The sequence below is a fragment of the Pseudophryne corroboree genome, chromosome 6, assembly GCF_028390025.1.
Source record: "Pseudophryne corroboree isolate aPseCor3 chromosome 6, aPseCor3.hap2, whole genome shotgun sequence".
NCBI classification, from domain to species: domain Eukaryota; kingdom Metazoa; phylum Chordata; class Amphibia; order Anura; family Myobatrachidae; genus Pseudophryne; species Pseudophryne corroboree.
The window spans coordinates 80,993,743-81,096,204 of record NC_086449.1 but is presented as its reverse complement, the minus strand read 5'-3'; the positions used below and the strand labels follow the sequence as shown (position 1 = coordinate 81,096,204).

The following is a 102,462-nucleotide window of genomic DNA, read 5'->3' as shown; positions in this document are numbered from 1 at the left end:
TGTCCCCCTCCACCGATTGGTTTAAAGAAGAGCGGATACATTTTTCAAAAACTCCGCCGATAAGCTAAGCTGTAAGAGAACATGGATTTCCTAGTGAATACTTAGTTTGTCCTTCATAAAAAAAAACTTGTGTCCAACAGCTTAGAACTAGTCAGCCACCGACAGTGTGTTGTGCCATCTTCGAAACAAAGGATCATGGCGGTACCTCTAGGACAAATCTACTCACGTCTCACCCACTGCAAGAATTCATAAACATTACTCATTAGTAGTGGCCAGCTTGGGCATAAGCTCACTAAAATACTGGCCCGGTCCTTTCATCATCACTCCAAATAAAGACAGCAACCACTAGCGGTGTGCCTAATGTGAGGGAACGATTAAGTACTAGGACCCGGCTTATAGTCAGAGTACAGCACTACACAGAGACGTTGGGTTACAGATCTTTCGTAGAAGAGATGGGCGGCCCTGAAAAGGGCCTTTGTGTGCGGGTGATGGTATTAGATGCGCCTCGGTGTTTAGCCTCCGAAGCCATACAGAGTGCGGCCCTGGCGCTTGAGAGCATAGACCACATCCATAGCGGTGACCGTCTTCCTCTTGGCGTGCTCGGTGTAGGTGACGGCGTCCCGGATCACGTTCTCCAGAAACACCTTCAGCACCCCGCGGGTCTCCTCGTAGATGAGGCCGGAGATACGCTTCACGCCTCCTCTCCGGGCAAGGCGGCGGATGGCAGGCTTGGTGATGCCCTGGATGTTGTCCCGCAGCACCTTCCTATGGCGCTTAGCGCCTCCTTTTCCGAGCCCCTTACCTCCTTTACCTCTTCCAGACATTATTCAATAGCTAACGACAAAGAAATATGAGGCAACCCATTTTCGGTTGCTCTTTAGAAAGAGATAAGCGGACCTGATGGGTGACTGAGCACTTTGAGAGGCGGAGTCATGGCTATAATTAGATGTTAAAAAGTCACTGCCTTACCATCAGATTAGGGGCATAAAATGTATACGCAATATAAAGTTACACTTATCTAAGATCTTTTTTCCCATACAATTCCTGTACTTGGTACAACATAATATTCAACCTAAGATACAATGTAATATTATCCATACTGAGTCCCATTCTTATCAACGTCCCAACATTTGATATAAGGCTCATAACAGATGATATAGATGACGACTGAGAAATAGCAAATCAGAAAAAATGAAATGTCATAAATATAGGACAGCATAAAGTATAATATATATATATATATATATATATATATATATATATATATATTAGCACTGCACTATAATTTATTTTATATAATAGATTACTTTATTTAGCACACTGTTGTTCATAGACTTATTTTTATTGAAGTAAAAAAAAAAAAAAACATTTAGAATTTAACCGTTTTAATATCCATTATTATATATTGTCCAGATAAATAATAGGTATATAATAAGTGACTTGCACAACCTCATTGGGATTGGAGGATGAAAATTCAAAATGGACCAATGAGTCGAACAGATTTCGGCGGGACAAAACAAAATCACTCCAATGACATGCCGCTTCTGGCTGGTCAGTGTAACGTCTGTCCCGGGCTCGGTCTGAGTGTCAGCTCTGCGCTTCGGTCTCTCTTCTCCCTGTAATAATGAGCGCCGCTGATACTGCACTCAGCCAGTCCCGCTCCGGAACACTGCTGCTCAGCCACCCCCTGTATCTCTGTTACTATAGGGAGCACAGCTGGCACGTGTACCTAAGCCAGCATTGTATTGTGCGATCATAAAGATCTCCTTTCATTAAATGCAGCTAAACGGAACCTGATGTCTTATAATGGATTCGGTGCAATATACCTGCAGTGATACCGGAGATTGGATCCCGGTGTTACACGTGCAGTGATACAGTAACAATAGCATTCTACACAGGGCATCTTGAAAGACAAACAACCTTTTAGCAACTGTGTTTATAGGAGATTCAAAGTGATACGAACAACGGGACCAATTGCTACAATCTACTGATACTTTGTAACATTGGAATAAGATACAATAATTCTCTAGTTCTGCAGCAGCTACACGGGCAGTCACTGCTCTATGGATTGCTTTATGTAAGCACTAATGCTGACATCTGTAATATGATGACTATATGACCCCGCTTTAGTTTGGAAGTGAATATACAGTTCATGGAAGCGGAGATACAATAAGGCAGATTTGCAAGTAGCACATATAATACCCATCATAGTTTCAGCCCGATTAGAGAGGAGGTGGGTGGCTCTTAGAAGAGCCTTTGTGTTGATGTGGGAGTAAGTAGCCCGCTGTTTAGCGGGAAAGGTGCGAGTATCGTACTTGGCGTTGTGCTTCTGACGGGAAGTAAATCAGACCCTTGCGTGTAACAAGCAGTAGAGCGCAGACATAACAATGTTATTTCCATAATGTTCTTTCTGCAATAGGACTTATAGCGCTAAACAAATTAAATTAATACAATACAGCACAGAAACCGTGGAGCGCAGGGAAGCTATGCAGGAGATACTAAATGGACATTTAGAGAGTGATGAGTGTGTATGAAAGATTCTAGAGCGGGGGCCTCTCGAGCTATGCGGGGATGTGAGTTCCATAGAATCGGAGCTGCACGGCTAAATGCTTGACCCCCAGATTCATTAAGGGAGGTACTAGATGTGTAGGGCAAGTTCCTCGGTAGAGGACTCTATAAAGAGCCGCCTTACAGGCATTTACTTCCATAGAAAAGTGCTCATGGAGCCTTATTAAAACGTTCCCTTACACTTGATCAACTCTAACCTTTCATGGTGAAGACTAGTAGCCCCCTGTGCCCTGACTGCACGCTGAATTGAGGAGGCTCCCGCCACTGTTCCAGGGCAGCGGCAAGCTGGAAGGAAGGTGCGGGTAATTAAGGGATATAGGCCGTGAGCTTTGTGGCTACTAACTACGAGGAGCCTGGGCAGAGCTAAAGGAGGTGGTATCCGTCCAATTAAACACCATTGTGTAACTTATGCTTCAGCTGGTTTAGAAGGATTTGGTGGCTCTGAAAAGAGCCTTTGTGTTGCTGCGTGTATAGGAGTGCCGAGTGTCTATGCCCTCTCCCCTCGGATTCTGCGGGCTAGCTGGATGTCTTTGGGCATGATGGTTACCCTCTTGGCGTGGATGGCGCACAGGTTGGTGTCCTCGAACAGCCCCACCAGATAAGCCTCACTGGCCTCTTGTAGGGCCATAACGGCAGAGCTCTGGAAGCGCAGGTCGGTCTTGAAGTCTTGGGCGATCTCACGCACCAATCGCTGGAAGGGCAGCTTGCGGATCAGCAGCTCGGTGGATTTCTGGTAGCGGCGGATCTCTCTGAGAGCAACAGTCCCGGGACGGTAGCGGTGAGGCTTCTTCACGCCGCCGGTAGCTGGGGCGCTTTTCCGAGCAGCCTTGGTTGCCAGCTGCTTGCGGGGAGCTTTACCTCCGGTAGATTTGCGGGCGGTCTGCTTGGTCCTGGCCATCTCTCCTCACGAAACACGTCTAAAGGCAAAAAAACGAATACATATAGAGAGCAGCCGCTAACATCTCTATTTATGCACTGTGCTGCGCTGTCATTGGATGAGTTAAAGGCGCCTTTCATCCTGATTGGCTTAGGCATATGCATAGTACTTTTCAAAAAGCCCTCCAAGACTTTAGGGTTTCTCCCGGGTGCGGCAACAAAATCAGTCTCCATTAGAGGTTTTATTACGTTTCAGCCAGAAGGATTGCTGTATTCCGGGAAGTCTATGCTGGCATTCTAGCCAGGGGAGACAATCAAAACACACACACACATATCAGTGATACAAGCCTCAAGTCTAAAGAGTCTTGAAATAGAAACCTTATTACATACAGTACTGTGAATAGCTACCGTCGGCGGGAATAGTACGTATGGGGACAGATGTGCCTCACCAGCTGTGCTCTCTACTGTCCGGGAGATCACAGTATATGTCTGCAGTAAAAACATCAGCGATTAATATGTCTGCTTACCAAGTAACATTCACGATACGATAGTCATTTGCATATTACAGCATTAAGAATACATTTATCTGGTAGATCTCAATTATCATATTATGAGAAGCTTTAGAACGGAGAATAATCAGATCTTCTGCCTGCATTGGGGACGATGTGATACTAATGTGAAACAGTAAGTAGTGTTACACTATTGTTACTATTCTATGAATACATCAGTAGATACTATCAATACCAAAGTATCAAATAAAACCACAAGCCAAATCTCATTAATCTGAGAAAGACAAAGTACAATACATGGAGAACACAGGAGGACATTTGTCTAGATAGTGTAAGGGTTTGCAATGAATGGGCTATTGGTGGAAATAACAATCAGATACAAGTGAATCACTTTTTCTTTTTGTATAGCTGAATTATTATAAATGCATATTTAATGAGTTAAGTTTCATTTCCCATTTATAAAAACAAACAAACAAAAAATAAGGGGTTGTTTGTTTAAGAATTGGCAAAAGGTGTATTTTATTATGTTCAATCGAGTTTAAAACTCTTATAGGGGATTATATTGCTATGAGCACAATGCACATTCAGTGACCTGAATGTATGGGAATTAAGAATAAAAATGTAATGTCATAATAATGACTCACTATGCTATGGTGCACTACAGAATACCTACAGTGAGTGCTCCTCCTTTTATTCTATCTGTGTAGGGGTTGGGTGTGCTACTGTCCATTACTCCTCATGCAATTCTATACCTATTACTGAGATTTAGTTAGTACTAAGGGAAGAGAATATTATAAATGAATAATCCATACTAAGGCAGATGGTGATTGGTGATTACCTCCTACATGGTGCCAGGTGGGATGCTTAGGGGCTACTGGCTTACCTATTGGACCCCTTGCATGTGCTACCATCACTGGAGGACAGACGGCATTTATTTCTTAGAGCGGTGGGTAATTACATTTTAGTAAACTGTTGAGAAACCTTGTGAAATATTTTGGAAATGTTCACACGACCATTTCTATATTTCCACACACTTTTACATCACTGGTGTAAAATAAAGAGTCAAAAGGATTACATTACACTGTACAATATGAGTAGAAATGAAACAAGCAAAACTGTTTAGGAACAGAAACTGGTTGTCTTGCTCCTTAAACTTTGCCAGCAAAATGGCCGCCGTTGCCATGGTTACTAGAAATTGCTAGGCGACCGAAAATGGTTGTCATGCTTAATCTACTTGGCCTGAAAAATGGCCACTTTCTCCTGCAGGGTCCACAGGGTATCCACAGGATACATTGGGATATGGATGAGCGACAGCGGATCTTGCACCAATCGGTCAAAGCTTTCTGGGCTCCCAGTACGCAGTGGGCCCGTCTATATATACCTGCCACCTGGCTCAGGCAAATCAGTTTTTAGTTTGGTGAGGCAGGAGCCGGACCATGGTCTAAGGGCTGCTGGTTTTTGGCAGCCATAAGCTTTTTTACTTTATTTTTATAGTCTTACTATTTTTTTCTGAGTGATCTTTCTAAACAGCGTCTTATACGTACCTTAGAAAGAGTCACTCCAACTACTCCCCGCCGAGTCGCGACAACGCTTACCCACGAGTACAGTGCTGTTTCGGCGGGCGTCTGTGTCGGATAAAACTAGCAAGTCCAGCAGACGTTACCAGGCTGTGGCCGGAGCACGGGAGGAAGGTAAGGCATAGGTTCCGCTTAGAGGGGGAACATGGACACAGCCGCACTCTTTTGGGGGAAACTACCAAACAGTCGCTGACGCGGCTGCCACCGAGAGTGCACAAGTGCTAGGCCTTAGGGATCAAAGGCTCCAGGAGTAGCATGAGGCTGCGATCCCTAATTTTGAGATCAGCAGTGGGGAGACGGATGCACCCCTGGTCGCCCCTCCCCCCGATTCATGACCAGTTTCCTCCGAGTCTCCTGCCATAAACTGAAGCGGCTGTGTGACTGGTGCATCAGTGTTCACTTGGCAATCTGTGTTCACTATATTTTCACGGAGCGGCGGTGGACACTTATAGCATATGGATCCACTCGTATTTATCGATTCTGGAAGCGGGGTAAGTCTCCCTGTATCCCGCTCTCCTGAGTGGGGGCTATAAAACACTAAGTGGGTCATTCAGACCTGATCGCATGCTGTAGTTATTTGCAGCCGTGCGATCGGGTCTGAACAGCGCATGCGTGGGGGCCGCAATGCGCAGGCGCGTTGCTGGCCGGCGATGGCCATCACTGGGCAGCGACAAAAATAATGAAGAAAGCATTCGCAGCAGCAAACACAAGAAGATTGACAGGAAGAGGCCGTCCGGGGGTGTCAACTCACCGTTTTCTGGGAGTGTTGAGGAAAACGCATGCGTGTCCGGCCGTTTCCATGGAGGGATCCTGACATCAGCTCCAGCAAGGATCATTGCAGCGGGTGAGCAAGTCCTGAGCTGTGCAGAGACTGCACAAACTTTTTGTTTGTGCAGCTCTCCGCACAAGCGTTTGCAGCCATACACAGCAATCCCACCTCCCCTGTGGGTGGCGATTACCTGGTCGTAGCAGTGCAAAAAATAGCCTGCATGCAACCATGTCTGAATTAGGCCCTAAGTCTCTATCTACCTTTGAGTACAAATAGTTGGATAAGGGCATAATGCATATGAGTTTGATAATATTACTGTGGTTTCTTTTGCTATGCGTCTGAATACAGTTAAAGCATTTTTATAAAGTAATGCAGTAATATGTTTCTCCTACATACGTGAACTGTACCTGTAGTTGAATATGTGGTCATATTGCTTATTATACTAATGTATAATCTGTGACTGACTGTTAGTGTGATTGCTGACTTTGCTATAAATTCTGTCAGTTTTCTCTGTTTACTCCGATCCTCAATGCTGGTGCTAAACAGGGTAGGGTCGGATTGTATGTCACTTTAACACATTTTAAAGTGATTACAGTCACAAATTGTGTATTACACTGTTAAATTGTCTGATTATTTATCATGTCTTAGAGCAGAAAAGGTGAGGAAAACACACTCACATCAGCACCAACATGTCAGACTTGGTTTTGTCTGTGTCCCCGGAGGGGGCGCTAGTGGGTCAGTGGAGGTGGATGGGAGAAAACGAGGAGGCTGGATTATGTTTCTGCGCATGAGCGCAATGATATTTATTATACAGATGATTCACAAACGGCAGCAGAAAATAACAGTAGAAATGCAAATGTCAATTGTACAGCGTAATAGCTGAGAGTCTATGGTAACAGAATGAATGGTGACTGATGAAATAATAACCGGTAGTGATGATAACAGATGAGTGATAATTTGGCAGAGAATATTCTGGTAGGGAAACCAGAGCAGATTAAAACATGGAACCAGCAGAGATGGTGTTGTATGGCAAACCTGGTAGCAGAGGCAGGAGTCTGACTATGTCCACAGTGCAGGTGATGAGGCACTGGCAGCGAGCAAGCTGCATCACAGGTGGGGAGATGGAACACACCTGGAGTCAGTCTCTACTGCTAGGCTGAAGCACACAGAGATGGTGATGAGTGTGAAGCCTGTAGATGGATGCAGGTATTGCTGGGGCTTGAAGTTCCACGGAGCTGTGAAAAGTAACCAGGAGTACAAAGTCTCAGGTAGAAAGCCAGGAACACGGAACAGCAGGTAGGTATCCAGGTACACGGAGGAAATAGGAACCAGATCCTTACACATGAGTCGCAGGAGTGACACACGGGTCGCAGGAGTGACACACGGGTCGCAGGAGTGACACAAAGTTCAGGATGCCTGCAGACTGATCCTGCAGCTTCATATATACCCCTTGTTAAACAGTCATTGGTGGAGTGAGGAAAAGTGGGTGCGGCCAAGCACCGGATTGGCCACCGTATGCTGACTGCTGGAGGCTGTCATGGCGGCGCCCATGCCGCGGCGTGCTACACGCCCGCTATCACAGGAGCGCTCCCAGGCCCAGGATGGCGTCTGATGGCAGAGACGCGGATGACAGATGAACGCAGGGACCCAGGACGGAGTCCGCAGCGGCGGACAGATGTCAGCTTGGTGAGTCGATTCCTGACAGTACCCCCCCCTTTAAGGGTGGGCACCGAACACCCACGTGGCTTGGAAGGATGAGTGTTATGGAAGACACGGACCAACCTTGGAGCATGGACATCCAACGAATTTACCCAACTTCTCTCCTCTGGGCCATAACCGGACCAATCGACAAGGTATTGAAGACGTCCATACCGGCAACGGGAATCCAGAATCTTGCCAATCTCGAACTCCACGTCCCGCTGAGTTCGAACTTTGGGGCCAACTGGAAGAGCTCTTTGGAAATGATTCAGGACTAAAGGTCTGAGGAGAGAAACATGAAAAGCATTAGGTATTCGCAGAGAAGGTGGTAACTTCAGCTTGTAGGCCACAGGGTTGATGACTCTTTCGACAGGGAAGGGGCCAATGAAACGTGGTGCAAATTTCATAGACGGGACCCTAAGACGGAGGTTCCGGGTAGACAGCCAAACCTTGTCCCCAGGTTTCAGGCTAGGAACTGCGCGTCTTTTGCGATCAGCAAAGTATTTATACCGGCTGGAGGCCTTTTTGAGAGAAATGTGAATCTTCCTCCAGATTGAAGAAAACTGACTCAGGGCAGTAGTGGCGGCAGGAACATCCATGTGAGGGAGTTCTTGGAAGTCTGGAACACGAGGATGTTGCCCATATACTGCAAAGAATGGAGTTGTCTCAGTAGCAGTGTGGTAGCGGAAGTTGTGGGCAAACTCGGCCCATGGGAGCAGATCAAACCAGTCATCCTGAGAAGATGAAACATACAATCTTAAAAATGTCTCTAGTTCTTGATTTACCCTCTCTGTCTGCCCATTCGTCTGAGGGTGGTAAGATGACGAGAACTTCAGTTTAACCTGCATGGCAGAACAGAGAGCCCTCCAAAACCTCGCTACAAACTGTACACCTCGGTCGGATATTATTTCTGAGGGTAGACCATGTAAGCGGAAAATCTCCCGTAGGAAGATTTGGGCGAGTTTTGGGGCAGAAGGGAGACCCTGGAGAGGAACAAAATGGGCCATCTTGGTAAATCTGTCCACTACAACCCAGATGGTATTGTATCCTTGAGAAGGAGGAAGGTCGGAGATAAAGTCCATGGACAGGTGTGACCAAGGGCGACTAGGAATAGACAATGGTTGTAACTGACCTGCTGGAGACTGACGAGGAGTCTTGTGCTGCACACACTTAGGACAGGATGCTACGAAATCCTTGATGTCAGCTTTCATCTTTGGCCACCAGTATGTCTCAGAGAGGAACTTGAAGGTTTTCAGGACACCGGGATGACCAGTGAACTTGGATTGATGGGCCCAAGACAGCAACTTGGGACGGAGTTCTGGGGAAACAAAAGTCTTACCAGGAGGAGGAGCTGGGGAGACTTGAGATGCAGCAAATACCACTGGACTCAGGATGGAATGTGGAACTGAGTCAGGCGTTTCCTCTTCGGATTCCATAGATCGGGATAAGGCGTCAGCTTTAACATTCTGCGAACCTGGGCGGAAATGAAGCTTAAAGTTAAAACGTGAGAAAAACATAGCCCACCTGGACTGGCGAGGATTAAGGCACTGGGCTGCCTTTAAATATAGCAGATTTTTATGATCCGTGTAGATGTTGAACGGATGTTTGGCCCCTTCCAGGAGATACCTCCATTCCTCGAGGGCCAGCTTAATCGCCAGTAGTTCTTGATCTCCAACGGAGTAGTTAGCTTCAGCAGGGAGGAATTTACGAGAATAAAATCCACAGGGGTGGATTTTCCCATCGGTTCCCTTCTGGGAGAGAACAGCTCCAACTCCAACTGTAGAGGCATCCACCTCCAACTCGAACGGTCTGTTTACATCTGGCTGGGACAGAACTGGAGCAGACATAAAGGCCAGCTTGATCTTCTGGAAGGCCGCTAAAGCCTCTTCTGACCAGTTGGAATGGTCTGCCCCTTTCCGAGTTAAGTTGGTAATAGGAGCGATGAGAGTGGAGAATCCCCGAATAAATTTCCTATAGTAGTTGGCAAATCCCAGGAACCGCTGAATAGACTTGAGAGAATTTGGAATGGACCAATTGGCAATGGCTTCCAACTTTGTCGGGTCCATCTGGAGATCCGATCCGGAAATTATATAACCCAGGAAGGGTATAGAGGAAACTTCAAAGGTACACTTGGATAGTTTACCGTAGAGCCGGTTCTCACGAAGACGTCGGAGGACTTCACGGACTTGTAGACGATGAGAGGGAAGATCTTGGGAGAAGATGAGGATATCATCCAGATAAACAACGAGGTATTTATACAGAACGTCACGGAAGATTTCGTTCACAAAGTGTTGGAACACTGCTGGGGCATTACTCAACCCGAATGGCATTACCAGGTACTCGTAATGACCATCTCGAGTGTTAAAAGCTGTCTTCCATTCGTCACCACTCCGGATTCTGATGAGGTTGTAGGCACCGCGGAGATCTAGCTTGGTGAAGATGCGGGCTCCTTTAACTCTGTCAAATAATTCGGTAATGAGTGGTAATGGATAACTATTTTTAATGGTAATGTCATTGAGACCCCGGTAGTCAATGCATGGACGCAGTCCTCCATCCTTCTTTTTAACAAAGAAGAAGCCTGCACCAGCGGGTGATGATGAAGGACGGATGAATCCCTTCTGTAAATTCTCCCGGATGTAGTCGCTCATCGCTTCAGTTTCGGGAACAGATAACGGGTAGGTACGCCCCCTAGGTGGCTTCTTGCCAGGAAGGAGATCGATGGGACAATCCCATTCTCTATGGGGCGGCAGGACATCCGCGGCCTTTTCACTGAAGACATCAGAGAAATCTTGATAAGCCGCAGGAAGACTTGACTGGGTTTTTACTTCAGTAGACTTGATTGGACAAACTTGGGCTAAACAGGACTGATGGCAATGTGAACCCCATGAAGTAAGTTGTAACGTTGACCAGTCAAACTGTGGATTGTGTAGCTGGAGCCAGGGCATGCCCAAAACGATCTCCTGGGTGGCTTGAGGAATGACTAAGAACTTTATTAATTCTGAGTGTAGGAACCCAACTCCCAAAACCACTGGTGCAGTTTGGTGAGAAATATTCCCCTTGGAGATTCGGCTACCATCCACGGCGGTAATGTAGACTGGGTAAGAAAGTTCACATACAGGCAAGCAAAATTTATTTACCGCAGCTTGGGTGATGAAATTTCCTGCGGCTCCACAGTCCACTAATGCTGATGCAGACTGAAGCCCAACTGAAGTCTCTAAAGTCACAGGAAGGATAAGGTCTTGATTAGAAGGAGCTTGTCTAGAAGATCCCAACTTGACTCCTCCTTTACAAGTCAGGATCTGGCGTTTCCCGAACGCACTGTGCAGGAATTAATCTGGTGACCTGCAGCCGCACAATAAAGACAAAGTCTCTCACGAAATCTTCTTGACCGCTCCTCAGGAGTTAGGCGGGACCTATTTATTTGCATAGGCTCATCAGAAGGTGGAGACTGGAACTGTACGGAAGGTATCATCCTTGATCTGCGTGGCTCACTCCGAGCACGTTCATTGTTGCGTTCGCGGATGCGAGAGTCCAACTTGATGCACAGGGAAATTAAATCAGACAATTGTACAGGAAGATCGCGGGTTGCCAGTTCGTCCTTGATCCGATCAGAGAGTCCATGCCAGAAAGCTGCTACCAGGGCTTGATTGTTCCACTGAATCTCTGCGGCCAACGTCTGGAACTGGATGACATATTGTCCCATACTACGGGTACCTTGACGAAGTTGGATTAGGTCTGCAGAAGCTGATGTTGCACGACCAGGCTCGTCAAAGATCCGTCTGAAGGTTGACACGAATTCTGTATAGTTGTTAATCAGAGGGTCGGCACGTTCCCACAGAGGAGACACCCAACTCAAAGCAGATCCAGAAAGTAGAGAGATGATGTAGGCAACCTTGGATCTTGACGTGGGGAAATTATGTGACAACAATTCAAACTGGATTTCACATTGGTTGAGAAACCCGCGACATAACTTTGGGCTGCCATCATACTTGCTTGGCACGGGCAGGTGCAGACGTGACACTGGAGCTGATGCAGCCGGCATAGAGGAACTCACAGTACTGGCAGGTGCTGGAGTATCAGGAACTGTAGAAGTGTGTACACTAGGCAGGGATTGCTGTAGTGTATCTATCCGGGAGGACATCCCTTGCAGGAACTGGAACATCTGCTGCTGCGCAGCCTCTTGACCATCCAGACGGGAGACCAGATTTTGCAAGGCCTCTGACCCCACACTCCGTCCACCATCCGAGTCCATCGATCCTGAACTTACTGTCAGACTTGGTTTTGTCTGTGTCCCCGGAGGGGGCGCTAGTGGGTCAGTGGAGGTGGATGGGAGAAAACGAGGAGGCTGGATTATGTTTCTGCGCATGAGCGCAATGATATTTATTATACAGATGATTCACAAACGGCAGCAGAAAATAACAGTAGAAATGCAAATGTCAATTGTACAGCGTAATAGCTGAGAGTTTATGGTAACAGAATGAATGGTGACTGATGAAATAATAACCGGTAGTGATGATAACAGATGAGTGATAATTTGGCAGAGAATATTCTGGTATGGAAACCAGAGCAGATTAAAACATGGAACCAGCAGAGATGGTGTTGTATGGCAAACCTGGTAGCAGAGGCAGGAGTCTGACTATGTCCACAGTGCAGGTGATGAGGCACTGGCAGCGAGCAAGCTGCATCACAGGTGGGGAGATGGAACACACCTGGAGTCAGTCTCTACTGCTAGGCTGAAGCACACAGAGATGGTGATGAGTGTGAAGCCTGTAGATGGATGCAGGTATTGCTGGGGCTTGAAGTTCCACGGAGCTGTGAAAAGTAACCAGGAGTACAAAGTCTCAGGTAGAAAGCCAGGAACACGGAACAGCAGGTAGGTATCCAGGTACACGGAGGAAACAGGAACCAGATCCTTACACATGAGTCGCAGGAGTGACACACGGGTCGCAGGAGTGACACACGGGTCGCAGGAGTGACACAAAGTTCAGGATGCCTGCAGACTGATCCTGCAGCTTCATATATACCCCTTGTTAAACAGTCATTGGTGGAGTGAGGAAAAGTGGGTGCGGCCAAGCACCGGATTGGCCGCCGTATGCTGACTGCTGGAGGCTGTCATGGCGGCGCCCATGCCGCGGCCTAGCGGGAACGCGGCGTGCTACACGCCCGCTATCACAGGAGCGCTCCCAGGCCCAGGATGGCGTCTGATGGCAGAGACGCGGATGACAGATGAACGCAGGGACCCAGGACGGAGTCCGCAGCGGCGGACAGATGTCAGCTTGGTGAGTCGATTCCTGACACAACACTCATATCATGTTTGTCATGTAAAGCTGGGTTAACATCTCAGGATCTGGTTCAAGATGGGTTGTGTGCAAACTGTATTAGCTTTCACCAAGGTCTCTTGAAATATTCAAGGCAGATGCAGGTGTAAGTTGATCCACCATGGGCTATGTTTGCACAGGACATTATCCAGTATAGCTGAGTGGATAATTCCAACTTCTGTACCGGTGATAGGTTGCACTATTATATGTGCAGCACAGGGGAAGCAGTAGCCTCTCAACAGAAACAGGCTGAAAAGCCAGTGGTAAGTAAATCATTTAGACACAAAACAACATCTTCAGAGTCTACACATGTTTCAGATGAGGACTCATCAGAGGACAAAGACTCATTACACTCTGGTTCTGAATATGAGGATGAGGAAGAAGGTCTCAGCTCAGTGGACATATCTGAGTTGATTACTGCAATGAAATCCATTTTATCCTTAGAAGAATCAACATATACTGTGTTAAAATCCAAGGCACCTTTATTTAAACGTCCCAAAACAGGTAAGACTGAGTTTCCTGGATCAGAACAGCTGACGGAAATTATGGAAGAGGCTTGGGTTATGCCCAGTAAGAAATTTAGAATTCCTAGGAAATGGAATTCCAATTACCCTTTTCTGACTGAGGACTGTTTAAAGAGAGAGGTAGCCCCTAAAGTAGATATGCATGTGATTCGCTTAGTGCAAAAATCTACATTACTTCTGCCTTCAACATCAATAAATGATGTCACGGATAGGAGAGTAGATGGTTTGCTAAAAAACAACAACTTTTTTTTCCCTGTCTGGGGCAATCATTAGACCAGCCATGGCCTCAGCCTGGATGGCTAAAGCAGTGGCTGTCTGGCAAGATGCATTGGTAGGGGAAATTTCAACGACATCCAGAGAGCAAAAATCCCATGTGACACATATCAAACAGGCTGCAATATTCTTGGAAGAAGCAGCCTTAGATATGGGTACTATTGCCTCTCAAACATCAGCCTCAAAATTAGCCGCTCACCGAGCAGTTTAGCTACGCACCTGGAAAGCTGATTCAGAATACAAAAAAGATAAGCCATGAGCCTGATGGTGCGGGCCTCCACCTGGGGGAACCCAGGGTGGGAGGCCGACTTATTCATTTTGCACAAATCTGGCAGCCAGAGCCGGCCCTAACCAATATGATGCCCTAGGCAAGATTTTGGCTGGTGCCCCCTAGCACCACCGCTAGTTCCACCTCTGACCCTGCACCCCTTTCACAGCACCATCACCCATAGCAGTTTTTTTTCCCCTACTCCCTGTAATTTAAATAAGAACAGTGTGCACATTCGGCGCACAGCCCAAAAAGGGGTGTGTTTTTGCTGGCAAGGAGCATGTCCACACAATAGTAACCCCAATTCAAATTATGCCTCATAGTAGTGTAACTTTATACACAATTTATCATACAATAGTGTCCCTTATTCACATAACATCACACAGTAGTTCCACTTTACCTTATATACGTTACCCCTCGCAGTAGTGCGCCTCATTCACATAACATCATACTGAATTGCTCCTTATTCACATTACAGTAAACCATATTGCTCTTTATTCACATTAACCACACTTTCTATATGTTATGCCACACAGTAGAGCACCTTATACACATAATGCCACACATTGGTAATGCATTTATAGTTATACACATAATACCACACAGTAATGCCCCTTACACATATGACATACATTATTAATGTCCTTATAAACATAATGCACATTACACATTATGCCAACCTTATTAATGCCCTTATACACATAATGTCCCTTACACATATGCTGCACATTATTAATGCCCTAATACACATAATGACACACACAGTGCCCCTTACACATATGTTACACATTATTCATGCCCTTATACACATAATGACACAAATAGGGCTCTTTCCACATTTGCTGCACATTATTAATGCATTTATACACATGGAACGCATAATGCCCCTTACACATATGCCGAACACTATTGCACAACCAACCCACTCACACACACACACACACACACACACACACAACACTCACACGGCCGCTAACACCGTGACCTCTGCCTCTGCTTGGATACAGATGTGATCTCATAAATCTTGCCTCCATGTGCCATGTAGCAGGAGATGCCTGGTATGAGTCAACTGACTCGGGTGCCTATTTTTGATGAAAATACATCTTACTAGCATTGCTATGTGGCTAGAATGCACAAGCAGCTTCTGCTGATTAAAATGATATGCGGCATGCCTATATACTGTGTGAGACTGTGGCTGTATCTGCATATGAAATGCTACACACAGAATATAGGCATGCTGCATATCATTTTAATCAGCAGAAGCTGCTTGTGCCCCTAGGCATACCTGATGCCCTAGGCAATTGCCTAGTTTGCCTATGCCTAGGGCCGGCTCTGCTGGCAGCAGTCTACCACAGATGCCTGGGTGCAAGAAGCGGTGTCTCCCAGTTATGCGTTTTCTTTCAGGAAAAACCCTCCTCAAAGGTTTTTTTTTTTTTTTGTACCAGCCTGTCTTTGGTAGAAACGAGGGCCAGGGTTTTGCAAGAGGCAGTTCAGAAATTGCTTCAGTCAGGAGTAATCATTCCTGTTCCTCCTGCACAACAAGGACAGGGTTTCTACTCCAACCTGTTTTTAGTCCAGAAGCTGAACTAGTCGTTCCAGCTCACACTCAATCTAAAAATGCTGAACAAATACATTTGGGTACCTCGGTTTCATATGGAGACCTTACATTCCATCATTTTGGCTATGGAACCATGGGATTTTATGGTATCCCTGGATATACAGGATCCTTACCTGCATGTTCCTATAGCTCTGTCCCATCAGCGCTATCTCAAATTCGCTATCCTCCAACAGCATTTTCAGATTCAGGCTCTGCCATTTGGTCTGGCCACAGCCCCCAGAGTATTCACCAAAAATGTGGTGATTATGGTAGCTTATCTCCGCCAGCAGGGGATAAGAATATTTCCATACCTCAACGATCTTTTAATCCTGGCACAGTCTCAGGTATTGCTTCTGTGTCATCTGCAACATACAATAGAGTGTCTGCAGAAGCACGGTTGGCTCATAGATTGGGCAAAATCATCTTTTGTTCCGTCATAACGGATGACTCATTTGGGGCTGTATTGGATTTGAGCCTTCAGAGAGTAATTTTACTTCTGAGAAAAATATCCAAACTTCAGTAAAGGATCCAGGAGCTTCTACACTGTCGAAGAGTATAAATTCTCGCAGCAATGTGTGTGATGTGTCTAATGGTGTCAATTTTCAACATGGTAGAGTATGCTCAGTTCCATTCAAGACCTCTGCAACATCGGATCCTTACCAAGTGGAATGGGGTCATCAGACAATAAAAATGCAGACTATGATTCTTCCTCTGGAAGGAAGGAGGTCATTAGCCTGGTGGCTACAGACAGCCCATCTGGACAAAGGGAGACCCTTTTGGATATCAGATTGGGAAATTCTGACAACAGATGCAAGCCTTCAAGGCTGGGGAGCAGTGTCAGGAAGAAATTGCTTCTAGGTGCAGTGGACCAAGGAAGATGGATGCCCTGTCAGTGAGATGGGACTTTCGTCTGGCCTATGTGTTTCCTACCATCACCCTGTTAACCAGGGTGGTGAGAAAGGTAAAAGTATGGATGGTGTAATGGTTAGCATTACTGCCTCACAGCACTGAGGTCATGGGTTCGATTCTCACCATAGCCCTAACTGTGTGGAGTTTGTATATTCTCCCCGTACTTGCATGGGTTTCCTTTGGGTACTCCGGTTTCCTCTCACCATCCAAAAATATACTGGTAGGTTAATTGGCTTCCAACAAAGAAAAAAAATAACCCCAGTGTGAATGTGTGTCTGTGTGTACATGTGATAGGGTTTATAGATTGCAAGCTCCACTGGGGCAGGGACTGATGTATATGGCTAAATATGCTCTGTAAAGCACTGCAAAATATATGTATAATATATAAATAACTGGTAATAATAATAATAATAATAATAATAATAATAATAATAATAATAATAATAATAATATGTGTACACTATATAAAAAACTGGTGGCGGTAATAATAATAATAATAATAATAATAATAATAATAATAATAATAATAATAATAATAAGGAAAAGTGCCGTTATACTAATAGCTCCGGCTTGGCCCATAAAACATTGGTACACAGATCTGCAGAGGATGTCGATGGATGCTCTATTCCTACTACCTCAACATCCAGATCTACTGATTCAGGGGCCTTGCCATCACAGACATCTGGATTGACTGTCTTTGATGGCGTGGCTCTTGAGACCTCCATCCTGAAGTCAAAAGGATTCTCTCAACAGGTAATTCAAACAATGCTTAGAGCAAGGAAAACCTCCTCAGCTCGCATTTATCACATAATATGGCAAGCCTATATTCAATGGTGCAGTGAAAGGAAACTTGACCCCAGGTCTTTCAGAATTTCCAGAATCCTAGCATTCCTTCTGGTTTAAGGGTGGCTTCCTTGAGAGTGCAGGTGTCAGCACTAACTGTATGGTTCCAAAAGAAAATTGCCAACCTACAGAATGGGCACACTTTTTTCCAGGTAATGCTGCACATTCAACGTCCCTCTGTTCCTCCTACAGTGCCTTGGGATCTAAGTTTAGTTCTAAAGGCCCTTCAAGTTGCCTCATTTGAACCACTTAAAAGAGTAGATTTTAAATGGTTGACAGCTAAGGTTCTCTTTCTTCTGGCTATGGCTTCAGCTCGAAGAGTTTCAGCATTTGGCGCATTATTATTTTGTCCTCCATTTCTCATTTTTTATCCAGATAGATCGGTTCTCAGAACTAAATCTGGGTATCTTCCTAAGGTGGTGTCTAAATTCCACCTTTACAAAGAAATTGTAGTCCCGGCTTTCCAGGGGCCAGACCTATCTGCGGGAGATGCATCGTTGGAAATTGTCCATGCCTTAAGGATCTACGTAGATCGTACCAGTGCTATCAGAAAGACAGATTATCTCTTTGTTCTCTACGGATTTCATAGGAGAGGGTGGCCTGCTGATAAGCAGACACTGGCGAGGTGGCTTTGGATGACGATTTCAGAAGCATATTCGAAGGCTGATCTCCTGTTTCCGGATAATGTCTCTGCTCACTCTACTCGTAAAGTAGGTCCATCATGGACAGCACAGCATGGTGCTTCAGCAGAACAGATATGTAAGATAGCCACATGGTCTTCCATTAACACATTCATTAGACATTTTGCTTGTGGATACCTTTGCCTCTCAGGATGCTGAATTTGGGCCAAGCATTCTCCTGTCTAATCAGGAGCGTTGCCACCACTAAATTGCTTTGGGACATCCCAATGTATCCTGTAGATACCCTGTGGACCCTGCAGGAGAAATATAAGTTATGGTAATAAGTTACCATTGATAACAGTATTTCTCCTATGTCCACAGATATCCCACCTTGACGCACCTGATTTGAGGATCCTTTTACTCACTAAACTCTTCCCTCTTGTACGGAATTGTGGGAGGTTGTGCATGTGTGGTCTTCTCGCCTGATTAGTGCTCTACATGATGCTCCTGCCTTAAGCTTTGGAAAACAACTGATTTACCTGACCCAGGAGGCGAGGATATATGGACGGGTCCACTGCATGCTGGGAGGCCAAAAAGCTTTGACCGATTAGTGTAAGAACCGCTGTCGCTCAACCATATAACAATGTATCCTGTGAAACCTGTGGATTTAGGAAAAATACTGTTATCAATGGTAAGTTCTTACCATAACGTATATGTTGCTATGGTTGCCGAACTGTTGCCAGGGAACAGAAACTGGTTGTCATGCTTAAATCAAATTTGCCATCAAAATGGCCACTGTTGCCATGGTTACCCGACATTGCTAGGGAACTGAAACTGGTTCAATGTTTAGACTACTTGGCCTTCAAAATGGCCAGCATTGCCATAATTATCGGACATTGCTAGGCAACTTCCCTGGAGCACTTTCCCAGCTGGTATTGAGCCACCCAGGTGAAAAGAGGAACAGTTTCCCCGAGTTTTGGGGCTTGTTCTTGAGGAATCTATACAAAGCAAAGGCCCTGGTACTGGAAAAACCGGTTTAATGTCTCATACTGATGTAACGGTATTGGGCAGCATGAAGCCTATTACTAAGGGTAAGGCCGAAACTAGGATTTTCGCCACCAGGGAAAAAGCAGTGATTCCCCTCCCCAAAATTTGTTTATAAAAAATGTTATTATTAATAATAACAATAGTAATATTAATAATAATAAAATAAAAATATATAAACAAAAAAAACCCCTAAGACTAAAATAATCACATTATCAAAAATTTAGACAAAAGAGGGATATTTTGGACAACATCCCCCTATGTGATCCAAATGCCCTCTGCGTCACATACCCCATCAGCGGCGTGTTTCACTACATTCCCCCCTGTGTGTCCCCACACATTGCACTTTATCATAACACCTCATTACTGCACTACATTCCCCTATCCACTGCACTACATCACTACACTACATGCATTCACATCAGTCCCTGCCCCAGTGGAGCTTACAATATATATTCCCTACCACATGCACCACTTAAACAATTTTTATTGGGACTCAATTAATTATATTTTTGGATTGTGGGAGAAAACTGGAGTACCCGTAGGAAACCCATGCAAATACAGGGAGAATATACAAACTCCACACAGTTACAGTAGAGCCATGGTGGGAATCAAACTAATGACCTCAGTGCTGTGAGGAAGTAATGCTAACCATTACACCATCCGTACTGCCTCTGAGAAGCTTTAGATCTGAGTATAATCAGAAATTCGGAATGTGCTGGAAACTATTATACTAATAGGAAACAGTAAATACCATTGTATGTACTTGCAAACTATACTCACTAATTCCAGGGAGATATTAATATGAATGCAGATATACATAAAAATAAAAATAAGAAAAGTCACAACTACATATGTCAAAAACACTGTCTATGGCATAAAATAATAATGATGATTTCATTTTTAAAACGTTAATACATTAATCATATTAGGTCATCGCTACCGTATGGTGAGTACGGTAGCTTTAGAATGGAGTATGAACAGAACTTCTGCGTGTGTGAAACGATATGATACTAATGGGAAACAGTATTATTCAATTGTAACTATTCCATTGAAACATTTGGATACAATCTGTGAAAGTATCAACTTAGACCACAAGCTAAAGCTTATGTATCCGGGAAACTGCATGAAGAGAATATAAAGCTGCTGTGTACTGTATGTGGATTGTACAAAGGGGATTTTCATCTGCTCAGTGGAGACTAATTTCAGATACAATAGTCCCTGTACGTAAAATCAACCACTTATTGTTCTATTTTAGTTACTGTCTTTTTCTTTATGCAGATATATTTATTTATTTTTATATCCATTTTACATGTTCTTGAAAAAAATAAACATTAAAAGTATTGAAAAAAAAATATTTTTATGGGTCAGCTTTTATTTCTATTTTGTTTCTACCATCCTTGGGGCCCCAGAAATCCCTAGTAGTGGCCCAGGTCTAGCTCCGTGTTCTCCCTACCTGCTCTGGAGACTCTCAATGCTCTAGATCACAACTCCAGCATGCAATCATGGGTTGGGGAAGAGAGTGAGACCTGGATGGTACTTGCTGCTGGCACACGCCCTCCAGTTAGTAGTCATCGGTATTTTTCAAGAACCCGCTTCCATCTCCATTTGCCTTCCATTCCTCAATGTCGATCCTCTCCTCTCAGCTAGTTATTTTTTAACAAGCTACGTCATTTAAATTTTATTCCGCATAACTATTGTGAGCATATAATTCTTCAACATCTTCCTATCTTCTCCTATTTGTTCTTCCTTTTCCTCCCCCGTGTTCCATCACGTCTCCCCCGATTTTCCCCTTGTCTCTCCCATCTCCCCGTTTGTTTCCTGTTGCCATCTTTACCCATTCACCTTTATTTTCCCCCTGTTTCTCTTCCTTTCATCCATTCCTTCCACCTGCCACTACCCTTAGAGGTCCCCTTATGTATCCCCATATTTCTGCCTCTCCATTTTTCCCTCTGTACCCTTATTATTCTCCATATTATTACTGTCTCCTTTTATTTGTATCACTATTCATACCGATTCCCTCTGTTGTTCCTTTTGCTCCTCTGATCTCCCACTCCTCGTCTCCTTATTTCTCCCGTCTCCAGATATTGTACCCTTTATTCCTATGGTCTCACCCTAATGTTCCCATGTCCTCTTTTAAAAATATCAGTCTCCTATCAATGGGAACGGGACCCCATAGCCCACCTACTGACACACTTAAGATGCATAGATATGCATCAATGTCTATATGGATCATTATAAGAACATGTGGAGAAAACGCCACCAGCATTTTTCAGGACATGGAGAATCTCAGGCCGGCAGGATTATTCTGAAGCTGATTATGCACGCCAGATATCTTTCTTTTATTTATTTAGTCAAAGTAACTAGAGTTCCCAGACAGGAGTGCCAATACCTTGTGGGGCAACCTGCCTGTGCTATCCATCCGGGTGTACAGCATCCCACACATCACCTTTATGTCTTTCAAAATGCGGCATCCTCTGCACTGATTATGCCCCAGCCACCTTTGTTCGGTGTAGTGCCTGGAGGAGAGAAAAGTGCCCGATGAGACATTTTTCGCTTCGCAGAAAAGATGTATTACACGCCAGCCAGATCATGCCTGGTCTAGGTGAGCTGACAGGGGCTATTCCCGGCACTCTTCACAGCGCATAGGCTAGCAATGACAGTAAAGGGTTAGGGGAGACCTTGGAGTACTGGTGTGGTGCAGAGAGCCAGCTCGCCGCTCACCTCATGCCCTATAAAAGACTGTTTTTCTGCGCTAGGGAAACACAAGGTGAGAGCAGATTCCCCCGTACACTCAGACAGGGAAGAGTTTACACGGCTGCTCATTCCGCCAATGGGAGCACAGAACACCTCACTCTCGGCAGCCAATCACAGCACAGCCGGCAGTGTATATAAAAGACGTGAGTCAACACCGGGCGTTGTAGTATTATTGATTAAAGTTAAGTTCTGCAAACATGGCGGAAACTGCCCCCGTCGCCGCCGCTGTTCCTCCATCAGAGGTCGCAGCCAAAAAGAAGAGGCAGCCGAAGAAAGCTGCTGGAGGAGCAAAGAAGAGCGGCAAGTCTTCTGGACCCAGCGTCTCCGAGCTGATCGTAAAAGCCGTGGCCGCCTCTAAAGAGCGCAGCGGGGTTTCTCTTGCCGCCCTGAAGAAGGCTCTGGCTGCCGGAGGCTACGATGTGGAGAGGAACAACAGCCGCATCAAAGTGGGGGTGAAAGGATTAGTGACCAAAGGAACTCTCACCCAGGTGAAAGGTACCGGCGCTTCCGGCTCCTTCAAGCTCAATAAGAAACAAGTGGAAAGCAAGAAGGCCGCCCAGAAGTCCCTGAAGCCCAAGAAACCTGCAGCGAAGAAAGTGGCCAAATCCCCGAAGAAGCCCAAGAAGGCTCCGAGTGCAGCCAAGACCCCGAAAAAGGTGAAGAAACCCGCTACAGCGGCTGCTGCCAAAAGCCCAAAGAAGCCTATAGCCGTGAAGCCTAAGAAGGCGGCCAAGAGTCCCGCCAAGAAGGCGGCGAAGCCCAAAACTGCCAAGAGTCCGGCCAAGAAGGCAGCGAAGCCAAAAGCCACAAAAAGCCCGGCCAAGAAGGCAGCTAAGGCTAAGAAAGCTGCGGCCAAGAAGTGATTGTAAAGCCGCAGCCTCTCTTCCTTGTTATCCCCCAAAGGCTCTTTTCAGAGCCACCCACCCTGTCTCGGCAGAGCTGTAGGCGCACGATGTGATCTATTGGGGGACTAAATAAAAACTGTAGTGAAGAAGTCGCTACATGTGGCAGAAATATCTAGTTTGTCCCTTACACATCAGTCCTAGAAACATAGCTCTTGATAGCAGGATATGGACCACTTGGCCCATCTACTCTGCCCCATGCAGTCACTGCATAAGTGGGATATGCAGGGGAGCGGGACTAAATGCAGTTATCTGTTAAATCTGCAGATAGATCGGGAACGTATACACTAAAGTGTCGGGTTCTTCTATCTCCAGCCGCCCGTAGTAGCTGAATGGTTGTTTTATGTGTACTTGGTCGTACAGTCTGGTGTAAGGAACAGCACCGCGTGTTCTGCACGCCATTCCCGGTGATGTACAGACTGCGAGGTACCCGGACAAGGTATAATTGTTTGCTACAAAAAAAAAATGCCTCCCTTGAAAATACAGCCTGTTCCTATAGCTCGTTTCTGGATTAATGTAGGAGACCCTTAAATTAGTTAATTAACGTTCAAAGCCTGCAGGACCCCTCTATGGACTAGGCGGCGGGTGGCAGGCTGTGTGGTGCCCTGGATGATATGTAGTCCTGCAGCGCTTGGTGCCTCCTTTCCCGAGCCCCTTACCTCTCCCAGGCATTGTCCCCCCAAAAAATGAATTATGTAACCTGGCTGCTTTCATCAAATTTGCATATAAGCTGAGCTGCGCTGATTGGTAGAAGTAAGCATGTCCCCCTCCACCGATTGGTTTAAAGAAGAGCGGATACATTTTTCAAAAACTCCGCCGATAAGCTAAGCTGTAAGAGAACATGGATTTCCTAGTGAATACTTAGTTTGTCCTTCATAAAAAAAACTTGTGTCCAACAGCTTAGAACTAGTCAGCCACCGACAGTGTGTTGTGCCATCTTCGAAACAAAGGATCATGGCGGTACCTCTAGGACAAATCTACTCACGTCTCACCCACTGCAAGAATTCATAAACATTACACATTAGTAGTGGCCAGCTTGGGCATAAGCTCACTAAAATACTGGCCCGGTCCTTTCATCATCACTCCAAATAAAGACAGCAACCACTAGCGGTGTGCCTAATGTGAGGGAACGATTAAGTACTAGGACCCGGCTTATAGTCAGAGTACAGCACTACACAGAGACGTTGGGTTACAGATCTTTCGTAGAAGAGATGGGCGGCCCTGAAAAGGGCCTTTGTGTGCGGGTGATGGTATTAGATGCGCCTCGGTGTTTAGCCTCCGAAGCCATACAGAGTGCGGCCCTGGCGCTTGAGAGCATAGACCACATCCATAGCGGTGACCGTCTTCCTCTTGGCGTGCTCGGTGTAGGTGACGGCGTCCCGGATCACGTTCTCCAGAAACACCTTCAGCACCCCGCGGGTCTCCTCGTAGATGAGGCCGGAGATACGCTTCACGCCTCCTCTCCGGGCAAGGCGGCGGATGGCAGGCTTGGTGATGCCCTGGATGTTGTCCCGCAGCACCTTCCTATGGCGCTTAGCGCCTCCTTTTCCGAGCCCCTTACCTCCTTTACCTCTTCCAGACATTATTCAATAGCTAACGACAAAGAAATATGAGGCAACCCATTTTCGGTTGCTCTTTAGAAAGAGATAAGCGGACCTGATGGGTGACTGAGCACTTTGAGAGGCGGAGTCATGGCTATAATTAGATGTTAAAAAGTCACTGCCTTACCATCAGATTAGGGGCATAAGATGTATACGCAATATAAAGTTACACTTATCTAAGATCTTTTTTCCCATACAATTCCTGTACTTGGTACAACATAATATTCAACCTAAGATACAATGTAATATTATCCATACTGAGTCCCATTCTTATCAACGTCCCAACATTTGATATAAGGCTCATAACAGATGATATAGATGACGACTGAGAAATAGCAAATCAGAAAAAATGAAATGTCATAAATATAGGACAGCATAAAGTATAATATATATATATATATATATATATATATATATATATATTAGCACTGCACTATAATTTATTTTATATAATAGATTACTTTATTTAGCACACTGTTGTTCATAGACTTATTTTTATTGAAGTAAAAAAAAAAAAAAAAAACATTTAGAATTTAACCGTTTTAATATCCATTATTATATATTGTCCAGATAAATAATAGGTATATAATAAGTGACTTGCACAACCTCATTGGGATTGGAGGATGAAAATTCAAAATGGACCAATGAGTCGAACAGATTTCGGCGGGACAAAACAAAATCACTCCAATGACATGCCGCTTCTGGCTGGTCAGTGTAACGTCTGTCCCGGGCTCGGTCTGAGTGTCAGCTCTGCGCTTCGGTCTCTCTTCTCCCTGTAATAATGAGCGCCGCTGATACTGCACTCAGCCAGTCCCGCTCCGGAACACTGCTGCTCAGCCACCCCCTGTATCTCTGTTACTATAGGGAGCACAGCTGGCACGTGTACCTAAGCCAGCATTGTATTGTGCGATCATAAAGATCTCCTTTCATTAAATGCAGCTAAACGGAACCTGATGTCTTATAATGGATTCGGTGCAATATACCTGCAGTGATACCGGAGATTGGATCCCGGTGTTACACGTGCAGTGATACAGTAACAATAGCATTCTACACAGGGCATCTTGAAAGACAAACAACCTTTTAGCAACTGTGTTTATAGGAGATTCAAAGTGATACGAACAACGGGACCAATTGCTACAATCTACTGATACTTTGTAACATTGGAATAAGATACAATAATTCTCTAGTTCTGCAGCAGCTACACGGGCAGTCACTGCTCTATGGATTGCTTTATGTAAGCACTAATGCTGACATCTGTAATATGATGACTATATGACCCCGCTTTAGTTTGGAAGTGAATATACAGTTCATGGAAGCGGAGATACAATAAGGCAGATTTGCAAGTAGCACATATAATACCCATCATAGTTTCAGCCCGATTAGAGAGGAGGTGGGTGGCTCTTAGAAGAGCCTTTGTGTTGATGTGGGTCAGAGAAGGGGGTGATTACTTGGCGCTGGTGTACTTGGTAACAGCCTTGGTGCCCTCGGACACGGCGTGCTTGGCCAGCTCTCCCGGCAGCAGCAAGCGTACGGCGGTCTGGATCTCCCGGGAGGTGATGGTCGAGCGCTTGTTGTAATGAGCCAGGCGAGAAGCTTCCCCAGCAATGCGCTCAAAGATGTCATTGACAAAGGAGTTCATGATGCCCATAGCCTTGGAGGAGATGCCGGTGTCAGGGTGCACCTGCTTCAGCACCTTGTAGACGTAAATGGCGTAACTCTCCTTCCTGCTCTTCCTACGCTTCTTCCCATCCTTCTTCTGGGTCTTGGTCACCGCTTTCTTAGAGCCTTTCTTAGGCGCCGGAGCAGACTTTGCTGGATCAGGCATTCTTTAGGATCTCTTCGACACAATGTAGAAAATCTGTGCGGTCATCTCACACATCTGTTTTATTTATAGGCAGCTTATGCAAACGAGGCATCACCAATGCAAGCTACACTATTGGGTAGAAGTGTCATGTGACACTGGTAGGCATCGTAACCCCACTCTTCTTTTTGCGGATTGGTCTGTGGATGAAGTTGAGCTGCATTGTTTAGCTTGTAAGCAGACCAATCACAGAGCAAGCAGCATGTCGCTTCTGAGTATATATGTAAGAGGAGGGCGGTGTTTTAGAGACATTTCTCTCAGTGTTTCTGTTGAAAGAGAGACTCTTTTATCTCATTGAACCTCGCAAGCATGTCTGGAAGAGGGAAACAAGGCGGCAAGACCCGTGCTAAGGCAAAGACTCGCTCATCCCGGGCCGGTCTCCAGTTCCCAGTCGGTCGAGTTCACCGTCTGCTGAGGAAGGGAAACTATGCGGAGCGTGTGGGAGCCGGTGCCCCGGTGTATCTGGCCGCAGTACTGGAGTACCTGACGGCTGAGATTCTTGAGCTTGCCGGAAACGCCGCCCGCGACAACAAGAAGACCCGCATCATCCCCCGCCACCTGCAGCTGGCTGTGCGCAACGACGAAGAGCTCAATAAACTGCTCGGTGGGGTGACCATCGCCCAGGGAGGCGTTCTGCCCAACATCCAGGCCGTGCTGCTGCCCAAGAAGACCGAGAGCCACAAACCAGCTAAGAGCAAGTGATTTCACTGCTAGATACTTGTCCCCGCAACACAAAGGCTCTTTTCAGAGCCACCCACCCTGACCCCAAAGAGCTGATTCATGATATGCTGTACATGTGGGAGTAAGTAGCCCGCTGTTTAGCGGGAAAGGTGCGAGTATCGTACTTGGCGTTGTGCTTCTGACGGGAAGTAAATCAGACCCTTGCGTGTAACAAGCAGTAGAGCGCAGACATAACAATGTTATTTCCATAATGTTCTTTCTGCAATAGGACTTATAGCGCTAAACAAATTAAATTAATACAATACAGCACAGAAACCGTGGAGCGCAGGGAAGCTATGCAGGAGATACTAAATGGACATTTAGAGAGTGATGAGTGTGTATGAAAGATTCTAGAGCGGGGGCCTCTCGAGCTATGCGGGGATGTGAGTTCCATAGAATCGGAGCTGCACGGCTAAATGCTTGACCCCCAGATTCATTAAGGGAGGTACTAGATGTGTAGGGCAAGTTCCTCGGTAGAGGACTCTATAAAGAGCCGCCTTACAGGCATTTACTTCCATAGAAAAGTGCTCATGGAGCCTTATTAAAACGTTCCCTTACACTTGATCAACTCTAACCTTTCATGGTGAAGACTAGTAGCCCCCTGTGCCCTGACTGCACGCTGAATTGAGGAGGCTCCCGCCACTGTTCCAGGGCAGCGGCAAGCTGGAAGGAAGTTGCGGGTAATTAAGGGATATAGGCCGTGAGCTTTGTGGCTACTAACTACGAGGAGCCTGGGCAGAGCTAAAGGAGGTGGTATCCGTCCAATTAAACACCATTGTGTAACTTATGCTTCAGCTGGTTTAGAAGGATTTGGTGGCTCTGAAAAGAGCCTTTGTGTTGCTGCGTGTATAGGAGTGCCGAGTGTCTATGCCCTCTCCCCTCGGATTCTGCGGGCTAGCTGGATGTCTTTGGGCATGATGGTTACCCTCTTGGCGTGGATGGCGCACAGGTTGGTGTCCTCGAACAGCCCCACCAGATAAGCCTCACTGGCCTCTTGTAGGGCCATAACGGCAGAGCTCTGGAAGCGCAGGTCGGTCTTGAAGTCTTGGGCGATCTCACGCACCAATCGCTGGAAGGGCAGCTTGCGGATCAGCAGCTCGGTGGATTTCTGGTAGCGGCGGATCTCTCTGAGAGCAACAGTCCCGGGACGGTAGCGGTGAGGCTTCTTCACGCCGCCGGTAGCTGGGGCGCTTTTCCGAGCAGCCTTGGTTGCCAGCTGCTTGCGGGGAGCTTTACCTCCGGTAGATTTGCGGGCGGTCTGCTTGGTCCTGGCCATCTCTCCTCACGATACACGTCTAAAGGCAAAAAAACGAATACATATAGAGAGCAGCCGCTAACATCTCTATTTATGCACTGTGCTGCGCTGTCATTGGATGAGTTAAAGGCGCCTTTCATCCTGATTGGCTTAGGCATATGCATAGTACTTTTCAAAAAGCCCTCCAAGACTTTAGGGTTTCTCCCGGGTGCGGCAACAAAATCAGTCTCCATTAGAGGTTTTATTACGTTTCAGCTAGAAGGATTGCTGTATTCCGGGAAGTCTATGCTGGCATTCTAGCCAGGGGAGACAATCAAAACACACACACACATAGCAGTGATACAAGCCTCAAGTCTAAAGAGTCTTGAAATAGAAACCTTATTACATACAGTACTGTGAATAGCTACCGTCGGCGGGAATAGTACGTATGGGGACAGATGTGCCTCACCAGCTGTGCTCTCTACTGTCCGGGAGATCACAGTATATGTCTGCAGTAAAAACATCAGCGATTAATATGTCTGCTTACCAAGTAACATTCACGATACGATAGTCATTTGCATATTACAGCATTAAGAATACATTTATCTGGTAGATCTCAATTATCATATTATGAGAAGCTTTAGAACGGAGAATAATCAGATCTTCTGCCTGCATTGGGGACGATGTGATACTAATGTGAAACCGTAAGTAGTGTTACACTATTGTTACTATTCTATGAATACATCAGTAGATACTATCAATACCAAAGTATCAAATAAAACCACAAGCCAAATCTCATTAATCTGAGAAAGACAAAGTACAATACATGGAGAACACAGGAGGACATTTGTCTAGATAGTGTAAGGGTTTGCAATGAATGGGCTATTGGTGGAAATAACAATCAGATACAAGTGAATCACTTTTTCTTTTTGTATAGCTGAATTATTATAAATGCATATTTAATGAGTTAAGTTTCATTTCCCATTTATAAAAACAAACAAACAAACAAAAAATAAGGGGTTGTTTGTTTAAGAATTGGCAAAAGGTGTATTTTATTATGTTCAATCGAGTTTAAAACTCTTATAGGGGATTATATTGCTATGAGCACAATGCACATTCAGTGACCTGAATGTATGGGAATTAAGAATAAAAATGTAATGTCATAATAATGACTCACTATGCTATGGTGCACTACAGAATACCTACAGTGAGTGCTCCTCCTTTTATTCTATCTGTGTAGGGGTTGGGTGTGCTACTGTCCATTACTCCTCATGCAATTCTATACCTATTACTGAGATTTAGTTAGTACTAAGGGAAGAGAATATTATAAATGAATAATCCATACTAAGGCAGATGGTGATTGGTGATTACCTCCTACATGGTGCCAGGTGGGATGCTTAGGGGCTACTGGCTTACCTATTGGACCCCTTGCATTTGCTACCATCACTGGAGGACAGACGGCATTTATTTCTTAGAGCGGTGGGTAATTACATTTTAGTAAACTGTTGAGAAACCTTGTGAAATATTTTGGAAATGTTCACACGACCATTTCTATATTTCCACACACTTTTACATCACTGGTGTAAAATAAAGAGTCAAAAGGATTACACCAGGCATGTCCAAACTGAGGCCCTCCAGCTGTTGTGAAACTACATATCCCAGCATGCCCCGACACAGTCTTGCTGTCAGAGAATGCTAAAGCTGTGTCAGGGCATGCTGGAAAGTGTAGTTTCTCAACAGCTGGAGGGCCGCAGTTGGGACATGCCTGGATTACACTGTACAATATGAGTAGAAATGAAACAAGCAAAACTGTTTAGGAACAGAAACTGGTTGTCTTGCTCCTTAAACTTTGCCAGCAAAATGGCCGCCGTTGCCATGGTTACTAGAAATTGCTAGGCAACCGAAAATGGTTGTCATGCTTAATCTACTTGGCCTGAAAAATGGCCACTTTCTCCTGCAGGGTCCACAGGGTATCCACAGGATACATTGGGATATGGATGAGCGACAGCGGATCTTGCACCGATCGGTCAAAGCTTTCTGGGCTCCCAGTACGCAGTGGGCCCGTCTATATATACCTGCCACCTGGCTCAGGCAAATCAGTTTTTAGTTTGGTGAGGCAGGAGCCGGACCATGGTCTAAGGGCTGCTGGTTTTTGGCAGCCATAAGCTTTTTTACTTTATTTTTATAGTCTTACTATTTTTTTTCTGAGTGATCTTTCTAAACAGCGTCTTATACGTACCTTAGAAAGAGTCACTCCAGCTACTCCCCGCCGAGTCGCGACAACGCTTACCCACGAGTACAGTGCTGTTTCGGCGGGCGTCTGTGTCGGATAAAACTAGCAAGTCCAGCAGACGTTACCAGGCTGTGGCCGGAGCACGGGAGGAAGGTAAGGCATAGGTTCCGCTTAGAGGGGGAACATGGACACAGCCGCACTCTTTTGGGGGAAACTACCAAACAGTCGCTGACGCGGCTGCCACCGAGAGTGCACAAGTGCTAGGCCTTAGGGATCAAAGGCTCCAGGAGTAGCATGAGGCTGCGATCCCTAATTTTGAGATCAGCAGTGGGGAGACGGATGCACCCCTGGTCGCCCCTCCCCCCGATTCACGACCAGTTTCCTCCGAGTCTCCTGCCATAAACTGAAGCGGCTGTGTGACTGGTGCATCAGTGTTCACTTGGCAATCTGTGTTCACTATATTTTCACGGAGCGGCGGTGGACACTTATAGCATATGGATCCACTCGTATTTATCGATTCTGGAAGCGGGGTAAGTCTCCCTGTATCCCGCTCTCCTGAGTGGGGGCTATAAAACACTAAGTGGGTCATTCAGACCTGATCGCATGCTGTAGTTATTTGCAGCCGTGCGATCGGGTCTGAACAGCGCATGCGTGGGGGCCGCAATGCGCAGGCGCGTTGCTGGCCGGCGATGGCCATCACTGGGCAGCGACAAAAATAATGAAGAAAGCATTCGCAGCAGCAAACACAAGAAGATTGACAGGAAGAGGCCGTCCGGGGGTGTCAACTCACCGTTTTCTGGGAGTGTTGAGGAAAACGCATGCGTGTCCGGCCGTTTCCATGGAGGGATCCTGACATCAGCTCCAGCAAGGATCATTGCAGCGGGTGAGCAAGTCCTGAGCTGTGCAGAGACTGCACAAACTTTTTGTTTGTGCAGCTCTCTGCACAAGCGTTTGCAGCCATACACAGCAATCCCACCTCCCCTGTGGGTGGCGATTACCTGGTCGTAGCAGTGCAAAAAATAGCCTGCATGCAACCATGTCTGAATTAGGCCCTAAGTCTCTATCTACCTTTGAGTACAAATAGTTGGATAAGGGCATAATGCATATGAGTTTGATAATATTACTGTGGTTTCTTTTGCTATGCGTCTGAATACAGTTAAAGCATTTTTATAAAGTAATGCAGTAATATGTTTCTCCTACATACGTGAACTGTACCTGTAGTTGAATATGTGGTCATATTGCTTATTATACTAATGTATAATCTGTGACTGACTGTTAGTGTGATTGCTGACTTTGCTATAAATTCTGTCAGTTTTCTCTGTTTACTCCGATCCTCAATGCTGGTGCTAAACAGGGTAGGGTCGGATTGTATGTCACTTTAACACATTTTAAAGTGATTACAGTCACAAATTGTGTATTACACTGTTAAATTGTCTGATTATTTATCATGTCTTAGAGCAGAAAAGGTGAGGAAAACACACTAACATCAGCACCAACACTCATATCATGTTTGTCATGTAAAGCTGGGTTAACATCTCAGGATCTGGTTCAAGATGGGTTGTGTGCAAACTGTATTAGCTTTCACCAAGGTCTCTTGAAATATTCAAGGCAGATGCAGGTGTAAGTTGATCCACCATGGGCTATGTTTGCACAGGACATTATCCAGTATAGCTGAGTGGATAATTCCAACTTCTGTACCGGTGATAGGTTGCACTATTATATGTGCAGCACAGGGGAAGCAGTAGCCTCTCAACAGAAACAGGCTGAAAAGCCAGTGGTAAGTAAATCATTTAGACACAAAACAACATCTTCAGAGTCTACACATGTTTCAGATGAGGACTCATCTGAGGACGAAGACTCATTACACTCTGGTTCTGAATATGAGGATGAGGAAGAAGGTCTCAGCTCAGTGGACATATCTGAGTTGATTACTGCAATGAAATCCATTTTATCCTTAGAAGAATCAACATATACTGTGTTAAAATCCAAGGCACCTTTATTTAAACGTCCCAAAACAGGTAAGACTGAGTTTCCTGGATCAGAACAGCTGACGGAAATTATGGAAGAGGCTTGGGTTATGCCCAGTAAGAAATTTAGAATTCCTAGGAAATGGAATTCCAATTACCCTTTTCTGACTGAGGACTGTTTAAAGAGAGAGGTAGCCCCTAAAGTAGATATGCATGTGATTCGCTTAGTGCAAAAATCTACATTACTTCTGCCTTCAACATCAATAAATGATGTCACGGATAGGAGAGTAGATGGTTTGCTAAAAAACAACAACTTTTTTTTCCCTGTCTGGGGCAATCATTAGACCAGCCATGGCCTCAGCCTGGATGGCTAAAGCAGTGGCTGTCTGGCAAGATGCATTGGTAGGGGAAATTTCAACGACATCCAGAGAGCAAAAATCCCATGTGACAAATATCAAACAGGCTGCAATATTCTTGGAAGAAGCAGCCTTAGATATGGGCACTATTGCCTCTCAAACATCAGCCTCAAAATTAGCCGCTCACCGAGCAGTTTAGCTACGCACCTGGAAAGCTGATTCAGAATACAAAAAAGATAAGCCATCAGCCTGATGGTGCGGGCCTCCACCTGGGGGAACCCAGGGTGGGAGGCCGACTTATTCATTTTGCACAAATCTGGCAGCAGTCTACCACAGATGCCTGGGTGCAAGAAGCGGTGTATCCCAGTTATGCGTTTTCTTTCAGGAAAAACCCTACTCAAAGGTTTGTTTTTTTTATTGTACCAGCCTTTCTTTGGTAGAAACGAGGGCCAGGGTTTTGCAAGAGGCAGTTCAGAAATTGCTTCAGTCAGGAGTAATCATTCCTGTTCCTCCTGCACAACAAGGACAGGGTTTCTACTCCAACCTGTTTTTAGTCCAGAAGCTGAACTAGTCGTTCCAGCTCACACTCAATCTAAAAATGCTGAACAAATACATTTGGGTACCTCGGTTTCATATGGAGACCTTACATTCCATCATTTTGGCTATGGAACCATGGGATTTTATGGTATCCCTGGATATACAGGATCCTTACCTGCATGTTCCTATAGCTCTGTCCCATCAGCGCTATCTCAAATTCGCTATCCTCCAACAGCATTTTCAGATTCAGGCTCTGCCATTTGGTCTGGCCACAGCCCCCAGAGTATTCACCAAAAATGTGGTGATTATGGTAGCTTATCTCCGCCAGCAGGGGATAAGAATATTTCCATACCTCAACGATCTTTTTATCCTGGCACAGTCTCAGGTATTGCTTCTGTGTCATCTGCAACATACAATAGAGTGTCTGCAGAAGCACGGTTGGCTCATAGATTGGGCAAAATCATCTTTTGTTCCGTCATAACGGATGACTCATTTGGGGCTGTATTGGATTTGAGCCGTCAGAGAGTAATTTTACTTCTGAGAAAAATATCCAAACTTCAGTAAAGGATCCAGGAGCTTCTACACTGTCGAAGAGTATAAATTCTCGCAGCAATGTGTGTGATGTGTCTAATGGTGTCAATTTTCAACATGGTAGAGTATGCTCAGTTCCATTCAAGACCTCTGCAACATCGGATCCTTACCAAGTGGAATGGGGTCATCAGACAATAAAAATGCAGACTATGATTCTTCCTCTGGAAGGAAGGAGGTCATTAGCCTGGTGGCTACAGACAGCCCATCTGGACAAAGGGAGACCCTTTTGGATATCAGATTGGGAAATTCTGACAACAGATGCCAGCCTTCAGGGCTGAGGAGCAGTGTCAGGAAGAAATTGCTTCTAGGTGCAGTGGACCAAGGAAGATGGATGCCCTGTCAGTGAGATGGGACTTTCGTCTGGCCTATGTGTTTCCTACCATCACCCTGTTAACCAGGGTGGTGAGAAAGGTAAAAGTATGGATGGTGTAATGGTTAGCATTACTGCCTCACAGCACTGAGGTCATGGGTTCGATTCCCACCATAGCCCTAACTGTGTGGAGTTTGTATATTCTCCCCGTACTTGCATGGGTTTCCTTCGGGTACTCCGGTTTCCTCTCACAATCCAAAAATATACTGGTAGGTTAATTGGCTTCCAACAAAGAAAAAAAATAACCCTAGTGTGAATGTGTGTCTGTGTGTACATGTGATAGGGTTTATAGATTGCAAGCTCCACTGGGGCAGGGACTGATGTATATGGCTAAATATGCTCTGTAAAGCACTGCAAAATATATGTATAATATATAAATAACTGGTAATAATAATAATAATAATATGTGTACACTATATAAAAAACTGGTGGCGGTAGTAATAATAATAATAATAATAAAAAGGAAAAGTGCCGTTATACTAATAGCTCCGGCTTGGCCCATAAAACATTGGTACACAGATCTGCAGAGGATGTCGATGGATGCTCTATTCCTACTACCTCAACATCCAGATCTACTGATTCAGGGGCCTTGCCATCACAGACATCTGGATTGACTGTCTTTGATGGCGTGGCTCTTGAGACCTCCATCCTGAAGTCAAAAGGATTCTCTCAACAGGTAATTCAAACAATGCTTAGAGCAAGGAAAACCTCCTCAGCTCGCATTTATCACATAATATGGCAAGCCTATATTCAATGGTGCAGTGAACGGAAACTTGACCCCAGGTCTTTCAGAATTTCCAGAATCCTAGCATTCCTTCTGGTTTAAGGGTGGCTTCCTTGAGAGTGCAGGTGTCAGCACTAACTGTATGGTTCCAAAAGAAAATTGCCAACCTACAGAATGGGCACACTTTTTTCCAGGTAATGCTGCACATTCAACGTCCCTCTGTTCCTCCTACAGTGCCTTGGGATCTAAGTTTAGTTCTAAAGGCCCTTCAAGTTGCCTCATTTGAACCACTTAAAAGAGTAGATTTTAAATGGTTGACAGCTAAGGTTCTCTTTCTTCTGGCTATGGCTTCAGCTCGAAGAGTTTCAGCATTTGGCGCATTATTATTTTGTCCTCCATTTCTCATTTTTTATCCAGATAGATCGGTTCTCAGAACTAAATCTGGGTATCTTCCTAAGGTGGTGTCTAAATTCCACCTTTACAAAGAAATTGTAGTCCCGGCTTTCCAGGGGCCAGACCTATCTGCGGGAGATGCATCGTTGGAAATTGTCCATGCCTTAAGGATCTACGTAGATCGTACCAGTGCTATCAGAAAGACAGATTATCTCTTTGTTCTCTACGGATTTCATAGGAGAGGGTGGCCTGCTGATAAGCAGACACTGGCGAGGTGGCTTTGGATGACGATTTCAGAAGCATATTCGAAGGCTGATCTCCTGTTTCCGGATAATGTCTCTGCTCACTCTACTCGTAAAGTAGGTCCATCATGGACAGCACAGCATGGTGCTTCAGCAGAACAGATATGTAAGATAGCCACATGGTCTTCCATTAACACATTCATTAGACATTTTGCTTGTGGATACCTTTGCCTCTCAGGATGCTGAATTTGGGCCAAGCATTCTCCTGTCTAATCAGGAGCGTTGCCACCACTAAATTGCTTTGGGACATCCCAATGTATCCTGTAGATACCCTGTGGACCCTGCAGGAGAAATATAAGTTATGGTAATAAGTTACCATGGATAACAGTATTTCTCCTATGTCCACAGATATCCCACATTGACACACCTGATTTGAGGATCCTTTTACTCACTAAACTCTTCCCTCTTGTACGGAAGGGTGGGAGGTTGTGCATGTGTGGTCTTCTCGCCTGATTAGTGCTCTACATGATGCTCCTGCCTTAAGCTTTGGAAAACAACTGATTTACCTGACCCAGGAGGCGAGGATATATGGACGGGTCCACTGCATGCTGGGAGGCCAAAAAGCTTTGACCGATTAGTGTAAGAACCGCTGTCGCTCAACCATATAACAATGTATCCTGTGAAACCTGTGGATTTAGGAAAAATACTGTTATCAATGGTAAGTTCTTACCATAACGTATATGTTGCTATGGTTGCCGAACTGTTGCCAGGGAACAGAAACTGGTTGTCATGCTTAAATCAAATTTGCCATCAAAATGGCCACTGTTGCCATGGTTACCCGACATTGCTAGGGAACTGAAACTGGTTCAATGTTTAGACTACTTGGCCTTCAAAATGGCCAGCATTGCCATAATTATCGGACATTGCTAGGCAACTTCCCTGGAGCACTTTCCCAGCTGGTATGGAGCCACCCAGGTGAAAAGAGGAACAGTTTCCCCGAGTTTTGGGGCTTGTTCTTGGGGAATCTATACAAAGCAAAGGCCCTGGTACTGGAAAAACCGGTTTAATGTCTCATACTGATGTAACGGTATTGGGCAGCATGAAGCCTATTACTAAGGGTAAGGCCGAAACTAGGATTTTCGCCACCAGGGAAAAAGCAGTGATTCCCCTCCCCAAAATGTGTTTATAAAAAATGTTATTATTAATAATAACAATAGTAATATTAATAATAATAAAATAAAAATATAAAAAAAAAAAACCCTAAGACTAAAATAATCACATTATCAAAAATTTAGAAAAAAGAGGGATATTTTGGACAACATCCCCCTATGTGATCCAAATGCCCTCTGCGTCACATACCCCATCAGCGGCGTGTTTCACTACATTCCCCCCTGTTTGTCCCCACACATTGCACTTTATCATAACACCTCATTACTGCACTACATTCCCCTATCCACTGCACTACATCACTACACTACATGCATTCACATCAGTCCCTGCCCCAGTGGAGCTTACAATATATATTCCCTACCACATGCACCACTTAAACAATTTTTATTGGGACTCAATTAATTATATTTTTGGATTGTGGGAGAAAACTGGAGTACCCGTAGGAAACCCATGCAAATACAGGGAGAATATACAAACTCCACACAGTTACAGTAGAGCCATGGTGGGAATCAAACTAATGACCTCAGTGCTGTGAGGAAGTAATGCTAACCATTACACCATCCGTACTGCCTCTGAGAAGCTTTAGATCTGAGTATAATCAGAAATTCGGAATGTGCTGGAAACTATTATACTAATAGGAAACAGTAAATACCATTGTATGTACTTGCAAACTATACTCACTAATTCCAGGGAGATATTAATATGAATGCAGATATACATAAAAATAAAAATAAGAAAAGTCACAACTACATATGTCAAAAACACTGTCTATGGCATAAAATAATAATGATGATTTCATTTTTAAAACGTTAATACATTAATCATATTAGGTCATAGCTACCGTACGGTAGCTTTAGAATGGAGTATGAACAGAACTTCTGCGTGTGTGAAACGATATGATACTAATGGGAAACAGTATTATTCAATTGTAACTATTCCATTGAAACATTTGGATACAATCTGTGAAAGTATCAACTTAGACCACAAGCTAAAGCTTATGTATCCGGGAAACTGCATGAAGAGAATATAAAGCTGCTGTGTACTGTATGTGGATTGTACAAAGGGGATTTTCATCTGCTCAGTGGAGACTAATTTCAGATACAATAGTCCCTGTACGTAAAATCAACCACTTATTGTTCTATTTTAGTTACTGTCTTTTTCTTTATGCAGATATATTTATTTATTTTTATATCCATTTTACATGTTCTTGAAAAAAATAAACATTAAAAGTATTGAAAAAAAAAATATTTTTATGGGTCAGCTTTTATTTCTATTTTGTTTCTACCATCCTTGGGGCCCCAGAAATCCCTAGTAGTGGCCCAGGTCTAGCTCCGTGTTCTCCCTACCTGCTCTGGAGACTCTCAATGCTCTAGATCACAACTCCAGCATGCAATCATGGGTTGGGGAAGAGAGTGAGACCTGGATGGTACTTGCTGCTGGCACACGCCCTCCAGTTAGTAGTCATCGGTATTTTTCAAGAACCCGCTTCCATCTCCATTTGCCTTCCATTCCTCAATGTCGATCCTCTCCTCTCAGCTAGTTATTTTTTAACAAGCTACGTCATTTAAATTTTATTCCGCATAACTATTGTGAGCATATAATTCTTCAACATCTTCCTATCTTCTCCTATTTGTTCTTCCTTTTCCTCCCCCGTGTTCCATCACGTCTCCCCCGATTTTCCCCTTGTCTCTCCCATCTCCCCGTTTGTTTCCTGTTGCCATCTTTACCCATTCACCTTTATTTTCCCCCTGTTTCTCTTCCTTTCATCCATTCCTTCCACCTGCCACTACCCTTAGAGGTCCCCTTATGTATCCCCATATTTCTGCCTCTCCATTTTTCCCTCTGTACCCTTATTATTCTCCATATTATTACTGTCTCCTTTTATTTGTATCACTATTCATACCGATTCCCTCTGTTGTTCCTTTTGCTCCTCTGATCTCCCACTCCTCGTCTCCTTATTTCTCCCGTCTCCAGATATTGTACCCTTTATTCCTATGGTCTCACCCTATTGCTCCCATGTCCTCTTTTAAAAATATCAGTCTCCTATCAATGGGAACGGGATCCCATAGCCCACCTACTGACACACTTAAGATGCATAGATATGCATCAATGTCTATATGGATCATTATAAGAACATGTGGAGAAAACGCCACCAGCATTTTTCAGGACATGGAGAATCTCAGGCCGGCAGGATTATTCTGAAGCTGATTATGCACGCCAGATATCTTTCTTTTATTTATTTAGTCAAAGTAACTAGAGTTCCCAGACAGGAGTGCCAATACCTTGTGGGGCAACTTGCCTGTGCTATCCATCCGGGTGTACAGCATCCCACACATCACCTTTATGTCTTTCAAAATGCGGCATCCTCTGCACTGATTATGCCCCAGCCACCTTTGTTCGGTGTAGTGCCTGGAGGAGAGAAAAGTGCCCGATGAGACATTTTTCGCTTCGCAGAAAAGATGTATTACACGCCAGCCAGATCATGCCTGGTCTAGGTGAGCTGACAGGGGCTATTCCCGGCACTCTTCACAGCGCATGGGCTAGCAATGACAGTAAAGGGTTAGGGGAGACCTTGGAGTACTGGTGTGGTGCAGAGAGCCAGCTCGCCGCTCACCTCATGCCCTATAAAAGACTGTTTTTCTGCGCTAGGGAAACACAAGGTGAGAGCAGATTCCCCCGTACACTCAGACAGGGAAGAGTTTACACGGCTGCTCATTCCGCCAATGGGAGCACAGAACACCTCACTCTCGGCAGCCAATCACAGCACAGCCGGCAGTGTATATAAAAGACGTGAGTCAACACCGGGCGTTGTAGTATTATTGATTAAAGTTAAGTTCTGCAAACATGGCGGAAACTGCCCCCGTCGCCGCCGCTGTTCCTCCATCAGAGGTCGCAGCCAAAAAGAAGAGGCAGCCGAAGAAAGCTGCTGGAGGAGCAAAGAAGAGCGGCAAGTCTTCTGGACCCAGCGTCTCCGAGCTGATCGTAAAAGCCGTGGCCGCCTCTAAAGAGCGCAGCGGGGTTTCTTTTGCCGCCCTGAAGAAGGCTCTGGCTGCCGGAGGCTACGATGTGGAGAGGAACAACAGCCGCATCAAAGTGGGGGTGAAAGGATTAGTGACCAAAGGAACTCTCACCCAGGTGAAAGGTACCGGCGCTTCCGGCTCCTTCAAGCTCAATAAGAAACAAGTGGAAAGCAAGAAGGCCGCCCAGAAGTCCCTGAAGCCCAAGAAACCTGCAGCGAAGAAAGTGGCCAAATCCCCGAAGAAGCCCAAGAAGGCTCCGAGTGCAGCCAAGACCCCGAAAAAGGTGAAGAAACCCGCTACAGCGGCTGCTGCCAAAAGCCCAAAGAAGCCTATAGCCGTGAAGCCTAAGAAGGCGGCCAAGAGTCCCGCCAAGAAGGCGGCGAAGCCCAAAGCTGCCAAGAGTCCGGCCAAGAAGGCAGCGAAGCCAAAAGCCACAAAAAGCCCGGCCAAGAAGGCAGCTAAGGCTAAGAAAGCTGCGGCCAAGAAGTGATTGTAAAGCCGCAGCCTCTCTTCCTTGTTATCCCCCAAAGGCTCTTTTCAGAGCCACCCACCCTGTCTCGGCAGAGCTGTAGGCGCACGATGTGATCTATTGGGGGACTAAATAAAAACTGTAGTGAAGAAGTCGCTACATGTGGCAGAAATATCTAGTTTGTCCCTTACACATCAGTCCTAGAAACATAGCTCTTGATAGCAGGATATGGACCACTTGGCCCATCTACTCTGCCCCATGCAGTCACTGCATAAGTGGGATATGCAGGGGAGCGGGACTAAATGCAGTTATCTGTTAAATCTGCAGATAGATCGGGAACGTATACACTAAAGTGTCGGGTTCTTCTATCTCCAGCCGCCCGTAGTAGCTGAATGGTTGTTTTATGTGCACTTGGTCGTACAGTCTGGTGTAAGGAACAGCACCGCGTGTTCTGCACGCCATTCCCGGTGATGTACAGACTGCGAGGTACCCGGACAAGGTATAATTGTTTGCTACAAAAAAAAAAATGCCTCCCTTGAAAATACAGCCTGTTCCTATAGCTCGTTTCTGGATTAATGTAGGAGACCCTTAAATTAGTTAATTAACGTTCAAAGCCTGCAGGACCCCTCTATGGACTAGGCGGCGGGTGGCAGGCTGTGTGGTGCCCTGGATGATATGTAGTCCTGCAGCGCTTGGTGCCTCCTTTCCCGAGCCCCTTACCTCTCCCAGGCATTGTCCCCCCAAAAAATGAATTATGTAACCTGGCTGCTTTCATCAAATTTGCATATAAGCTGAGCTGCGCTGATTGGTAGAAGTAAGCATGTCCCCCTCCACCGATTGGTTTAAAGAAGAGCGGATACATTTTTCAAAAACTCCGCCGATAAGCTAAGCTGTAAGAGAACATGGATTTCCTAGTGAGTACTTAGTTTGTCCTTCATAAAAAAAACTTGTGTCCAACAGCTTAGAACTAGTCAGCCACCGACAGTGTGTTGTGCCATCTTCGAAACAAAGGATCATGGCGGTACCTCTAGGACAAATCTACTCACGTCTCACCCACTGCAAGAATTCATAAACATTACACATTAGTAGTGGCCAGCTTGGGCATAAGCTCACTAAAATACTGGCCCGGTCCTTTCATCATCACTCCAAATAAAGACAGCAACCACTAGCGGTGTGCCTAATGTGAGGGAACGATTAAGTACTAGGACCCGGCTTATAGTCAGAGTACAGCACTACACAGAGACGTTGGGTTACAGATCTTTCGTAGAAGAGATGGGCGGCCCTGAAAAGGGCCTTTGTGTGCGGGTGATGGTATTAGATGCGCCTCGGTGTTTAGCCTCCGAAGCCATACAGAGTGCGGCCCTGGCGCTTGAGAGCATAGACCACATCCATAGCGGTGACCGTCTTCCTCTTGGCGTGCTCGGTGTAGGTGACGGCGTCCCGGATCACGTTCTCCAGAAACACCTTCAGCACCCCGCGGGTCTCCTCGTAGATGAGGCCGGAGATACGCTTCACGCCTCCTCTCCGGGCAAGGCGGCGGATGGCAGGCTTGGTGATGCCCTGGATGTTGTCCCGCAGCACCTTCCTATGGCGCTTAGCGCCTCCTTTTCCGAGCCCCTTACCTCCTTTACCTCTTCCAGACATTATTCAATAGCTAACGACAAAGAAATATGAGGCAACCCATTTTCGGTTGCTCTTTAGAAAGAGGTAAGCGGACCTGATGGGTGACTGAGCACTTTGAGAGGCGGAGTCATGGCTATAATTAGATGTTAAAAAGTCACTGCCTTACCATCAGATTAGGGGCATAAGATGTATACGCAATATAAAGTTACACTTATCTAAGATCTTTTTTCCCATACAATTCCTGTACTTGGTACAACATAATATTCAACCTACGATACAATGTAATATTATCCATACTGAGTCCCATTCTTATCAACGTCCCAACATTTGATATAAGGCTCATAACAGATGATATAGATGACGACTGAGAAATAGCAAATCAGAAAAAATGAAATGTCATAAATATAGGACAGCATAAAGTATAATATATATATATATATATATATATATATATATATTAGCACTGCACTATAATTTATTTTATATAATAGATTACTTTATTTAGCACACTGTTGTTCATAGACTTATTTTTATTGAAGTAAAAAAAAAAAAAAAACATTTAGAATTTAACCGTTTTAATATCCATTATTATATATTGTCCAGATAAATAATAGGTATATAATAAGTGACTTGCACAACCTCATTGGGATTGGAGGATGAAAATTCAAAATGGACCAATGAGTCGAACAGATTTCGGCGGGACAAAACAAAATCACTCCAATGACATGCCGCTTCTGGCTGGTCAGTGTAACGTCTGTCCCGGGCTCGGTCTGAGTGTCAGCTCTGCGCTTCGGTCTCTCTTCTCCCTGTAATAATGAGCGCCGCTGATACTGCACTCAGCCAGTCCCGCTCCGGAACACTGCTGCTCAGCCACCCCCTGTATCTCTGTTACTATAGGGAGCACAGCTGGCACGTGTACCTAAGCCAGCATTGTATTGTGCGATCATAAAGATCTCCTTTCATTAAATGCAGCTAAACGGAACCTGATGTCTTATAATGGATTCGGTGCAATATACCTGCAGTGATACCGGAGATTGGATCCCGGTGTTACACGTGCAGTGATACAGTAACAATAGCATTCTACACAGGGCATCTTGAAAGACAAACAACCTTTTAGCAACTGTGTTTATAGGAGATTCAAAGTGATACGAACAACGGGACCAATTGCTACAATCTACTGATACTTTGTAACATTGGAATAAGATACAATAATTCTCTAGTTCTGCAGCAGCTACACAGGCAGTCACTGCTCTATGGATTGCTTTATGTAAGCACTAATGCTGACATCTGTAATATGATGACTATATGACCCCGCTTTAGTTTGGAAGTGAATATACAGTTCATGGAAGCGGAGATACAATAAGGCAGATTTGCAAGTAGCACATATAATACCCATCATAGTTTCAGCCCGATTAGAGAGGAGGTGGGTGGCTCTTAGAAGAGCCTTTGTGTTGATGTGGGTCAGAGAAGGGGGTGATTACTTGGCGCTGGTGTACTTGGTAACAGCCTTGGTGCCCTCGGACACGGCGTGCTTGGCCAGCTCTCCCGGCAGCAGCAAGCGTACGGCGGTCTGGATCTCCCGGGAGGTGATGGTCGAGCGCTTGTTGTAATGAGCCAGGCGAGAAGCTTCCCCAGCAATGCGCTCAAAGATGTCATTGACAAAGGAGTTCATGATGCCCATAGCCTTGGAGGAGATGCCGGTGTCAGGGTGCACCTGCTTCAGCACCTTGTAGACGTAAATGGCGTAACTCTCCTTCCTGCTCTTCCTACGCTTCTTCCCATCCTTCTTCTGGGTCTTGGTCACCGCTTTCTTAGAGCCTTTCTTAGGCGCCGGAGCAGACTTTGCTGGATCAGGCATTCTTTAGGATCTCTTCGACACAATGTAGAAAATCTGTGCGGTCATCTCACACATCTGTTTTATTTATAGGCAGCTTATGCAAACGAGGCATCACCAATGCAAGCTACACTATTGGGTAGAAGTGTCATGTGACACTGGTAGGCATCGTAACCCCACTCTTCTTTTTGCGGATTGGTCTGTGGATGAAGTTGAGCTGCATTGTTTAGCTTGTAAGCAGACCAATCACAGAGCAAGCAGCATGTCGCTTCTGAGTATATATGTAAGAGGAGGGCGGTGTTTTAGAGACATTTCTCTCAGTGTTTCTGTTGAAAGAGAGACTCTTTTATCTCATTGAACCTCGCAAGCATGTCTGGAAGAGGGAAACAAGGCGGCAAGACCCGTGCTAAGGCAAAGACTCGCTCATCCCGGGCCGGTCTCCAGTTCCCAGTCGGTCGAGTTCACCGTCTGCTGAGGAAGGGAAACTATGCGGAGCGTGTGGGAGCCGGTGCCCCGGTGTATCTGGCCGCAGTACTGGAGTACCTGACGGCTGAGATTCTTGAGCTTGCCGGAAACGCCGCCCGCGACAACAAGAAGACCCGCATCATCCCCCGCCACCTGCAGCTGGCTGTGCGCAACGACGAAGAGCTCAATAAACTGCTCGGTGGGGTGACCATCGCCCAGGGAGGCGTTCTGCCCAACATCCAGGCCGTGCTGCTGCCCAAGAAGACCGAGAGCCACAAACCAGCTAAGAGCAAGTGATTTCACTGCTAGATACTTGTCCCCGCAACACAAAGGCTCTTTTCAGAGCCACCCACCCTGACCCCAAAGAGCTGATTCATGATATGCTGTACATGTGGGAGTAAGTAGCCCGCTGTTTAGCGGGAAAGGTGCGAGTATCGTACTTGGCGTTGTGCTTCTGACGGGAAGTAAATCAGACCCTTGCGTGTAACAAGCAGTAGAGCGCAGACATAACAATGTTATTTCCATAATGTTCTTTCTGCAATAGGACTTATAGCGCTAAACAAATTAAATTAATACAATACAGCACAGAAACCGTGGAGCGCAGGGAAGCTATGCAGGAGATACTAAATGGACATTTAGAGAGTGATGAGTGTGTATGAAAGATTCTAGAGCGGGGGCCTCTCGAGCTATGCGGGGATGTGAGTTCCATAGAATCGGAGCTGCACGGCTAAATGCTTGACCCCCAGATTCATTAAGGGAGGTACTAGATGTGTAGGGCAAGTTCCTCGGTAGAGGACTCTATAAAGAGCCGCCTTACAGGCATTTACTTCCATAGAAAAGTGCTCATGGAGCCTTATTAAAACGTTCCCTTACACTTGATCAACTCTAACCTTTCATGGTGAAGACTAGTAGCCCCCTGTGCCCTGACTGCACGCTGAATTGAGGAGGCTCCCGCCACTGTTCCAGGGCAGCGGCAAGCTGGAAGGAAGGTGCGGGTAATTAAGGGATATAGGCCGTGAGCTTTGTGGCTACTAACTACGAGGAGCCTGGGCAGAGCTAAAGGAGGTGGTATCCGTCCAATTAAACACCATTGTGTAACTTATGCTTCAGCTGGTTTAGAAGGATTTGGTGGCTCTGAAAAGAGCCTTTGTGTTGCTGCGTGTATAGGAGTGCCGAGTGTCTATGCCCTCTCCCCTCGGATTCTGCGGGCTAGCTGGATGTCTTTGGGCATGATGGTTACCCTCTTGGCGTGGATGGCGCACAGGTTGGTGTCCTCGAACAGCCCCACCAGATAAGCCTCACTGGCCTCTTGTAGGGCCATAACGGCAGAGCTCTGGAAGCGCAGGTCGGTCTTGAAGTCTTGGGCGATCTCACGCACCAATCGCTGGAAGGGCAGCTTGCGGATCAGCAGCTCGGTGGATTTCTGGTAGCGGCGGATCTCTCTGAGAGCAACAGTCCCGGGACGGTAGCGGTGAGGCTTCTTCACGCCGCCGGTAGCTGGGGCGCTTTTCCGAGCAGCCTTGGTTGCCAGCTGCTTGCGGGGAGCTTTACCTCCGGTAGATTTGCGGGCGGTCTGCTTGGTCCTGGCCATCTCTCCTCACGAAACACGTCTAAAGGCAAAAAAACGAATACATATAGAAAGCAGCCGCTAGCATCTCTATTTATGCACTGTGCTGCGCTGTCATTGGATGAGTTAAAGGCGCCTTTCATCCTGATTGGCTTAGGCATATGCATAGTACTTTTCAAAAAGCCCTCCAAGACTTTAGGGTTTCTCCCGGGTGCGGCAACAAAATCAGTCTCCATTAGAGGTTTTATCACGTTTCAGCCAGAAGGATTGCTGTATTCCGGGAAGTCTATGCTGGCATTCTAGCCAGGGGAGACAATCAAAACACACACACACACATAGCAGTGATACAAGCCTCAAGTCTAAAGAGTCTTGAAATAGAAACCTTATTACATACAGTACTGTGAATAGCTACCGTCGGCGGGAATAGTACGTATGGGGACAGATGTGCCTCACCAGCTGTGCTCTCTACTGTCCGGGAGATCACAGTATATGTCTGCAGTAAAAACATCAGCGATTAATATGTCTGCTTACCAAGTAACATTCACGATACGATAGTCATTTGCATATTACAGCATTAAGAATACATTTATCTGGTAGATCTCAATTATCATATTATGAGAAGCTTTAGAACGGAGAATAATCAGATCTTCTGCCTGCATTGGGGACGATGTGATACTAATGTGAAACAGTAAGTAGTGTTACACTATTGTTACTATTCTATGAATACATCAGTAGATACTATCAATACCAAAGTATCAAATAAAACCACAAGCCAAATCTCATTAATCTGAGAAAGACAAAGTAAAATACATGGAGAACACAGGAGGACATTTGTCTAGATAGTGTAAGGGTTTGCAATGAATGGGCTATTGGTGGAAATAACAATCAGATACAAGTGAATCACTTTTTCTTTTTGTATAGCTGAATTATTATAAATGCATATTTAATGAGTTAAGTTTCATTTCCCATTTATAAAAACAAACAAACAAACAAAAAATAAGGGGTTGTTTGTTTAAGAATTGGCAAAAGGTGTATTTTATTATGTTCAATCGAGTTTAAAACTCTTATAGGGGATTATATTGCTATGAGCACAATGCACATTCAGTGACCTGAATGTATGGGAATTAAGAATAAAAATGTAATGTCATAATAATGACTCACTATGCTATGGTGCACTACAGAATACCTACAGTGAGTGCTCCTCCTTTTATTCTATCTGTGTAGGGGTTGGGTGTGCTACTGTCCATTACTCCTCATGCAATTCTATACCTATTACTGAGATTTAGTTAGTACTAAGGGAAGAGAATATTATAAATGAATAATCCATACTAAGGCAGATGGTGATTGGTGATTACCTCCTACATGGTGCCAGGTGGGATGCTTAGGGGCTACTGGCTTACCTATTGGACCCCTTGCATGTGCTACCATCACTGGAGGACAGACGGCATTTATTTCTTAGAGCGGTGGGTAATTACATTTTAGTAAACTGTTGAGAAACCTTGTGAAATATTTTGGAAATGTTCACACGACCATTTCTATATTTCCACACACTTTTACATCACTGGTGTAAAATAAAGAGTCAAAAGGATTACACCAGGCATGTCCAAACTGAGGCCCTCCAGCTGTTGTGAAACTACATATCCCAGCATGCCCCGACACAGTCTTGCTGTCAGAGAATGCTAAAGCTGTGTCAGGGCATGCTGGAAAGTGTAGTTTCTCAACAGCTGGAGGGTCGCAGTTGGGACATGCCTGGATTACACTGTACAATATGAGTAGAAATGAAACAAGCAAAACTGTTTAGGAACAGAAACTGGTTGTCTTGCTCCTTAAACTTTGCCAGCAAAATGGCCGCCGTTGCCATGGTTACTAGAAATTGCTAGGCAACCGAAAATGGTTGTCATGCTTAATCTACTTGGCCTGAAAAATGGCCACTTTCTCCTGCAGGGTCCACAGGGTATCCACAGGATACATTGGGATATGGATGAGCGACAGCGGATCTTGCACCAATCGGTCAAAGCTTTCTGGGCTCCCAGTACGCAGTGGGCCCGTCTATATATACCTGCCACCTGGCTCAGGCAAATCAGTTTTTAGTTTGGTGAGGCTTATGGCTGCCAAAAACCAGCAGCCCTTAGACCATGGTCCGGCTCGGACCATGGTCTAAGGGCTGCTGGTTTTTGGCAGCCATAAGCTTTTTTACTTTATTTTTATAGTCTTACTATTTTTTTCTGAGTGATCTTTCTAAACAGCGTCTTATACGTACCTTAGAAAGAGTCACTCCAACTACTCCCCGCCGAGTCGCGACAACGCTTACCCACGAGTACAGTGCTGTTTCGGCGGGCGTCTGTGTCGGATAAAACTAGCAAGTCCAGCAGACGTTACCAGGCTGTGGCCGGAGCACGGGAGGAAGGTAAGGCATAGGTTCCGCTTAGAGGGGGAACATGGACACAGCCGCACTCTTTTGGGGGAAACTACCAAACAGTCGCTGACGCGGCTGCCACCGAGAGTGCACAAGTGCTAGGCCTTAGGGATCAAAGGCTCCAGGAGTAGCATGAGGCTGCGATCCCTAATTTTGAGATCAGCAGTGGGGAGACGGATGCACCCCTGGTCGCCCCTCCCCCCGATTCATGACCAGTTTCCTCCGAGTCTCCTGCCATAAACTGAAGCGGCTGTGTGACTGGTGCATCAGTGTTCACTTGGCAATCTGTGTTCACTATATTTTCACGGAGCGGCGGTGGACACTTATAGCATATGGATCCACTCGTATTTATCGATTCTGGAAGCGGGGTAAGTCTCCCTGTATCCCGCTCTCCTGAGTGGGGGCTATAAAACACTAAGTGGGTCATTCAGACCTGATCGCATGCTGTAGTTATTTGCAGCCGTGCGATCGGGTCTGAACAGCGCATGCGTGGGGGCCGCAATGCGCAGGCGCGTTGCTGGCCATCGATGGCCATCACTGGGCAGCGACAAAAATAATGAAGAAAGCATTCGCAGCAGCAAACACAAGAAGATTGACAGGAAGAGGCCGTCCGGGGGTGTCAACTCACCGTTTTCTGGGAGTGTTGAGGAAAACGCATGCGTGTCCGGCCGTTTCCATGGAGGGATCCTGACATCAGCTCCAGCAAGGATCATTGCAGCGGGTGAGCAAGTCCTGAGCTGTGCAGAGACTGCACAAACTTTTTGTTTGTGCAGCTCTCCGCACAAGCGTTTGCAGCCATACACAGCAATCCCACCTCCCCTGTGGGTGGCGATTACCTGGTCGTAGCAGTGCAAAAAATAGCCTGCATGCAACCATGTCTGAATTAGGCCCTAAGTCTCTATCTACCTTTGAGTACAAATAGTTGGATAAGGGCATAATGCATATGAGTTTGATAATATTACTGTGGTTTCTTTTGCTATGCGTCTGAATACAGTTAAAGCATTTTTATAAAGTAATGCAGTAATATGTTTCTCCTACATACGTGAACTGTACCTGTAGTTGAATATGTGGTCATATTGCTTATTATACTAATGTATAATCTGTGACTGACTGTTAGTGTGATTGCTGACTTTGCTATAAATTCTGTCAGTTTTCTCTGTTTACTCCGATCCTCAATGCTGGTGCTAAACAGGGTAGGGTCGGATTGTATGTCACTTTAACACATTTTAAAGTGATTACAGTCACAAATTGTGTATTACACTGTTAAATTGTCTGATTATTTATCATGTCTTAGAGCAGAAAAGGTGAGGAAAACACACTCACATCAGCACCAACATGTCAGACTTGGTTTTGTCTGTGTCCCCGGAGGGGGCGCTAGTGGGTCAGTGGAGGTGGATGGGAGAAAACGAGGAGGCTGGATTATGTTTCTGCGCATGAGCGCAATGATATTTATTATACAGATGATTCACAAACGGCAGCAGAAAATAACAGTAGAAATGCAAATGTCAATTGTACAGCGTAATAGCTGAGAGTTTATGGTAACAGAATGAATGGTGACTGATGAAATAATAACCGGTAGTGATGATAACAGATGAGTGATAATTTGGCAGAGAATATTCTGGTAGGGAAACCAGAGCAGATTAAAACATGGAACCAGCAGAGATGGTGTTGTATGGCAAACCTGGTAGCAGAGGCAGGAGTCTGACTATGTCCACAGTGCAGGTGATGAGGCACTGGCAGCGAGCAAGCTGCATCACAGGTGGGGAGATGGAACACACCTGGAGTCAGTCTCTACTGCTAGGCTGAAGCACACAGAGATGGTGATGAGTGTGAAGCCTGTAGATGGATGCAGGTATTGCTGGGGCTTGAAGTTCCACGGAGCTGTGAAAAGTAACCAGGAGTACAAAGTCTCAGGTAGAAAGCCAGGAACACGGAACAGCAGGTAGGTATCCAGGTACACGGAGGAAACAGGAACCAGATCCTTACACATGAGTCGCAGGAGTGACACACGGGTCGCAGGAGTGACACACGGGTCGCAGGAGTGACACAAAGTTCAGGATGCCTGCAGACTGATCCTGCAGCTTCATATATACCCCTTGTTAAACAGTCATTGGTGGAGTGAGGAAAAGTGGGTGCGGCCAAGCACCGGATTGGCCGCCGTATGCTGACTGCTGGAGGCTGTCATGGCGGCGCCCATGCCGCGGCGTGCTACACGCCCGCTATCACAGGAGCGCTCCCAGGCCCAGGATGGCGTCTGATGGCAGAGACGCGGATGACAGATGAACGCAGGGACCCAGGACGGAGTCCGCAGCGGCGGACAGATGTCAGCTTGGTGAGTCGATTCCTGACAGTACCCCCCCTTTAAGGGTGGGCACCGAACACCCACGTGGCTTGGAAGGATGAGTGTTATGGAAGACACGGACCAACCTTGGAGCATGGACATCCAACGAATTTACCCAACTTCTCTCCTCTGGGCCATAACCGGACCAATCGACAAGGTATTGAAGACGTCCATACCGGCAACGGGAATCCAGAATCTTGCCAATCTCGAACTCCACGTCCCGCTGAGTTCGAACTTTGGGGCCAACTGGAAGAGCTCTTTGGAAATGATTCAGGACTAAAGGTCTGAGGAGAGAAACATGAAAAGCATTAGGTATTCGCAGAGAAGGTGGTAACTTCAGCTTGTAGGCCACAGGGTTGATGACTCTTTCGACAGGGAAGGGGCCAATGAAACGTGGTGCAAATTTCATAGACGGGACCCTAAGACGGAGGTTCCGGGTAGACAGCCAAACCTTGTCCCCAGGTTTCAGGCTAGGAACTGCGCGTCTTTTGCGATCAGCAAAGTATTTATACCGGCTGGAGGCCTTTTTGAGAGAAATGTGAATCTTCCTCCAGATTGAAGAAAACTGACTCAGGGCAGTAGTGGCGGCAGGAACATCCATGTGAGGGAGTTCTTGGAAGTCTGGAACACGAGGATGTTGCCCATATACTGCAAAGAATGGAGTTGTCTCAGTAGCAGTGTGGTAGCGGAAGTTGTGGGCAAACTCGGCCCATGGGAGCAGATCAAACCAGTCATCCTGAGAAGATGAAACATACAATCTTAAAAATGTCTCTAGTTCTTGATTTACCCTCTCTGTCTGCCCATTCGTCTGAGGGTGGTAAGATGACGAGAACTTCAGTTTAACCTGCATGGCAGAACAGAGAGCCCTCCAAAACCTCGCTACAAACTGTACACCTCGGTCGGATATTATTTCTGAGGGTAGACCATGTAAGCGGAAAATCTCCCGTAGGAAGATTTGGGCGAGTTTTGGGGCAGAAGGGAGACCCTGGAGAGGAACAAAATGGGCCATCTTGGTAAATCTGTCCACTACAACCCAGATGGTATTGTATCCTTGAGAAGGAGGAAGGTCGGAGATAAAGTCCATGGACAGGTGTGACCAAGGGCGACTAGGAATAGACAATGGTTGTAACTGACCTGCTGGAGACTGACGAGGAGTCTTGTGCTGCACACACTTAGGACAGGATGCTACGAAATCCTTGATGTCAGCTTTCATCTTTGGCCACCAGTATGTCTCAGAGAGGAACTTGAAGGTTTTCAGGACACCGGGACGACCAGTGAACTTGGATTGATGGGCCCAAGACAGCAACTTGGGACGGAGTTCTGGGGAAACAAAAGTCTTACCAGGAGGAGGAGCTGGGGAGACTTGAGATGCAGCAAATACCACTGGACTCAGGATGGAATGTGGAACTGAGTCAGGCGTTTCCTCTTCGGATTCCATAGATCGGGATAAGGCGTCAGCTTTAACATTCTGCGAACCTGGGCGGAAATGAAGCTTAAAGTTAAAACGTGAGAAAAACATAGCCCACCTGGACTGGCGAGGATTAAGGCACTGGGCTGCCTTTAAATATAGCAGATTTTTATGATCCGTGTAGATGTTGAACGGATGTTTGGCCCCTTCCAGGAGATACCTCCATTCCTCGAGGGCCAGCTTAATCGCCAGTAGTTCTTGATCTCCAACGGAGTAGTTAGCTTCAGCAGGGAGGAATTTACGAGAATAAAATCCACAGGGGTGGATTTTCCCATCGGTTCCCTTCTGGGAGAGAACAGCTCCAACTCCAACTGTAGAGGCATCCACCTCCAACTCGAACGGTCTGTTTACATCTGGCTGGGACAGAACTGGAGCAGACATAAAGGCCAGCTTGATCTTCTGGAAGGCCGCTAAAGCCTCTTCTGACCAGTTGGAATGGTCTGCCCCTTTCCGAGTTAAGTTGGTAATAGGAGCGATGAGAGTGGAGAATCCCCGAATAAATTTCCTATAGTAGTTGGCAAATCCCAGGAACCGCTGAATAGACTTGAGAGAATTTGGAATGGACCAATTGGCAATGGCTTCCAACTTTGTCGGGTCCATCTGGAGATCCGATCCGGAAATTATATAACCCAGGAAGGGTATAGAGGAAACTTCAAAGGTACACTTGGATAGTTTACCGTAGAGCCGGTTCTCACGAAGACGTCGGAGGACTTCACGGACTTGTAGACGATGAGAGGGAAGATCTTGGGAGAAGATGAGGATATCATCCAGATAAACAACGAGGTATTTATACAGAACGTCACGGAAGATTTCGTTCACAAAGTGTTGGAACACTGCTGGGGCATTACTCAACCCGAATGGCATTACCAGGTACTCGTAATGACCATCTCGAGTGTTAAAAGCTGTCTTCCATTCGTCACCACTCCGGATTCTGATGAGGTTGTAGGCACCGCGGAGATCTAGCTTGGTGAAGATGCGGGCTCCTTTAACTCTGTCAAATAATTCGGTAATGAGTGGTAATGGATAACTATTTTTAATGGTAATGTCATTGAGACCCCGGTAGTCAATGCATGGACGCAGTCCTCCATCCTTCTTTTTAACAAAGAAGAAGCCTGCACCAGCGGGTGATGATGAAGGACGGATGAATCCCTTCTGTAAATTCTCCCGGATGTAGTCGCTCATCGCTTCAGTTTCGGGAACAGATAACGGGTAGGTACGCCCCCTAGGTGGCTTCTTGCCAGGAAGGAGATCGATGGGACAATCCCATTCTCTATGGGGCGGCAGGACATCCGCGGCCTTTTCACTGAAGACATCAGAGAAATCTTGATAAGCCGCAGGAAGACTTGACTGGGTTTTTACTTCAGTAGACTTGATTGGACAAACTTGGGCTAAACAGGACTGATGGCAATGTGAACCCCATGAAGTAAGTTGTAACGTTGACCAGTCAAACTGTGGATTGTGTAGCTGGAGCCAGGGCATGCCCAAAACGATCTCCTGGGTGGCTTGAGGAATGACTAAGAACTTTATTAATTCTGAGTGTTGGAACCCAACTCCCAAAACCACTGGTGCAGTTTGGTGAGAAATATTCCCCTTGGAGATTCGGCTACCATCCACGGCGGTAATGTAGACTGGGTAAGAAAGTTCACATACAGGCAAGCAAAATTTATTTACCGCAGCTTGGGTGATGAAATTTCCTGCGGCTCCACAGTCCACTAATGCTGATGCAGACTGAAGCCCAACTGAAGTCTCTAAAGTCACAGGAAGGATAAGGTCTTGATTAGAAGGAGCTTGTCTAGAAGATCCCAACTTGACTCCTCCTTTACAAGTCAGGATCTGGCGTTTCCCGAACGCACTGTGCAGGAATTAATCTGGTGACCTGCAGCCGCACAATAAAGACAAAGTCTCTCACGAAATCTTCTTGACCGCTCCTCAGGAGTTAGGCGGGACCTATTTATTTGCATAGGCTCATCAGAAGGTGGAGACTGGAACTGTACGGAAGGTATCATCCTTGATCTGCGTGGCTCACTCCGAGCACGTTCATTGTTGCGTTCGCGGATGCGAGAGTCCAACTTGATGCACAGGGAAATTAAATCAGACAATTGTACAGGAAGATCGCGGGTTGCCAGTTCGTCCTTGATCCGATCAGAGAGTCCATGCCAGAAAGCTGCTACCAGGGCTTGATTGTTCCACTGAATCTCTGCGGCCAACGTCTGGAACTGGATGACATATTGTCCCATACTACGGGTACCTTGACGAAGTTGGATTAGGTCTGCAGAAGCTGATGTTGCACGACCAGGCTCGTCAAAGATCCGTCTGAAGGTTGACACGAATTCTGTATAGTTGTTAATCAGAGGGTCGGCACGTTCCCACAGAGGAGACACCCAACTCAAAGCAGATCCAGAAAGTAGAGAGATGATGTAGGCAACCTTGGATCTTGACGTGGGGAAATTATGTGACAACAATTCAAACTGGATTTCACATTGGTTGAGAAACCCGCGACATAACTTTGGGCTGCCATCATACTTGCTTGGCACGGGCAGGTGCAGACGTGACACTGGAGCTGATGCAGCCGGCATAGAGGAACTCACAGTACTGGCAGGTGCTGGAGTATCAGGAACTGTAGAAGTGTGTACACTAGGCAGGGATTGCTGTAGTGTATCTATCCGGGAGGACATCCCTTGCAGGAACTGGAACATCTGCTGCTGCGCAGCCTCTTGACCATCCAGACGGGAGACCAGATTTTGCAAGGCCTCTGACCCCACACTCCGTCCACCATCCGAGTCCATCGATCCTGAACTTACTGTCAGACTTGGTTTTGTCTGTGTCCCCGGAGGGGGCGCTAGTGGGTCAGTGGAGGTGGATGGGAGAAAACGAGGAGGCTGGATTATGTTTCTGCGCATGAGCGCAATGATATTTATTATACAGATGATTCACAAACGGCAGCAGAAAATAACAGTAGAAATGCAAATGTCAATTGTACAGCGTAATAGCTGAGAGTCTATGGTAACAGAATGAATGGTGACTGATGAAATAATAACCGGTAGTGATGATAACAGATGAGTGATAATTTGGCAGAGAATATTCTGGTATGGAAACCAGAGCAGATTAAAACATGGAACCAGCAGAGATGGTGTTGTATGGCAAACCTGGTAGCAGAGGCAGGAGTCTGACTATGTCCACAGTGCAGGTGATGAGGCACTGGCAGCGAGCAAGCTGCATCACAGGTGGGGAGATGGAACACACCTGGAGTCAGTCTCTACTGCTAGGCTGAAGCACACAGAGATGGTGATGAGTGTGAAGCCTGTAGATGGATGCAGGTATTGCTGGGGCTTGAAGTTCCACGGAGCTGTGAAAAGTAACCAGGAGTACAAAGTCTCAGGTAGAAAGCCAGGAACACGGAACAGCAGGTAGGTATCCAGGTACACGGAGGAAACAGGAACCAGATCCTTACACATGAGTCGCAGGAGTGACACACGGGTCGCAGGAGTGACACACGGGTCGCAGGAGTGACACAAAGTTCAGGATGCCTGCAGACTGATCCTGCAGCTTCATATATACCCCTTGTTAAACAGTCATTGGTGGAGTGAGGAAAAGTGGGTGCGGCCAAGCACCGGATTGGCCGCCGTATGCTGACTGCTGGAGGCTGTCATGGCGGCGCCCATGCCGCGGCCTAGCGGGAACGCGGCGTGCTACACGCCCGCTATCACAGGAGCGCTCCCAGGCCCAGGATGGCGTCTGATGGCAGAGACGCGGATGACAGATGAACGCAGGGACCCAGGACGGAGTCCGCAGCGGCGGACAGATGTCAGCTTGGTGAGTCGATTCCTGACACAACACTCATATCATGTTTGTCATGTAAAGCTGGGTTAACATCTCAGGATCTGGTTCAAGATGGGTTGTGTGCAAACTGTATTAGCTTTCACCAAGGTCTCTTGAAATATTCAAGGCAGATGCAGGTGTAAGTTGATCCACCATGGGCTATGTTTGCACAGGACATTATCCAGTATAGCTGAGTGGATAATTCCAACTTCTGTACCGGTGATAGGTTGCACTATTATATGTGCAGCACAGGGGAAGCAGTAGCCTCTCAACAGAAACAGGCTGAAAAGCCAGTGGTAAGTAAATCATTTAGACACAAAACAACATCTTCAGAGTCTACACATGTTTCAGATGAGGACTCATCAGAGGACGAAGACTCATTACACTCTGGTTCTGAATATGAGGATGAGGAAGAAGGTCTCAGCTCAGTGGACATATCTGAGTTGATTACTGCAATGAAATCCATTTTATCCTTAGAAGAATCAACATATACTGTGTTAAAATCCAAGGCACCTTTATTTAAACGTCCCAAAACAGGTAAGACTGAGTTTCCTGGATCAGAACAGCTGACGGAAATTATGGAAGAGGCTTGGGTTATGCCCAGTAAGAAATTTAGAATTCCTAGGAAATGGAATTCCAATTACCCTTTTCTGACTGAGGACTGTTTAAAGAGAGAGGTAGCCCCTAAAGTAGATATGCATGTGATTCGCTTAGTGCAAAAATCTACATTACTTCTGCCTTCAACATCAATAAATGATGTCACGGATAGGAGAGTAGATGGTTTGCTAAAAAACAACAACTTTTTTTTCCCTGTCTGGGGCAATCATTAGACCAGCCATGGCCTCAGCCTGGATGGCTAAAGCAGTGGCTGTCTGGCAAGATGCATTGGTAGGGGAAATTTCAACGACATCCAGAGAGCAAAAATCCCATGTGACACATATCAAACAGGCTGCAATATTCTTGGAAGAAGCCGCCTTAGATATGGGTACTATTGCCTCTCAAACATCAGCCTCAAAATTAGCCGCTCACCGAGCAGTTTAGCTACGCACCTGGAAAGCTGATTCAGAATACAAAAAAGATAAGCCATGAGCCTGATGGTGCGGGCCTCCACCTGGGGGAACCCAGGGTGGGAGGCCGACTTATTCATTTTGCACAAATCTGGCAGCAGTCTACCACAGATGCCTGGGTGCAAGAAGCGGTGTCTCCCAGTTATGCGTTTTCTTTCAGGAAAAACCCTCCTCAAAGGTTTTTTTTTTTTTTTGTACCAGCCTGTCTTTGGTAGAAACGAGGGCCAGGGTTTTGCAAGAGGCAGTTCAGAAATTGCTTCAGTCAGGAGTAATCATTCCTGTTCCTCCTGCACAACAAGGACAGGGTTTCTACTCCAACCTGTTTTTAGTCCAGAAGCTGAACTAGTCGTTCCAGCTCACACTCAATCTAAAAATGCTGAACAAATACATTTGGGTACCTCGGTTTCATATGGAGACCTTACATTCCATCATTTTGGCTATGGAACCATGGGATTTTATGGTATCCCTGGATATACAGGATCCTTACCTGCATGTTCCTATAGCTCTGTCCCATCAGCGCTATCTCAAATTCGCTATCCTCCAACAGCATTTTCAGATTCAGGCTCTGCCATTTGGTCTGGCCACAGCCCCCAGAGTATTCACCAAAAATGTGGTGATTATGGTAGCTTATCTCCGCCAGCAGGGGATAAGAATATTTCCATACCTCAACGATCTTTTAATCCTGGCACAGTCTCAGGTATTGCTTCTGTGTCATCTGCAACATACAATAGAGTGTCTGCAGAAGCACGGTTGGCTCATAGATTGGGCAAAATCATCTTTTGTTCCGTCATAACGGATGACTCATTTGGGGCTGTATTGGATTTGAGCCTTCAGAGAGTAATTTTACTTCTGAGAAAAATATCCAAACTTCAGTAAAGGATCCAGGAGCTTCTACACTGTCGAAGAGTATAAATTCTCGCAGCAATGTGTGTGATGTGTCTAATGGTGTCAATTTTCAACATGGTAGAGTATGCTCAGTTCCATTCAAGACCTCTGCAACATCGGATCCTTACCAAGTGGAATGGGGTCATCAGACAATAAAAATGCAGACTATGATTCTTCCTCTGGAAGGAAGGAGGTCATTAGCCTGGTGGCTACAGACAGCCCATCTGGACAAAGGGAGACCCTTTTGGATATCAGATTGGGAAATTCTGACAACAGATGCCAGCCTTCAAGGCTGGGGAGCAGTGTCAGGAAGAAATTGCTTCTAGGTGCAGTGGACCAAGGAAGATGGATGCCCTGTCAGTGAGATGGGACTTTCGTCTGGCCTATGTGTTTCCTACCATCACCCTGTTAACCAGGGTGGTGAGAAAGGTAAAAGTATGGATGGTGTAATGGTTAGCATTACTGCCTCACAGCACTGAGGTCATGGGTTCGATTCTCACCATAGCCCTAACTGTGTGGAGTTTGTATATTCTCCCCGTACTTGCATGGGTTTCCTTCGGGTACTCCGGTTTCCTCTCACAATCCAAAAATATACTGGTAGGTTAATTGGCTTCCAACAAAGAAAAAAAATAACCCCAGTGTGAATGTGTGTCTGTGTGTACATGTGATAGGGTTTATAGATTGCAAGCTCCACTGGGGCAGGGACTGATGTATATGGCTAAATATGCTCTGTAAAGCACTGCAAAATATATGTATAATATATAAATAACTGGTAGTAATAATAATAATAATAATAATAATAATAATATGTGTACACTATATAAAAAACTGGTGGCGGTAATAATAATAATAATAATAATAATAATAATAATAATAATAAAAAGGAAAAGTGCCGTTATACTAATAGCTCCGGCTTGGCCCATAAAACATTGGTACACAGATCTGCAGAGGATGTCGATGGATGCTCTATTCCTACTACCTCAACATCCAGATCTACTGATTCAGGGGCCTTGCCATCACAGACATCTGGATTGACTGTCTTTGATGGCGTGGCTCTTGAGACCTCCATCCTGAAGTCAAAAGGATTCTCTCAACAGGTAATTCAAACAATGCTTAGAGCAAGGAAAACCTCCTCAGCTCGCATTTATCACATAATATGGCAAGCCTATATTCAATGGTGCAGTGAAAGGAAACTTGACCCCAGGTCTTTCAGAATTTCCAGAATCCTAGCATTCCTTCTGGTTTAAGGGTGGCTTCCTTGAGAGTGCAGGTGTCAGCACAAACTGTATGGTTCCAAAAGAAAATTGCCAACCTACAGAATGGGCACACTTTTTTCCAGGTAATGCTGCACATTCAACGTCCCTCTGTTCCTCCTACAGTGCCTTGGGATCTAAGTTTAGTTCTAAAGGCCCTTCAAGTTGCCTCATTTGAACCACTTAAAAGAGTAGATTTTAAATGGTTGACAGCTAAGGTTCTCTTTCTTCTGGCTATGGCTTCAGCTCGAAGAGTTTCAGCATTTGGCGCATTATTATTTTGTCCTCCATTTCTCATTTTTTATCCAGATAGATCGGTTCTCAGAACTAAATCTGGGTATCTTCCTAAGGTGGTGTCTAAATTCCACCTTTACAAAGAAATTGTAGTCCCGGCTTTCCAGGGGCCAGACCTATCTGCGGGAGATGCATCGTTGGAAATTGTCCATGCCTTAAGGATCTACGTAGATCGTACCAGTGCTATCAGAAAGACAGATTATCTCTTTGTTCTCTACGGATTTCATAGGAGAGGGTGGCCTGCTGATAAGCAGACACTGGCGAGGTGGCTTTGGATGACGATTTCAGAAGCATATTCGAAGGCTGATCTCCTGTTTCCGGATAATGTCTCTGCTCACTCTACTCGTAAAGTAGGTCCATCATGGACAGCACAGCATGGTGCTTCAGCAGAACAGATATGTAAGATAGCCACATGGTCTTCCATTAACACATTCATTAGACATTTTGCTTGTGGATACCTTTGCCTCTCAGGATGCTGAATTTGGGCCAAGCATTCTCCTGTCTAATCAGGAGCGTTGCCACCACTAAATTGCTTTGGGACATCCCAATGTATCCTGTAGATACCCTGTGGACCCTGCAGGAGAAATATAAGTTATGGTAATAAGTTACCATTGATAACAGTATTTCTCCTATGTCCACAGATATCCCACCTTGACGCACCTGATTTGAGGATCCTTTTACTCACTAAACTCTTCCCTCTTGTACGGAAGGGTGGGAGGTTGTGCATGTGTGGTCTTCTCGCCTGATTAGTGCTCTACATGATGCTCCTGCCTTAAGCTTTGGAAAACAACTGATTTACCTGACCCAGGAGGCGAGGATATATGGACGGGTCCACTGCATGCTGGGAGGCCAAAAAGCTTTGACCGATTAGTGTAAGAACCGCTGTCGCTCAACCATATAACAATGTATCCTGTGAAACCTGTGGATTTAGGAAAAATACTGTTATCAATGGTAAGTTCTTACCATAACGTATATGTTGCTATGGTTGCCGAACTGTTGCCAGGGAACAGAAACTGGTTGTCATGCTTAAATCAAATTTGCCATCAAAATGGCCACTGTTGCCATGGTTACCCGACATTGCTAGGGAACTGAAACGGGTTCAATGTTTAGACTACTTGGCCTTCAAAATGGCCAGCATTGCCATAATTATCGGACATTGCTAGGCAACTTCCCTGGAGCACTTTCCCAGCTGGTATGGAGCCACCCAGGTGAAAAGAGGAACAGTTTCCCCGAGTTTTGGGGCTTGTTCTTGGGGAATCTATACAAAGCAAAGGCCCTGGTACTGGAAAAACCGGTTTAATGTCTCATACTGATGTAACGGTATTGGGCAGCATGAAGCCTATTACTAAGGGTAAGGCCGAAACTAGGATTTTCGCCACCAGGGAAAAAGCAGTGATTCCCCTCCCCAAAATTTGTTTATAAAAAATGTTATTATTAATAATAACAATAGTAATATTAATAATAATAAAATAAAAATATAAAAAAAAAAACCCTAAGACTAAAATAATCACATTATCAAAAATTTAGAAAAAAGAGGGATATTTTGGACAACATCCCCCTATGTGATCCAAATGCCCTCTGCGTCACATACCCCATCAGCGGCGTGTTTCACTACATTCCCCCCTGTGTGTCCCCACACATTGCACTTTATCATAACACATCATTACTGCACTACATTCCCCTATCCACTGCACTACATCACTACACTACGTGCATTCACATCAGTCCCTGCCCCAGTGGAGCTTACAATATATATTCCCTACCACATGCACCACTAAAACAATTTTTATTGGGACTCAATTAATTATATTTTTGGATTGTGGGAGAAAACTGGAGTACCCGTAGGAAACCCATGCAAATACAGGGAGAATATACAAACTCCACACAGTTACAGTAGAGCCATGGTGGGAATCAAACTAATGACCTCAGTGCTGTGAGGAAGTAATGCTAACCATTACACCATCCGTACTGCCTCTGAGAAGCTTTAGATCTGAGTATAATCAGAAATTCGGAATGTGCTGGAAACTATTATACTAATAGGAAACAGTAAATACCATTGTATGTACTTGCAAACTATACTCACTAATTCCAGGGAGATATTAATATGAATGCAGATATACATAAAAATAAAAATAAGAAAAGTCACAACTACATATGTCAAAAACACTGTATATGGCATAAAATAATAATGATGATTTCATTTTTAAAACGTTAATACATTAATCATATTAGGTCATCGCTACCGTATGGTGAGTACGGTAGCTTTAGAATGGAGTATGAACAGAACTTCTGCGTGTGTGAAACGATATGATACTAATGGGAAACAGTATTATTCAATTGTAACTATTCCATTGAAACATTTGGATACAATCTGTGAAAGTATCAACTTAGACCACAAGCTAAAGCTTATGTATCCGGGAAACTGCATGAAGAGAATATAAAGCTGCTGTGCACTGTATGTGGATTGTACAAAGGGGATTTTCATCTGCTCAGTGGAGACTAATTTCAGATACAATAGTCCCTGTACGTAAAATCAACCACTTATTGTTCTATTTTAGTTACTGTCTTTTTCTTTATGCAGATATATTTATTTATTTTTATATCCATTTTACATGTTCTTGAAAAAAATAAACATTAAAAGTATTGAAAAAAAAAATATTTTTATGGGTCAGCTTTTATTTCTATTTTGTTTCTACCATCCTTGGGGCCCCAGAAATCCCTAGTAGTGGCCCAGGTCTAGCTCCGTGTTCTCCCTACCTGCTCTGGAGACTCTCAATGCTCTAGATCACAACTCCAGCATGCAATCATGGGTTGGGGAAGAGAGTGAGACCTGGATGGTACTTGCTGCTGGCACACGCCCTCCAGTTAGTAGTCATCGGTATTTTTCAAGAACCCGCTTCCATCTCCATTTGCCTTCCATTCCTCAATGTCGATCCTCTCCTCTCAGCTAGTTATTTTTTAACAAGCTACGTCATTTAAATTTTATTCCGCATAACTATTGTGAGCATATAATTCTTCAACATCTTCCTATCTTCTCCTATTTGTTCTTCCTTTTCCTCCCCCGTGTTCCATCACGTCTCCCCCGATTTTCCCCTTGTCTCTCCCATCTCCCCGTTTGTTTCCTGTTGCCATCTTTACCCATTCACCTTTATTTTCCCCCTGTTTCTCTTCCTTTCATCCATTCCTTCCACCTGCCACTACCCTTAGAGGTCCCCTTATGTATCCCCATATTTCTGCCTCTCCATTTTTCCCTCTGTACCCTTATTATTCTCCATATTATTACTGTCTCCTTTTATTTGTATCACTATTCATACCGATTCCCTCTGTTGTTCCTTTTGCTCCTCTGATCTCCCACTCCTCGTCTCCTTATTTCTCCCGTCTCCAGATATTGTACCCTTTATTCCTATGGTCTCACCCTATTGCTCCCATGTCCTCTTTTAAAAATATCAGTCTCCTATCAATGGGAACGGGATCCCATAGCCCACCTACTGACACACTTAAGATGCATAGATATGCATGGATCATTATAAGAACATGTGGAGAAAACGCCACCAGCATTTTTCAGGACATGGAGAATCTCAGGCCGGCAGGATTATTCTGAAGCTGATTATGCACGCCAGATATCTTTCTTTTATTTATTTAGTCAAAGTAACTAGAGTTCCCAGACAGGAGTGCCAATACCTTGTGGGGCAACCTGCCTGTGCTATCCATCCGGGTGTACAGCATCCCACACATCACCTTTATGTCTTTCAAAATGCGGCATCCTCTGCACTGATTATGCCCCAGCCACCTTTGTTCGGTGTAGTGCCTGGAGGAGAGAAAAGTGCCCGATGAGACATTTTTCGCTTCGCAGAAAAGATGTATTACACGCCAGCCAGATCATGCCTGGTCTAGGTGAGCTGACAGGGGCTATTCCCGGCACTCTTCACAGCGCATAGGCTAGCAATGACAGTAAAGGGTTAGGGGAGACCTTGGAGTACTGGTGTGGTGCAGAGAGCCAGCTCGCCGCTCACCTCATGCCCTATAAAAGACTGTTTTTCTGCGCTAGGGAAACACAAGGTGAGAGCAGATTCCCCCGTACACTCAGACAGGGAAGAGTTTACACGGCTGCTCATTCCGCCAATGGGAGCACAGAACACCTCACTCTCGGCAGCCAATCACAGCACAGCCGGCAGTGTATATAAAAGACGTGAGTCAACACCGGGCGTTGTAGTATTATTGATTAAAGTTAAGTTCTGCAAACATGGCGGAAACTGCCCCCGTCGCCGCCGCTGTTCCTCCATCAGAGGTCGCAGCCAAAAAGAAGAGGCAGCCGAAGAAAGCTGCTGGAGGAGCAAAGAAGAGCGGCAAGTCTTCTGGACCCAGCGTCTCCGAGCTGATCGTAAAAGCCGTGGCCGCCTCTAAAGAGCGCAGCGGGGTTTCTCTTGCCGCCCTGAAGAAGGCTCTGGCTGCCGGAGGCTACGATGTGGAGAGGAACAACAGCCGCATCAAAGTGGGGGTGAAAGGATTAGTGACCAAAGGAACTCTCACCCAGGTGAAAGGTACCGGCGCTTCCGGCTCCTTCAAGCTCAATAAGAAGCAAGTGGAAAGCAAGAAGGCCGCCCAGAAGTCCCTGAAGCCCAAGAAACCTGCAGCGAAGAAAGTGGCCAAATCCCCGAAGAAGCCCAAGAAGGCTCCGAGTGCAGCCAAGAGCCCGAAAAAGGTGAAGAAACCCGCTAAAGCGGCTGCTGCCAAAAGCCCAAAGAAGCCTATAGCCGTGAAGCCTAAGAAGGCGGCCAAGAGTCCCGCCAAGATGGCGGCGAAGCCCAAAGCTGCCAAGAGTCCGGCCAAGAAGGCAGCGAAGCCAAAAGCCACAAAAAGCCCGGCCAAGAAGGCAGCTAAGGCTAAGAAAGCTGCGGCCAAGAAGTGACTGTAAAGCCGCAGCCTCTCTTCCTTGTTATCCCCCAAAGGCTCTTTTCAGAGCCACCCACCCTGTCTCGGCAGAGCTGTAGGCGCACGATGTGATCTATTGGGGGACTAAATAAAAACTGTAGTGAAGAAGTCGCTACATGTGGCAGAAATATCTAGTTTGTCCCTTACACATCAGTCCTAGAAACATAGCTCTTGATAGCAGGATATGGACCACTTGGCCCATCTACTCTGCCCCATGCAGTCACTGCATAAGTGGGATATGCAGGGGAGCGGGACTAAATGCAGTTATCTGTTAAATCTGCAGATAGATCGGGAACGTATACACTAAAGTGTCGGGTTCTTCTATCTCCAGCCGCCCGTAGTAGCTGAATGGTTGTTTTATGTGTACTTGGTCGTACAGTCTGGTGTAAGGAACAGCACCGCGTGTTCTGCACGCCATTCCCGGTGATGTACAGACTGCGAGGTACCCGGACAAGGTATAATTGTTTGCTACAAAAAAAAAATGCCTCCCTTGAAAATACAGCCTGTTCCTATAGCTCGTTTCTGGATTAATGTAGGAGACCCTTAAATTAGTTAATTAACGTTCAAAGCCTGCAGGACCCCTCTATGGACTAGGCGGCGGGTGGCAGGCTGTGTGGTGCCCTGGATGATATGTAGTCCTGCAGCGCTTGGTGCCTCCTTTCCCGAGCCCCTTACCTCTCCCAGGCATTGTCCCCCCAAAAAATGAATTATGTAACCTGGCTGCTTTCATCAAATTTGCATATAAGCTGAGCTGCGCTGATTGGTAGAAGTAAGCATGTCCCCCTCCACCGATTGGTTTAAAGAAGAGCGGATACATTTTTCAAAAACTCCGCCGATAAGCTAAGCTGTAAGAGAACATGGATTTCCTAGTGAATACTTAGTTTGTCCTTCATAAAAAAAACTTGTGTCCAACAGCTTAGAACTAGTCAGCCACCGACAGTGTGTTGTGCCATCTTCGAAACAAAGGATCATGGCGGTACCTCTAGGACAAATCTACTCACGTCTCACCCACTGCAAGAATTCATAAACATTACACATTAGTAGTGGCCAGCTTGGGCATAAGCTCACTAAAATACTGGCCCGGTCCTTTCATCATCACTCCAAATAAAGACAGCAACCACTAGCGGTGTGCCTAATGTGAGGGAACGATTAAGTACTAGGACCCGGCTTATAGTCAGAGTACAGCACTACACAGAGACGTTGGGTTACAGATCTTTCGTAGAAGAGATGGGCGGCCCTGAAAAGGGCCTTTGTGTGCGGGTGATGGTATTAGATGCGCCTCGGTGTTTAGCCTCCGAAGCCATACAGAGTGCGGCCCTGGCGCTTGAGAGCATAGACCACATCCATAGCGGTGACCGTCTTCCTCTTGGCGTGCTCGGTGTAGGTGACGGCGTCCCGGATCACGTTCTCCAGAAACACCTTCAGCACCCCGCGGGTCTCCTCGTAGATGAGGCCGGAGATACGCTTCACGCCTCCTCTCCGGGCAAGGCGGCGGATGGCAGGCTTGGTGATGCCCTGGATGTTGTCCCGCAGCACCTTCCTATGGCGCTTAGCGCCTCCTTTTCCGAGCCCCTTACCTCCTTTACCTCTTCCAGACATTATTCAATAGCTAACGACAAAGAAATATGAGGCAACCCATTTTCGGTTGCTCTTTAGAAAGAGATAAGCGGACCTGATGGGTGACTGAGCACTTTGAGAGGCGGAGTCATGGCTATAATTAGATGTTAAAAAGTCACTGCCTTACCATCAGATTAGGGGCATAAGATGTATACGCAATATAAAGTTACACTTATCTAAGATCTTTTTTCCCATACAATTCCTGTACTTGGTACAACATAATATTCAACCTAAGATACAATGTAATATTATCCATACTGAGTCCCATTCTTATCAACGTCCCAACATTTGATATAAGGCTCATAACAGATGATATAGATGACGACTGAGAAATAGCAAATCAGAAAAAATGAAATGTCATAAATATAGGACAGCATAAAGTATAATATATATATATATATATATATATATATATATATATATATTAGCACTGCACTATAATTTATTTTATATAATAGATTACTTTATTTAGCACACTGTTGTTCATAGACTTATTTTTATTGAAGTAAAAAAAAAAAAAACATTTAGAATTTAACCGTTTTAATATCCATTATTATATATTGTCCAGATAAATAATAGGTATATAATAAGTGACTTGCACAACCTCATTGGGATTGGAGGATGAAAATTCAAAATGGACCAATGAGTCGAACAGATTTCGGCGGGACAAAACAAAATCACTCCAATGACATGCCGCTTCTGGCTGGTCAGTGTAACGTCTGTCCCGGGCTCGGTCTGAGTGTCAGCTCTGCGCTTCGGTCTCTCTTCTCCCTGTAATAATGAGCGCCGCTGATACTGCACTCAGCCAGTCCCGCTCCGGAACACTGCTGCTCAGCCACCCCCTGTATCTCTGTTACTATAGGGAGCACAGCTGGCACGTGTACCTAAGCCAGCATTGTATTGTGCGATCATAAAGATCTCCTTTCATTAAATGCAGCTAAACGGAACCTGATGTCTTATAATGGATTCGGTGCAATATACCTGCAGTGATACCGGAGATTGGATCCCGGTGTTACACGTGCAGTGATACAGTAACAATAGCATTCTACACAGGGCATCTTGAAAGACAAACAACCTTTTAGCAACTGTGTTTATAGGAGATTCAAAGTGATACGAACAACGGGACCAATTGCTACAATCTAATGATACTTTGTAACATTGGAATAAGATACAATAATTCTCTAGTTCTGCAGCAGCTACACGGGCAGTCACTGCTCTATGGATTGCTTTATGTAAGCACTAATGCTGACATCTGTAATATGATGACTATATGACCCCGCTTTAGTTTGGAAGTGAATATACAGTTCATGGAAGCGGAGATACAATAAGGCAGATTTGCAAGTAGCACATATAATACCCATCATAGTTTCAGCCCGATTAGAGAGGAGGTGGGTGGCTCTTAGAAGAGCCTTTGTGTTGATGTGGGTCAGAGAAGGGGGTGATTACTTGGCGCTGGTGTACTTGGTAACAGCCTTGGTGCCCTCGGACACGGCGTGCTTGGCCAGCTCTCCCGGCAGCAGCAAGCGTACGGCGGTCTGGATCTCCCGGGAGGTGATGGTCGAGCGCTTGTTGTAATGAGCCAGGCGAGAAGCTTCCCCAGCAATGCGCTCAAAGATGTCATTGACAAAGGAGTTCATGATGCCCATAGCCTTGGAGGAGATGCCGGTGTCAGGGTGCACCTGCTTCAGCACCTTGTAGACGTAAATGGCGTAACTCTCCTTCCTGCTCTTCCTACGCTTCTTCCCATCCTTCTTCTGGGTCTTGGTCACCGCTTTCTTAGAGCCTTTCTTAGGCGCCGGAGCAGACTTTGCTGGATCAGGCATTCTTTAGGATCTCTTCGACACAATGTAGAAAATCTGTGCGGTCATCTCACACATCTGTTTTATTTATAGGCAGCTTATGCAAACGAGGCATCACCAATGCAAGCTACACTATTGGGTAGAAGTGTCATGTGACACTGGTAGGCATCGTAACCCCACTCTTCTTTTTGCGGATTGGTCTGTGGATGAAGTTGAGCTGCATTGTTTAGCTTGTAAGCAGACCAATCACAGAGCAAGCAGCATGTCGCTTCTGAGTATATATGTAAGAGGAGGGCGGTGTTTTAGAGACATTTCTCTCAGTGTTTCTGTTGAAAGAGAGACTCTTTTATCTCATTGAACCTCGCAAGCATGTCTGGAAGAGGGAAACAAGGCGGCAAGACCCGTGCTAAGGCAAAGACTCGCTCATCCCGGGCCGGTCTCCAGTTCCCAGTCGGTCGAGTTCACCGTCTGCTGAGGAAGGGAAACTATGCGGAGCGTGTGGGAGCCGGTGCCCCGGTGTATCTGGCCGCAGTACTGGAGTACCTGACGGCTGAGATTCTTGAGCTTGCCGGAAACGCCGCCCGCGACAACAAGAAGACCCGCATCATCCCCCGCCACCTGCAGCTGGCTGTGCGCAACGACGAAGAGCTCAATAAACTGCTCGGTGGGGTGACCATCGCCCAGGGAGGCGTTCTGCCCAACATCCAGGCCGTGCTGCTGCCCAAGAAGACCGAGAGCCACAAACCAGCTAAGAGCAAGTGATTTCACTGCTAGATACTTGTCCCCGCAACACAAAGGCTCTTTTCAGAGCCACCCACCCTGACCCCAAAGAGCTGATTCATGATATGCTGTACATGTGGGAGTAAGTAGCCCGCTGTTTAGCGGGATAGGTGCGAGTATCGTACTTGGCGTTGTGCTTCTGACGGGAAGTAAATCAGACCCTTGCGTGTAACAAGCAGTAGAGCGCAGACATAACAATGTTATTTCCATAATGTTCTTTCTGCAATAGGACTTATAGCGCTAAACAAATTAAATTAATACAATACAGCACAGAAACCGTGGAGCGCAGGGAAGCTATGCAGGAGATACTAAATGGACATTTAGAGAGTGATGAGTGTGTATGAAAGATTCTAGAGCGGGGGCCTCTCGAGCTATGCGGGGATGTGAGTTCCATAGAATCGGAGCTGCACGGCTAAATGCTTGACCCCCAGATTCATTAAGGGAACTAAGGGAAGAGAATATTATAAATGAATAATCCATACTAAGGCAGATGGTGATTGGTGATTACCTCCTACATGGTGCCAGGTGGGATGCTTAGGGGCTACTGGCTTACCTATTGGACCCCTTGCATGTGCTACCATCACTGGAGGACAGACGGCATTTATTTCTTAGAGCGGTGGGTAATTACATTTTAGTAAACTGTTGAGAAACCTTGTGAAATATTTTGGAAATGTTCACACGACCATTTCTATATTTCCACACACTTTTACATCACTGGTGTAAAATAAAGAGTCAAAAGGATTACACCAGGCATGTCCAAACTGAGGCCCTCCAGCTGTTGTGAAACTACATATCCCAGCATGCCCCGACACAGTCTTGCTGTCAGAGAATGCTAAAGCTGTGTCAGGGCATGCTGGAAAGTGTAGTTTCTCAACAGCTGGAGGGCCGCAGTTGGGACATGCCTGGATTACACTGTACAATATGAGTAGAAATGAAACAAGCAAAACTGTTTAGGAACAGAAACTGGTTGTCTTGCTCCTTAAACTTTGCCAGCAAAATGGCCGCCGTTGCCATGGTTACTAGAAATTGCTAGGCAACCGAAAATGGTTGTCATGCTTAATCTACTTGGCCTGAAAAATGGCCACTTTCTCCTGCAGGGTCCACAGGGTATCCACAGGATACATTGGGATATGGATGAGCGACAGCGGATCTTGCACCAATCGGTCAAAGCTTTCTGGGCTCCCAGTACGCAGTGGGCCCGTCTATATATACCTGCCACCTGGCTCAGGCAAATCAGTTTTTAGTTTGGTGAGGCTTATGGCTGCCAAAAACCAGCAGCCCTTAGACCATGGTCCGGCTCGGACCATGGTCTAAGGGCTGCTGGTTTTTGGCAGCCATAAGCTTTTTTACTTTATTTTTATAGTCTTACTATTTTTTTCTGAGTGATCTTTCTAAACAGCGTCTTATACGTACCTTAGAAAGAGTCACTCCAACTACTCCCCGCCGAGTCGCGACAACGCTTACCCACGAGTACAGTGCTGTTTCGGCGGGCGTCTGTGTCGGATAAAACTAGCAAGTCCAGCAGACGTTACCAGGCTGTGGCCGGAGCACGGGAGGAAGGTAAGGCATAGGTTCCGCTTAGAGGGGGAACATGGACACAGCCGCACTCTTTTGGGGGAAACTACCAAACAGTCGCTGACGCGGCTGCCACCGAGAGTGCACAAGTGCTAGGCCTTAGGGATCAAAGGCTCCAGGAGTAGCATGAGGCTGCGATCCCTAATTTTGAGATCAGCAGTGGGGAGACGGATGCACCCCTGGTCGCCCCTCCCCCCGATTCATGACCAGTTTCCTCCGAGTCTCCTGCCATAAACTGAAGCGGCTGTGTGACTGGTGCATCAGTGTTCACTTGGCAATCTGTGTTCACTATATTTTCACGGAGCGGCGGTGGACACTTATAGCATATGGATCCACTCGTATTTATCGATTCTGGAAGCGGGGTAAGTCTCCCTGTATCCCGCTCTCCTGAGTGGGGGCTATAAAACACTAAGTGGGTCATTCAGACCTGATCGCATGCTGTAGTTATTTGCAGCCGTGCGATCGGGTCTGAACAGCGCATGCGTGGGGGCCGCAATGCGCAGGCGCGTTGCTGGCCATCGATGGCCATCACTGGGCAGCGACAAAAATAATGAAGAAAGCATTCGCAGCAGCAAACACAAGAAGATTGACAGGAAGAGGCCGTCCGGGGGTGTCAACTCACCGTTTTCTGGGAGTGTTGAGGAAAACGCATGCGTGTCCGGCCGTTTCCATGGAGGGATCCTGACATCAGCTCCAGCAAGGATCATTGCAGCGGGTGAGCAAGTCCTGAGCTGTGCAGAGACTGCACAAACTTTTTGTTTGTGCAGCTCTCCGCACAAGCGTTTGCAGCCATACACAGCAATCCCACCTCCCCTGTGGGTGGCGATTACCTGGTCGTAGCAGTGCAAAAAATAGCCTGCATGCAACCATGTCTGAATTAGGCCCTAAGTCTCTATCTACCTTTGAGTACAAATAGTTGGATAAGGGCATAATGCATATGAGTTTGATAATATTACTGTGGTTTCTTTTGCTATGCGTCTGAATACAGTTAAAGCATTTTTATAAAGTAATGCAGTAATATGTTTCTCCTACATACGTGAACTGTACCTGTAGTTGAATATGTGGTCATATTGCTTATTATACTAATGTATAATCTGTGACTGACTGTTAGTGTGATTGCTGACTTTGCTATAAATTCTGTCAGTTTTCTCTGTTTACTCCGATCCTCAATGCTGGTGCTAAACAGGGTAGGGTCGGATTGTATGTCACTTTAACACATTTTAAAGTGATTACAGTCACAAATTGTGTATTACACTGTTAAATTGTCTGATTATTTATCATGTCTTAGAGCAGAAAAGGTGAGGAAAACACACTCACATCAGCACCAACATGTCAGACTTGGTTTTGTCTGTGTCCCCGGAGGGGGCGCTAGTGGGTCAGTGGAGGTGGATGGGAGAAAACGAGGAGGCTGGATTATGTTTCTGCGCATGAGCGCAATGATATTTATTATACAGATGATTCACAAACGGCAGCAGAAAATAACAGTAGAAATGCAAATGTCAATTGTACAGCGTAATAGCTGAGAGTCTATGGTAACAGAATGAATGGTGACTGATGAAATAATAACCGGTAGTGATGATAACAGATGAGTGATAATTTGGCAGAGAATATTCTGGTAGGGAAACCAGAGCAGATTAAAACATGGAACCAGCAGAGATGGTGTTGTATGGCAAACCTGGTAGCAGAGGCAGGAGTCTGACTATGTCCACAGTGCAGGTGATGAGGCACTGGCAGCGAGCAAGCTGCATCACAGGTGGGGAGATGGAACACACCTGGAGTCAGTCTCTACTGCTAGGCTGAAGCACACAGAGATGGTGATGAGTGTGAAGCCTGTAGATGGATGCAGGTATTGCTGGGGCTTGAAGTTCCACAGAGCTGTGAAAAGTAACCAGGAGTACAAAGTCTCAGGTAGAAAGCCAGGAACACGGAACAGCAGGTAGGTATCCAGGTACACGGAGGAAACAGGAACCAGATCCTTACACATGAGTCGCAGGAGTGACACACGGGTCGCAGGAGTGACACACGGGTCGCAGGAGTGACACAAAGTTCAGGATGCCTGCAGACTGATCCTGCAGCTTCATATATACCCCTTGTTAAACAGTCATTGGTGGAGTGAGGAAAAGTGGGTGCGGCCAAGCACCGGATTGGCCACCGTATGCTGACTGCTGGAGGCTGTCATGGCGGCGCCCATGCCGCGGCGTGCTACACGCCCGCTATCACAGGAGCGCTCCCAGGCCCAGGATGGCGTCTGATGGCAGAGACGCGGATGACAGATGAACGCAGGGACCCAGGACGGAGTCCGCAGCGGCGGACAGATGTCAGCTTGGTGAGTCGATTCCTGACAGTACCCCCCTTTAAGGGTGGGCACCGAACACCCACGTGGCTTGGAAGGATGAGTGTTATGGAAGACACGGACCAACCTTGGAGCATGGACATCCAACGAATTTACCCAACTTCTCTCCTCTGGGCCATAACCGGACCAATCGACAAGGTATTGAAGACGTCCATACCGGCAACGGGAATCCAGAATCATGCCAATCTCGAACTCCACGTCCCGCTGAGTTCGAACTTTGGGGCCAACTGGAAGAGCTCTTTGGAAATGATTCAGGACTAAAGGTCTGAGGAGAGAAACATGAAAAGCATTAGGTATTCGCAGAGAAGGTGGTAACTTCAGCTTGTAGGCCACAGGGTTGATGACTCTTTCGACAGGGAAGGGGCCAATGAAACGTGGTGCAAATTTCATAGACGGGACCCTAAGACGGAGGTTCCGGGTAGACAGCCAAACCTTGTCCCCAGGTTTCAGGCTAGGAACTGCGCGTCTTTTGCGATCAGCAAAGTATTTATACCGGCTGGAGGCCTTTTTGAGAGAAATGTGAATCTTCCTCCAGATTGAAGAAAACTGACTCAGGGCAGTAGTGGCGGCAGGAACATCCATGTGAGGGAGTTCTTGGAAGTCTGGAACACGAGGATGTTGCCCATATACTGCAAAGAATGGAGTTGTCTCAGTAGCAGTGTGGTAGCGGAAGTTGTGGGCAAACTCGGCCCATGGGAGCAGATCAAACCAGTCATCCTGAGAAGATGAAACATACAATCTTAAAAATGTCTCTAGTTCTTGATTTACCCTCTCTGTCTGCCCATTCGTCTGAGGGTGGTAAGATGACGAGAACTTCAGTTTAACCTGCATGGCAGAACAGAGAGCCCTCCAAAACCTCGCTACAAACTGTACACCTCGGTCGGATATTATTTCTGAGGGTAGACCATGTAAGCGGAAAATCTCCCGTAGGAAGATTTGGGCGAGTTTTGGGGCAGAAGGGAGACCCTGGAGAGGAACAAAATGGGCCATCTTGGTAAATCTGTCCACTACAACCCAGATGGTATTGTATCCTTGAGAAGGAGGAAGGTCGGAGATAAAGTCCATGGACAGGTGTGACCAAGGGCGACTAGGAATAGACAATGGTTGTAACTGACCTGCTGGAGACTGACGAGGAGTCTTGTGCTGCACACACTTAGGACAGGATGCTACGAAATCCTTGATGTCAGCTTTCATCTTTGGCCACCAGTATGTCTCAGAGAGGAACTTGAAGGTTTTCAGGACACCGGGACGACCAGTGAACTTGGATTGATGGGCCCAAGACAGCAACTTGGGACGGAGTTCTGGGGAAACAAAAGTCTTACCAGGAGGAGGAGCTGGGGAGACTTGAGATGCAGCAAATACCACTGGACTCAGGATGGAATGTGGAACTGAGTCAGGCGTTTCCTCTTCGGATTCCATAGATCGGGATAAGGCGTCAGCTTTAACATTCTGCGAACCTGGGCGGAAATGAAGCTTAAAGTTAAAACGTGAGAAAAACATAGCCCACCTGGACTGGCGAGGATTAAGGCACTGGGCTGCCTTTAAATATAGCAGATTTTTATGATCCGTGTAGATGTTGAACGGATGTTTGGCCCCTTCCAGGAGATACCTCCATTCCTCGAGGGCCAGCTTAATCGCCAGTAGTTCTTGATCTCCAACGGAGTAGTTAGCTTCAGCAGGGAGGAATTTACGAGAATAAAATCCACAGGGGTGGATTTTCCCATCGGTTCCCTTCTGGGAGAGAACAGCTCCAACTCCAACTGTAGAGGCATCCACCTCCAACTCGAACGGTCTGTTTACATCTGGCTGGGACAGAACTGGAGCAGACATAAAGGCCAGCTTGATCTTCTGGAAGGCCGCTAAAGCCTCTTCTGACCAGTTGGAATGGTCTGCCCCTTTCCGAGTTAAGTTGGTAATAGGAGCGATGAGAGTGGAGAATCCCCGAATAAATTTCCTATAGTAGTTGGCAAATCCCAGGAACCGCTGAATAGACTTGAGAGAATTTGGAATGGACCAATTGGCAATGGCTTCCAACTTTGTCGGGTCCATCTGGAGATCCGATCCGGAAATTATATAACCCAGGAAGGGTATAGAGGAAACTTCAAAGGTACACTTGGATAGTTTACCGTAGAGCCGGTTCTCACGAAGACGTCGGAGGACTTCACGGACTTGTAGACGATGAGAGGGAAGATCTTGGGAGAAGATGAGGATATCATCCAGATAAACAACGAGGTATTTATACAGAACGTCACGGAAGATTTCGTTCACAAAGTGTTGGAACACTGCTGGGGCATTACTCAACCCGAATGGCATTACCAGGTACTCGTAATGACCATCTCGAGTGTTAAAAGCTGTCTTCCATTCGTCACCACTCCGGATTCTGATGAGGTTGTAGGCACCGCGGAGATCTAGCTTGGTGAAGATGCGGGCTCCTTTAACTCTGTCAAATAATTCGGTAATGAGTGGTAATGGATAACTATTTTTAATGGTAATGTCATTGAGACCCCGGTAGTCAATGCATGGACGCAGTCCTCCATCCTTCTTTTTAACAAAGAAGAAGCCTGCACCAGCGGGTGATGATGAAGGACGGATGAATCCCTTCTGTAAATTCTCCCGGATGTAGTCGCTCATCGCTTCAGTTTCGGGAACAGATAACGGGTAGGTACGCCCCCTAGGTGGCTTCTTGCCAGGAAGGAGATCGATGGGACAATCCCATTCTCTATGGGGCGGCAGGACATCCGCGGCCTTTTCACTGAAGACATCAGAGAAATCTTGATAAGCCGCAGGAAGACTTGACTGGGTTTTTACTTCAGTAGACTTGATTGGACAAACTTGGGCTAAACAGGACTGATGGCAATGTGAACCCCATGAAGTAAGTTGTAACGTTGACCAGTCAAACTGTGGATTGTGTAGCTGGAGCCAGGGCATGCCCAAAACGATCTCCTGGGTGGCTTGAGGAATGACTAAGAACTTTATTAATTCTGAGTGTAGGAACCCAACTCCCAAAACCACTGGTGCAGTTTGGTGAGAAATATTCCCCTTGGAGATTCGGCTACCATCCACGGCGGTAATGTAGACTGGGTAAGAAAGTTCACATACAGGCAAGCAAAATTTATTTACCGCAGCTTGGGTGATGAAATTTCCTGCGGCTCCACAGTCCACTAATGCTGATGCAGACTGAAGCCCAACTGAAGTCTCTAAAGTCACAGGAAGGATAAGGTCTTGATTAGAAGGAGCTTGTCTAGAAGATCCCAACTTGACTCCTCCTTTACAAGTCAGGATCTGGCGTTTCCCGAACGCACTGTGCAGGAATTAATCTGGTGACCTGCAGCCGCACAATAAAGACAAAGTCTCTCACGAAATCTTCTTGACCGCTCCTCAGGAGTTAGGCGGGACCTATTTATTTGCATAGGCTCATCAGAAGGTGGAGACTGGAACTGTACGGAAGGTATCATCCTTGATCTGCGTGGCTCACTCCGAGCACGTTCATTGTTGCGTTCGCGGATGCGAGAGTCCAACTTGATGCACAGGGAAATTAAATCAGACAATTGTACAGGAAGATCGCGGGTTGCCAGTTCGTCCTTGATCCGATCAGAGAGTCCATGCCAGAAAGCTGCTACCAGGGCTTGATTGTTCCACTGAATCTCTGCGGCCAACGTCTGGAACTGGATGACATATTGTCCCATACTACGGGTACCTTGACGAAGTTGGATTAGGTCTGCAGAAGCTGATGTTGCACGACCAGGCTCGTCAAAGATCCGTCTGAAGGTTGACACGAATTCTGTATAGTTGTTAATCAGAGGGTCGGCACGTTCCCACAGAGGAGACACCCAACTCAAAGCAGATCCAGAAAGTAGAGAGATGATGTAGGCAACCTTGGATCTTGACGTGGGGAAATTATGTGACAACAATTCAAACTGGATTTCACATTGGTTGAGAAACCCGCGACATAACTTTGGGCTGCCATCATACTTGCTTGGCACGGGCAGGTGCAGACGTGACACTGGAGCTGATGCAGCCGGCATAGAGGAACTCACAGTACTGGCAGGTGCTGGAGTATCAGGAACTGTAGAAGTGTGTACACTAGGCAGGGATTGCTGTAGTGTATCTATCCGGGAGGACATCCCTTGCAGGAACTGGAACATCTGCTGCTGCGCAGCCTCTTGACCATCCAGACGGGAGACCAGATTTTGCAAGGCCTCTGACCCCACACTCCGTCCACCATCCGAGTCCATCGATCCTGAACTTACTGTCAGACTTGGTTTTGTCTGTGTCCCCGGAGGGGGCGCTAGTGGGTCAGTGGAGGTGGATGGGAGAAAACGAGGAGGCTGGATTATGTTTCTGCGCATGAGCGCAATGATATTTATTATACAGATGATTCACAAACGGCAGCAGAAAATAACAGTAGAAATGCAAATGTCAATTGTACAGCGTAATAGCTGAGAGTCTATGGTAACAGAATGAATGGTGACTGATGAAATAATAACCGGTAGTGATGAAAACAGATGAGTGATAATTTGGCAGAGAATATTCTGGTATGGAAACCAGAGCAGATTAAAACATGGAACCAGCAGAGATGGTGTTGTATGGCAAACCTGGTAGCAGAGGCAGGAGTCTGACTATGTCCACAGTGCAGGTGATGAGGCACTGGCAGCGAGCAAGCTGCATCACAGGTGGGGAGATGGAACACACCTGGAGTCAGTCTCTACTGCTAGGCTGAAGCACACAGAGATGGTGATGAGTGTGAAGCCTGTAGATGGATGCAGGTATTGCTGGGGCTTGAAGTTCCACGGAGCTGTGAAAAGTAACCAGGAGTACAAAGTCTCAGGTAGAAAGCCAGGAACACGGAACAGCAGGTAGGTATCCAGGTACACGGAGGAAACAGGAACCAGATCCTTACACATGAGTCGCAGGAGTGACACACGGGTCGCAGGAGTGACACACGGGTCGCAGGAGTGACACAAAGTTCAGGATGCCTGCAGACTGATCCTGCAGCTTCATATATACCCCTTGTTAAACAGTCATTGGTGGAGTGAGGAAAAGTGGGTGCGGCCAAGCACCGGATTGGCCGCCGTATGCTGACTGCTGGAGGCTGTCATGGCGGCGCCCATGCCGCGGCCTAGCGGGAACGCGGCGTGCTACACGCCCGCTATCACAGGAGCGCTCCCAGGCCCAGGATGGCGTCTGATGGCAGAGACGCGGATGACAGATGAACGCAGGGACCCAGGACGGAGTCCGCAGCGGCGGACAGATGTCAGCTTGGTGAGTCGATTCCTGACACAACACTCATATCATGTTTGTCATGTAAAGCTGGGTTAACATCTCAGGATCTGGTTCAAGATGGGTTGTGTGCAAACTGTATTAGCTTTCACCAAGGTCTCTTGAAATATTCAAGGCAGATGCAGGTGTAAGTTGATCCACCATGGGCTATGTTTGCACAGGACATTATCCAGTATAGCTGAGTGGATAATTCCAACTTCTGTACCGGTGATAGGTTGCACTATTATATGTGCAGCACAGGGGAAGCAGTAGCCTCTCAACAGAAACAGGCTGAAAAGCCAGTGGTAAGTAAATCATTTAGACACAAAACAACATCTTCAGAGTCTACACATGTTTCAGATGAGGACTCATCAGAGGACGAAGACTCATTACACTCTGGTTCTGAATATGAGGATGAGGAAGAAGGTCTCAGCTCAGTGGACATATCTGAGTTGATTACTGCAATGAAATCCATTTTATCCTTAGAAGAATCAACATATACTGTGTTAAAATCCAAGGCACCTTTATTTAAACGTCCCAAAACAGGTAAGACTGAGTTTCCTGGATCAGAACAGCTGACGGAAATTATGGAAGAGGCTTGGGTTATGCCCAGTAAGAAATTTAGAATTCCTAGGAAATGGAATTCCAATTACCCTTTTCTGACTGAGGACTGTTTAAAGAGAGAGGTAGCCCCTAAAGTAGATATGCATGTGATTCGCTTAGTGCAAAAATCTACATTACTTCTGCCTTCAACATCAATAAATGATGTCACGGATAGGAGAGTAGATGGTTTGCTAAAAAACAACAACTTTTTTTTCCCTGTCTGGGGCAATCATTAGACCAGCCATGGCCTCAGCCTGGATGGCTAAAGCAGTGGCTGTCTGGCAAGATGCATTGGTAGGGGAAATTTCAACGACATCCAGAGAGCAAAAATCCCATGTGACACATATCAAACAGGCTGCAATATTCTTGGAAGAAGCCGCCTTAGATATGGGTACTATTGCCTCTCAAACATCAGCCTCAAAATTAGCCGCTCACCGAGCAGTTTAGCTACGCACCTGGAAAGCTGATTCAGAATACAAAAAAGATAAGCCATGAGCCTGATGGTGCGGGCCTCCACCTGGGGGAACCCAGGGTGGGAGGCCGACTTATTCATTTTGCACAAATCTGGCAGCAGTCTACCACAGATGCCTGGGTGCAAGAAGCGGTGTCTCCCAGTTATGCATTTTCTTTCAGGAAAAACCCTCCTCAAAGGTTTTTTTTTTTTTTTTTGTACCAGCCTGTCTTTGGTAGAAACGAGGGCCAGGGTTTTGCAAGAGGCAGTTCAGAAATTGCTTCAGTCAGGAGTAATCATTCCTGTTCCTCCTGCACAACAAGGACAGGGTTTCTACTCCAACCTGTTTTTAGTCCAGAAGCTGAACTAGTCGTTCCAGCTCACACTCAATCTAAAAATGCTGAACAAATACATTTGGGTACCTCGGTTTCATATGGAGACCTTACATTCCATCATTTTGGCTATGGAACCATGGGATTTTATGGTATCCCTGGATATACAGGATCCTTACCTGCATGTTCCTATAGCTCTGTCCCATCAGCGCTATCTCAAATTCGCTATCCTCCAACAGCATTTTCAGATTCAGGCTCTGCCATTTGGTCTGGCCACAGCCCCCAGAGTATTCACCAAAAATGTGGTGATTATGGTAGCTTATCTCCGCCAGCAGGGGATAAGAATATTTCCATACCTCAACGATCTTTTAATCCTGGCACAGTCTCAGGTATTGCTTCTGTGTCATCTGCAACATACAATAGAGTGTCTGCAGAAGCACGGTTGGCTCATAGATTGGGCAAAATCATCTTTTGTTCCGTCATAACGGATGACTCATTTGGGGCTGTATTGGATTTGAGCCTTCAGAGAGTAATTTTACTTCTGAGAAAAATATCCAAACTTCAGTAAAGGATCCAGGAGCTTCTACACTGTCGAAGAGTATAAATTCTCGCAGCAATGTGTGTGATGTGTCTAATGGTGTCAATTTTCAACATGGTAGAGTATGCTCAGTTCCATTCAAGACCTCTGCAACATCGGATCCTTACCAAGTGGAATGGGGTCATCAGACAATAAAAATGCAGACTATGATTCTTCCTCTGGAAGGAAGGAGGTCATTAGCCTGGTGGCTACAGACAGCCCATCTGGACAAAGGGAGACCCTTTTGGATATCAGATTGGGAAATTCTGACAACAGATGCCAGCCTTCAAGGCTGGGGAGCAGTGTCAGGAAGAAATTGCTTCTAGGTGCAGTGGACCAAGGAAGATGGATGCCCTGTCAGTGAGATGGGACTTTCGTCTGGCCTATGTGTTTCCTACCATCACCCTGTTAACCAGGGTGGTGAGAAAGGTAAAAGTATGGATGGTGTAATGGTTAGCATTACTGCCTCACAGCACTGAGGTCATGGGTTCGATTCTCACCATAGCCCTAACTGTGTGGAGTTTGTATATTCTCCCCGTACTTGCATGGGTTTCCTTCGGGTACTCCGGTTTCCTCTCACAATCCAAAAATATACTGGTAGGTTAATTGGCTTCCAACAAAGAAAAAAAATAACCCCAGTGTGAATGTGTGTCTGTGTGTACATGTGATAGGGTTTATAGATTGCAAGCTCCACTGGGGCAGGGACTGATGTATATGGCTAAATATGCTCTGTAAAGCACTGCAAAATATATGTATAATATATAAATAACTGGTAGTAATAATAATAATAATAATAATAATAATAATAATAATAATAATAATAATATGTGTACACTATATAAAAAACTGGTGGCGGTAATAATAATAATAATAATACTAATAATAATAATAAAAAGGAAAAGTGCCGTTATACTAATAGCTCCGGCTTGGCCCATAAAACATTGGTACACAGATCTGCAGAGGATGTCGATGGATGCTCTATTCCTACTACCTCAACATCCAGATCTACTGATTCAGGGGCCTTGCCATCACAGACATCTGGATTGACTGTCTTTGATGGCGTGGCTCTTGAGACCTCCATCCTGAAGTCAAAAGGATTCTCTCAACAGGTAATTCAAACAATGCTTAGAGCAAGGAAAACCTCCTCAGCTCGCATTTATCACATAATATGGCAAGCCTATATTCAATGGTGCAGTGAAAGGAAACTTGACCCCAGGTCTTTCAGAATTTCCAGAATCCTAGCATTCCTTCTGGTTTAAGGGTGGCTTCCTTGAGAGTGCAGGTGTCAGCACAAACTGTATGGTTCCAAAAGAAAATTGCCAACCTACAGAATGGGCACACTTTTTTCCAGGTAATGCTGCACATTCAACGTCCCTCTGTTCCTCCTACAGTGCCTTGGGATCTAAGTTTAGTTCTAAAGGCCCTTCAAGTTGCCTCATTTGAACCACTTAAAAGAGTAGATTTTAAATGGTTGACAGCTAAGGTTCTCTTTCTTCTGGCTATGGCTTCAGCTCGAAGAGTTTCAGCATTTGGCGCATTATTATTTTGTCCTCCATTTCTCATTTTTTATCCAGATAGATCGGTTCTCAGAACTAAATCTGGGTATCTTCCTAAGGTGGTGTCTAAATTCCACCTTTACAAAGAAATTGTAGTCCCGGCTTTCCAGGGGCCAGACCTATCTGCGGGAGATGCATCGTTGGAAATTGTCCATGCCTTAAGGATCTACGTAGATCGTACCAGTGCTATCAGAAAGACAGATTATCTCTTTGTTCTCTACGGATTTCATAGGAGAGGGTGGCCTGCTGATAAGCAGACACTGGCGAGGTGGCTTTGGATGACGATTTCAGAAGCATATTCGAAGGCTGATCTCCTGTTTCCGGATAATGTCTCTGCTCACTCTACTCGTAAAGTAGGTCCATCATGGACAGCACAGCATGGTGCTTCAGCAGAACAGATATGTAAGATAGCCACATGGTCTTCCATTAACACATTCATTAGACATTTTGCTTGTGGATACCTTTGCCTCTCAGGATGCTGAATTTGGGCCAAGCATTCTCCTGTCTAATCAGGAGCGTTGCCACCACTAAATTGCTTTGGGACATCCCAATGTATCCTGTAGATACCCTGTGGACCCTGCAGGAGAAATATAAGTTATGGTAATAAGTTACCATTGATAACAGTATTTCTCCTATGTCCACAGATATCCCACCTTGACGCACCTGATTTGAGGATCCTTTTACTCACTAAACTCTTCCCTCTTGTACGGAAGGGTGGGAGGTTGTGCATGTGTGGTCTTCTCGCCTGATTAGTGCTCTACATGATGCTCCTGCCTTAAGCTTTGGAAAACAACTGATTTACCTGACCCAGGAGGCGAGGATATATGGACGGGTCCACTGCATGCTGGGAGGCCAAAAAGCTTTGACCGATTAGTGTAAGAACCGCTGTCGCTCAACCATATAACAATGTATCCTGTGAAACCTGTGGATTTAGGAAAAATACTGTTATCAATGGTAAGTTCTTACCATAACGTATATGTTGCTATGGTTGCCGAACTGTTGCCAGGGAACAGAAACTGGTTGTCATGCTTAAATCAAATTTGCCATCAAAATGGCCACTGTTGCCATGGTTACCCGACATTGCTAGGGAACTGAAACGGGTTCAATGTTTAGACTACTTGGCCTTCAAAATGGCCAGCATTGCCATAATTATCGGACATTGCTAGGCAACTTCCCTGGAGCACTTTCCCAGCTGGTATGGAGCCACCCAGGTGAAAAGAGGAACAGTTTCCCCGAGTTTTGGGGCTTGTTCTTGGGGAATCTATACAAAGCAAAGGCCCTGGTACTGGAAAAACCGGTTTAATGTCTCATACTGATGTAACGGTATTGGGCAGCATGAAGCCTATTACTAAGGGTAAGGCCGAAACTAGGATTTTCGCCACCAGGGAAAAAGCAGTGATTCCCCTCCCCAAAATTTGTTTATAAAAAATGTTATTATTAATAATAACAATAGTAATATTAATAATAATAAAATAAAAATATAAAAAAAAAAAACCCTAAGACTAAAATAATCACATTATCAAAAATTTAGAAAAAAGAGGGATATTTTGGACAACATCCCCCTATGTGATCCAAATGCCCTCTGCGTCACATACCCCATCAGCGGCGTGTTTCACTACATTCCCCCCTGTGTGTCCCCACACATTGCACTTTATCATAACACCTCATTACTGCACTACATTCCCCTATCCACTGCACTACATCACTACACTACGTGCATTCACATCAGTCCCTGCCCCAGTGGAGCTTACAATATATATTCCCTACCACATGCACCACTAAAACAATTTTTATTGGGACTCAATTAATTATATTTTTGGATTGTGGGAGAAAACTGGAGTACCCGTAGGAAACCCATGCAAATACAGGGAGAATATACAAACTCCACACAGTTACAGTAGAGCCATGGTGGGAATCAAACTAATGACCTCAGTGCTGTGAGGAAGTAATGCTAACCATTACACCATCCGTACTGCCTCTGAGAAGCTTTAGATCTGAGTATAATCAGAAATTCGGAATGTGCTGGAAACTATTATACTAATAGGAAACAGTAAATACCATTGTATGTACTTGCAAACTATACTCACTAATTCCAGGGAGATATTAATATGAATGCAGATATACATAAAAATAAAAATAAGAAAAGTCACAACTACATATGTCAAAAACACTGTATATGGCATAAAATAATAATGATGATTTCATTTTTAAAACGTTAATACATTAATCATATTAGGTCATCGCTACCGTATGGTGAGTACGGTAGCTTTAGAATGGAGTATGAACAGAACTTCTGCGTGTGTGAAACGATATGATACTAATGGGAAACAGTATTATTCAATTGTAACTATTCCATTGAAACATTTGGATACAATCTGTGAAAGTATCAACTTAGACCACAAGCTAAAGCTTATGTATCCGGGAAACTGCATGAAGAGAATATAAAGCTGCTGTGTACTGTATGTGGATTGTACAAAGGGGATTTTCATCTGCTCAGTGGAGACTAATTTCAGATACAATAGTCCCTGTACGTAAAATCAACCACTTATTGTTCTATTTTAGTTACTGTCTTTTTCTTTATGCAGATATATTTATTTATTTTTATATCCATTTTACATGTTCTTGAAAAAAATAAACATTAAAAGTATTGAAAAAAAAATATTTTTATGGGTCAGCTTTTATTTCTATTTTGTTTCTACCATCCTTGGGGCCCCAGAAATCCCTAGTAGTGGCCCAGGTCTAGCTCCGTGTTCTCCCTACCTGCTCTGGAGACTCTCAATGCTCTAGATCACAACTCCAGCATGCAATCATGGGTTGGGGAAGAGAGTGAGACCTGGATGGTACTTGCTGCTGGCACACGCCCTCCAGTTAGTAGTCATCGGTATTTTTCAAGAACCCGCTTCCATCTCCATTTGCCTTCCATTCCTCAATGTCGATCCTCTCCTCTCAGCTAGTTATTTTTTAACAAGCTACGTCATTTAAATTTTATTCCGCATAACTATTGTGAGCATATAATTCTTCAACATCTTCCTATCTTCTCCTATTTGTTCTTCCTTTTCCTCCCCCGTGTTCCATCACGTCTCCCCCGATTTTCCCCTTGTCTCTCCCATCTCCCCGTTTGTTTCCTGTTGCCATCTTTACCCATTCACCTTTATTTTCCCCCTGTTTCTCTTCCTTTCATCCATTCCTTCTACCTGCCACTACCCTTAGAGGTCCCCTTATGTATCCCCATATTTCTGCCTCTCCATTTTTCCCTCTGTACCCTTATTATTCTCCATATTATTACTGTCTCCTTTTATTTGTATCACTATTCATACCGATTCCCTCTGTTGTTCCTTTTGCTCCTCTGATCTCCCACTCCTCGTCTCCTTATTTCTCCCGTCTCCAGATATTGTACCCTTTATTCCTATGGTCTCACCCTATTGCTCCCATGTCCTCTTTTAAAAATATCAGTCTCCTATCAATGGGAACGGGATCCCATAGCCCACCTACTGACACACTTAAGATGCATAGATATGCATCAATGTCTATATGTATCATTATAAGAACATGTGGAGAAAACGCCACCAGCATTTTTCAGGACATGGAGAATCTCAGGCCGGCAGGATTATTCTGAAGCTGATTATGCACGCCAGATATCTTTCTTTTATTTATTTAGTCAAAGTAACTAGAGTTCCCAGACAGGAGTGCCAATACCTTGTGGGGCAACCTGCCTGTGCTATCCATCCGGGTGTACAGCATCCCACACATCACCTTTATGTCTTTCAAAATGCGGCATCCTCTGCACTGATTATGCCCCAGCCACCTTTGTTCGGTGTAGTGCCTGGAGGAGAGAAAAGTGCCCGATGAGACATTTTTCGCTTCGCAGAAAAGATGTATTACACGCCAGCCAGATCATGCCTGGTCTAGGTGAGCTGACAGGGGCTATTCCCGGCACTCTTCACAGCGCATAGGCTAGCAATGACAGTAAAGGGTTAGGGGAGACCTTGGAGTACTGGTGTGGTGCAGAGAGCCAGCTCGCCGCTCACCTCATGCCCTATAAAAGACTGTTTTTCTGCGCTAGGGAAACACAAGGTGAGAGCAGATTCCCCCGTACACTCAGACAGGGAAGAGTTTACACGGCTGCTCATTCCGCCAATGGGAGCACAGAACACCTCACTCTCGGCAGCCAATCACAGCACAGCCGGCAGTGTATATAAAAGACGTGAGTCAACACCGGGCGTTGTAGTATTATTGATTAAAGTTAAGTTCTGCAAACATGGCGGAAACTGCCCCCGTCGCCGCCGCTGTTCCTCCATCAGAGGTCGCAGCCAAAAAGAAGAGGCAGCCGAAGAAAGCTGCTGGAAGAGCAAAGAAGAGCGGCAAGTCTTCTGGACCCAGCGTCTCCGAGCTGATCGTAAAAGCCGTGGCCGCCTCTAAAGAGCGCAGCGGGGTTTCTCTTGCCGCCCTGAAGAAGGCTCTGGCTGCCGGAGGCTACGATGTGGAGAGGAACAACAGCCGCATCAAAGTGGGGGTGAAAGGATTAGTGACCAAAGGAACTCTCACCCAGGTGAAAGGTACCGGCGCTTCCGGCTCCTTCAAGCTCAATAAGAAACAAGTGGAAAGCAAGAAGGCCGCCCAGAAGTCCCTGAAGCCCAAGAAACCTGCAGCGAAGAAAGTGGCCAAATCCCCGAAGAAGCCCAAGAAGGCTCCGAGTGCAGCCAAGACCCCGAAAAAGGTGAAGAAACCCGCTACAGCGGCTGCTGCCAAAAGCCCAAAGAAGCCTATAGCCGTGAAGCCTAAGAAGGCGGCCAAGAGTCCCGCCAAGAAGGCGGCGAAGCCCAAAGTTGCCAAGAGTCCGGCCAAGAAGGCAGCGAAGCCAAAAGCCACAAAAAGCCCGGCCAAGAAGGCAGCTAAGCCTAAGAAAGCTGCGGCCAAGAAGTGATTGTAAAGCCGCAGCCTCTCTTCCTTGTTATCCCCCAAAGGCTCTTTTCAGAGCCACCCACCCTGTCTCGGCAGAGCTGTAGGCGCACGATGTGATCTATTGGGGGACTAAATAAAAACTGTAGTGAAGAAGTCGCTACATGTGGCAGAAATATCTAGTTTGTCCCTTACACATCAGTCCTAGAAACATAGCTCTTGATAGCAGGATATGGACCACTTGGCCCATCTACTCTGCCCCATGCAGTCACTGCATAAGTGGGATATGCAGGGGAGCGGGACTAAATGCAGTTATCTGTTAAATCTGCAGATAGATCGGGAACGTATACACTAAAGTGTCGGGTTCTTCTATCTCCAGCCGCCCGTAGTAGCTGAATGGTTGTTTTATGTGTACTTGGTCGTACAGTCTGGTGTAAGGAACAGCACCGCGTGTTCTGCACGCCATTCCCGGTGATGTACAGACTGCGAGGTACCCGGACAAGGTATAATTGTTTGCTACAAAAAAAAAATGCCTCCCTTGAAAATACAGCCTGTTCCTATAGCTCGTTTCTGGATTAATGTAGGAGACCCTTAAATTAGTTAATTAACGTTCAAAGCCTGCAGGACCCCTCTATGGACTAGGCGGCGGGTGGCAGGCTGTGTGGTGCCCTGGATGATATGTAGTCCTGCAGCGCTTGGTGCCTCCTTTCCCGAGCCCCTTACCTCTCCCAGGCATTGTCCCCCCAAAAAATGAATTATGTAACCTGGCTGCTTTCATCAAATTTGCATATAAGCTGAGCTGCGCTGATTGGTAGAAGTAAGCATGTCCCCCTCCACCGATTGGTTTAAAGAAGAGCGGATACATTTTTCAAAAACTCCGCCGATAAGCTAAGCTGTAAGAGAACATGGATTTCCTAGTGAATACTTAGTTTGTCCTTCATAAAAAAAACTTGTGTCCAACAGCTTAGAACTAGTCAGCCACCGACAGTGTGTTGTGCCATCTTCGAAACAAAGGATCATGGCGGTACCTCTAGGACAAATCTACTCACGTCTCACCCACTGCAAGAATTCATAAACATTACACATTAGTAGTGGCCAGCTTGGGCATAAGCTCACTAAAATACTGGCCCGGTCCTTTCATCATCACTCCAAATAAAGACAGCAACCACTAGCGGTGTGCCTAATGTGAGGGAACGATTAAGTACTAGGACCCGGCTTATAGTCAGAGTACAGCACTACACAGAGACGTTGGGTTACAGATCTTTCGTAGAAGAGATGGGCGGCCCTGAAAAGGGCCTTTGTGTGCGGGTGATGGTATTAGATGCGCCTCGGTGTTTAGCCTCCGAAGCCATACAGAGTGCGGCCCTGGCGCTTGAGAGCATAGACCACATCCATAGCGGTGACCGTCTTCCTCTTGGCGTGCTCGGTGTAGGTGACGGCGTCCCGGATCACGTTCTCCAGAAACACCTTCAGCACCCCGCGGGTCTCCTCGTAGATGAGGCCGGAGATACGCTTCACGCCTCCTCTCCGGGCAAGGCGGCGGATGGCAGGCTTGGTGATGCCCTGGATGTTGTCCCGCAGCACCTTCCTATGGCGCTTAGCGCCTCCTTTTCCGAGCCCCTTACCTCCTTTACCTCTTCCAGACATTATTCAATAGCTAACGACAAAGAAATATGAGGCAACCCATTTTCGGTTGCTCTTTAGAAAGAGATAAGCGGACCTGATGGGTGACTGAGCACTTTGAGAGGCGGAGTCATGGCTATAATTAGATGTTAAAAAGTCACTGCCTTACCATCAGATTAGGGGCATAAGATGTATACGCAATATAAAGTTACACTTATCTAAGATCTTTTTTCCCATACAATTCCTGTACTTGGTACAACATAATATTCAACCTAAGATACAATGTAATATTATCCATACTGAGTCCCATTCTTATCAACGTCCCAACATTTGATATAAGGCTCATAACAGATGATATAGATGACGACTGAGAAATAGCAAATCAGAAAAAATGAAATGTCATAAATATAGGACAGCATAAAGTATATATATATATATATATATATATATATATATATATATATATATATATATATATATATATATTAGCACTGCACTATAATTTATTTTATATAATAGATTACTTTATTTAGCACACTGTTGTTCATAGACTTATTTTTATTGAAGTAAAAAAAAAAAAAAAACATTTAGAATTTAACCGTTTTAATATCCATTATTATATATTGTCCAGATAAATAATAGGTATATAATAAGTGACTTGCACAACCTCATTGGGATTGGAGGATGAAAATTCAAAATGGACCAATGAGTCGAACAGATTTCGGCGGGACAAAACAAAATCACTCCAATGACATGCCGCTTCTGGCTGGTCAGTGTAACGTCTGTCCCGGGCTCGGTCTGAGTGTCAGCTCTGCGCTTCGGTCTCTCTTCTCCCTGTAATAATGAGCGCCGCTGATACTGCACTCAGCCAGTCCCGCTCCGGAACACTGCTGCTCAGCCACCCCCTGTATCTCTGTTACTATAGGGAGCACAGCTGGCACGTGTACCTAAGCCAGCATTGTATTGTGCGATCATAAAGATCTCCTTTCATTAAATGCAGCTAAACGGAACCTGATGTCTTATAATGGATTCGGTGCAATATACCTGCAGTGATACCGGAGATTGGATCCCGGTGTTACACGTGCAGTGATACAGTAACAATAGCATTCTACACAGGGCATCTTGAAAGACAAACAACCTTTTAGCAACTGTGTTTATAGGAGATTCAAAGTGATACGAACAACGGGACCAATTGCTACAATCTACTGATACTTTGTAACATTGGAATAAGATACAATAATTCTCTAGTTCTGCAGCAGCTACACGGGCAGTCACTGCTCTATGGATTGCTTTATGTAAGCACTAATGCTGACATCTGTAATATGATGACTATATGACCCCGCTTTAGTTTGGAAGTGAATATACAGTTCATGGAAGCGGAGATACAATAAGGCAGATTTGCAAGTAGCACATATAATACCCATCATAGTTTCAGCCCGATTAGAGAGGAGGTGGGTGGCTCTTAGAAGAGCCTTTGTGTTGATGTGGGTCAGAGAAGGGGGTGATTACTTGGCGCTGGTGTACTTGGTAACAGCCTTGGTGCCCTCGGACACGGCGTGCTTGGCCAGCTCTCCCGGCAGCAGCAAGCGTACGGCGGTCTGGATCTCCCGGGAGGTGATGGTCGAGCGCTTGTTGTAATGAGCCAGGCGAGAAGCTTCCCCAGCAATGCGCTCAAAGATGTCATTGACAAAGGAGTTCATGATGCCCATAGCCTTGGAGGAGATGCCGGTGTCAGGGTGCACCTGCTTCAGCACCTTGTAGACGTAAATGGCGTAACTCTCCTTCCTGCTCTTCCTACGCTTCTTCCCATCCTTCTTCTGGGTCTTGGTCACCGCTTTCTTAGAGCCTTTCTTAGGCGCCGGAGCAGACTTTGCTGGATCAGGCATTCTTTAGGATCTCTTCGACACAATGTAGAAAATCTGTGCGGTCATCTCACACATCTGTTTTATTTATAGGCAGCTTATGCAAACGAGGCATCACCAATGCAAGCTACACTATTGGGTAGAAGTGTCATGTGACACTGGTAGGCATCGTAACCCCACTCTTCTTTTTGCGGATTGGTCTGTGGATGAAGTTGAGCTGCATTGTTTAGCTTGTAAGCAGACCAATCACAGAGCAAGCAGCATGTCGCTTCTGAGTATATATGTAAGAGGAGGGCGGTGTTTTAGAGACATTTCTCTCAGTGTTTCTGTTGAAAGAGAGACTCTTTTATCTCATTGAACCTCGCAAGTATGTCTGGAAGAGGGAAACAAGGCGGCAAGACCCGTGCTAAGGCAAAGACTCGCTCATCCCGGGCCGGTCTCCAGTTCCCAGTCGGTCGAGTTCACCGTCTGCTGAGGAAGGGAAACTATGCGGAGCGTGTGGGAGCCGGTGCCCCGGTGTATCTGGCCGCAGTACTGGAGTACCTGACGGCTGAGATTCTTGAGCTTGCCGGAAACGCCGCCCGCGACAACAAGAAGACCCGCATCATCCCCCGCCACCTGCAGCTGGCTGTGCGCAACGACGAAGAGCTCAATAAACTGCTCGGTGGGGTGACCATCGCCCAGGGAGGCGTTCTGCCCAACATCCAGGCCGTGCTGCTGCCCAAGAAGACCGAGAGCCACAAACCAGCTAAGAGCAAGTGATTTCACTGCTAGATACTTGTCCCCGCAACACAAAGGCTCTTTTCAGAGCCACCCACCCTGACCCCAAAGAGCTGATTCATGATATGCTGTACATGTGGGAGTAAGTAGCCCGCTGTTTAGCGGGATAGGTGCGAGTATCGTACTTGGCGTTGTGCTTCTGACGGGAAGTAAATCAGACCCTTGCGTGTAACAAGCAGTAGAGCGCAGACATAACAATGTTATTTCCATAATGTTCTTTCTGCAATAGGACTTATAGCGCTAAACAAATTAAATTAATACAATACAGCACAGAAACCGTGGAGCGCAGGGAAGCTATGCAGGAGATACTAAATGGACATTTAGAGAGTGATGAGTGTGTATGAAAGATTCTAGAGCGGGGGCCTCTCGAGCTATGCGGGGATGTGAGTTCCATAGAATCGGAGCTGCACGGCTAAATGCTTGACCCCCAGATTCATTAAGGGAGGTACTAGATGTGTAGGGCAAGTTCCTCGGTAGAGGACTCTATAAAGAGCCGCCTTACAGGCATTTACTTCCATAGAAAAGTGCTCATGGAGCCTTATTAAAACGTTCCCTTACACTTGATCAACTCTAACCTTTCATGGTGAAGACTAGTAGCCCCCTGTGCCCTGACTGCACGCTGAATTGAGGAGGCTCCCGCCACTGTTCCAGGGCAGCGGCAAGCTGGAAGGAAGGTGCGGGTAATTAAGGGATATAGGCCGTGAGCTTTGTGGCTACTAACTACGAGGAGCCTGGGCAGAGCTAAAGGAGGTGGTATCCGTCCAATTAAACACCATTGTGTAACTTATGCTTCAGCTGGTTTAGAAGGATTTGGTGGCTCTGAAAAGAGCCTTTGTGTTGCTGCGTGTATAGGAGTGCCGAGTGTCTATGCCCTCTCCCCTCGGATTCTGCGGGCTAGCTGGATGTCTTTGGGCATGATGGTTACCCTCTTGGCGTGGATGGCGCACAGGTTGGTGTCCTCGAACAGCCCCACCAGATAAGCCTCACTGGCCTCTTGTAGGGCCATAACGGCAGAGCTCTGGAAGCGCAGGTCGGTCTTGAAGTCTTGGGCGATCTCACGCACCAATCGCTGGAAGGGCAGCTTGCGGATCAGCAGCTCGGTGGATTTCTGGTAGCGGCGGATCTCTCTGAGAGCAACAGTCCCGGGACGGTAGCGGTGAGGCTTCTTCACGCCGCCGGTAGCTGGGGCGCTTTTCCGAGCAGCCTTGGTTGCCAGCTGCTTGCGGGGAGCTTTACCTCCGGTAGATTTGCGGGCGGTCTGCTTGGTCCTGGCCATCTCTCCTCACGAAACACGTCTAAAGGCAAAAAAACGAATACATATAGAGAGCAGCCGCTAACATCTCTATTTATGCACTGTGCTGCGCTGTCATTGGATGAGTTAAAGGCGCCTTTCATCCTGATTGGCTTAGGCATATGCATAGTACTTTTCAAAAAGCCCTCCAAGACTTTAGGGTTTCTCCCGGGTGCGGCAACAAAATCAGTCTCCATTAGAGGTTTTATCACGTTTCAGCCAGAAGGATTGCTGTATTCCGGGAAGTCTATGCTGGCATTCTAGCCAGGGGAGACAATCAAAACACACACACACACACATAGCAGTGATACAAGCCTCAAGTCTAAAGAGTCTTGAAATAGAAACCTTATTACATACAGTACTGTGAATAGCTACCGTCGGCGGGAATAGTACGTATGGGGACAGATGTGCCTCACCAGCTGTGCTCTCTACTGTCCGGGAGATCACAGTATATGTCTGCAGTAAAAACATCAGCGATTAATATGTCTGCTTACCAAGTAACATTCACGATACGATAGTCATTTGCATATTACAGCATTAAGAATACATTTATCTGGTAGATCTCAATTATCATATTATGAGAAGCTTTAGAACGGAGAATAATCAGATCTTCTGCCTGCATTGGGGACGATGTGATACTAATGTAAAACAGTAAGTAGTGTTACACTATTGTTACTATTCTATGAATACATCAGTAGATACTATCAATACCAAAGTATCAAATAAAACCACAAGCCAAATCTCATTAATCTGAGAAAGACAAAGTACAATACATGGAGAACACAGGAGGACATTTGTCTAGATAGTGTAAGGGTTTGCAATGAATGGGCTATTGGTGGAAATAACAATCAGATACAAGTGAATCACTTTTTCTTTTTGTATAGCTGAATTATTATAAATGCATATTTAATGAGTTAAGTTTCATTTCCCATTTATAAAAACAAACAAACAAACAAACAAAAAATAAGGGGTTGTTTGTTTAAGAATTGGCAAAAGGTGTATTTTATTATGTTCAATCGAGTTTAAAACTCTTATAGGGGATTATATTGCTATGAGCACAATGCACATTCAGTGACCTGAATGTATGGGAATTAAGAATAAAAATGTAATGTCATAATAATGACTCACTATGCTATGGTGCACTACAGAATACCTACAGTGAGTGCTCCTCCTTTTATTCTATCTGTGTAGGGGTTGGGTGTGCTACTGTCCATTACTCCTCATGCAATTCTATACCTATTACTGAGATTTAGTTAGTACTAAGGGAAGAGAATATTATAAATGAATAATCCATACTAAGGCAGATGGTGATTGGTGATGATTACCTCCTACATGGTGCCAGGTGGGATGCTTAGGGGCTACTGGCTTACCTATTGGACCCCTTGCATGTGCTACCATCACTGGAGGACAGACGGCATTTATTTCTTAGAGCGGTGGGTAATTACATTTTAGTAAACTGTTGAGAAACCTTGTGAAATATTTTGGAAATGTTCACACGACCATTTCTATATTTCCACACACTTTTACATCACTGGTGTAAAATAAAGAGTCAAAAGGATTACACCAGGCATGTCCAAACTGAGGCCCTCCAGCTGTTGTGAAACTACATATCCCAGCATGCCCCGACACAGTCTTGCTGTCAGAGAATGCTAAAGCTGTGTCAGGGCATGCTGGAAAGTGTAGTTTCTCAACAGCTGGAGGGCCGCAGTTGGGACATGCCTGGATTACACTGTACAATATGAGTAGAAATGAAACAAGCAAAACTGTTTAGGAACAGAAACTGGTTGTCTTGCTCCTTAAACTTTGCCAGCAAAATGGCCGCCGTTGCCATGGTTACTAGAAATTGCTAGGCAACCGAAAATGGTTGTCATGCTTAATCTACTTGGCCTGAAAAATGGCCACTTTCTCCTGCAGGGTCCACAGGGTATCCACAGGATACATTGGGATATGGATGAGCGACAGCGGATCTTGCACCAATCGGTCAAAGCTTTCTGGGCTCCCAGTACGCAGTGGGCCCGTCTATATATACCTGCCACCTGGCTCAGGCAAATCAGTTTTTAGTTTGGTGAGGCAGGAGCCGGACCATGGTCTAAGGGCTGCTGGTTTTTGGCAGCCATAAGCTTTTTTACTTTATTTTTATAGTCTTACTATTTTTTTCTGAGTGATCTTTCTAAACAGCGTCTTATACGTACCTTAGAAAGAGTCACTCCAACTACTCCCCGCCGAGTCGCGACAACGCTTACCCACGAGTACAGTGCTGTTTCGGCGGGCGTCTGTGTCGGATAAAACTAGCAAGTCCAGCAGACGTTACCAGGCTGTGGCCGGAGCACGGGAGGAAGGTAAGGCATAGGTTCCGCTTAGAGGGGGAACATGGACACAGCCGCACTCTTTTGGGGGAAACTACCAAACAGTCGCTGACGCGGCTGCCACCGAGAGTGCACAAGTGCTAGGCCTTAGGGATCAAAGGCTCCAGGAGTAGCATGAGGCTGCGATCCCTAATTTTGAGATCAGCAGTGGGGAGACGGATGCACCCCTGGTCGCCCCTCCCCCCCCGATTCACGACCAGTTTCCTCCGAGTCTCCTGCCATAAACTGAAGCGGCTGTGTGACTGGTGCATCAGTGTTCACTTGGCAATCTGTGTTCACTATATTTTCACGGAGCGGCGGTGGACACTTATAGCATATGGATCCACTCGTATTTATCGATTCTGGAAGCGGGGTAAGTCTCCCTGTATCCCGCTCTCCTGAGTGGGGGCTATAAAACACTAAGTGGGTCATTCAGACCTGATCGCATGCTGTAGTTATTTGCAGCCGTGCGATCGGGTCTGAACAGCGCATGCGTGGGGGCCGCAATGCGCAGGCGCGTTGCTGGCCGGCGATGGCCATCACTGGGCAGCGACAAAAATAATGAAGAAAGCATTTGCAGCAGCAAACACAAGAAGATTGACAGGAAGAGGCCGTCCGGGGGTGTCAACTCACCGTTTTCTGGGAGTGTTGAGGAAAACGCATGCGTGTCCGGCCGTTTCCATGGAGGGATCCTGACATCAGCTCCAGCAAGGATCATTGCAGCGGGTGAGCAAGTCCTGAGCTGTGCAGAGACTGCACAAACTTTTTGTTTGTGCAGCTCTCTGCACAAGCGTTTGCAGCCAAACACAGCAATCCCACCTCCCCTGTGGGTGGCGATTACCTGGTCGTAGCAGTGCAAAAAATAGCCTGCATGCAACCATGTCTGAATTAGGCCCTAAGTCTCTATCTACCTTTGAGTACAAATAGTTGGATAAGGGCATAATGCATATGAGTTTGATAATATTACTGTGGTTTCTTTTGCTATGCGTCTGAATACAGTTAAAGCATTTTTATAAAGTAATGCAGTAATATGTTTCTCCTACATACGTGAACTGTACCTGTAGTTGAATATGTGGTCATATTGCTTATTATACTAATGTATAATCTGTGACTGACTGTTAGTGTGATTGCTGACTTTGCTATAAATTCTGTCAGTATCCTCTGTTTACTCCGATCCTCAATGCTGGTGCTAAACAGGGTAGGGTCGGATTGTATGTCACTTTAACACATTTTAAAGTGATTACAGTCACAAATTGTGTATTACACTGTTAAATTGTCTGATTATTTATCATGTCTTAGAGCAGAAAAGGTGAGGAAAACACACTCACATCAGCACCAACACTCATATCATGTTTGTCATGTAAAGCTGGGTTAACATCTCAGGATCTGGTTCAAGATGGGTTGTGTGCAAACTGTATTAGCTTTCACCAAGGTCTCTTGAAATATTCAAGGCAGATGCAGGTGTAAGTTGATCCACCATGGGCTATGTTTGCACAGGACATTATCCAGTATAGCTGAGTGGATAATTCCAACTTCTGTACCGGTGATAGGTTGCACTATTATATGTGCAGCACAGGGGAAGCAGTAGCCTCTCAACAGAAACAGGCTGAAAAGCCAGTGGTAAGTAAATCATTTAGACACAAAACAACATCTTCAGAGTCTACACATGTTTCAGATGAGGACTCATCAGAGGACGAAGACTCATTACACTCTGGTTCTGAATATGAGGATGAGGAAGAAGGTCTCAGCTCAGTGGACATATCTGAGTTGATTACTGCAATGAAATCCATTTTATCCTTAGAAGAATCAACATATACTGTGTTAAAATCCAAGGCACCTTTATTTAAACGTCCCAAAACAGGTAAGACTGAGTTTCCTGGATCAGAACAGCTGACGGAAATTATGGAAGAGGCTTGGGTTATGCCCAGTAAGAAATTTAGAATTCCTAGGAAATGGAATTCCAATTACCCTTTTCTGACTGAGGACTGTTTAAAGAGAGAGGTAGCCCCTAAAGTAGATATGCATGTGATTCGCTTAGTGCAAAAATCTACATTACTTCTGCCTTCAACATCAATAAATGATGTCACGGATAGGAGAGTAGATGGTTTGCTAAAAAACAACAACTTTTTTTTCCCTGTCTGGGGCAATCATTAGACCAGCCATGGCCTCAGCCTGGATGGCTAAAGCAGTGGCTGTCTGGCAAGATGCATTGGTAGGGGAAATTTCAACGACATCCAGAGAGCAAAAATCCCATGTGACACATATCAAACAGGCTGCAATATTCTTGGAAGAAGCAGCCTTAGATATGGGCACTATTGCCTCTCAAACATCAGCCTCAAAATTAGCCGCTCACCGAGCAGTTTAGCTACGCACCTGGAAAGCTGATTCAGAATACAAAAAAGATAAGCCATCAGCCTGATGGTGCGGGCCTCCACCTGGGGGAACCCAGGGTGGGAGGCCGACTTATTCATTTTGCACAAATCTGGCAGCAGTCTACCACAGATGCCTGGGTGCAAGAAGCGGTGTATCCCAGTTATGCGTTTTCTTTCAGGAAAAACCCTACTCAAAGGTTTGTTTTTTTTATTGTACCAGCCTTTCTTTGGTAGAAACGAGGGCCAGGGTTTTGCAAGAGGCAGTTCAGAAATTGCTTCAGTCAGGAGTAATCATTCCTGTTCCTCCTGCACAACAAGGACAGGGTTTCTACTCCAACCTGTTTTTAGTCCAGAAGCTGAACTAGTCGTTCCAGCTCACACTCAATCTAAAAATGCTGAACAAATACATTTGGGTACCTCGGTTTCATATGGAGACCTTACATTCCATCATTTTGGCTATGGAACCATGGGATTTTATGGTATCCCTGGATATACAGGATCCTTACCTGCATGTTCCTATAGCTCTGTCCCATCAGCGCTATCTCAAATTCGCTATCCTCCAACAGCATTTTCAGATTCAGGCTCTGCCATTTGGTCTGGCCACAGCCCCCAGAGTATTCACCAAAAATGTGGTGATTATGGTAGCTTATCTCCGCCAGCAGGGGATAAGAATATTTCCATACCTCAACGATCTTTTTATCCTGGCACAGTCTCAGGTATTGCTTCTGTGTCATCTGCAACATACAATAGAGTGTCTGCAGAAGCACGGTTGGCTCATAGATTGGGCAAAATCATCTTTTGTTCCGTCATAACGGATGACTCATTTGGGGCTGTATTGGATTTGAGCCGTCAGAGAGTAATTTTACTTCTGAGAAAAATATCCAAACTTCAGTAAAGGATCCAGGAGCTTCTACACTGTCGAAGAGTATAAATTCTCGCAGCAATGTGTGTGATGTGTCTAATGGTGTCAATTTTCAACATGGTAGAGTATGCTCAGTTCCATTCAAGACCTCTGCAACATCGGATCCTTACCAAGTGGAATGGGGTCATCAGACAATAAAAATGCAGACTATGATTCTTCCTCTGGAAGGAAGGAGGTCATTAGCCTGGTGGCTACAGACAGCCCATCTGGACAAAGGGAGACCCTTTTGGATATCAGATTGGGAAATTCTGACAACAGATGCCAGCCTTCAGGGCTGAGGAGCAGTGTCAGGAAGAAATTGCTTCTAGGTGCAGTGGACCAAGGAAGATGGATGCCCTGTCAGTGAGATGGGACTTTCGTCTGGCCTATGTGTTTCCTACCATCACCCTGTTAACCAGGGTGGTGAGAAAGGTAAAAGTATGGATGGTGTAATGGTTAGCATTACTGCCTCACAGCACTGAGGTCATGGGTTCGATTCCCACCATAGCCCTAACTGTGTGGAGTTTGTATATTCTCCCCGTACTTGCATGGGTTTCCTTCGGGTACTCCGGTTTCCTCTCACAATCCAAAAATATACTGGTAGGTTAATTGGCTTCCAACAAAGAATAAAAATAACCCTAGTGTGAATGTGTGTCTGTGTGTACATGTGATAGGGTTTATAGATTGCAAGCTCCACTGGGGCAGGGACTGATGTATATGGCTAAATATGCTCTGTAAAGCACTGCAAAATATATGTATAATATATAAATAACTGGTAATAATAATAATAATAATAATAATAATATGTGTACACTATATAAAAAACTGGTGGCGGTAGTAATAATAATAATAATAATAAAAAGGAAAAGTGCCGTTATACTAATAGCTCCGGCTTGGCCCATAAAACATTGGTACACAGATCTGCAGAGGATGTCGATGGATGCTCTATTCCTACTACCTCAACATCCAGATCTACTGATTCAGGGGCCTTGCCATCACAGACATCTGGATTGACTGTCTTTGATGGCGTGGCTCTTGAGACCTCCATCCTGAAGTCAAAAGGATTCTCTCAACAGGTAATTCAAACAATGCTTAGAGCAAGGAAAACCTCCTCAGCTCGCATTTATCACATAATATGGCAAGCCTATATTCAATGGTGCAGTGAACGGAAACTTGACCCCAGGTCTTTCAGAATTTCCAGAATCCTAGCATTCCTTCTGGTTTAAGGGTGGCTTCCTTGAGAGTGCAGGTGTCAGCACTAACTGTATGGTTCCAAAAGAAAATTGCCAACCTACAGAATGGGCACACTTTTTTCCAGGTAATGCTGCACATTCAACGTCCCTCTGTTCCTCCTACAGTGCCTTGGGATCTAAGTTTAGTTCTAAAGGCCCTTCAAGTTGCCTCATTTGAACCACTTAAAAGAGTAGATTTTAAATGGTTGACAGCTAAGGTTCTCTTTCTTCTGGCTATGGCTTCAGCTCGAAGAGTTTCAGCATTTGGCGCATTATTATTTTGTCCTCCATTTCTCATTTTTTATCCAGATAGATCGGTTCTCAGAACTAAATCTGGGTATCTTCCTAAGGTGGTGTCTAAATTCCACCTTTACAAAGAAATTGTAGTCCCGGCTTTCCAGGGGCCAGACCTATCTGCGGGAGATGCATCGTTGGAAATTGTCCATGCCTTAAGGATCTACGTAGATCGTACCAGTGCTATCAGAAAGACAGATTATCTCTTTGTTCTCTACGGATTTCATAGGAGAGGGTGGCCTGCTGATAAGCAGACACTGGCGAGGTGGCTTTGGATGACGATTTCAGAAGCATATTCGAAGGCTGATCTCCTGTTTCCGGATAATGTCTCTGCTCACTCTACTCGTAAAGTAGGTCCATCATGGACAGCACAGCATGGTGCTTCAGCAGAACAGATATGTAAGATAGCCACATGGTCTTCCATTAACACATTCATTAGACATTTTGCTTGTGGATACCTTTGCCTCTCAGGATGCTGAATTTGGGCCAAGCATTCTCCTGTCTAATCAGGAGCGTTGCCACCACTAAATTGCTTTGGGACATCCCAATGTATCCTGTAGATACCCTGTGGACCCTGCAGGAGAAATATAAGTTATGGTAATAAGTTACCATGGATAACAGTATTTCTCCTATGTCCACAGATATCCCACCTTGACGCACCTGATTTGAGGATCCTTTTACTCACTAAACTCTTCCCTCTTGTACGGAAGGGTGGGAGGTTGTGCATGTGTGGTCTTCTCGCCTGATTAGTGCTCTACATGATGCTCCTGCCTTAAGCTTTGGAAAACAACTGATTTACCTGACCCAGGAGGCGAGGATATATGGACCGGTCCACTGCATGCTGGGAGGCCAAAAAGCTTTGACCGATTAGTGTAAGAACCGCTGTCGCTCAACCATATAACAATGTATCCTGTGAAACCTGTGGATTTAGGAAAAATACTGTTATCAATGGTAAGTTCTTACCATAACGTATATGTTGCTATGGTTGCCGAACTGTTGCCAGGGAACAGAAACTGGTTGTCATGCTTAAATCAAATTTGCCATCAAAATGGCCACTGTTGCCATGGTTACCCGACATTGCTAGGGAACTGAAACTGGTTCAATGTTTAGACTACTTGGCCTTCAAAATGGCCAGCATTGCCATAATTATCGGACATTGCTAGGCAACTTCCCTGGAGCACTTTCCCAGCTGGTATGGAGCCACCCAGGTGAAAAGAGGAACAGTTTCCCCGAGTTTTGGGGCTTGTTCTTGGGGAATCTATACAAAGCAAAGGCCCTGGTACTGGAAAAACCGGTTTAATGCCTCATACTGATGTAACGGTATTGGGCAGCATGAAGCCTATTACTAAGGGTAAGGCCGAAACTAGGATTTTCGCCACCAGGGAAAAAGCAGTGATTCCCCTCCCCAAAATTTGTTTATAAAAAATGTTATTATTAATAATAACAATAGTAATATTAATAATAATAAAATAAAAATATAAAAAAAAAAAAAACCCTAAGACTAAAATAATCACATTATCAAAAATTTAGAAAAAAGAGGGATATTTTGGACAACATCCCCCTATGTGATCCAAATGCCCTCTGCGTCACATACCCCATCAGCGGCGTGTTTCACTACATTCCCCCCTGTTTGTCCCCACACATTGCACTTTATCATAACACCTCATTACTGCACTACATTCCCCTATCCACTGCACTACATCACTACACTACATGCATTCACATCAGTCCCTGCCCCAGTGGAGCTTACAATATATATTCCCTACCACATGCACCACTTAAACAATTTTTATTGGGACTCAATTAATTATATTTTTGGATTGTGGGAGAAAACTGGAGTACCCGTAGGAAACCCATGCAAATACAGGGAGAATATACAAACTCCACACAGTTACAGTAGAGCCATGGTGGGAATCAAACTAATGACCTCAGTGCTGTGAGGAAGTAATGCTAACCATTACACCATCCGTACTGCCTCTGAGAAGCTTTAGATCTGAGTATAATCAGAAATTCGGAATGTGCTGGAAACTATTATACTAATAGGAAACAGTAAATACCATTGTATGTACTTGCAAACTATACTCACTAATTCCAGGGAGATATTAATATGAATGCAGATATACATAAAAATAAAAATAAGAAAAGTCACAACTACATATGTCAAAAACACTGTCTATGGCATAAAATAATAATGATGATTTCATTTTTAAAACGTTAATACATTAATCATATTAGGTCATAGCTACCGTACGGTAGCTTTAGAATGGAGTATGAACAGAACTTCTGCGTGTGTGAAACGATATGATACTAATGGGAAACAGTATTATTCAATTGTAACTATTCCATTGAAACATTTGGATACAATCTGTGAAAGTATCAACTTAGACCACAAGCTAAAGCTTATGTATCCGGGAAACTGCATGAAGAGAATATAAAGCTGCTGTGTACTGTATGTGGATTGTACAAAGGGGATTTTCATCTGCTCAGTGGAGACTAATTTCAGATACAATAGTCCCTGTACGTAAAATCAACCACTTATTGTTCTATTTTAGTTACTGTCTTTTTCTTTATGCAGATATATTTATTTATTTTTATATCCATTTTACATGTTCTTGAAAAAAATAAACATTAAAAGTATTGAAAAAAAAAATATTTTTATGGGTCAGCTTTTATTTCTATTTTGTTTCTACCATCCTTGGGGCCCCAGAAATCCCTAGTAGTGGCCCAGGTCTAGCTCCGTGTTCTCCCTACCTGCTCTGGAGACTCTCAATGCTCTAGATCACAACTCCAGCATGCAATCATGGGTTGGGGAAGAGAGTGAGACCTGGATGGTACTTGCTGCTGGCACACGCCCTCCAGTTAGTAGTCATCGGTATTTTTCAAGAACCCGCTTCCATCTCCATTTGCCTTCCATTCCTCAATGTCGATCCTCTCCTCTCAGCTAGTTATTTTTTAACAAGCTACGTCATTTAAATTTTATTCCGCATAACTATTGTGAGCATATAATTCTTCAACATCTTCCTATCTTCTCCTATTTGTTCTTCCTTTTCCTCCCCCGTGTTCCATCACGTCTCCCCCGATTTTCCCCTTGTCTCTCCCATCTCCCCGTTTGTTTCCTGTTGCCATCTTTACCCATTCACCTTTATTTTCCCCCTGTTTCTCTTCCTTTCATCCATTCCTTCCACCTGCCACTACCCTTAGAGGTCCCCTTATGTATCCCCATATTTCTGCCTCTCCATTTTTCCCTCTGTACCCTTATTATTCTCCATATTATTACTGTCTCCTATTATTTGTATCACTATTCATACCGATTCCCTCTGTTGTTCCTTTTGCTCCTCTGATCTCCCACTCCTCGTCTCCTTATTTCTCCCGTCTCCAGATATTGTACCCTTTATTCCTATGGTCTCACCCTATTGCTCCCATGTCCTCTTTTAAAAATATCAGTCTCCTATCAATG

At 45.6% G+C, this 102,462-nt stretch overlaps 21 protein-coding genes across 21 annotated transcripts; 8 read left to right on the top strand and 13 right to left on the bottom strand.

Moving 5' to 3' along the window:
• Positions 1–452: 452 nt before the first annotated feature.
• LOC134936338 (histone H4) lies at positions 453–834 on the bottom strand. The gene has a single exon (XM_063931346.1). It carries the CDS (start codon positions 822–824, stop codon positions 513–515), a length of 312 nt encoding a protein of 103 aa, XP_063787416.1. The 5' UTR covers positions 825–834; the 3' UTR covers positions 453–512.
• A 1,083-nt stretch (positions 835–1,917) lies between these two features.
• LOC134936334 (histone H3) lies at positions 1,918–3,516 on the bottom strand. The gene has a single exon (XM_063931342.1). It carries the CDS (start codon positions 3,464–3,466, stop codon positions 3,056–3,058), a length of 411 nt encoding a protein of 136 aa, XP_063787412.1. The 5' UTR covers positions 3,467–3,516; the 3' UTR covers positions 1,918–3,055.
• Positions 3,517–22,200: 18,684 nt separating this feature from the next.
• On the top strand, positions 22,201–23,164 carry LOC134936332 (histone H1B-like). The gene has a single exon (XM_063931341.1). It carries the CDS (start codon positions 22,348–22,350, stop codon positions 23,011–23,013), a length of 666 nt encoding a protein of 221 aa, XP_063787411.1. The 5' UTR covers positions 22,201–22,347; the 3' UTR covers positions 23,014–23,164.
• Positions 23,165–24,263: 1,099 nt separating this feature from the next.
• On the bottom strand, positions 24,264–24,656 carry LOC134936337 (histone H4). Its single transcript, XM_063931345.1, has one exon. It carries the CDS (start codon positions 24,633–24,635, stop codon positions 24,324–24,326), a length of 312 nt encoding a protein of 103 aa, XP_063787415.1. The 5' UTR covers positions 24,636–24,656; the 3' UTR covers positions 24,264–24,323.
• A 1,390-nt stretch (positions 24,657–26,046) lies between these two features.
• LOC134936336 (histone H2B 1.1-like) lies at positions 26,047–26,534 on the bottom strand. Its single transcript, XM_063931344.1, has one exon. The coding sequence runs from the start codon at positions 26,476–26,478 to the stop codon at positions 26,098–26,100; it is 381 nt and encodes a 126-aa protein (XP_063787414.1). The 5' UTR covers positions 26,479–26,534; the 3' UTR covers positions 26,047–26,097.
• A 289-nt stretch (positions 26,535–26,823) lies between these two features.
• LOC134934304 (histone H2A type 1-like) lies at positions 26,824–27,216 on the top strand. Its single transcript, XM_063929767.1, has one exon. It carries the CDS (start codon positions 26,824–26,826, stop codon positions 27,214–27,216), a length of 393 nt encoding a protein of 130 aa, XP_063785837.1.
• Positions 27,217–28,043: 827 nt separating this feature from the next.
• LOC134936335 (histone H3) lies at positions 28,044–28,531 on the bottom strand. The gene has a single exon (XM_063931343.1). It carries the CDS (start codon positions 28,508–28,510, stop codon positions 28,100–28,102), a length of 411 nt encoding a protein of 136 aa, XP_063787413.1. The 5' UTR covers positions 28,511–28,531; the 3' UTR covers positions 28,044–28,099.
• Positions 28,532–39,749: 11,218 nt separating this feature from the next.
• On the top strand, positions 39,750–40,712 carry LOC134936278 (histone H1B-like). The gene has a single exon (XM_063931294.1). The coding sequence runs from the start codon at positions 39,896–39,898 to the stop codon at positions 40,559–40,561; it is 666 nt and encodes a 221-aa protein (XP_063787364.1). The 5' UTR covers positions 39,750–39,895; the 3' UTR covers positions 40,562–40,712.
• A 1,100-nt stretch (positions 40,713–41,812) lies between these two features.
• On the bottom strand, positions 41,813–42,228 carry LOC134936322 (histone H4). Its single transcript, XM_063931333.1, has one exon. It carries the CDS (start codon positions 42,182–42,184, stop codon positions 41,873–41,875), a length of 312 nt encoding a protein of 103 aa, XP_063787403.1. The 5' UTR covers positions 42,185–42,228; the 3' UTR covers positions 41,813–41,872.
• Positions 42,229–43,589: 1,361 nt separating this feature from the next.
• On the bottom strand, positions 43,590–44,077 carry LOC134936311 (histone H2B 1.1-like). Its single transcript, XM_063931323.1, has one exon. It carries the CDS (start codon positions 44,019–44,021, stop codon positions 43,641–43,643), a length of 381 nt encoding a protein of 126 aa, XP_063787393.1. The 5' UTR covers positions 44,022–44,077; the 3' UTR covers positions 43,590–43,640.
• Positions 44,078–44,286: 209 nt separating this feature from the next.
• On the top strand, positions 44,287–44,812 carry LOC134936299 (histone H2A type 1-like). Its single transcript, XM_063931313.1, has one exon. The coding sequence runs from the start codon at positions 44,367–44,369 to the stop codon at positions 44,757–44,759; it is 393 nt and encodes a 130-aa protein (XP_063787383.1). The 5' UTR covers positions 44,287–44,366; the 3' UTR covers positions 44,760–44,812.
• Positions 44,813–45,586: 774 nt separating this feature from the next.
• Positions 45,587–46,082, bottom strand: LOC134936290 (histone H3). Its single transcript, XM_063931305.1, has one exon. The coding sequence runs from the start codon at positions 46,051–46,053 to the stop codon at positions 45,643–45,645; it is 411 nt and encodes a 136-aa protein (XP_063787375.1). The 5' UTR covers positions 46,054–46,082; the 3' UTR covers positions 45,587–45,642.
• Positions 46,083–63,454: 17,372 nt separating this feature from the next.
• Positions 63,455–64,632, top strand: LOC134936281 (histone H1B-like). Its single transcript, XM_063931296.1, has one exon. It carries the CDS (start codon positions 63,816–63,818, stop codon positions 64,479–64,481), a length of 666 nt encoding a protein of 221 aa, XP_063787366.1. The 5' UTR covers positions 63,455–63,815; the 3' UTR covers positions 64,482–64,632.
• A 1,099-nt stretch (positions 64,633–65,731) lies between these two features.
• Positions 65,732–66,124, bottom strand: LOC134936323 (histone H4). Its single transcript, XM_063931334.1, has one exon. The coding sequence runs from the start codon at positions 66,101–66,103 to the stop codon at positions 65,792–65,794; it is 312 nt and encodes a 103-aa protein (XP_063787404.1). The 5' UTR covers positions 66,104–66,124; the 3' UTR covers positions 65,732–65,791.
• A 1,388-nt stretch (positions 66,125–67,512) lies between these two features.
• LOC134936313 (histone H2B 1.1-like) lies at positions 67,513–68,000 on the bottom strand. Its single transcript, XM_063931325.1, has one exon. It carries the CDS (start codon positions 67,942–67,944, stop codon positions 67,564–67,566), a length of 381 nt encoding a protein of 126 aa, XP_063787395.1. The 5' UTR covers positions 67,945–68,000; the 3' UTR covers positions 67,513–67,563.
• Positions 68,001–68,209: 209 nt separating this feature from the next.
• LOC134936300 (histone H2A type 1-like) lies at positions 68,210–68,735 on the top strand. Its single transcript, XM_063931314.1, has one exon. The coding sequence runs from the start codon at positions 68,290–68,292 to the stop codon at positions 68,680–68,682; it is 393 nt and encodes a 130-aa protein (XP_063787384.1). The 5' UTR covers positions 68,210–68,289; the 3' UTR covers positions 68,683–68,735.
• Positions 68,736–85,518: 16,783 nt separating this feature from the next.
• Positions 85,519–86,481, top strand: LOC134936277 (histone H1B-like). The gene has a single exon (XM_063931293.1). It carries the CDS (start codon positions 85,665–85,667, stop codon positions 86,328–86,330), a length of 666 nt encoding a protein of 221 aa, XP_063787363.1. The 5' UTR covers positions 85,519–85,664; the 3' UTR covers positions 86,331–86,481.
• Positions 86,482–87,580: 1,099 nt separating this feature from the next.
• On the bottom strand, positions 87,581–87,973 carry LOC134936324 (histone H4). Its single transcript, XM_063931335.1, has one exon. It carries the CDS (start codon positions 87,950–87,952, stop codon positions 87,641–87,643), a length of 312 nt encoding a protein of 103 aa, XP_063787405.1. The 5' UTR covers positions 87,953–87,973; the 3' UTR covers positions 87,581–87,640.
• Positions 87,974–89,382: 1,409 nt separating this feature from the next.
• On the bottom strand, positions 89,383–89,870 carry LOC134936312 (histone H2B 1.1-like). Its single transcript, XM_063931324.1, has one exon. The coding sequence runs from the start codon at positions 89,812–89,814 to the stop codon at positions 89,434–89,436; it is 381 nt and encodes a 126-aa protein (XP_063787394.1). The 5' UTR covers positions 89,815–89,870; the 3' UTR covers positions 89,383–89,433.
• Positions 89,871–90,123: 253 nt separating this feature from the next.
• On the top strand, positions 90,124–90,605 carry LOC134936301 (histone H2A type 1-like). Its single transcript, XM_063931315.1, has one exon. It carries the CDS (start codon positions 90,160–90,162, stop codon positions 90,550–90,552), a length of 393 nt encoding a protein of 130 aa, XP_063787385.1. The 5' UTR covers positions 90,124–90,159; the 3' UTR covers positions 90,553–90,605.
• Positions 90,606–91,379: 774 nt separating this feature from the next.
• LOC134936289 (histone H3) lies at positions 91,380–91,896 on the bottom strand. Its single transcript, XM_063931304.1, has one exon. The coding sequence runs from the start codon at positions 91,844–91,846 to the stop codon at positions 91,436–91,438; it is 411 nt and encodes a 136-aa protein (XP_063787374.1). The 5' UTR covers positions 91,847–91,896; the 3' UTR covers positions 91,380–91,435.
• Between the last annotated feature and the right edge of the window lie 10,566 nt (positions 91,897–102,462).

Coding starts and splice junctions, on each gene's coding strand:
- LOC134936322 (XM_063931333.1), bottom strand. CDS start 42,184: ATGTCTGGAAGAGGTAAAGGAGGTAAGGGGCTCGGAAAAGGAGGCGCT.
- LOC134936301 (XM_063931315.1), top strand. CDS start 90,160: ATGTCTGGAAGAGGGAAACAAGGCGGCAAGACCCGTGCTAAGGCAAAG.
- LOC134936277 (XM_063931293.1), top strand. CDS start 85,665: ATGGCGGAAACTGCCCCCGTCGCCGCCGCTGTTCCTCCATCAGAGGTC.
- LOC134936335 (XM_063931343.1), bottom strand. CDS start 28,510: ATGGCCAGGACCAAGCAGACCGCCCGCAAATCTACCGGAGGTAAAGCT.
- LOC134936332 (XM_063931341.1), top strand. CDS start 22,348: ATGGCGGAAACTGCCCCCGTCGCCGCCGCTGTTCCTCCATCAGAGGTC.
- LOC134934304 (XM_063929767.1), top strand. CDS start 26,824: ATGTCTGGAAGAGGGAAACAAGGCGGCAAGACCCGTGCTAAGGCAAAG.
- LOC134936278 (XM_063931294.1), top strand. CDS start 39,896: ATGGCGGAAACTGCCCCCGTCGCCGCCGCTGTTCCTCCATCAGAGGTC.
- LOC134936324 (XM_063931335.1), bottom strand. CDS start 87,952: ATGTCTGGAAGAGGTAAAGGAGGTAAGGGGCTCGGAAAAGGAGGCGCT.
- LOC134936338 (XM_063931346.1), bottom strand. CDS start 824: ATGTCTGGAAGAGGTAAAGGAGGTAAGGGGCTCGGAAAAGGAGGCGCT.
- LOC134936311 (XM_063931323.1), bottom strand. CDS start 44,021: ATGCCTGATCCAGCAAAGTCTGCTCCGGCGCCTAAGAAAGGCTCTAAG.
- LOC134936290 (XM_063931305.1), bottom strand. CDS start 46,053: ATGGCCAGGACCAAGCAGACCGCCCGCAAATCTACCGGAGGTAAAGCT.
- LOC134936312 (XM_063931324.1), bottom strand. CDS start 89,814: ATGCCTGATCCAGCAAAGTCTGCTCCGGCGCCTAAGAAAGGCTCTAAG.
- LOC134936300 (XM_063931314.1), top strand. CDS start 68,290: ATGTCTGGAAGAGGGAAACAAGGCGGCAAGACCCGTGCTAAGGCAAAG.
- LOC134936281 (XM_063931296.1), top strand. CDS start 63,816: ATGGCGGAAACTGCCCCCGTCGCCGCCGCTGTTCCTCCATCAGAGGTC.
- LOC134936323 (XM_063931334.1), bottom strand. CDS start 66,103: ATGTCTGGAAGAGGTAAAGGAGGTAAGGGGCTCGGAAAAGGAGGCGCT.
- LOC134936289 (XM_063931304.1), bottom strand. CDS start 91,846: ATGGCCAGGACCAAGCAGACCGCCCGCAAATCTACCGGAGGTAAAGCT.
- LOC134936336 (XM_063931344.1), bottom strand. CDS start 26,478: ATGCCTGATCCAGCAAAGTCTGCTCCGGCGCCTAAGAAAGGCTCTAAG.
- LOC134936313 (XM_063931325.1), bottom strand. CDS start 67,944: ATGCCTGATCCAGCAAAGTCTGCTCCGGCGCCTAAGAAAGGCTCTAAG.
- LOC134936337 (XM_063931345.1), bottom strand. CDS start 24,635: ATGTCTGGAAGAGGTAAAGGAGGTAAGGGGCTCGGAAAAGGAGGCGCT.
- LOC134936299 (XM_063931313.1), top strand. CDS start 44,367: ATGTCTGGAAGAGGGAAACAAGGCGGCAAGACCCGTGCTAAGGCAAAG.
- LOC134936334 (XM_063931342.1), bottom strand. CDS start 3,466: ATGGCCAGGACCAAGCAGACCGCCCGCAAATCTACCGGAGGTAAAGCT.